Source organism: Mercenaria mercenaria, chromosome 4 (assembly GCF_021730395.1).
Source record: "Mercenaria mercenaria strain notata chromosome 4, MADL_Memer_1, whole genome shotgun sequence".
NCBI classification, from domain to species: Eukaryota; Metazoa; Mollusca; class Bivalvia; order Venerida; family Veneridae; genus Mercenaria; species Mercenaria mercenaria.
The window spans coordinates 21,917,684-22,061,862 of record NC_069364.1 but is presented as its reverse complement, the minus strand read 5'-3'; the positions used below and the strand labels follow the sequence as shown (position 1 = coordinate 22,061,862).

At 33.4% G+C, this 144,179-nt stretch overlaps 2 protein-coding genes across 3 annotated transcripts; one reads left to right on the top strand and one right to left on the bottom strand.

Annotated features, from left to right (window-relative positions):
* The first annotated feature begins 57,675 nt into the window (after positions 1-57,675).
* On the top strand, positions 57,676-59,214 carry LOC128556567 (uncharacterized). The gene is made up of 3 exons (XM_053542077.1): positions 57,676-58,277; positions 58,474-58,572; positions 58,966-59,214. Exons 1-3 carry the CDS (start codon positions 58,173-58,175, stop codon positions 59,212-59,214), a joined length of 453 nt encoding a protein of 150 aa, XP_053398052.1. The 5' UTR covers positions 57,676-58,172.
* A 14,392-nt stretch (positions 59,215-73,606) lies between these two features.
* LOC123551162 (synaptotagmin-6-like) lies at positions 73,607-130,054 on the bottom strand. Of its 2 annotated transcripts, none has more exons than XM_053540691.1 (5): positions 129,652-130,054; positions 79,215-80,068; positions 78,468-78,588; positions 76,932-77,103; positions 73,607-75,959 (listed from the first exon to the last, which is right to left on the bottom strand). In XM_053540691.1, the coding sequence occupies exons 1-5, from the start codon at positions 129,665-129,667 to the stop codon at positions 75,731-75,733; spliced, it is 1,392 nt and encodes a 463-aa protein (XP_053396666.1). In that variant the 5' UTR covers positions 129,668-130,054; the 3' UTR covers positions 73,607-75,730. The 2 variants fall into 2 exon arrangements, with proteins under 2 accessions (XP_053396666.1, XP_045195819.2); XM_045339884.2 differs by lacking the exon at positions 129,652-130,054 and adding an exon at positions 102,283-102,528.
* Between the last annotated feature and the right edge of the window lie 14,125 nt (positions 130,055-144,179).

Sequence of the window (144,179 nt, the reverse complement as noted above, 5' to 3'; positions counted from 1 at the left end):
GATTATAAATCAAAAATTCAGATTATCTTACATTAATTTCTTTTTATTATTCTTTTTCAACAGAACATTTTGTATTTACTATATAATAAACCACTTGTTGGTTTTCATTAGTCGTGTTTTGATACTGTATTTGTTGTCTTACGGTGTCGGTTATTGAAATTTTTAAATTCTTAAGTGAATGGGTTCCTAATTCAGCTCTGAATTTATGAAAATTCCGAAATTTCCAAATGTGCCATTTAGTCTCGAATATAAACGTGTTGATTAAATTAACATTATTTGAAGAAAGTCCAAAAGCAATGTCTTCAAACGAAAAAATATTTTTAATATTCAGTATTTTAAATGGTTCTTCTAATATTGTTTGAATATATTTCCAGATTGGTTTTACTTTTTCGCACTCCCAGAATAAATGTATTAATGTTTCCCTGTGAGATTTACACATGTTACAAATACCGTTTGAGAGACGCATCAAACTTAGTTTGTTTTCTGTGAAAATACAATTATGTAAAAATTTCCATTGGAACTGCTTAGCTTTTTTTTTGGAGTAACAGCGGTACAAATTTGACCAAGTACAATTCCAATTTATCAAAACGCTTGTAGTTTTAAACTTTTCTTCCCATTTTTGTTCTGTATGAAGTTTTTTTGGTTGATTCTGTCGTACAAATAAATGTAAAATGTCGCGTGTTTGCAATTTACTAGGCTGAATTACGTTTCCATTTCGCGTACAGACAGTTAAATTTCTTTGGGACAAAATGATATTTCGGTTATTTTGATCATTAACCTGTATTTGGGAACCTAGCTTTAAGATATTTGTAAATTCTTTTGGTATGCTGGATTTAAGTTTCATCCACTCTGCAATCCAGTTAGTGGACTTCTTTAATTTTCGTAGAAGCTCTCTTTCTGAAATGAAATTTCTATTTGAATAATCCCAGACGTCTTTAATTGTAACAATATTACTTTCCAAAAAGGACTTAAAATACAGCGGCTTACTGCGTGATAAAATTTTATGGTTTCCAAATAATTTACAGTTTAAGAGGTCGTCCGATTTTAAAGGTTCAAAACATTTGAGAAAATCACACCAGTTTTTTATTGCTTGCATGTAAAAAACATGAACCGGGGTTTTCAAAAGTGATTTATCAAAAAATGAGCATGTACATATAAAATATCTTTGGTAATATTCTTTATCTCGTGCAGACAACACAGACTTTCCTATTACATTCCAGTTTTGAACATCTGCATGCAAAATCTTGTATAACATTCTTATATTTAAAGCCATGCTCAGGTCTGATATACTAAAAAGATTGAGACCACCGGAATATTTTTCACGCTTAAGTGTATTTTTTGCAACCAGAGGCTTTTTATTATCCCAAAGAAAATTGAAAATTATTTGCTCTATTTCTTTTGCGTTTCTTTCAGGTATACCGCGTGTTTCTAGTTCGAACATTATAGTTGAAAAAACATAGGTTTTGATGATCAATGATTTTCCGTTAAAAGTGAGATCTCTTGATTTCCAAACTTCTAGACATTTAATTTTATTGATTTTTTTTTTCTCCAGATGTCCTCGTTGTCAATGCCGTAGCCATGATGAATACCAAGCGTTTTAACAAAAGACTTAGTCCAATTTATTTCTTTATAGTTTGGAGTTTTGTCTTTTAAAGACACTGATTCTGGTATGCCTGGTATGTGGCCTATGGAGATGATAACGTCTGCGTATTGGCGATAAGGGCCAATACACAAGCCAGGACCATTGGTAGACTTGCTTCTGTATATCATAATAAGCTACTGTATAGCTACTGTGCAGTAAATATTTGCAGGTGATATTTCTCACCTTTATAGCAAATCAGTTCTCACCTTTATAACGAGTTTAGAAAGCTTGACTGAATAGGGCTAAATAAACAAAGTGATAAGATACAACAGTGTTTTATCATATTTTTAATAAAGTAAGTTTTTTAACAATTACATCTCATTATTGCTGTTTTTTATTATCAAAAATATAAAAAATGCATTCAGGCACATAGATTTTAGAAGTAATAAATTATTGTGTATTTTGAACAATGATATATCTTTATTGCTGGATTTTATTATACATAAAAGAAAGTTAACATTATTTAGACAACACAAGAGGAATTAAGCATTTTTAATATATAACATCCTTCTGTCTATATACCTTCTTTATCTGTTAAAAATGCAACTGAACGCTTCTTTAATTTCTAATAAAATCCAGCAATTATCTTTTTTTTCGTTTTTATTTTGTTACTTTTGATAAAAAGATCATAATCATTGAAGAAACAAACTTGTAATTTCTCTTCTTAAGTTTTGAATAATTATTTTATAGTGAGAAATGCTTTGCTATAAGAGTTATAATTTAACTGGCCAGGACATCACTCAACATGACTGAGCAATCAAAATTAGTATCTTATCAATTAAAATAATTTTGTGTACATGCTGAAAAAAGACTAAAAAAAACAACAGCATTTCAATTAATAAAATGCAAAACACAGGAAATAACCAATTTACCTGTAGGCAATAAAATTTATGATTCCCTGACAATAATTAGGCTACATGTCAAGTCTACAGGGGTTTTATGGACCCTTATCAGCCTGGACCAGACAGGATCTTGTATATTGGGGATTAAAAAGTCTGGTATTTGGGGGGGGGGGGGGGGGGGGGTCACTTATATAGGAGATTTTCTTTGCCTTTAATCTGCCAATAAATAGACCTGTAGTTTTTTCTTTGTTTAATTTTGCCCCAGACGCGCGTTCATATAGTTTAAGAACTTTGAAAATATGGTACAAAGAGTCTTCATTTTTCGCGAACAATTGCGTGTCATCCACAAACTGGTTTATTTTTGCTTCATGGGTGACGTCATCAAGTACCGGAAGTTGGATGCCTGCTATTCGGTTATTATTTCGTATTTTGCAGGCCATAGGTTCTGCTTGTAGGATAATACAAAAAAGGTGCACATGGGCAACCTTGTTTTATTGAGCGCGTGATAGTGAAAAAACTTGACATAAAACCATTACACTGAATACTCACTTTTGAGTTTTCAAGAAGCATGTTGACCCAGTTTCTGTAGTTTTGACCAAATCCGAATTTTTGTAAACATAAATCAATCCATTTCCATTCGCACCGATCAAACGCTTTGACCTGATCGAGAAAAATGATAAGACCGTCTTGATTTTCATTATCACAATAATTAATTAAATCTTGAATATATCTATTTGCCTCGTTAATATTTCTGCCCTCTATATACCCTTTTTGATCAGAATTGATTAAATATGGTAAAACAGGTTTTAAGCGTTCCGAAAGACATTTTGCCACAATTTTATAATCAACATTAAGTAGGGTTATAGGCCTCCAATTTCTCAAATCTTCCCGCTCTCCCTTTTTATACATTAATGATTGTACTCCCTTATATTGGGAGTCGCTTAAAGAGTTGTTTTCTAAAATTTCATCAACAATTTCTTTGAAATCATGCTTTATCAAATACCAAAATTTTTGATACCACTCAGCTGGAAGTCCGTCAATGCCCGGTGATTTCGATTTTTTGAATTTAAACACTGAATTTTCTAATTCTAATAAATTGATTTTTGATTCAAGTGAACGTTTATCGCTTGTCGTCAATTGATTGCTTATGTTGGAGAGTAGAATATTCGCTGATTCATAATCAATATTTTCAGCTTGAAATAATTTTTTGTAAAATTTTGTTTGAATTCTTAAAATGTTTTCTATACCAAATTCAAATTTTCCTGATTCTGATTTTATTTTCGACCAAAGCTTTTGCTTTCCGTTTCTTTTTTCAAGATTAAAAAAGTAAGCAGAGGATGTCTCATTTTCCTCAATAAATTGTGCCTTTGACCTTATTTTTGCAGCGGTTGTTTGATTTTCATAAAATTGTTTTATTTGAGTCTTTAGATTTTCTATTTCGGGATCATTTGTGTCACTATTTTCTTTTCTGCTTAATATAAGCTCTAACCTGTTTTCAAGAGTTGAAATATTTGGTTTATTTCGTTTTTGCTCGGAGCAAAAAGCAATTGTTATTGATTTTATTTTACATTTAGTTAAGTCCCACCATTGTCTTTTCGAATTACATTCTGTCTTGTCTATTTTCCAAACCGCCCAACACTCTTCTACTAGAGAAACATAATTAGGATTATCGAGAATACTGGTATTTAGTTTCCAAATACCCGACCCCCTTTCTACGTCTTCTATGTTTATTTTTAAGGAAATTAGTCGTGATCCGAGAACATGAAATGTGTAATTTTCGTATTTAATATTTCGTTATTGATCGACTTCGAGGTAAGAAAATAATCAATACGCGACTTGCTGTTGTTACGTACGAATGTATAATCTCTCGTTGACGGATAGCGCCTTCGCCATATATCTTCTACATCAAGCGAAGAAATTAAATTTGAGAGATCACGTGACCCACAATCTTCGTGCGCGCGCATCGAGCTGATCTTCCGATCTAAACTTGTATTTAAAGTACAGTTGTAGTCACCAGCAATTATATGTGGCATGTCAAACTGCAATAAATTCTGTTTAACAAAGTTAAAAAATATTTTCCTTTCTTTCATGTCATTTGGGGCGTAAACATTTGATATTCTGTACATTTTTTATGTGTCTAATTCAAGCGTGATTGACATAAATCGACCGTCACTATTATTGTGGGGATTATCTACATTTATAGACAGTTTATCTTTTATTAAAACCGATACCCCCTTTGAATAGTTGTTACCATTATTCCAATATGATTTACCTCCCCACTGACGCGCCCATTGTTTAGCTTCAAATTCATTTCCACAATGTGTTTCTTGTAAAAGAATTATATCATGGTTCTTTTGTTTTAGCCAGTTAAATATTAAGTCCCTTTTCTTTTCATTTCTTAGGCCATTCACATTTATAGAACAGATACTGTAATTCATAGATGTGTATCTTGGTCGTTTTTACCGTATTTTGGTTTTGGACGTGTAGCCGACGGCGGAGTTGAGGAGTCACTTTCCCTTACTCTTTTTTTCATGTGCGGCGTTTGGTCTATTAATTCATCAGACTCCCCCTCAAAGAAAAATGCTTGAAAATTGCAATAAAGCTCATCAGCCCCCTAATCGGACACGTGCACACCGGATGGATCTCGAGCATCGTACAGAGATTTTTTAATGTTTTTGGCCTTCAAAAAATAACTGATCGTTGTCCAAGAAATGACACCCAGGCGTGGAGTTACAGTATTCAAAGACGGCCTTGTTTACAATTTTTGAATCAGAATTCACGGCTTTTGCAAGCATGCTCTTCCCCAGTCTCGGTATGATGCTCGAGAACGCAACTGGAGTGTTTGGCCATTTATTTACAACTTTTTTCAATGCACATTTTGCATGTTCAGTCACAGACTTGACCTTACCACTTTTCATGTCATTTGTACCAAGGTGTATTACCACTGATGCAACTTTTTCATCTTGTTTGAATTTTGTTTTTGCTATTAAAGAATCAACATCGCTTAGTGTTTTTCCTGAAAAAGAAATGTTTTTGATATTGTCATTTTTAACGTGCACTCTTAAAGAATTTGAGTCAACCAGGATTAAATGCACTTTCCGTTTATCGCATATTTCCTGTGTATTGGTTCCCTGTTTTGAAATTTCTGAAGTAGCTGGTGATGCAGACGACGGTGTATCCTCGGCAGGCGCCGAAGTCGGCTGCTGTTGATCAGTTTCGGTTGCCAGTGACATGTTGATTGTATCACATGTGTCAAGATCCTCGATTGGAGCAAAACGGTTTGAAAGTTCATACGACTGGTGTAATAACGATGTGTTTCCATCGTTCTGCGTCGCTGCTTGGCCGTCGAGAATTTCATCCGTGTATTCGCCGTATATATCTGTTGGACAATTAATTTGAAGGTGACCTTCTTTACCGCAGTAGTGACAAACTTTTTCCCGTGGGCAGTCTTTTTTCACGTGCTCACTTGAGTTACAGTTCCAGCATAACTGTTGTTTTGCACGATCGGATCTACTTTCCCGCGAAAATCTTTGATCGGGTTTAACGGGACATTTGAAATATGGATGACCAGTCTGTTCACAGTATCTGCACGGGGTCCTATTGTTGTCTGCGAATATTCTCACTTTAAACTGACCTATATCTTCAGTCAACGGTAATAATGGGGCACAGTTGATAATCTTTAGGTATCGTGTACCATTTTGAACTTGCGTACCCTTGATAAGTCCTCGCACAACGCTACCCATTACTACTTCTCCATATTTAGACAAACAGTTAATTAATAAAGAATCTGACATTTCATATGGTGCATCTTTAATTGTAACATTTGTTATGATTTTGTCTACGTCAGTTATATTCACGAACCGGTTCTGAATTCTTAAATCGTCTACGATGAGCTGGTTTTTTACCTCAGTGTTTACTAGAGTCAATATGCATTCTCTTTCAGTAATTTGAATAGATCTGATATTTGAAAGTTCAGTTTTCTCTTCCAAAGCTGTAAAAACTTCATTATGTGACAGTTTTTTCAAGTATTTAGTCGAAAATTTGACTGACAAGGGCCTCGTCAAGAGGGCCGCCATCTTGGAATATATTATATATGCAGGGCACAATAAGGGATAAAGAAACACTACCCTTGATGTCCAGCAATAATCCAATGTCTATGTATTCCAAAATGTTCAACAAAACATGTAATCCGCAATCACAACTTGAGGAAGACATTGACTGTGGAATTATAGAAAGTAAATAATTAAATCCCAGTCAGAATCAGCCGTGCGACCATTTTCCAAGCGACCTTGACCTCAACCTTCAAGCTTTTGTTTTGAAAATATCCAGCTATCAAACTATCAAACAACTTCAACAAGTAAATTAAAAGATAGGTTGCGACGGTAAGTACTTTCATATACGTTGTTCGTCGGCGTGATAGTGATAAAAATATCAATTAATACCATTTGGAACTTTGAGTTTAATAAACCTGCTTAAGTGATAACAGAGTAAAAAGTGAATAAAACATGTACCTACTTTCACGAATATCTGTTAATATATGTTTTATATATAACTTCAACTGTTCATATTTCCATTGCAGGAATTATTACATGAAGTACAGAAAAGAAATAAGAAAGTATGACAATAACACATACCAGAAATAAAACACAAGTAGCATTGATATTGATCCTTGAAAATTGAATAAACAAACAAAATCACAGAAGCGAAAACTAGAATGGCTGAATAAAACTTTGACAGATAAATGGAATGTGAAATAGCGTTTCACAATTAACTTTCACATTAATGGAAAGTAGTGTCAGCACTTATCATTTATATTTCCCTAGTAGATGAGATTTGGTGAGTTGTGAGGCAGGAGATTGTGATTAACTTTGACAAGAAAATGAATAATGTATAACTGATTTCAAGCCGTGTGAAAACGGGTACCGCTAAAGACGTTAATAACTGAAAAATAACGAAAAGCAACACTTAAACAGTGTCTTATTTCCGTCAGATAACTAAACTATTACTTGTAGATAACAAAAGTTAGGAATGAATATAGATATTAATTTGTAACTAGATTTTTTAACTGGAATATATGGCACGAAACTTGTAAATTTCAGACAACCGTCAATTGTCATTGCCATGTATGTGTATACAGTGTATGTGTAAAGATACGTACGTATATGTTGTTGTTTTTTTCCCTCCTAGTCTGAAAAAGTATAAAAAGTATAAAATTGCAATCATATACAGCAGACCATTGTAATGTTCGATGTCCATTACCCGTTCAACCTCAACAGTATACAAGTAGGACAGAACACATGCATAGAATAGCAATCGACATTTGTCCTAAAAGGTTATCGGCGACCATTCTAGATATGATGACAAGTGTACATGAGGAAAGATCCTCGAAGATTGTGACACATTGAAAGCATTGTCAAAAAATTAACAAGGGCCATGTTAGACATGGCTAATCCCCCCGCCGGGCATATTATAACTAAAGGCTAAAGTTCCTGGCAAGTTAGTGTCTGAAAGTATAAATTTTGGGGAAAGCTTTGAAGAACCGTATAGTTGTGGTCCGCATCAGGGGTTTTGAAGATGTGGAAGAAAGAATAAGTCAGTGGTGAGGTGGTTTACTGCCAAATTTTATTAATTTTCATGAACAGTATAGCTATGATGTTTTTCTATATGGCTACTGTAAAAAGAAGGAATGGAAAGCTAACAGGGAACAAGAGTGCCAGAATGTCACAATATACGCCCGTCACAGCAAATTTCTTTACTCTAGCAGCTGTATTTGCAAACTGAATTTTAATTTTGTGGTTGTTTAGTGATCACTGTAAGTCTTTTGTTTTTCTAAGTCAACAAAAAACTCCTTACCAGGTAGAGATACCTTAAAATACACCTAAAATTGGAAAGTAACATCTATGTTGTACCACAGAAAAGTGGTCTTGTTTTTTCCCTACAGTCAATTATAAAAATGTTACAATATAAGCTATTTATAGTATCAACTAAGGGAAGTTAATCTTAAAAAACAAAAAAACAAAAATTGTTAGTCCACACAAAAATCTTTACCAGGTAGAGATTGGTCAAAATACACCTCAAAATTGGATGTAGCATGCATGTTGTACTACAGAAAAGTGGTCTCGATTTTTCCCTACGACTAGTAATGAAAAAGTTACAATAAAAGCTATTTAAAGTAACAACAAAGGGAAGTAATTCTAAAGAAAGAAACTGCGCATGACACTTCGTCTCATGATGGTGTATAATTGTGCCAAGTTACATCAAAATCCCTCCATGCATGAAGAAGAAATGCTTCGGACAAAGTCATTTTTGTATCTGAACTTTGGCCTCTAAGTGTGACCTTGACCTTAGACCTAGGGACTGGATTTTGCGCATGAGACTTCGTCTCGTGGTGATGAACATTTATGCCAAGTTATATCAAAATCCCTCTATGCATGAAGAAGAAATGCTCCGGACAAGGTTTTCATTCTTGTATCCTTTGACCTCTGTGACCTTGACCTTAGACCTTGGGACCTGGTTCTTGCACATGACACTCCGCCTCGTGATGGTGAACATTTGTGCCAAGACATATCAAAACCCCTCCATGCATTAAGAAGATATGCTCCGGACAATTTTTTTTAAGAAAATATGATAAAGGGAAATAACTCAAAAAATAGGCAAGGTATAGTTATTGTTCTTGCACATTTCACTTCCTCCCAATGTGTTCTATCAGTGTATGAAGTTTGAAGAAAATCCCTCCAGTACTTTTGGAGTTATGCTCCGGACAATTTTTTTTAAGAAAATAAGATAAAGGGGAATAACTCAAAAAATAGGCAAGGTAGAGTTATTGTTTTTGCACGCTGCACTTCCTCCCAATGTGTTCTATCAGTGTATGAAGTTTGAAGAAAATCCCTCCAGTACTTTTGGAGTTATGATCCGGACAAAGATCGTTGCGGACGGACAGACGCACGCACGCACGCACGGACAGAGAGCATTTCTAATATCCCCTTCGCCTTTGGCGGGGGGATAATAATCTAATGTCTTACTGTCTGGATTCTGTTGTTTAGTATAAATCTGTCTAAAGTTATTTACTTTATACTGACATTGATTCTTTGTAAGCAGCAAAACCGAGAAGATAAAAGCATTTCGTACGATATTTCATGGGGAATATTCTCGCTTAAGACTAAAACTTCATCAAGAGAATTTGGTCCGTTTTATTTTTGTTGTTGTTGTTTTTGTTATTACATGGAGTTTTTAATATAAAGGAATTAGAATGAGAAAACGTATTATTTAAATAAAGCCAAAATTCGATTCCTACCGAACATTCGAATTCCAACGATTAAAAACTAAATGAAAGAGGGAAGACGCTTTATATCCATTAATGATTTAGATACTTATAAAACTTTTAAAACTAAAACAAGAAAAATGTCCCCTCCTGCCCCTCAGGGAAATCATCATTTTAAAATTTTAAAACTATGTTTTTGGTTTTAAGAGAAGATTTGAAGCTATAAGAAATTGTTCAGTTCTATCTTTGAATTAATTAATTGCCCTGTGAGTTATATCGACAATATCTTTCAGTTTTGTTGTTTTGTAACATCAAACATCTAATCGGTTTTATGGCCACTTGAAAGCTGTTTTATGGTCATGGAAGACCCAATGTACTCCTCAAAGAATTATTCGCTTGGATAGAACCATCGGCGTAAGACAGTTGGATTTCTACCTCACTTAAAATAATTCTATACCTTAACAGCCTGGTCACCGAGCCGAGGCGGCTTCTTTTCTTTCACAGAAATAAGCTTACTAGTTCATGCTTTTAACATGTAACAATTTGCGGAAACTGAGTGAATTCAACTTCAGCTTGATTTTCAATACCAACACAAACTTGAAACTTTGTTTTTCTAAAAGTGGCAATAGTAGTGGCTCATGGAAGTTTACGAATACTGTTTTCGAGATGTTTCGAAGGAATTTGCACGGGGATTTAGGATATAAAACAGTTTGCATTCTTTAGACTTAGTTGAAGTACGAAAATCTCGATTTTAAACATTTATTGGGTCTTTAAAACACCAGAGGCATAAATATAGAGTATTTACTAGTATATCAAGTACCAGAAACAGTACAGCGCCACATAGTTCCTGCATGGATAATTTAAAGAAACAATATTATTAGAAATTGCACGTATTATAAAAAAATATCATAAATGTGCACTGAACGTTAAACCGAATGTGCACATCATTTAAACATTGGTATAGGTAAACATGATGTTTTTCTGGCACAAAGTAACTATACATAAATTATCTGGATCATTTTCGTAGATAAAAATTCAGAGGATAATATATTTATAAAGACTGAACAGATACGATACAAGAGTTTGGCATATCTTGTATGTCCAATTTACACGCGAAAGTCTTTATTGGCATGACCCCTTCATACATGAAAGGTTTAAGAATTCATGCATGTCTTTGCAAGACGCTGTACTTGTCACGCTACGAAAAGTAATGACGTTAAAACTGCTATTTCCTTTCTGTTACAGCTATGGAATGCTTTCAACAGCTATTGTATGTAATTTATTGTGCTCGGACAGACAGGAAATCTAAATTGTAATTCAATACTTTAAAATTGTCAAAATTCATCCATTTGATCCAGACGTACATTATAGTTTTGATGGAGTTAATTTTTATCGTTTTGCTGAACTACTGCAATAGTTGTCTGTTTGATATACACGAAATGGCGTTGAATTATGGATAGATTTTCGTATCATATTTGTTGACATGTGATCGTACGTTTATAAGAAAATAAGTCAATCACGATATCTTTAACAAACAATTCGCTTGGCTGAAGTCTATGCAAACGTTCAAATACTCATAAGCTTTGCTGAAAAGGAAGTGCAAGGTTCTATTACCTTTGATATACTTCTTTCATCAGTATAACTTAAGTACAAAAATTACTTCTTGTTGCTAATGACGGCAGCGTCGCCGTGGGTGTGTGGTTTCTATTCCTTGCAAACCAACAACACGTATTCTACTACGAAGTAAACAACCGGAGTATAGAAGCTAGTCTTGAATATGCCATGTTAAATCTGTTTGTAGGACAAATATTTAACATATTATGCAAATCTAAAACCAAGAAAACGAAAGTATATTGAGAACAATCGTCCTTATAACAGGAAAAGCCCTAAGTAACTTAGCAACATTACAATGACAAATGTTCGGAAATATAAATGAACGAAAGAATATATTAAACAAAAGCACGCGCAGATAACAGAAATAAAACTTTAAAATTCTGTATAATTAAAATATATGAAAAGAGAAGTAATGAAAACAATGTCAAAAAGGTGATCTGAAAGAAAGAAAATGCTGCATTAAGTCTGAGAACAGTTTTGGAATAGAAAAAAACGCTGGAAGTTTATGTCAAGATGGTCAACAACAAAACCTTCTAGCAAGTAGTGCTAGAATGACTGTTCAAATCAGAAAGTCATAAATGACACGTGAAATAGGTTTTTTCAATTAACATCCAACATAACTGACACACTAATGGAAAGCTCAGTCAGCATATATTATTTATATGTCTCCTGTAGCTGGGGTTTAATGCGTGATTAACGATTTATGGGGAAATATTCAGATTTATATTGGCAAGAAAATAGTTTATATAATAATGCAAAATGAACTTTGATGCCACATAGTAACCCAGAAAGACTATTGTTATAATGTGCAACATTCGTTCGATAAAGTGTTTCTCTATTGATCTGTCCTGTTGAGTTTTGAAAGTACATTGCCGATGTGATCAACTTATGGCTGTCCCATGACTGCAAACAACTAAAAAATTACATATTTTAGAGTAAATGTAGACAATAATTCATAACATGACTTTTACGCAGCATAGTTTGATAAACCGCTTATTCAATTTTGACAGGAGCCTTTTGTTGTAGTTGTGTACTAGTGTGTATAAACTTTGTATCAACATACATACAATCTAATCTAACCAGACCCTGATTGAAATAATAAACGACGAATATGCGTCATTCGTGTACTAACATGTCTTAACAATAGGTTCAAACTAAGCAATTAAAATCGACAATTACACTGATAAATGTATATAGCTAAGGCAGTGGATCAGGCGAGAATGGGGGAAAAACGGTAATCATATTACTGTGAAATCATTTTACTTTGTGGGCATAACATTTCGTGGTTTCGGTTCTGCTGTCGTGAAAATATTAAGATATTGTTCCAGTATTGCTTTTTTGTGATATATATTCAATATTCACTCACACAAGATACATATCATCCGTACTTCTGTTTTTACATTTTCCCAACATCATGATTCGTTTTCATAGATTTAATGGAAATATGAAACACTGCAAACAGAAATACATCAATAATTCAGAAAGAAAACTGTTTTAAACTTGATATTTACTGGTTGTGGCATGTGCAGATCACTCGCTTTTCTCTAGGGAAACTGTTATTGAGTTTAACGTCGCACAGACACAATTATATGTCATGCTTCGATGATGGAGGAAGACCCATCCACGCATTATTTCATCACTGGCGAACTTTGGTAGAACCGCCGACCTTCCGTAAGCCAGCTGGATGGTTTCCTCGCATGGAGAAATCAACACTTTGAGTGAGGCTCGAACCCACATCGTTGAGGGGCTAGTGGTTCCAAGTCTGCGACCTGAACCACTCGGCCATGAAGGCCCCTCATAGGAAATTAAGATTTTTTATTTGCTATATGTTATTGTTATTACTGGGTTTAGCGTCACACCGACACAACTACAGGTCATATAACGACTTTCTAGCTTTAGAAGGTGGAGAAAAATGTGCACCATTGTGTTGTTTCATCACGGGCAGACGACTGGGTAGAACCACCGACCTTTCGTAAGCCAGCTGGATGGCTTCCTCACAGGCGTAAAGATTTCAACGCTTCGACTGAGGCTCGAACTTACATCGGTGAGGGGCAAGTGATTCCAAGTCAGCGACCTTAACTACTCGGCCACGGAGGGGCCTCTGAGGAAATTAAGAGATTTTAAATGTTATATAATTATGTTTTTGTTATTATTGGCTTTAACGTCAGATCAGTGAGGTCATAACTATAGGTAATAACGCGACTTTGCAGCTTTAAATGGTGGAGAAAAACTAAAGGTACCCCCGTGCATTGTTTCATCACGGGCGGACAACTAGGCAGAACCACCGACCTTCCGTAAACCAACTGTATAGCTGCCTCTCTTAGACGTTATAGGATATATTCAAGCGTATTTGAGCAATGGAGATGTATAGACCTGATATATGTGTTTGAGATTTATATTAAGCTCACAATTCTAGCGCGAGATATATTCGAGAGATAATATAGATATGTTAATTCAATTTCTACAACTATCTCCGAGCTGTTATTCTAGTGTATCAAGTCGATTACTCTAGTTGCGAATCTATAAGTACAATTTTAATTTGACTTTAAGCATACAAAATGCATTTTACATATGTATATCATTGTTATTGGGGAAATGAACCTGAGAGGGACATAAACTAATAAACTACTAATACAAAAAAAGGGAGTAATTCTTAACATTTAACAAAGGTTTTATGACCACTGACTAAAGGGTTACTTACAGAAAATAAAACTATACAAGTAAACAAACCAAAATTTAGAACCCATGTTAATACTTTATCAACTATAAGTGAAGTATATATTTACCAGTGTGTACTACCATGCAAAAGAAGAAAGGCTACTGACAGATTTTACTCTTGTCAAGAGTTTTTGACGATGTTTTGTTGTATAAAATCTAGACTGTCAATCTCTTGACGTTATTTTTGCACTCGGTTGGCCAAGTATATGCTGATTAATCAAACCGTTTTTAAAGCCTTCAGATGCCATTTTATTTGGCAAAAAGTGCCCCAAGTAGTTTTCCCGGGCTTAATTTTCACTAAGAACTTTAACCTTTAGCCTGCTGGCGGCAAGTGATTCTGCTTTGCAACCAGTGCAGATCAAGATCAGCCTGCACATCCTTGCAGGATGATCATGGTCTGCACTGTTCACTATTCAGTCAGTAAATTTACAGTAAACACCTCTTCGAATAATAAATGATATAACCCAAATTAAATGATGGACCAGTCAATTTTAGAAATTAGCAGGCTAAGGGTTAATATCAGAAAGAAAGGAATCAGATAAAAAATAATTACCGCTTGTGGTCCCAAGTAACTGATCGGTTGGTAAAGTCGGCGATTATCTTGAATGCGGCCGATTGTCGACCCATCACTACCTGACAGCTTGTAAAAATTTTGAAAAACGTCGCTGAAAATGTTAGTTTTAGATTAAACAGTCTGAAAGTTTAAAAATGTTGACATTGATTAAACATTAGCATATAGTCATTGTTAATATATGCTGACAGATACATAAATTTCAGTTACTATCATCGTGTTCTGCTGCATATCATATTAGCATTGAAGCTGGAATTAGGCGGTGTAGCTCGAAAGCTAAACTGTTTGCCATTGGAACGTTATTACTCCATGAGTCGGACAATTCGGCATTTAAGATTGAATTATTATAGTAGAAATTAAGCATATTGTACCCCAACATTATTTAATGTAAGGTAAACTTTGAGTTTCGTTAAAAACATTCATGAAAAGATGTGATAATACTACAATCTTAAGAATCCCAGCCAAAAGTAAGAGTTTTAGTCTACATACTAAAGTAATGCATCTTATCAGAAAAGTGTTGACATGTAGTCGTCTGATATTGCAGCTGCTTTTCTATTTATGATTGAACAGACAAAGTAATTATGCAAATATATACCTTCTAAAAGTCGTATCTGTATAGGTCATACTCGTATAAGGAGTTTTATGAGCTTTAATCTATGCTAATAGTGGATATCATGGATCTATACGTCTCAGCAGAAATTAAGCAAGATTCCAATTATCAAATATCTTAGAAAATGAGACTAGACAGTACCAGGAGTTGAAATATTTATTGTTATACTGTATTTTGTGTTTATGTATTCGTGAATTAAGTTTCCTTTTTCAGCTAATAGTTAAAAGCACTGACCTCCACATTTTCGCTAAAATGGTCTTTATTTAAAATTGAAGTTTGGTTAAATTATGAATATTAAATTATGAAGTTTGATTTCTAAATTTTTTCAAAAATGGCCAGTAAAGAAGTAACACAAACATGCCCAAGTCTGGAATCGAACACAGCCAAGACAAAAAGACTCCAGCATTCTTAACCAATACACCACGGAGGAATACAAATATACTTTCAAACGGCCGTAGATTTCAAACCTTTATAATCAATGCAGTTTATCTCCGGTACCCCGATAATAACGCTTTTCAATTTTGAATGGTAAATTTCATATGTGTTTCATTACACATAATCTGCCTGTAACTAATTTTCAAAGCCTGCATTAGAAATATAGCTATAAATTTTCTGATATCTTAAAAAGTTCTTTTTAGTTCGTACGCTATGGATGTCAGTGCCTTTAAAATGTTAAAATAGTAATAGTGGAAACTTCACAGGTCGCCTAACACGACAAAAATGAAAATGTTGCACGGTCGATATGACTTAGTCTATTCAGTGACGAAAGAAGAAATGCATACTGCCGTCCCCGCCATCTAGTCCTGTGGGAGTATCAAACGGTTATATGACAGTGAAGGTTTCATTGCTAATAAAAGATTTAAGAATATTGAAGATGTTTAGTTCATTCTAAGCTGAGAAAGATAGACAGAACGTGTGTATGTAAATTTTATAAAAGTCGCTATATCCACTGTTAAGATATAAATGAATCTAATTCATTGTGTGGCCGAGTGGCTAATGCGACTTCAGATCACTTGCCCCTCATCGATGTGGGTCCGAGCGTCACTCTAGGCGTTGAATTCATCACGTGAGGAAGCCATCCAGCTGGCTAATGGAAGATTGCTGGTTCTACTTACTAGGTGTCTGATCGAGATCTGTACTGTTCGCTTTTCAGTCAGTATCTTTTTGGTAAGGACCCCTTTTAACAATTAATAGTACTATCCAAATTGAAAGATGAACAAGTTCCTTACAGAAATTTAGCAGGGTAAGGGTTAAGAGTGTATACCTCTGCAGAAGGATGTTCTCTAAGTCAATATCCAACTACTATTGTTTCACCAAAACTCTGCTATAAACCCGTTTGGTTTTGTTTTCGAAAACTAATCTCTACAAGGAATTTTAACAAAGTTGTTAAAATTACAATTGTGTTAGTCTTTGGTATTCCAAATATGTATATTTATGACGATAAGGTCAATTTCTCTAGGTTTAGATAATTTTATACATTTCATACCAATTAATAAACTGGGCATTTGGCTCATACTAGGATCAGTATAATAATATACGCATGTTAGATTATAAAAATATGAAAGTCATCTGTACGATAACATTAATTTTATTCATGGAAAGTACTTTCTTAAGATCACCTTATCTTTCCCCTAGCTAAAAGACAGGTTACACGTGCACATACTGACAACATAATTTGATATCCCTTTATGGCGTCACTGTGTATGAGAAATTTTTAAATTACAATATCTTTGAAAAATACACACCACAATATCAACGGTAGGAATGAAAAAAACAATCTAACGAAAATGTTTGTGTTTTCCAAAACCTTTTTTACACCATCAGTCCTAGTAGATCTTCATATTCTTTTTTTCTGCTAACTTCTATGCTTTAAAGTTATTTGGAAAGAAAAGTCTGCTTTAGATAGAATAACTTAAAGGCGTACGCTAGAATTCGGGGCGATTTTTTCCCAATAATAGCGTTTCTTTAAACTTTAGATATTGAATAACTCTTTTTCAATACCGGTGACCTATGATTTTTATCGCATATTTTTGTTTCTTAGATGATTATCCTTCAATATCCAAAGTTCGAAGGAATTCTATTATTGGGAAAAATTTCGCCCATCTCATATACAGGGAATTCTAGCGTATGCCTTTAATTTGATATTATATGTGAATTGCTTCCTCTTTACATCTTATGTGATATACAAACAGCTTTGAATCTTTGAATATGCACGTTTTGTGCATTTGAAAACTGCATAACATTTCCTTTGATTTGATTCGCGCTCACATTTTTGTATAAACAGCGTGTTAGATTGTAATTTCTCTTGGGATCTAACAGTGAATAAATTTAATTAGTTCCAGTCTTTCATCTACTAGCTTTATAAAAGCATTATTCTTGCTTTTATCACTCTTTCAGTATCTCTTCAAAGGTGTGGTATTAAAATAGACTACGTCCTCTCGTGAACGATTTCCACGAGACGTAGTATGGCACGCGGATTGCACAATAAATCCAAAAACCTATGTTCTCAGGTGAGAACCTAGGTTCTCACTTCAGATCACAAGTTTTTCAGAGAACCTAGGTTCTCAAAATATTTGTGCAAATGGCAAAAACCTGTGTTTTCAGTCGGAATCATAGGTTTTAATTTCAGCCTCAGATCATAAGTTTTTGATTAACCGACGTTCTGGCGCTGTTGTAATTAAACCGAGCGCTAGGTTTTTATTGGCTGATAGGGCGTGACGCGTTCTCGGCGCCCTGATTTCAATTGGCTAATTTTTATGAGAGACGGAGTTTCGATTACCTGATCAAGTATCGATTTATTGAATGATGGGAGTTATATGATTTGTCTGAAAGTGTGATAAAGACATATCGGTGGCGACGGGGGTGGGGGTGGGGAGAGAGTTTTTGTTGTAAGTTTTATTATTTACAATAAAATGTGGAATTATGCTAAATCAAAGCTGACAATATTTCCGATTGACTGGTATTCTTTTCAGTTTTCTATAATTATCAGTTTTGCAGCTGTAAATCTTCAAACTGACACTGACGTCATTTTTTCAGCAAAGCGCAAAATTGATATGTACCTGACAGTTTTTAAGAAGATTTTTATATACAATGAAAATATCGGCAAAATTCTTTATTTTAAATTTGTTATTAAAATGATCTCTTAATGATATATAATTGTCAAGTTTTTTCGACGTTACATCGGAGCAAACGATTATATGCACGCAATACGCAAACTTCGACTGAGCTTCGCCCAACTTTTGCGTAAAGACGCCATTTTAGAATGTCAGATAGTTTTTTCTAATAAAATTTAACTAGCGTTGCAACTGAATTTCAATCGCTATCGATTTCCGTATCATAAAATGGGGTCGCGTTTTAGATTTCGCTCAATTTCACCGTTGCGCTTCCCTACCACCCAGTTAAGAACAATGTTTCTCTATATTTATTTTCGTAAACAGTCCATAATTTAATTCATATTTGTTTATATGGGATATATTTATATTGACTCCAATAATGATAAACGAAGATATTTATTCATGAAATATTTGAATAGAGTGAATGATTTCGCGCGAATGCTATCTTATAAGACGGACATAGACAAAAACGCAGTCCTTTATTGAAAGGAACGTGTCGGGTACAGTGATTAGCCAAAGTGAAATTCAACACTGGCCTACGCTGACTTTTTTTGGAAGTTACGCTTTAATTCTTAAAATCGGAATATCGTCAGCTTTAATTAGCTAAATATTCATAACGTCCGTTGAAAATCGTTAGTGCGCTAATCCTTAAAATGATGTAATCATTTTTAAGCTTCCGTGTGATATTTTAAAGCACAATATTGGTTTAGTTTAACAAATTTTGTGACAATCCTACACTTCACTTTAAAGACCCATTAAAGTGACCAAGTGCCTCATTTAAACAAAGAGGACCTTATTTTGATACTACAGTCCAAATGTGATGAAAATCCGGCATCAAGCGATTCATGAAGAGAAGTTATTTAAAGATATTTATATTTTAGCTCTTGCTGCCCGTAAAAGGGACCGATGCCACATTTAAATAAAATTAGGAAAGAAATCTTTTTATAATGTTACATGCCAAGTTTGATGAAGATCCATGAAGCGGATCATGAGAAGAAGTCGTTTAAAGCTGTTTCTATGTTAGGTCTAGCAGCCCATAAAAGGGGGCCAAACATTTTAAACGAATTCGGACAAGGGCCAAACTATGACGCTACAGACCGAGACTGATCCATTTAGAGGTTCATAAGAAGATGTCGTTTAATGCTAAGCTCCCTCAGTTGTATAGATATTAGAGAGGACCTGATATTAATGCTACAGATCAAACCTGAAGAAGTTTTTTCTAAATCTATTTCCATCTGTAGCTATAGCGGCCCCGAAAATTGGCCAATCACCCACTTTTGAAACAAGGATCGGAGAGGATCTTATTAAAATGCAACAGACAAAGTTTGATGAAAATTCATCAAGCGGCTCATGAGAAGATGTTTAAGGGTATTTCCATACATTGGGAGAGGACCTTATGCTAATACTAGCGATCAAATCGGAAGAATTCATTTCTATCTTAAGTGCTCGTAGCGGCCCCTAAAAGGTAAAGCGCATCCACCCATTTGAAACAAAAAAAATGGAGAGGGCCTGATGATAATGCTATAGAAAATAAAACTAGATTATCCATCAAGTGGTTCATGAGAAAAGTCGTTTTATCTAGTATTTTGTTCAAAAGATAGGAATTTCCGGCAATGAAAATACCCACTGTATTTCTCAGCCTTGTAAAGACAAATCATGGCTTCTTTGAGCAGTATTGTTGCTAAGATATACAAACGGTACAGCGGTTTGCATATTTGTTAAAGTTCTATTATGAATAAAAAGTACACAAAAACCTAATATTGACCTTTTTGTATTATATAAACTTATCTTCATATTTATCGTTCCGAAAACGATTCAGCACCCTTTTACCCCGGCGTTGTTTTTATGACGTTAACGTCAGAACGCGTTGACTTTCCGGTTACCTTGGACCATAATGATTATGGCGCGTGACTTTTATTGCGTCAACGGCGACCGTAATGATTGTTTTCAATGGCTTTTTTGTTACTTTTGATAGTAAGATGTATAATAATAAGAGAATGTTTACTGGTTGGAGGTGCGTATTGTAATATCTGGCTAAGGGTAACTATTCAGGCTCTGACGAGTTACCGCAAAACAGTTACTCTCGAACCATCCATCCGCACCTTCAACTAGTGACATATTATTTTTCTTGTATACCGAATTCAATTGCTGGAAGAAATAAGATAAAACAAATGTTTTTCTTGAAAGCACTATTTTACTATAGTAGCGTATGTATTTACGCATTTAATCATCATCACGCGATTCATCTTACATTCCTGGGTGAAAGATGGAGTTTTTCAGCACCTGCAAAAACACGGGAAAATCCTGTCTGGCTTTGGTTGTGTCTTCTTGTCGTAATGACACACTCAGTGTCATAACTGCACGAGTTTTAACGACCGTTTTTACGGGTTATTTTGTTCAACAGTTATTTAGGGTAAGGTATTTATGCAAAAATCAAGCCAAAAGCTTTCTACAAAACTGCTGTTCCATAGATTTCTTTAAATAAAATCTTAAATTATCCTATAAATTTATTTGACTGCAAAATGAACGAAAAAATCCGGTATTATCTTAAATTTCCCTCTACCTCACTTTTCACGCGCAGATTTTGTGCACCAAAATTTCACAAACAACTGTTTGTATTTTAGGGGAAAATAAGTTAATCACAAAAAAGTTTTCAACAACATTAATTTCATTCTAGGCGTATTCTAATTTTGTATTGCATGTTACACACACAAAAGCGTAATGAAAAAAAGATACTTCTTATCAAACGTTTAACTGCTCGTTCTCACCTCCATAGAGTTTTGTTTTAAAAGTCTGAAAATGTTCCTTAAATATTTTTGAATAAAATAAAATTCCTTGACTACCGGGTGCTATGAAAATTGGGAAGTTTAAGCACAGTTAAAATGTACGTCTTTTCCCAGTATTTCAACCAAGTTCACAGTGTCTGTTTGTAGGATTTATTTGAAGCATTTATTCAACGGTGTGTTGCGTTATTGCCTATTTCAACTGTTTCGTGAAAAATTAAATACAATTTTTCCCGGAATCCGGAGATGTCAGTTCGAGCCCGACTAGCTACAGCGCTCCATGAAGTGGGAAAGTTGTCAATATCTTGCGGAGAGTACCTTCTGGTTAGAATCTATATAGACAGGTTGTGTAAGCAGACCGCCGTGACATAATTGGAAGGTTGTTGAAATCAGATGCAAAAGCATAATAATTTTCATATCCGCACACTTTTAACGTCTGAAATTCACTTCATGTCGTTTTGACTGTACATATTTCGACCAACGTAAAAGTCAGAATTAGCCGGGAATAATCATTGCTTGGATTGGGGTTTTACATCCGTTTTCGTCAATATCTATTATTTTTATAAGCACTAAATGCTTTTTTTCTACAATAACTCGCAACTGTTCCATTGAAAAAGTATTAGTCACGGATAGAGTGACCATACCGGACACCAAACCTTTGATCCGAACGCTCCAACCAGTGTGCCGTTCGACAGGGTGGGGGGTAATTTTTGACTGGATGAATTAGACAAAATACTATTTTCTACGAGTCAGTTGTTTTTGAAGTTTCAAAACTGGAATTATTTTAAAATCTGAATTGCACATATATGTTAACCATGGTTTAAAATTTTCATTTAAAAAGATAAAAGTTAACATTATGGGAATAACTGTATATGCCGATGTTGAAATAACTTGTAGCCTGACCAAATTGTTTTTTTCCCTGAGTTAAAAAGATATGGTTGTATTAGCTTAATTTGTGTATGAACAAAGAGCAATCAAATATGATTAAAATAAAAAAAATGTTAGCAGTTAATTGTTAAAACGCAAATTCATTGTTATCACTACCCTACCGTTTATTCATATTATTTTTATTATTATTATTATTATTTTTATTAAAGTGTTGTTTTAAAACAGACTCTGGGTGGTCATGTTTCGGGGGACCCGGAATCTAAACTTTTGCGCTAGAGCTATTTGGAATTTGGGAACGGCACCGATCTTTCGTATTTCATACTCCAGTTAATTCATATCACCTGGTTTTGTTTCAAGCTAAACAAACTAAAAATAATATATATACTGATAAAAACGGTAGAAATTTTATCTGAGTGTTAAATATGAATACGGTCAAATGCGGACAAAATCTTAGCCATCTTTTACTAGGCTAAACTTAAACAGATTTTGTTTGGCTTCAAGGTTTGATGGAAAAGAATATATCAGAAAATATGTCTAAAATAGGTAGTAGTTATAGCCACTCCTTTTATGAACTACAAGTTGATGTTTAACTATTTGAATATGAAAAAAAACTCATCGTACCATCGCGTTTTTCCACCATCCGTGCCCATCTGCGTTTTCTACCATCGTCCCTGCCATCGCGGTTAATCATCATCGTAACCATCGCGGTTTCACACAATCGCGGTTTTCACCATCGTGCCATTGCGTTTTTCACCATCGTACCATCGCGTTTTCCACCATCGTGCCAGACCGCGTTATCATCATCGTACCATCGTGTTTCACCATCGTGCCATCGCGTTTCATCAACCATCGTCCATCGCGTTTCTCACCATCCCTTACCATTGCCTTCCGGATAGAAATGCGTAGTCTCGTACAGTTGTATTTTTGTCAACAATAGATGAATGTATCTCAATGTTTTTGTTAGACGTAATTTACCAGTTAGATTCTGCTGTTTTGCAAAATGTTTTACAAAATGTTCAGTGCTCAGTTCATTAAAATGCCACGTCCTTTGTATTTCATGTATGCATGAAAGTAAATAAAAAGCTGGGTGTAATAGTCACATGGTATTATTCAAATTCAGCTTATTCTTGTCAGGATGTAGAAGGTACATAGTGCATAATGCACGATGGTACGATGATGAAACAACGATGGTACGATGGTGAAAACGCGATGGCACGATGATGAAATCGCGATCGTGCGATGGTACGATGGTGAAAATTCGATGGTGCGATGGTGATAACGCGTTGGTACGATGATGAAAACGCGATGACACGATGGTGAAAACGCGATTGTACGATGATGAAAACGCGATATTACATCGACATTTCACAATCGTACCATTGCACGATCGCGATTTCATCATCGTGCCATCGCGTTTTCACCATCGTACCATCGTTGTTTCATCATCGTACCATCGTGCATTTAGTATTAAATAAAATGTCACGATTGTCCAAACGGAACACCGTAGTATTACCATCAGCATTTCAACTTTGGAATGATCTTCCGTTAAATATTCGAGACTCAGAATCACTATGATCTTCTTTTAAAAGTAAACTGAAAGAATTATATCAACCGCCAGTAGTTCCATCTTTTTTTCACTAAAGGCGAAAGATTTTCAGCCGTTCATCATGCCCGTATAAGAAATAACTGCAGTAATCTAAATTCTAATTTGTATAAAAATCTTCTCTTTCCGAGCCCGTCCTGTGAATGTGGTGCTGAGAATGAAAATGCTGAGCATTATTTTTTTTACTTGCAAACGATATACACTTCAGGGGCGAACATTATTCATTAATACTAGAGCCTTCATCCTCTAAGCGCAAAGAAACTTTTATTTGGCATTGGTACTTTAACTGAATCCCAGAATGATATACTGTTCAAAGAAGTACAAACTTATATTAAGGAGAGCAAAAGATTCAAATAACAAAAACGCTAACTCGAGTTAACGAAAACATGTAACTGCTGCAAACTTATTTAGGGAAAACTTGGGGCGATTGTGTCAGTACTAGCGACATTGAAATGAAATAAAATGCCAGATATATACATTTTCCGAATAAGTACAATAATAATATTTTCTGCGTGGAATATTATAGATTTTTTTTTAGATAAACGAGTTAAGTAAGAATTAAAAACTTTTCTTAAATCCACAAGTCCTTTTCTACTGAATCTCTACACACCCATGTCTGAACTTTTTAAGTGTATCTGACGCGTTTCTGATTACGTTGTTTTGTTTTACGTGTATGATGTCAGTACTTTACGGCAGACGATCATTTCACGGAAATTTCATGAACGTCAGACATGTTTTTGTTTTTCATCTGTCTGTTTTATCGTAGATGCATGAAATTTCCCATTACATCTCTACAGCAGAATTTCTTTGTGTTAGGTCATTTCAGTCCCGCAAAAACCGCTAATAGCTTATTTGGATTAACTAAAAGCTATAAAATGAAATAGAGTTTGGTTTCTAGTTTCAGAAGATATATTATATAATACATATATTGTATCATAAATAGCGATAGTGAAACTTCTTTAATAGAAAATAAAGACAAAAATGACTTAGCTCCAACGTCGTGTCTCTTTCTTGGTCGCAACAAAAGCTTTGACGTCAACACACGTTAACGTGACGTCATTCTAGCGTAAGTGTGTGTTTACAGAGACAAGCATATTATTAGAATGTTTTTTATGATACGTTTAAAGGGTGTAAAACGTTTACGTTCTGACACAGAATTAGGTTTTAACAGCGCGAAATTTCCTTGTTATCAAATTTACATCAAAATTCAATAATAGAAATAATTTGGCTGAATGTTTACATCTGCGGACCACTGTATTGCTTATAGCTTGGTATTCTCGACCCAACTTCCCCCACCCCAATCCCAGAAACGAAAATGCAACGGATTTACATCGATTTAACTGCTTAACCTTAATTGGAATCTTCAAATCCGGATTTCCAGTTTCATCCGAAGTTCTTTCATCACTGAAGGAAGAAAATGCTACCAAAATGTCCAGCAAAGCCTTGTAATATGATTTCAGTAAGTGGAATGCAAAATAGTATGAGAACTATTTGAATCTGCCATTATACAACGCGCCATTTTCATATTTAGTGTCTACATATCTTTACTGCAAAGACCAACATATTCAGATGCAGATTTTGTTAATTTGTATAAAACTAAAAGCCCCTCCTCCAACAACTCTGATAATCCATCGATTATAACGATTTTATACAATATTCTTAGGTAACTGTTTTACTGTTGTTTTTACAAACACGAGTTCTTGTACGACATTCTCAAGCTATCAACGAGCTCTATTTCAGTTTACAATACTTAAAAATATAGCTGAAATTAAAAAAAAAGACATTGCAATACACTTAGGCAAAATGTTGCATTTTTATTGAAAGTACTGTTCATTATTTCCGTCATCTTTTAAGCCATAAGTAGTAATTTCATTTTAAAAAATCGTCTCAAAAGGGTAAGTATATAAATGCACCATTATATTGCACTTAATTAATTCCTTTTTCGTCGATTATCACCGAATCATTTCAATGGTATGGTAATGATTGCAGCTGATAGCGATTACTAGTACATGTGGTGATTTACGCAACCTCTTTAAGCAGCTCAATTAGCACATTATGATATATAGATGATTATCAGAAGTTTTGTTACTGTAACAGCAAGGAATCTTGTTTTATATACTTTAATGTGACCACCCATAAAGCAACAATTCTATACAGAATGTCACACAGCCGGTCAGTCGAAGTAAATGCACATTCGAACACAGAAAGAATTCCTTATTACAAATACCCTTTCTGAAAAAAGTGCGCTAAACACATTTAATCGATAAGTACTTTAATCTGAAAAATCTTTTAATAAAATCATATAAGCCAATCGAATTGCAGAAACTGGAAGACCAGTCCTAAAAATCCGAAACCTGAGTTACTAGTATTTGACCGGGAATTTACGCTGGCTTATATACTGTTCCGCATGAATTATTTGAAGATCGGGCCTAACTATAAACGGAGAAATAATGAAATTAAAGAAAGACGATATCAAAATTTGTATCCATGAAAGAGTTTATTACGTTGAAAAGCATTTCAAAGCATTATTAATATTACCTTTATTGTTTCGATTAAACAAAAGATTTGTAACTAATTTAATTCTAAAATTACATGAGATATCCAACGAACAGCTATAATTTCGGGTATTTCTGTGTATGCTTAATTACGTTGCATCAGTGTTTCATCTTAATTATTCATTAGTGTTCATTTTACTTGATGTCTAGGCAGATGTGCAAAATGTCTAAGAGAACTTATTTAAACAGAAACTACAAAAATAAGTAATCATATTTAGGATTTTTTGCAAAGTTTTAAAAATTGAAACTAAAAGAAAACTGCTCTTCTATAAGAATTAAAATAACTAAATGGCTTAATTTTCAACATCGAATTGTTAAGAAAAGGTGTGTATTTTACTTCAAAATGAAATCAACGACTTCATGACAATTTTGAATTAAATTTGAACATGAAAAGGTTCTCCTTAGAGTGAAATTATCATTTGTTTTTTGTTGTATTTTGATTTCTTACATCGCTAAATCTAACTTATATAATATTTTTAAACAGTTGTTTTAATATTACACAAATAACTTTCAAATTCAAAAGAATTCTTGAAATTTACATATTTGAGTTAGGTGTAGCATTTATGGTCATTTTCATTTTTTTCACATAGTTACTAATATAATCCCTTATTCTTTATACGGACGGAAAATAGCTAGATTTAAAACCCATACATGTTTGTACTAAAATTGTCAAACAAATTACTTAAGCTTAACTGGTTAAGTTTATCATTGATACATCTTAATTGCCCAGCAGGTGCCATTTGTATAAATCATCCTAAACAAACATGTAAATTATCTAAGTTTCATTTAATTTTATTTTGATCCAATTGTAATGTGTAGTCAAGTTCAATACTTTATTTTCCTTATTATTTTATTCTGTCCTCCCGGCTTTTATCAGCAAATACTTCTAAAAGTTTGTTTCCTCCAAACTTTAACAACATGTTTCGAACCGAAACCAGAAACTGCTCTGCATGAGACACAGTTATTTTTTAAAAAACATATTCAATCTATATTCTGATAACAGATATTTAATGCTTCGTGCGATTGAAAATGCCGACTGCATTGGAGAGTAATAACAGAATAAACGATTAGCCACTGAAAACCCGTGAGCTGGGAATTTATTATCTAATAAAAACCTAGGATCTCAGGTTGGACTGATTTGCTTTCTGGAAAGAAAAAAACTTGTGTTCTGAAACGAAAACATAAGTTCTCGGCCCAGAACCTACGTTCTCAGAGAAATTGTACATTTTTCAAGTCAGAACCTAGGTTCTCTGAAAAACTTGTGATCTGGAGTGAGAACCTATGTTTTTGGTGAGAACCTAGGTTCTCAGCCGAGAACCTAGGTTCTCACCTGAGAACATAGGTTCTTGGATTTATTGTGCAATCCGCGTGCCATAACGTAGTACCTCCTAACTCCTCGTCGTGTACAACTTTATCAAAAAATAGCCTCAACGCCTAAACCGGTCATCTATTGGTAACACGTTTGCCTGTAAGTCCAGAGATCCGGAGTTTGAGTCTAAGCGCTGAGATGTTGTTAAGTATCTTACCGAACTTGCATTACAGGCTCTTCCTAGGACAGTGCATTACGAATGTAAACAGTCAGGCTTTCTATTCACAAAAAAATAGAAAGCTTAGTCGGATATGCCCGTATATAAACTTTTCTTTTTCTCTGTTTTATTAGCTTTCTAATACTCTGTCCTCTGGTCAGATTGCTCTGTATCTGTACTGGTAAAGGATGATTTTCGCGATTGGAGTTGCTGTGCTACATTGTATAATTATATGCATACATAACGTTTATCATGAAAAGGGTGTTTTATAAACTGTTGATCAGATTTCAAAATGATTTCACAAAAAATGTTCACAAAGTTATCATCCACCAGGATTTTTCATTATTATTTTTATTCATATATAAAAAAAAAACATGAGCGTCAGCGCTGAAAATAATAACATGTCCAAAACACTAGTCTGTTTATAAAATAATTTCAAACAAATGTTCGCTGTTTAACCCTATACTGAAACTGTTAAAAGACATCCTTTCAGAAAACATAATTGCCGAGACGGGTCTAGTTTTCCCTCTTAAAGAGCTATAAAAAATCTTCTCCTCTGAATTTGCAGGCAAGATTTCAAAGTAAGTTGGCAAATATGTTTCTTCTAATACTGTCTGTGTGGCGAAATAGTGTCATTATGGCCCCCTTGTTGCAATAATTTTTCACATAAACGACAAACTAATGGAATGCACAGTCTGTAAAAATTATCTGTCTCCTGCACATAAGATTTAATGCGATGTTTAACGATTTATGGCGGAAAGTTTCAAATTTATACTGACAGTAAAACAAACATATGGTATTTTATGTTCAAATGTTCAAATGATAATAAAATCTTGTATTAGTATTTTTCCAACTATTTTGGGCCATCGTATTTGTACACGAAAGGGATCTAAGCCGTTTGGGAAATATAATCTATTGAAAGTTTAATTTTTTTTGTATTATGAATTTGTTTTAATTTCATTTTAAGAAAAAATGTTGTTTCATACAATTCTATGAAAATACAATAAAATTCACAAAACAGACTCGAATATCCTCTGTGTATTTGGAATCTGCTTATATCTAGCAAATTAAAGTTTAGCTGTTACGTCAATATGAGATAGTAAAATGAAAAATATATACGAATTGTACGTTGATTTGATATTGTCTCCCTAATGAACACAACTTAGAAGGATATGCCATCATTGTAAATTCCTTGCCGTGGACTAATTAGAACAGATATGTGTAGGAAAAGAAAAACAATACTAGCTGCTTTTACAAGGAGACTGAAGCGAGCGCCGTCATTGTTGTTTTTCGATTTGTTAATCAGCAAACAAAGTAAATCTTGACATTTTCTCCTCCTTTGAAAGGTCGTTCCATGTCATGTCAGCGGGTTTATGTCAACAACAACATCTGGAATTATCACTGTACCAGTCAGATCATGGTCAGATTTAAGTGTAGTTTCATTTGCTATATCCAGTTCTCACAATAATTTTACTCAACCAGATGAGGTTTTCTCTGTGTTATATCTACAAACTGTGGAGTCTGGAAAATATTGCCTGTATAAATGCACGTTTAACGGAAAAATATTTAATCAAATTCTTCACTAATTTCATTCGGTGTGTTCCAAATAAATCGTTTCAGTTGCAGAGAAAATGTATCATGTAGAGGAATGAAAAAGCACCAATTTTATCATCTGTGGTTAAAATATCCTCCTACTTACTTTCGATAAAAGCTCTTACTGTAGGTATTAAAGGTATAGACTTTTCCAAGACGATTTCTTTTTGAAGCGTTTCAATTTATTGCGATAAAGAATGAGTGAAAGTCATGTACAAATTCTGACCAAGTGTCTAATGTAAAACTCTTGTTTTATTTCACATAAGCTACTAAGTATGTAACCATAGCCATTTCAGAATTTGTTATATTTTTACACTTAATCTTTTCTGGTTGAATACAACATGCGCCAGCCAGTGTTTTATGCGTTTGAAAATAATGATGCCTTAAAAAAAAAGAATACATTTTTTTAGATATGACAGTCATCAATCTCTCGTGTATTGGTAAGAGAATCGATCTTAAACGTGTCATTGATTTTGTTTAACCGTGACATTGTGCTATTTTAGTGTAGAATGTATTAATACGTGCTGTTGTATTCACAAAATATTCATCACATTGTTTAGTAACAAAATTGATGTTCTTTTTCACATTTACACAACAAATTTAAGACTTATGACCTGTTGCACTCCGATTGACATTATAATCTGACTATAATTCTTAAAATCACAACTGATGAATGTAATCCTGAAGTTATACTGAATAAATACTTGTTTTTCTGTAGTTATTTTGTTAAAGGCGGTAGATTATGGATTGGTGTCGATCTGATACTGATGTTCATGTATGCAAACTCACGATTCTTCACATTTGATCATTGTGATTAATTTAAGGCGATTGCCTATAAGTCATTACACGAAACTATGGCATACTTCTTCTCGTGTTTATTTGCAGATGATGACCAAATACGGTATTGAATTTAGATAGATTTTAAGAACTATTTCATATTATATCAGTTGAATAAAACACCAAAATGTTCCTCAGTGACATAAGGTACAAACTACGGATGTTGTTTTTAGGCACACAGTTCAGTTTGTTCAAATGTATGCGGTTTACGTTGATTTCTTTTAATATTATAGTTGTTCAGAGAAATATAATAAGACTCCATGACTGAAACTAAAATGTTTTCAGGGATATTATCCCGTGCAAATTGCTTTTTTGTGTGGTAAATTAGTCAGTCATTACCGACCGGTTCCTATGGTCACTGGCGTCAATAACGTTACGGAAAACGCTTTACACATATTTATGCAGGATCTCTCCTTTGCTTTTATGTTTCTTTGTACAAAACTTCAGAAAATACGGTGTTCCAAACAAAATATTTAGCCTTTGTCTGCAAGTGCAAACATATATATAATTTAGAGTACCACCTGGGACCTGTTCTTTGTTTTCATGTTTAATGTGGCTTGTATCATACGATCCTGACACATATGAAATGATTTATTTTCAGCAATCTCCGATGTTTGCCGACCTTTATCATAGCAATTGGTGGTCAGACAAAATCCGTAGCGCTTGATTCCTTTCCTTTAGAAATTTTCATTTTGATATTTTTCAGAAATAATATATTTGTGTGTTCCTTCTAAATAAAGCTGTTCACACATTACTGAATTGGTATAAGTGTTCGGATAAACTATTTCGATCTGTGTGTCTGCCTATTTTATGTCCATTCGGTCGCATTCTAATGCTAAAAGTGCTATTTGTGGCCATGTTTGTCCCTGATGCCGACTCAGATTGCTGACAACTACAATAAAACATGCAGTAGCTCACAGCTGACGAGAGGTAAATTGTATAGCCAATAGGTCTTTGCTATTATCTTCCTATTGTATAATACATAAATGGAAAGCAAATTATTATATTATCTCCTGAACTTTCAATTTAATGAGAAATTAATGACTATAATGGGGTTATTTGTTTTATCGGACTTTCAATTAATGTTAATACATTAAGTTCTAATGTACAAAGCCAACAGTTTGAACCAAAGTTTCCACACACAGTTTTGTTTTGTTTGGGTTTATTGTAACACTGACAATTCAATGCCATAGAGAAAGGCCCTCCTCCCGTAATTTCATCATGGACCGGCAGCTGGGTAGAACCACCAACCTTCTGTAATCTCCAGCTGAATGATTTCTTCACATGACTAATTCAATACCCCGATTTGAACTCCAAACCATATCGATGAAGGCAAGTGCAAGTCCGACACCTTAACTACTCGACCACGGAGCCCCCTATCATACACACATAAATCATTCTATTTTTATATTAGAAATAATTGTAAATAATCAAATCTATTAGAACACCATTTGGGAGCAAGCAAGAACTATAATAACAGACATGTTTCAGCCTGTTTAAAAGAAGTAAACAAAAACGCATCAACCCTCACGCCCCAATCATCCCCCTTGCATCGGCTTAAAGGTTTCGTGCGTTTAACAGTCTTATAGACTCGTAGTTTTGGACGTTTGAAAATGAAATTTGTCAGAGACAGCTTTTCAGTATCAAATGAACAGCATGATATTCATGTTTTTTTTTTTTGTTTTTTTTTTTGTTGATTCATTGTTTAAAGTTGTACCAGCCAAAATATACCCAGAAAAGTGTGACGTGTTATAAATATAAAAGATCGCAAGCCGAATGTTTTAAATGAAAATCTATCTGATTCCATTTGAAATTCCCAAACGTTTTGTCACATTTGCATGTGTATTTTACAAAACATATTTTCTCCTTGAATAAATCAATGCCATTTTGAATACGTATAAGTATTTAAATCCATTGTTTATTGAAGCGATTCTAAGATTTCTTTTCACTGTTTATGTTCAAGTTATCTTTTTATGCATAATAAAATCTTTCTCAATCTTGGCATTTAAATTTATTTATGCAAATGATCCTTTTTTAAGTTTTTCTTTCAGCACCGCGTTCATGACTGAGGCGATATAAGATTGATTTAAATCGCTTCCGATTTTGATAATCTGCGCGCATGCCTATCACCAGATTGCTTAAATAGTAAACAGTGGTCAATCTACGTACTTTGTTGGACTGAATAGAACCTCAGATAAATAAGTTCATTGATTACTTTTAAGTTTTACTCAGCAATATTTCCAAAGATAAATAAATGATTCAGCTACAATGTATATTATATTTTCTACTTCTGTTTTAAACTATTCCTCAATTTTCACCGAAACTAGAGGAATTTTGCAGCTATCATTCACATCAATCTTCATTGCTATCCAAAATTCAAATCTCCTTAGGCACTCTGTAATGACTGCGTGAGAATTGTACAGAAATGGTTTAACCCTTACCCTGCTAAATTTCTGTAATAAACTTGTACCAGCCAAAATAAACCTGGTAATATGTGACGTGTAATAAATATAAAAGAACTGAACTTAATTTTAATTTGGATAATACCATATACTGTTAAATGAAGTGCATACCAAAAATATACTGACTAAGTGGCAAACAGTGCAGATCTTGATCAGTCTACACTGCTCGCAAAGGCAGAATCAATTGTGTCCAGCATGAAAAGAATTAATCTGTGACAGTTGGTTAAATATTGATACATTGTATCAATCAAGACCAATCTCTTTACACAGCGATCATTTTAAAGGTTAAAACACACCCTACTGTCATTGCTTTTACGCTTTTATACTATTTATATGCCTCTTGTAGTTGATGCCTAAGAGAAAGAGTCTAAATACATCTTTGATATTAATTAATGAGTTTAAACTGACATAGATTTTTAATCACCATATGAAACGGGAAAACATTATTTAAAAACGTCCGTCAAGTAGTCGATTTGATAGCGGATATATCAACGATATTTCATAAGGGAAAGCAAAAATGGAGAATAAACTTGTCATTGTCAAATAATTAAAACATTACATTTAGAAAAAAATATAGGCTTAAAAACAGTAAGCATGATTATTTCTTGGACTTGTTTATTGGTCAATGATTTTGTGCGTGTTAGCAGCTTCAATAATACAAAATGTGCATGCCTATCAATTACGGACATCACTTTCTGTGTCAGTTATGTGCTACTTACATCAAGTTCAAATATTCAACTTACGATCTATCATATAGAATTTAAGGTCACCCTGATGTCTATGTAATGCAAGTGCAGTCCGGTATTCATTATTGATGTTAATCGATCACAGTATAAAAGTGGGACAGATCATAATATATAGTATAACAATCGAAATTTATCCCTTAGGCTAAAGCTTACTGACATTTGGGGTCTTTAAATGGTAAAAGAGTATTTTATCACACACAGTGATAATCCGAAAGATTCGCAGTATAAAAGTGAGACAGACCATAAAACATGGAATTACAATCGATATTTATCCATTAATGTTACTGATTACCATCGGTGACACTCCTGTGAATAGTAAAAGGTTATTGTATTAAATATTGTGATATTTCTAGTCCGAGGGTTATATAAAAAAATTCGAGGTTTATATAATGTGAAGAGCGTTTTAAACTTATTTGAAACAATAAATTGCAAAACAAGATTAGACGATGATATTTAATCAATAATATAATCTGGAAAGTAGATCCCTCGGAAGCATCGAGAACAATGCAAACAGTGAAAATTGCAGACTCGGTTTGCTTGAGTCTGTTCACGAACAGTAATTGAAAATGCAACACTGCCAACGCACCCTAGCACCAGCTTAATCAGTATTTAATTTTCAAATCTAAACGAGTTGAAATCAATGATCCCGAAGGACAAGAAAATATAATAACACTAAGATGAAGTCGGGGCGACTTTTTACGGCCGTCACACAGCACTTATTATCAGCCCTTTTCTATATCTCAAACATGTGCCCCCAGGTTTCGTCACTTGTAAGTTCTCAGGCACATTTAAAGAGTTGTTTCTTGTGCTCCTCTGTGTGCAAATGAGGTACCCACCAAGCACAAACCTTTGTAAGGTCCAAACACTTTTTGAAAATTATTTGCATACTGCCTCCTGATATGACAGTACAATTGGCTATATCTTTCACCGACAATCGCTCATCCTGTCCGACCACAGCTTTTACAGCAGCGATGTTTGCCTTGGTTACAGAGGTTGTAGGCCTACCGGAAACCATCTTCGACAGATAATTGCCCAGCTTTAAAAGCTATAACCCACCTAACATATGTGCGCATTGAAATTGCCTGAAGTCCATATATACCACACAATTCATCAAATATCTGCTTTGAAAATTTATCAAGCCTATTGCAGCATTTTATTTAGCAACGAATTTCAATCTTTTAGTCCATTTAACAATGATACAAGTAAAATGGTCTGTGTATATGACTGCATTTATTTTAATATAAAATAACTCGGTCATTTGAAAAACAATTTGCACGAAATAAATAGAAATCGTTAGTTATTGGACACACAATTCAAGTGCAATAAAGCGTTTTCGAAAAATACCCGAGATAAAACAACGGAAGCCCATTAGTGACAGAACGTTATGCAGGACCTTCAAATTATTTAGATTACGTAAACTTAGAATACCGGCAGTCGAAAATAGATAACAGTATTTTTCTAAAACAAGTTTCATTACGTAATAAGTATAATTTGAATCAATGAAAGCCTTGTTTATATAGTCTACTCCTTTGAGTGTGGAATCTTTGTTTGCCTGTACAACAAAGTTAATTGGAGTTTTTATTATACCAAAAATATACGTCAGTGCCTACTGTGAATTATTTAGTTTCATTGGCATATAGGTTTATATTTCTTCTATGCGGTCATGAAAATATAAAACAATTTCTGGCTTCTTTGGTGAGAAGTATTCCATATTCATTTAACAGAAACAAATATCGTTTAAATGTTCTGTTATACATTGTTTCAACAAAATCAGTTATGGTTTTTATGGATTTAATGGCAATATGAAACACTGCTAACAAAAAAGCATAAATAATTCAGAAAGGAAGAGAGCTGTTAAACTTGATATTTTACTGTATGTGGCAAGTTAATGAGGTTTTTATATGTTATACGTGATGAGCATTTCTGGTTTTTAGATGAAAATTATGCATCATCATAAATATGACTTTGCGATTAATATTAAGATCACATTTTTACTGCGTTAATTATTTGATAAATATTATCGATTATGTATCCACGGAAAACATTTTGCTGCAAAGAAAACAAAGAAGCATGTTTCTTATTTATTTTGTTGGGTTAAAGTCGCACCGACACAATTATAGGTTATATGGCAACTTTCCAGCTTTGATCGTGCAGGAAGACCCTAGGTGCCCCTCCGTGTATTATTTAATCACGAGCGGGCACCTGGGTAGAACCACCGACCTTCCGTAAGCCAGCTGGATGGTTTCCTCCCATGAAGAATTCAACGTTTGCAAATAGGTTAAGCAGAACGCTTCCGAAAGTCTAGAGTCCTTTCTAATCACGTTTTATTTTGCAAAACGCATGTTTTCATATTCCTGGTGTTTTAAATCATGTCAATAGATCTACAGAATTAAATTTTATCTTTTTATTTTCTCTGCTGTGACAACAAATAAAGGTTAATTTTTGTCATAGAAAAATACTCCATATTTTGTAAGACAGTATCAAGCATTTTCTACAACTGCCTGTAACAACTTCGATTACCCGTTACAGGGGGACTCAAATTACTTTCCCCTCACCGATGTGGGCTGGGGCCTCAATCGGGGCGTTGAACACTTCACATTAGGAAACCCACCCAGCTGGCACACGGAAATTAAAAGGTTCTCCCAGGTGCTCGCTCTTGCTTAATTAATGCACGAAGGAAAACCTGGGATCTTCCTCCACCATCTAAAGCTGAAAAGTTGCCATATGGCCAATAACTGTGTCGATGAGACGTTAAACCCACTCTTACCGGTCCCGTGTCAACCGTTGTTTAACGCAGAACAAACAGAGCTTGACTTTCTTCTTTGTTAAAATGGAAATCAAATCATTTGGTTCAGAAACAGTAAGTTGTACAAATACAGAAACACTGTCTGAGTAACAGCAAAACTATCAATAATATAAATTATATTGTACATGAGAGACTGTACCAGCAAGTGTAGTAATGAACATTCTACCTTTTAGGATTGCGTAAAATGGAGCATAATAGTTAGATGTTATTTCAGTTCATAGGAAACATAAATATTTAGCCTAAAAGTCAAGACCATTTAATATGTTTTACTCAATGAATTATGTCTCTTTCACGTCACCGCCATGTCCTCTTCTTTGGTGTAATATTGTATAAAAGGATAATTAAGTTCATCCAATTATTTAAGGAATCGTTTGCTGGTTGTCATTGATGCATCATATTGCCTTCACAATGTCATAATCAAACAAAAGACCAAAAAGTGTATTTGATTAAAATCATGTCGTTTATCAATTTCAATCATAATTAATTAATCAATTATTTAAAAAGAAATTAATGTATTTATGTTCATAACGGAAAATGTGGCAGCACATTTTGAATAAAGGCATTATGAGCCTTAATTTCTCATACAATTACAATCACAATGGTATAACTCTTTGATTTTTCATGCGCACAGTTATGAAGATATAATCAATATTTGCTTGTTTAAATACTTTTATACAATTCTTACTAATTAATTAACTGGACATTTGTCTAATACTAGGATAAGCGTCATAATAGGCTGATTCTAGATAAAAAATATGGAAGTTTTCTGCACGAAAATTATTTATTTACGAAAATGCTTTCTTGTCAAACTAGCGGAGAAAAATGTCTCGGGAAATGACCAGCCTCACATGTGCACATTGTTGACATAATTAGACTTCATATCTCGACGTCATAGTGTATGAGTAATTTTTAATTTACAATACATTTGAAAATATTGCCATAATTCTACGCCTAAAAGAAATTTGCGAAAGAAAAATGTTGCTTTGTTTGGCACGTTGTTTCCTGTTGCTGCATCTTGCAGCAACTTTCGTACTTGTGTGATATACAGACAGCTTTGAATAAGCACTTCATATGTGTTTGAAAATTGCGTAATATTTTCTTTGATTTGATTCACGCTCAAATTTTGTTTTATCTGCCTGCTTGATTGTACTTTCTCCTGGGATCGGATCTAACACTGAAAACTAATTAGTTCCAGTCTTGTAAAAGCATTATTCTTGGTTTTATCACAATCTCAGTATCGTTTCAAAGGTGGGGTATTTACTAAACTACGTCCTCTCAAACTTTATGATATTCTGTTAATATTTTTTGTAACAGAAAGCTATTTATTTTGTAAAATGTTATAAATCAAGTGAGTTATTTGAAACAAATGTTGTTACACATCTCAAAGTGTCAATTTTTCATATCTCTTGAACACCTATTTTTATTATATCGAGCGTCCATAACACATCTATATCGAACATTAAAAGGGACGAGGAACTTTTTAAAACATCTGTATACAAGAAAAAAGATTTTACTCGATTATGTTATTGATTCTATTTTGTATGACCATTGAACTGATAAACAAAATACACTCTATGGGGATTTACCAATATTCAATATCTATTGCAATTTAGTTTATTTATAATATTGTGTAAACCTCATATTATAAATACCTTTAATAAATGAATTGCGCTAGCATTGAAACTACATTGACCGAAGAATATATTTAATAATAGACGGTTTTTGACATGTAGCTTGTCTGTGCTCTATATATTTTCCGTTGATTTAAAGCAATACTTGGACTTGCTCTGACAGAATGTAAACAAACACAGATAGTAGCACAGGCCAAGCAAGTACTATATTGAAATAGTGTCATGTCAATCCGGAAAAGAATGTAACTTTCAATGATAAACCATTATTACATGTACCCTTAATTCAATTTGATGAATAATTTTAAGAGACATTGCGGAATCTTATGTCTCCTGTGGTTCGTTCTTCTTATTTCTATTTTAGAAAAGCATTCTTTTTCCATATTGAATGAGATTTGATATAATAACGAACGTATGTCAACGGATGATTTGGTATCTGTGTTATTCATGGATTACCTTCGTTTCACGTATGAAATGTAGATGCCTGCCTATACAGGACACATCTTTTACAGTCACTGATTTCGTATACAGTTTTGAAACGTATAGCACTGAGCTACTGTTGTCCGTGCGTTAGTGCAGTACTTCGAACCAGTGATCACGATCCACACCACCATAACAAAAGCCAACGGCTACATTACAAACTTAAATTTTGACCAATCCTGTAAAAAGAGACAAAACACTTACGTTAATTTCTTTGGAACAATCAAATATAGAATTAAAGAATTAATCAGATTGTCACCTTAAAGATGCTTTAATAATTTATGTTTGTCTTTGTTAATGAAAATGATTTGCGATTTGTGGGCATTGTCTTGAAACCCTCAAGCAATTTGTTAGATTCTCTATAGAACTGCTTTAACGCAGAAAGACAATAAGCATAATTGTAATTCGTTCTTACGGTTTGCCTTTATAAGCATTGACACAATACCTTTTAAAAAACTGACGTAAAAAGCATCATGCTATTATGTGTTTGAAAATAAGCCTTCACATAACAATAGAAAATATCATGTGAAATGAGAGTAAATTGTACTTCTACTTACCTTGACTTGAAAATAATTTCAACCCCTTCGACATACCTCTCACATAATTAATGTAAGGGAAGGACAAAAATACCTGGAAAAAAGAAGATCTTTTCGGAATAGAGTAATACTTGTGGTTTACTGAGCTTTAATAGTGATCATCTAATCATTAACTTGCTTTTGATTATATTGGCCAAAGGTCGTTGTCCCTTTCACATAAATGTATGTAGTTGAAATTTTAAAAATCTTCTTGTCAGAAACTGCCGGCGGGATTTTAAAGTAATTGTACACCAGGGGTTCATGGGTGTTCCATTACATAGTTCATCATTCCAACTCGTTATAAACTGGGCTTTCAGGGCTAGATAATTTTTCAAAACAACCTCTCCGCCTAAACCGGTCGTTTCATGGTAACGCGTTTGAATCACTGTCCAAGTGCTGATATGCTGTTAAGTGTTTCCACCAAACTTACAGGTCATTACAGTTCTTCCTAAGAATGATTGCTTAGCATATATCGGTGTTGTACATATCGTGCAGATAAAAAATCAGGCTTTCTGTTCACAAAGAGCTAAACAAAATTAGTCAGATATGCCTGTATCTTAATCGTTCTATTTCTCTGTTCTAGGAGTTTTGTATTGCTCTATCCCCCTCGTCAGATTGCTCTTTATCCCTGGTAGAGGGTGGGTTTTGCGTTGCTGTCCTTTATATATATATATATAGAGAGAGAGAGAGAGAGAGAGAGAGAGAGAGAGAGCGAGAGAGAGAGTAAAGTTCATCATGAAAAGGGTGGATCAGATTTTAGAATAGCTCCATAGAAAGTTTTCATATCATTCTTATTCATGTAAAAAGACATAAGTACCAGAGCTGGTAATAGAAACATCTCCAAAAACCGGTCTGTTTATAAATAATTTCACTTAAATGTTCGCTGTTTAACCTTATACTGAAACTGTTAAAAGACATCCTTTCAAAAAACATAATTGCCAAGATTGGCCTAAGTTTTTTCTTCTCCTCTGAATCTGCAGGCAAGACTTCAAAGTAAGTTGACAAATATGTTTTGTCTATTACTGTGTTTTTGGCGACATAGAATCATTATGTCCCCCTTGTTGCAATACGTTTTCAAATAAATGACAAACTAAAGGAACGCACCGTCTGCAAATATGATTTATCTATCTCCTGTAGTTGAGATCTAATGCGAGGTTTAACGATTTATGGGGGAAAGTTTCAAATTTAAACTGACAGTTAAATGAACATATTAAGATTTTATCAAGAGCATTCCGTTCACTTCGCGTATGAAACAATTTATTGAAACTACTATAAGGATTCAGAAATTACAAAATTTAGTTATAATTAGATCTTGTAGTGAGAAAATGCAAACGATAACAATATTCCCCATTCATAGTACTTACAAAATAAAAAAACTCACTACGCCAGACAAAAATGAATTGTCAGAATTTGCTGTTGATGATATATTTATATTTTAAACCTAGATCTATTTGTTTGTCAATACTGACCCGTTCTGCTTTGAATCTGTAAAACCAACTTTGATTTAAATGTAAATGCATTTTCATACAGATTTTTGCACCATACAGGCTGCGACTTTGGGAAAGAGTAGCACATGGTCCTGAAATATCTTAAAAATGATGTTTGGTGGTTAATGCTGTCAGTAAATGTTAGTTCCTGATAAAAGAAAATTCAGCTGCGCTATGGTACACAAATTAAAAAAAAAAGTGGAAAGCCACAGGTCGCCCTACAGCACGACAGAAACGAAAATGTTGCAGGCTCGGTTTGATCGAGTCTGTTCATGGAGGAAGTTGAAGTGCAAGCTACTGCATACCGTCTACGCCTTCTAACCCCGGATTGAGCAGAACTCAACATTTAAACATGTTCTGAGTACCAGGATGTAATTTAAAGACATCCGCAGATGTATTCGTACTGCGGTGCACATGGAGCCTTCAATGAAGCACAGATCACAATTCCATGAAAAGCCTTATTCCACTGATATCGGCACTCATTCATGACGTTTAACAAAATGCACCGACAGTTATGTAATAAAGCTGTGACGTCACCAATGGGCAGAAACAAATGATATATAATTTAGGTCAATGCATGCATTTCCTTAGGTAATGCGGAAAGCGCAAGGCATGATATATCACGTGTAAAGTTGTAAGGAGTAAAAAAGATGTTTATTTCCGGTATCCTGACCTATCCTAAATTTTTGCCCGACCCTAAATGGTTTTATGGTCTTGGAGAATTTTTTTTAACTGCACTTTTTATGCTTTAAACATGATCTGAGATATTAGAAATCAACTTTCTGCTGCAGCTCTAAAGGCAATACCCTCCTATTTGTATTCATTTTTTGACACAAAAATAATATCCGAATTTCCAAAAGGCCCACTTTATTAAAAAAAATCCCCCGAAACCCTAATTACCGACCTACCTACCCTAACTTTATTGAGCATGTTACCAGAAACAAACAATTGTTTACGTCTTTAAGAATTTGCTTGTTTCTTAGAAAAAAAAATCTCTTTATCATTTAATAATCATTGTTTGACTGTGAAAACCGAAGTACCTTGACTACGTTGATTTTTATAGCTGTTACTAGAGCCTCGGAGGAAGCTACAAAAGCAATGGATTGGGACTAGGCGAGAGTCGTGTCATTGGTTTTTCACAATTATTATTTGGACAGTGGCATTAGTTCTATTTGAAGAAGAAAAAACAGTGAAGAATTTTATTAATCTACCTATCAAATTATATAACTTACCAGTCAATAGTTCGTCTTTTCCCGTGTGTAAATGTCAAAGGAAAAAGGAACTAATAGCTTAAACTCTCTTACATTTTACATAAAAGCTATTAAATTTGTGCTGTTACTGGCACGTGAGGCCGTGACGTCTACGACGTCATTTTAACCTATTTTTTAACAGCGTTCCTACCTTTATTTAGATATCATTTTGCATTATTAAAATATGTAGTATGAAATTGTAATTGTCCAGAATATTGAATAAACTTACACATTTATTTATCATAAGTGCTATCATAAAGTTTCACAATTTTTAATTAAAGCTTTTTTTATCAAAATATTCCGTACCATTGTATGAAAATAAGCACCACAATTATATTAAAAAAAAAACATGAATATCCTTTGTGAATTTGTAGTTTGCATATATCTACCATAATTATAGTTGACACACGATGCATATAGCTGTTACATCAAAATGAGATAGTAAATAAGAAAATACAAGATAATATCACTATAAATTGTATTTTGATTTGATATTGTCTCACTAATGAACACACTTTAGAAATACATGCCATCAATGTAACTTTCTTTCCATAGACAGACAAATTAGATCAGATATCTGTAGAAGAAACTTCAACGCTTGCGACTGGAGCAAGCACTGTCGGATCAGACAAATTACGTCATAATAGTCATAATTTTATGTCACTGCAGCTGCTTTTTTGTTTATCTATGAGCGAACAGTAATTTTTGACATGTTTCTCTCTGAAAGGTCTTGATCCACGTAAGCTGTTTTATGTCGTCCGACAACCCCCAGGCACAGCATCCGGAATTGTCACTGTATCAATTAGATCATGACCAGATAAACCTATTGATGTCATTTATCATTGTGCAACAACCTTTGTGATGACATCCATAAATACTTGCGTTATAGGTCAGCTAACTGGTAACAAAACTGTATACCGTAATTATATTTCCTCTGTTCTAAACTGAAAATAGTTTAAATAGTTGGAACGTTTTCTAACACAACTACTCATAGGTATCAGAACGGATCCAGATGACTTATATATATTATATAGTTATATATATTATGCTAAACATGTGTCATTAAAGTATATGCTGGCACTTTCTCCAAGGAATAAATGATATATGAATTCAGAAACGTAATTAGATATTAACTATACGTTGTCTTGAAAGTCGAAAATTGTATTTGATTTACATCTTTTAGCTTGTTATTATATGCAACTGGTTAAATGTACAATCAATCAAGAAATTGCAAAAGTGCATGTTATAAAAAAACAATGTTTACCTTGAAGATTGTACTGAATGCTTTTAATTTATGATACATATAAAATGGGAAAACAAGGATAATTATACCACAGAAAGTTACGTTCCCCTAGTAACCACTTCAAACCATAACCCAGTATCAGCGTATGTACAAATGAGAACATGGTCAATATATACACAACAGCATACAAAGGCAACCATACAGACAACAAAGACTTTGAGCGGTCTGTGGCAATAAGGAGTTTAAAGCATTCTTAGAATCCTTGAAATAAATTGCAGCAATAAATGTGTGCCTCATGCAATTATTGTTTACCCTAATTCCTTGAATATTTGATTAGGTGTGTTGCGGAAACTATATCAAGGGAAATTATCCTGAAACCACAAATTTTATCGTCTGCATATAATGCTTCCCACCTCTATTTTCTTCATGAAATCTCTTAGGGATAGCATGTATAAAGCGTACAGACATTTCCAGAAGGATTCTCTTCTCTGCTGCAGCGTTTATATTTATTGCGAGAAAGAGTGACTTTTACTGTCTGAATTCAATGTCTAATGTAAAATTTATAAGACTTAGTACATTCTATTGTATTCACTCTGAATACTTTGCATTTTCTGAAAGTTATAGTCTCAATATTGCTGTTAATCTTTCACATCTACGCTGTATTTAGAGGGTAGGTTATGAATTGGTGCCGATGTGATACCGATATTTATACACGCAAACTCACAATTTGATAACATTTGATCAATGAGATTTATCATAGATGATGACAAATAAAACACTACATAAAAACTATGGCATAAATATTCTTATATTCATGAATATTTACAGTTGAAGAATGATTCAAAAACATCAAACAAAATCTATGTGAAATTAAACTTCACCGTTAAAGGTATTTGATGTTGCTTGATTTAAAAAGGGCTTCTTATTATATCACTTGAATGGAACACATAAAACTTTCCTCAGTGACATATTGTATAAACGAAGGAAAATTGCTTAAAGGCATTTAAGTTTGTTTAATAGTATGAAGATTATTAAACTGTGACTTTCTTTTCATATTATAGCTGTTACATTACATAAAACTGTGGCATAAATATTCTTGTGTTTATTTACAGCTGAAGAATGATTAAAAAACATCAAACAAAATCTATGTGAAATTAAACTTCACCATTAAAGGTATTTGATGCTGCTTGATTTTAAAAAGGGCTTCTTATTTTATCAGTTAAATGGAACACATAAAACTTTCCTCAGTGACATATTGTATAAACGAAGGAAAATTGCTTAAAGGCATTTAAATTTGTTTAATAGTATGAAGATTATTTAATTGTGACTTTCTTTTTATATTATAGCTGTTTATACAAATACAATAAACGTCCATAACCGAAACTAAATTGTTTTAAGGGCTACTTTCTCGTACAAATTGCTGGTTTGTGCCATTAATATGTCAGTAAATACTTACCGGTTCCTACGGTCACTGGCGCAAATCATGAAATTTACACATGCTCGTGCGGGATACTTCTTTTGCCTTTACAGAAGATACGGTGTACCAAAGGGAACTGGCTTTTTGGCCTTAATTTTATGTCTATAGGTGCAAACTTATGGATGATATGGCGTACAACCTGGGAGCTGGGACCTGTTTTTGCTACAAAGTGGCATGTTGTTTACAATATGTTCTATATTGTTTTTACATTTTAACCTATACTACGTTTCCTTGTTGGGTCCTGAGGTGTGTCTGAATGATTTATTTCCGGCGATTTCACGACCTTTATCATAGCAATTTGTGGTCAGTTATCTTTAATCGAATTCTTTCATAATTATATATGTTTGTCTTCCTTATAATTAAACCTGTAAATATTCTATTGTATTGGTTGTAGTGTTTTTGTAAGCTTCTACTGTGGTCTGTGTGCCTATCCATCATCCGTCCTTCTTGTGACATGCATGTTTCAAGTGTTAAAAACGTCGGTTTTCGATGTGGGTTCCAGATGCCGGGTCAGATTGCATTCAACAAAAATTAACAACCATAATTAAACAGACACTTACGTGATGTAAGTTGTGTAGAAAATAGCTTTTTTGCTGTTAACTTCCCAAATAAATGACAAATAATTTGAAAGCAAATTATCTACAGTACATGCAATTCAATGCGAAATTAATGAATAATGGGGATCGTTTCTTTTTGCTCACTTTTATCGAAAGTAAGGTTAATACATAATACTATAATATACGAAAAATTTAAATGTACCAGTATCAATTCCCAAACATTTCTTAAAATAAACTACATCATTAAAGGCAATTCAGCATACACAAAAGTAAATATGTTCAGAAATTGAAAGGGCACTTTGATATTAACTTACCAAGTGACTTAAATCCAAATACAGATGACATGGATACACATCGCTTTGAACTGACTAACACCATTCATTGTTTACATTAATCTCTATTCAAAAAAAAAGGACTACGACTTTGTCTATGTCAGTCAAATCGAAATCTGACCTTAATTTACACTGGCGGAATAGCACTTACCACATGTACATTCTTCCTCAACATCATCAAATAGAAGATATTCACGACTTGTTCATGAATATTTTACGAGCGGCGAACATTTCAAAAACTGTCCAATTTTCTGTTTATTATATACAATAATCATTCAAAACGTCGTTCGTTTAAATTATAACGTGCGGCAACAACGTTATAAACAGTACATTCTCCGTACAACCCAAATTTAGTCTTAGTTTAGAAATAAACGGAAAGCATCAGTAAAGATCTTAATAATAAAAGTGTAGTTTCCAATAATTTCGACATATTGTTGTAATTTTATTTTCTGGCGTTTCAACTTTAAGTTTTATCTATCTCTTCATTAATGTCTATTTGCTTTTGCTTTAAATCCCCACTTTTTTTATTCGTTATATACACGAATGATTGGAAATGTGTTGTGTTTAGATTTCGAACTTAGAACATTTTCTTTACAACCGGAATTTAATCTTATTTTAAAAATAAACGGCGATCGTTACTTTTACAGCATCAGGGAAGATATTAGATATAAAAAATCTAGATGTACGACTTGCGTTCACCTAGCAGTTCCAAACGATTTTGACATATTGTCGGGAGTGCTTATTTCCGAAAGTGAAATGTTGTCCCGAGTAATGTCTCTTTGCAGAAGGATGAATGCCATGTAGATACAAATTCTGGTTAGAATTTACCAAATTTTATAATTTGACTTGAAATGGTTTACTTCACTATCCATATACATTTTTTCACTTCAAACGATATCAAAGTCACTGCCTAAGAAGACTAAAACAGTTCAGAAAATTCAGTGAAAATATGTAGCAAACATGTTTGACTGCAGTAAAAATGTAAAATATATGCTTCACTGTAGTCAAAATAGTTAATTATGCATCCCATTTTAACAACATTTCTCTATATTTTATTACAAAGTTTAAAAAAAAGAATATTTAACAACAAAAATTTCAACAAACTTTGTGTATGCTGTAGTACGAAGTAAGACTGAATGCGGACAAAAATGCATACAATGGTTCTGAAAGTAAATTATACCAAACTATACAGCTACATGACACTTTCTGTTAGTGGTAGTATTATTACAGTATTAAAATAGATTTTGAAAGGTTTTTAACTTTCGTTATTTATCTCCGGAACATAGTTCCAGACCTTTATGTTATCTGATGGTGATGGTTTCAAATATAATTCCGGCAATGCCATTATTTAACTAAAAATTAATTTACGTTATCTTTTTTACTACTTTCTTTGGTTTTTACTGAAAACTAAATTAAGAGGTTTTCGTGCAGTTGTATACGAATCACCAGGTCCTTTAAAAACGATACAGGTTAAAAACTGGAAAAAATAATTAACTTGAAATAGGATGTTGTTTGGTAGAATTCTTATCAAATAACAAATTTTCAAATATAAAGTTTAAAAGCAACAGCCCTAAATTCAAATTTTATGGCAAAAGTCAAGCAAAATGTATCCACGAGGGACTAATAGCATCAAGGGAATATTCCGAACATTAAAGCTATTATATAAGAGAAACAGTATTTAATTTTGGCCCTCGGGGATTCAGCAAGTTGCAAAAAAGATTCATTTTTCCTATAGATTTCTGTTCAAGCTAGTAAAAACATGTTTGTGGTTTTAAACATGTCAGTAGGGAATCTTCCCTTTTTATAATTAACAATCACAAGAAAATTAGAATGTTCCTAATAGCCGATTAATTCTGATTAATATCGCAACTATGTCTATTCAACCAAAATTGTCACTGATTTTCAATATCAACACTTATGCTAAAAATCACATTTGACGTTTTGTTTCCCGGCGTTGGAAGCGGCTTTATAAAACTTAATATGTAACAGGACGTAAAATCAACTTTTACTGCATAATTTCAATCATTCGCATTTTTCTGCGATTACTTGTATTGTTTGTTGTTTGCAAATGGGTTTATGGCGTTTGCTGTTAATTAAGTTAAGAACTTGAAAAGTAATGGACATGATTGTTCAGTATTGTCAGATTTATATAATGTTGTGTGAAAATTTGAAATACTAATCAGTTCAGCATTTTTGCCATTTACAAGATAAATGTATATGATAAAGTAAATGTTACACATACTGAATTTGATTACAGTGATTGTTCCATCGGAGGCACATTTCCTTCTAGAACTTCAAAAAGGAGTAAATAAAATGTATTGAGTTAAGAAGTGACTTGTAACTGTACTAAATTTAATACAATTACGCTAGTAAGCAAACAGTTAAATCGAAAGTTTCTACACACATTAAACACCACCTGAGACCAACCAAGAAATATAATAGTAGTTTTGCTTGAGCTTGAGAAATCTTGTCGTAAAACGAATTCTTAAAGACAATATCAAAAACCAATAGCCTTTGATTAAAATTGTATGGCAAAACTCAGACGCAATTCATCCATGAAGGACTAAAAGCATTATGGGAATATTCAGACAATTAAAGAAGATTTTCATAGTCATTCTATAAGAAAACAAGATTTAGTTGTGACCTTGGGTTGCTAAGCTTTTTTGCCTAGAGAAAAGATTTCTGTTAAGATTAGCAAAAATGTGCTTTTGGTTATCTATTCATAAACTGGACATGTTCTAATTTCTGTTCATAAACTTGACATGTCATCTTTTCTATTCATAAACTCAACACGTCGTGTTTTCTATTCATAAACGCGACATGTCGTGTTTTCTATTCATAAACGCGACATATTACGTCATCATTATGTAAAAAAAAGTGGGGGTAAGTGGGGGTGTATCCCCCCCCCCCCCCCCCCCCCCCATCAGTTATCTTGGAAATATCCCGTTAGTAACTTTTGTTGAAAGTGAAATACTTTGAAACTACGTTTGTTCAACCAAATGTGTCATTGATTTTCAATATCTACGCTAATGTGAATTGACGCTTAAATTGTCCTGGCGGTTGAAGCGGCTTGATAAGTTTTATATCTTTTGATCATTCGCGCTTGCTTTTGCAAATAGATTCAAGACGTTTTGCAGTTAATCAGGTTGAGAACTTGAAAAGTATCTGACATGAAATTTTAGTATTGCCAAAATTATGTATTGTTTTGTGACCATTAGAAATACTAACCAGTTTTTTGTTTGTTTGTGTTCGGGTTTAACGTCTTTTTCTGCATTTTTTCAGTTATATAAACGACGGTGTCTTCTTGTAGCAGTGAGCACCATGCCCAACTTTATAGTGATGACTCACTGGAATATCACGCCGTAGACACGTGTCATGATACCCCACCAAGTCACATTATACTGACACCGGGCTGACCAGTCCTAGCACTATCCCATTAATGCTGAGCGCCAAGCAAGGAAGCAGCTAGCACCATTTTTTACGTGTTTGGTATGACGCGGCCGGGGATCGGGGGATCGAACCCACGATCTCCCGCACTCGAAGCGGACGCTCTACAATCAGTCTATTATAATAATTACATATTACCCCCCCCCCCCCCCCCCCCTTCAACAAGATTCTGTCCAGTAAATATATTACACATACTGAATATTGATGACAGTAATTATTTTGTAATTGAGGTACATTTCTATTCAAAATTTTCAAAAAAGAATATAGTAAAACAAAGATTTATTTAGTGAAGTAATGACTTGTAACTGACATTATGTGTTACCGTAACGCTATTGACTCCACAGTTTAAACCAAAGTCGAACTTTCGAGAGGCTAAAACTACATTTGGAAATTTGAAACTAAACTTATTAAACCTTGTTATAGATAAATAGTCAGAGATAGCTTCACGATATCAATTAAACTGTACGATATTTAAATTTAAAAGTTACCTGATTGTTCAGTTCTATAAGCCTAACAACCTGTCTTAAGCAGCCAGCCAAGAGATATGTGAAAAGTGGCTGCTTACACCAAGTGGCTGCATAATGCAGGTAATTTATAGAATGAATGACCATTTTGAGACACTGGCTGTTTAAGACAGGTTGGCTGCTTAATAGGGGTGCCCGCTAAAGCAGGTTTTACTGTATATAAAGTGTAATGAATATATATAGGAACGCAAACCGATTAACATTAATAAGTGTTTCGGGCAACTGTTCTAAACAAAAATCTGTCTAATTATTTTTCCCAAACGTTATTTCATATTTCAACTTAAGTTCATAAATAACTTAAAGTTTTTGGTCAGAAACTTTTCCAAAGATAAATACATAATTCAGATATATCATACTTTCTACTTCTGTTAAAAACCACTTTTACGCATTGTAAAATACAAAAATATTCCCCAATTTTCACCGAAACATCAGGAATTTTGCTGCTATCTGTTCGTATCAATCTTCATTGCTATCCATTATTCGAATCTCTGTAGGCACTTCGTAGTGATAGAAAAAAAGTGCGCGAGAATTTGTAATGAAATTTGCCTATTTGCGCTGTAATATGTGGCAGTGGGTTTAATATTAATATTGAACATGACTATTTTCCCCTTGATACAGCCCAAATTGTTTAAAATGTCCTTTTACCTTGAAAGTTTCAACTTCCGCTGGGGTTTGGTAGTCAAATACAGTCTTGCACGATGACTTTATTTAAACAAGTCAATGTTATAATGTGGAGAACATTTTAAACTAATGGGGAATGAACTTGATATGCCACACAAGATCAGAAGATGGTCATTTCTTTACCTCTGAAAAAAAACGAACGACTAAAAACTTAAATGTTCACGTATTATGTCCTTCGTAGAAAGAATATGTCGGACATTTATTATGAATTTTAAAATTTTCTGAACATTCCTTAAAATCCTGTTTAAACATGCGTCTTCCTAAAAATTATTTTGATTGCACAAACACGACATCATGATGGCACACCTCTTAAAAGGCTGCAATCTTAAACAGATATCATAAGTTTCATCAAATATATGAAATAGTCTGGATCAATGGAAGCTCTCTGTATGTGCGTTCTTGTTTGGAAGGTCGTCTAAGCTATTTTAGTGTGTTACACCATTGGTATTTCTTTTATTCTGCAATCTTTGTTTTTCTGTATTATAAAATAAATAGGAATGTTTTTAATACAAAAAAAAGACGTTTTGTCATGGCTGCTATGAAATCCATAAAATTTCATTGTTTCGTCTATGCGGTCGTGAAAATATAAAAATGGTCTTGCTCTTCGGTCATATGTATTCCATATTAACTAAATAAAAAATCTTCTTTCAGTGATTTTTACTTTGTTTCAACAAAATCGTATATGTTTTAATTTACATGAATAAAAAAAAGATGCAAACAGAAATGTATCAATTATTCAGAAGACAGCTGTTCTAAACTTAATATTTTACTGGTTGTGAAAAGTGCATCATTACTCACATTTATTATGGGAAATTAAGATTTTCTATTATGTACACGATATTCTTAAGCTATATATGAGCATATAAGGTGTGTGGGCAAGAATCGTGTATCTTCATAAATATGAATTTCAGGTTTATTTTAAGCTGACATTTCTGCTGGGATAAATATTCGATGGATGCTATAAATCATGTATCCTTTTAAAACATTTTATTCTTCCATATTTAAGTAAAAATAATATTTCGCAAAATAAAGTATACAAAACGGTTTAGTTAGTCTAAAGAGCGTTTTCAGTGATTTTTTCATATGTATTACTTGGTTATTGTGTCTCCATAAGGATTGAATGCTAAAATCCTGTATCCATGTCTTTCATTCAAGTTGTTCTATACTTATTCATTAACTGGATGTTTTAGTAATAAAAGGAAATCACAATAAAGACAGTACTATCAAATGTAGTAAGAATATATTACTATGTTTGCGTTAAATGGAGCATAAGTTAGATTTTTGTTTTTGTTGAGTTAGACTTCACATCGATATATTTATATTGCAACTTTCTAACTTTTGATAATGGAGAAAGACCCCAAGTGCCCTTCCAGGCATTATTTAATCACAGGCGGGCCCCTGGGCCCCTTGGTAGAACCACCGACATTCCGTAAACTAGGTGGATGGTTTCCTTACTGGACGAATTCTAGGTCCCAAAGCACCGCCATGTGCACTGCTTTTGTGTTAAATTGTATAGAAGGATATTTCAGTTCAGTTAAGTTATTGATTAATTACGAGATTGTTTGCTTGTTCTGGCATTGATGTATCATAATGCCTTAGTAATATCAGAATCAAACAAAAGATCAAAATGTGTGTATTTTATTAAAATAATGTTGTTTATCATTTTCAATCATATTTAATTAAATCATACAAATAAAGGGCCCTGATTACTCGTCTATGTAATAATGATAAAGAAGTTCAAATTCTAGGTATTATTGTCACATTAAATGCCTGTTATGGAAAAAGGATTACCTAAGAGGAATCCTAGGTCTTATCTTAAATAGAAACAGCTTTAATTAAGCACTTCATGTGCGATTGAAACTTGCATAAGCATTTCCTTTGATGTGATATTTTTCTCTAAAAAGCGTTTGATTTTAATCCCTCGTGCGAATTCCGTAATTCCAGTCTTTCATCTAGCAGCTTTATAAAAGCATTATTCCTGCTTTTATGACTTTAAAGGTATTGAATATACTAGACTATGTCCTCTCGTGAGATTTCCGGGAGAAGTGTAACCTTCAACTGTTCATCGTATATATTTTTCTCAAATATAAGGCTCCAAAATTACACTATGATTTTTCTTCAAGACAGTACTTCAAGATCACGTTTAACATTATTACATTAAAGAAAAGCTATAATTTAGTTTGAAATGTTTTAGATGATAAAGGAGACAGTTAGCACAAAGTTAATTACATACAATAAGGTGCACCTTTCGCATATCTATTGCAAATTTACTTTGCTCTATTAACAGTTAATTACACAACTTTATAGAATATTTTAAATCCGATCCCCGGACCTCTGGATTGACATTCAAGCGTGTTACCACTATCTGTGAATAATATCATCTGAAAAATGAGATTGAAATTTGAAATGAAAATTTGCAATTTTCTCCTAAATATGAAATTATTCCCATTGTCTATAAAACTGGAAATGAAAGTAACTTGTTTTTTAATGTTTTGATGACAAACCAACATCATCATCACACGTAGCTCATTTTTATTTTCTGGATACACTTAAATATGTCGAAATAAAGCTGCACCCCCCCCCCCCCCCCCCCCCCCCCCCCCCCCCACCCCCCCCAACACACACACCTGAGCTCAGACAGCGCTGTCGTAGTTTCGTAGTTTGCATTATGGCTGTTCTAGTGTCGGATGGTGTTCTTAAATTCTATATGATTTACATAATTTCTGTTTTTAGGAAAGTATTATCAAAGTAAGAACTAATCATCTGGTCCTCAAATTAGTTGTGTATGAGCTTCTACAGTGAATAGTCCATATATACAAACTATACCAGTATATGTTGTTTGTAATTATTACATATGATATACTGTTAATCATAAAACACTACTAAAACATATTCATGAAAAGGAAATAAATGGGTAAAAATACATATATATTGTAAAAGGCTAACAAGACGAAATACATAAATAAAAATAAGGTAGACTGGCACTTGATCAAGATGGATACATTTGATAACAGAAACAACAGTTATTGTCATTTGAATTGTACATCAAATTTTCATACATTTCCGATATTTATGACATTATGCAGCTGATATCAGCTATTCCTTTGGGTATCAAAGTATTTCAAACTTTTACAATCATTTTCTTTAGCAATGAATAAACAATACCCATTTTGTTGTGTCCACTGATATCTCATTTATATGAATACATATTAAACCTATATATAGATTAACAGTTTTTTTCTTTTGTAAATGTACTCAGTCTGGTGTCCCGGTAAATTATGATTATGTGCTATGTGTGCGTGTGTGTGTGATGTATGTGTGAAGACTTATTACCATGAAAAACGTTCTTTATAAAGCGGATAAATATTAAAATAATTTTGCAGACATATCCTTTAAGTGACCGTCTTCCAAACATGTTCATATTATTCTTATTTATATAATAAGCTGTTAGCGTTAGAGCTAAAAATTGAAAATCTCCAAATGCCATCTCCTAAACCACTGGTCAATTTTTGAAATAATTTGCACACAAATATTACTTGTGTAACTCTATACAAAAATGTACTTCTCAAAAACAAAATCGCATAAGGAGAGGACAACCGTAAGCTGGTATAGACTTCTGTCCAATTCCTTAATTAATGTTTTGTAAATGTTTCATGTATTACTGAAATAAAATCTGTTTAAACTAAAATATGACTGCCGAAGCGGGTCTAGTTATCCCTATAATACTCTATAGAAAACTTCTCCCTTCAGTCTGCAAGCCAGATTTCAAATTAAGTTAGCAGATTTATTTCTTCTAACCCCTATTTGAGCACTGAAGCTCATTATGAAGGCACATGGTCATTATGACCCCCTTGTTGCAATAAATTTTCACATAAACAACACACTAATTGAACGCTGAGATTTTTATGCAACGTTAAGGATTTATGGAGACATTTTCAAATTTATTTTGACAATAAAATGGTATTATAGATAGAGATAGATAGATTTATTTCTGTGTACAGTGTACATATTCATGGCAATATATATAACAGCATACAGATAACAATGAAAAGTATGCCATGTCATTATCCGTAAAGGATGACACAAAAGAAAGATAGAAATCATTTCTTATTTCTATTGTGGTCCTTATAATATATAACGGATTTTATTGTGACATTTTCAAATCTTTTAGCAGTGTATAGTAACATTTTACAGACACTGTGATGAGCTACGGTTAGGATTTAATCAAGAGCAATTCATTCCTTTCTTGTGTGAAATACTTTATTTTTAAACTAATTAGGATAAAATAAATACAAAATTTTGTCATAAATCTTGTACTGAAATAATGCAAACGATAACAAGATTTTATGATTATAATACTAAAAGAGAAACTCTCTTTAAAGTCAAGTTTTGTTCCTTCTCTTGAGAAGGAACACTTATGGTTGACATTTCACACTTGACTGAGCAGTTAATGGACACAACGGTACTGCTAAAGATATCCAATTACCAGTAGGGCGCATATTTGATAATATTTGATAATGTAGGCTAGAGATTAACATAATTAATATGCATGATTTAAAAATAGACTCCCGCCAAATAATCACGTAATGAAATAGTCACTGATCATGTCATGTTTGTTATCTTCAAATATATCTATGCAAGATTTGCAAATGTTTCCATTCATTTGTTTTACTTGTCAAGATCCTTTTCCTACGATTCTTAATTGCTTATGTGTAAAACTTTTGTGTCTTTATATATACGCAGGTGCTTGCGTGTGTTAACCACGTGTCGGGCTATTTCTGCGATTAAACATTTGCAACATGATGTTAAAGTCAGAATTTCTTAAAAGACTGTATATTGCATATGCGCTAGAATGAACTTTCGCTAAGCTAAATCTTGTATGATGAATGATGTATAACTCGTAGCGTAAATATCATTTTCATTTCAGTCAGATATTACAAAAAACCCGACGAAATCAGTAGGTGATTCATAGCAGAAGATGAACTGCAAGCTTCAGAAAATTATTAACCAATCCGTTTGTCTTAAGCTTTTTTGCGTTGAATCTGAAAAACAACTTTAATTCAAATATAAATGCATTCTCAAATTTTGCGCAGAATCCGGGCATGCTCGATTGACCCAACGACGTTTATTCCAGGCTTTCATAAAATAAACTAGCAAATTGGGATAGAAAAGGGAGATCTCTACAAAAAGTTTTTTTTGTATGTGTTAATTGTTGTAATGTTAGTTTCTTACAAAATAAGATTCCGTTGTCCTAGGCATAGACTAGAGTTGCAAGTGCAAATGTTTAAACTATTTCTTTTTTATTTCAAACAAACCGCTCAATGGCAAAACTTATATTTAAATCGAAGTTGCCTCTGTGTTTCCTTTGCTAAAGAAGGCGTAGCGGCCATAAAATATCTCTTAAAACTTGGACTCAGTGTTGATATATATTTTTAGTCCTTGGTGACAATTTAGTCCATTAAACATATCCCCTAATAGAGTTTCTCTTAAGCCAGAACTACAGGACTAGACGTGAGGTTGGTTACACATTTAATTACCTTTCATAAGCATATTTTGATACTAACTTGCTTGATCGCGTCATAGCATTCAAAGCCATGATTCTATACAGATGCATTCAAGAGGGAGATAAATCGATAAAACAACTTGTCATTCCAGAAACATACAAGAAGCAGATTTTGACAGGACTTCATAATGATGTAGGCCACCCTGGGCGTGATAGGATGTATTCATTACTCCGCTACAGGTTCTATTGGCCTTGTATTTCTGCAGATGTAGAGAAGTGGGTTAGTCATTGTGACAGATGTATAAAAAGGAAGTCTTCTGGTAACATAAGGGCCCCATTAGTCAACATAGTCATAACCTACCCTTTGGAACTAGTTACAATGGACTTCTTATCTGTGGAACCATCAAAGGGAGGAATAGAAAATATTTTAGTGGTCACAGACCATTTCACAAAATATTCCCTAGCTATACCCTGCAAGAACCAAATAGCTAAAACCACAGCAGAGGCCCTGTATAACAGTTTCATTGTTCACTATGGTATTCCTACAAGGTTACATGCAGATCAAGGTGCAAACTTTGAATCTGAAACTATTCAGGAACTATGCAAGATCATGGGCATTAAGAAATCAAGAACCACACCATATCATGCAATGGGGAATGGAACATCAGAAAGATACAACAGGACACTTTTAAACATGCTCGGTACATTAGATCCAGAACAAAAGAAAGACTGGAAAAAGTATATTCCATCTCTGGTTTACGCCTACAATTGTACCACTAAAATATCACCTTTTGAACTCATGTTTGGTAGAGAACCAAAACTACCCATTGATTCAGTATTTCAAATAGAAACAGAAACAAACAACAAAACTGCAAAAGAATACCTCAATGATCTAAAAGAAAGACTTAAAGAAACTCAGGATATTGTTAAGAAGGTCTCAGCACAATCAAAGAAGAGACAAAAAGATGTTTATGATAGAAAAGCAATGGCTTCTGGACTAGAAATTGGAGACAGTGTACTTGTTAGAATTCTTGCTTTTGAAGGCAGACATAAAATAGCAGACAAGTTTGAACCAGATGTATATAAAGTAATAGACCAACCAAACAGAAGTATTCCTGTGTATGTCATTAAATCATCGAAAGGTGTAGTCAAGAAACTACACAGAAACCATCTACTTCCTGTTGGAAATGTGTATGACACTTCTACAAAGGAAGAACAGAATTTAGATACAGAGAAAGAAGGACAACACAGTGAATTAAGTCCTCAAGTTAAACCTGTTCCTAGACCAAGACCAATACCAAGGAAAAGAACTTCACTTAATGGGGGAGTTGCAGCATCTTCAAAACCGGCCGGTTTCAGTGAAGAAACGTACAAAAGAGATACAGAAAGAGAAAGGAAAGAATGTGATGTCACAGATTCAGAATCTGACTCAGGAGAGTATGTTTCACACACATACTATAAAGGGGACGCCCTTACACCTAGTCTAGATAGAGATGGAGATAAAGAGATAATTGAGACTGACAAAGAAACTGTACATCTAGAGGAAGGAACAGAAAGAACTGAAGAAACAACTGGTGACACTAATAGTGATGCAGAAGGAGAACACACAGATGAGGACACTTCTGATGATGACACAAATGATACTGAAGCAGCACTACCAACATTTAGAAGGTCAGAAAGACCAAAGAAATTGCCAACATGGATGAAAGATTACCATGTAGGACAACAAACAGTAAAAGGGACAGAGAACAAGGACACCAAACTAACAAATCTGAACAGAATTGTGTCATCAGGTCTACTAGATACCTTAGAACCTGACTTAGTACAGATTATCATACAGGCTTTGTTAAAATGAGTCTTTTTACCATGTTTTAACCACTAGATGCATTGCTATGCCATTGCAATTTCTGTCATTGTTCATGTAAATGTATACTACACCTATGTATGAACTATTTTATGTACTTTGTACTTAGATGAACTTTAAGTGAGCGTGATAACAAAGAACCTACTGAGCTTTATATCGTACAGATCTATAGTAAAGTACCAGTTGATGTAGATAGTAGACATTGTCATACAATGTTTAATTGTAGAAGTACCTGTGGAGGATGAATGGTAGGGAATAATAATGATGTAGCCATTAAACAGTCCTAAGACACTACATTTATATAATACTTGATTTAACATTCTGTCTTCTCTATTAAATTGTGAGACACAATTTAAAAGACAGGGAGGCCATGTATGTACAAATTGATTAGTACATTATAGATAGTTGTATTTAATTTGTAGTACAGGTAACAAGTATAATAGAAAAAACAGCCAAACTTAAATGGTGTAGATTAAACTACTGATGTTACACAGGATAGAATAATGTATATATATTGTACTACAAATATTTGTGTTTTTATCATATCTTGTATAAAGTTGTTACAGTGTAGTGAAGATATAGACTATATCTAAAGATAATATAGACTCTTTAGTCTGGTTTATTTGGAGATTGCTTGTCTACACTGCAAACTTGTATTTTAATAATGTATTTTGTGTTGGAAGCAACGTACCAAGACATTATAATACTATGTCATACAAGAACGGTAACTCAAATAAACTTAAGAGAAAATTTTAAAAGTATAATGAGATTTTTTAGACGTTAAGGTAAAATGACGGGACGTCATTTCACGGACGGGGGAAATATGTAGTAGGGTCATTTATCCCCATTGGATACCTCTATTCCTAATTGTCCCTCATTTTATAGTTCATTGATTTTAGTTCACGAAATCTCGTGTTCAGGGAGATTTCGCGGGACTTTCTGAAAGTTGGTTGAATGGAAAAGGCGTTGGATATCGCTTGGTATCAAATGTACTTTCTTACAAGTTTTACTGTTCACCTCAAGCTCTTTTTAGTCTCTGCAATTGGTCATCTTACAAAGGTAACTGCTGGATTGATTTAAACCCCTTTCATAGAAATATCTTTAGGTTTTGATAGTTTCGGTGCTGCAGAATTTAAGTATTGTATTGTGAATTCGCGATTAAAGATGGCGGTCTCAAATACAACTTTTCATATCTTCTCATGTTTGGAAATATTTAACAAGCATGTTATTATTAACCAGTTGTTCATTTTAACAGCAAGTTCCAGCACAGCACAGTAGAAGTTTGTATGAATGGCAGAGTGATTTGTGGTTTACAGTTCGGAGTACTTTGTGGTTTACAGTTCTTACAGAACTGGTAAGTGTAACTATTTAGTGTTATTCAGTTACCTTTTTGGATATAGTTGCAGCTGTATTTGTTTGTAACATATACCTTTTATACGTAGACATTTTAATATGTTTTATTAGTGAATAAGGAATACTCGGACCACTGTGCTTAACTGTTAATTTAATAATACATAAATACAGCTAGATTTTTATATTGATCCTATAAGCCCAGTAACCGGTTCGAACCAGAATACAGGCCGTACCGCTTTATTATGCAACGAACCATACCGGCTTGAACCGGTGAGCCCGGTTTCTAAGTCTTATGTATATATGTATGTTAAGAGAGACTGAATGCTTTGTGTTTATTAATTAATAATCAGCTCTCTCGCATTATATTATAAGGCTCTTGGTTGTGTATTTTCAGAGCCAGGGTTACGAGGATTATGAGAGCTATGAGGATGATGCTAAAGACAGCTTTGATAATACTATAAGTGATGAATCTAAAATGACAATGATTGTTGTAGAAGTAAATATAGTTATAGAAGTGAATAAATTAAATCCACGTCTGACGTCTCGTTTGTATTTAAATAAAGTAAGGAAAACCAACGAGATTACACTTCTAATCAAGGTACTGTTTATGTATGCTATGTACTTGGATACACCAGTTCTATAAAAAATATATTTTTGATGAATTTGAAAAGTTAAAAAGATCGACAAGGAAAACCCAGGATACAGACCCTTTTGCATTCTCGGATGTAATTCAACTGAGTGGTACTTTAATGAAAAGAAAATTCATTAGGGACTGCAGTCCGCCAAGAAAGCTGAATCTTTTTACCCTATCATATGTTAAAGTTATAAGTAACGATGTAAAAATATCGTATAGAATGCGTTTTTTTTTTTTGTTGTTGTAAATTCATGTAAAACGTTAGTAAGTTTTTTTTCTCATTTCATGGAGATTCAAAACATGTCCGTTTTAAAGTAAATACTATAATTTTTGTTTTACTTCCATTTACTTAATCAAATATCGTAAGCTAAACTTCCTACATAAGTATTCATCTGACTGTAAGATGTAAAATCCATGTGTGGTTGCAACTATTATTTGCGTTGACATTTATGATATACAGTTATAAACTTAAATAGGCCGGTGTCAAAGTTTTTGAGTTTTAAAGTATGAGTATATTTTGTGCTATTCATTTCCATTTAATTTAGTTCACACTGAAAAGGGACAATTTAAGCATAGCTAATATTATATGAATGCTACATTATTACTAAAAAATGGAAAAGTATATATTTCAAATGAAACTGTCCAATTTATTTGAAAATAGCCTCGATAATTAACACTCATCCCGCCTAACTTCCCAACAAAATTAGACATCAGCAACCGTTTTCTTACATTCTGCATCGCCAGAAAAATTTTATCAATCATTATTCAAAACGGAAGATTCATCTAACTACTTTGGCAAATAAGGGCTGTTTAAAGTTAGCTCAAACAAAAGATTGTTATAAAAGCTATTATTTTGGGGGGTTATTCACACGTGACGCCTCGACGCCTGTGATGTCATTTTAATAATGTAATATTGTGTACCGTTCATGTGGTACGTTCACTATTTTTTCGGCAATATAAACCATGATTACATATCAAGTTGTAATTGTCCAGAAAAATTAATATGCAAACATATTAAGATTGTCTTAAATGATATTGTAAAGTTTTACGTTTGTTACCGCTTGCACATGTACATACTCAGATTTTTGGGCATACTCTTCCTTGACCTTAACGCATGTACGCGTACAGTTAAATATTTTGTTGACGAAAAATTGTTGATGCTGATATGGTAACCTTTTCAATAATTTGGAAATTCAAGACTGCGAAATAGTATCTTATGTTCGAAAGAAGTCTTGCTGATGATGTCGCTAACCGTTTGGGAATTTTATTTATAGAAAAGCCAAGTTTTACCATGAATGTGTTGTTTGTTTTTCATCTCATGTAATAAATAAAAATTGTATTTCATACCATTTGATGAAAATTAAAACCAAATTTAAAAAACAAAAATATCTTCTGTGTATCTGGAAGTAATTTAAATGTACCAAACTAATATTTGACAAACAATGATATTACTTAATTATAGTTGTTACGCTGAAATCAGTTAGTTAAATCTAAAAAGTATAAGATTACATCACTATAAGTTGCTTTTCCATTTTATACTGTTTCCGTAATGAACACAATTTAGATTGTAAATTCCTTGCAACAGACAGACTAATTAGATCAGGTATCTGTAGGAAAAGAATTAACACGAAGTCTTACTGCTATTACCAGGAGACTGGAGCGAGCGTCATCTGATCAGACGAATTACTGCATAGTTTTATGTCATTGCAGCTGCTGTATTGTTTGTTTATTGGCAAACAGTACGTTTTGAAATTCTTCTCCCTCTGAAATGTTTTGATCCAGGTCATATAAGCAGATTTATGTCAGCCGACAACCCTCAGGCTCAGCATCTGGAATTGTCACCGTAATAAATCATGGTCAGATTTACCGATTAAAGTCATTTATCATGGTGCAACAACCATCGTGACAATTATTTGATAATACCGGCGTATTAATTGCTTTTTGTCACGTCAATGATCTTGTAACGAAGTTTCGTAATTATTTGTTCTATTTGAAACGGAAAATGAGTTTGTTAGTACGGTTTTAAAAACAAGTACTTCTAGATAACAGAACGGATCTACACACTTTCGTATTGATTCACAACAAGCGACATTAAAATTAATTCTTTAACTTTCTCCAAAGCATAAATAATATATGAATTCAGCGACATAATCAGATATAATATCTAAACGGTGACCAGCCATTTAGTATTTGGAAAGAGAACACTGCTTTTACATATTTGTTATGAAATGTCATTCCTTCAATGTACGATAAATCAAGAAATTGCAAAAGATAAGGTTACTACAATTGATTCTAAACTTGAAAAATCTTCAAATTTTAAATCAATATCTAATTTGCATGTTTTCAATTGTATATGTAAACGGACAAACAAGGATAAATATCTAACAGAAAAAGTCACGTCCCCAGTGTCCCCTTTAAACTGTAACGCTGCATCAACGCACGTACAGATGAGAGTATAGTCAATATATACACAAAAGCGCTCGTACATTGTAAAACATACAGACAACAACGCCTTGGAGCGGTTTGTGGCAACATCATCTCTTTGGGGAGTTTGAACCAATTCATTTTGAACAAATGTTTACATGTTCTCCCTTTGGAACTCGAAAAAAAATGCAGCAATAAATGATTGCCGAACAGTCATTTGATATTTATCGTCTGCAGATAATGCTTTCGGCTTCTTATTTTCGAGATGGCATGTATTTAGCGTTTAGACTTTTTGCACAACGATTTAAATTTATAGCGATGAAGAGTAAATTTTACTGTTTAAATTCTGACGTCAGTGCTTAATGTAAACCTCGTTTTTAATTCTATGTAAACTACTACTGGTAGGTGTACTAAGAAAAGCAATAGATGTAAACCATGGCAACCATGGCAATTTCATAATATTGTTCACAATTTATTTTTACAATTCTCTGAAATAATAATCTGAATAGGGCATTTCTAGAAAAACAGCTCAGTTACTGAAAACAACCGCTAGTTGGTTTTTAATGTCACCAAACCTAAACTGCGTTGAAAATTAATAATGCCTCAAAAATAACTATTGCTTGTATCAATATCTCGTGCATTGAAATCAAAATATTTACGATAATCGGTCTCAAACGTGTCATTATTTCAACAACAACGTCTTGTAACAAGTTGTTATGTAATTCATTTACCTTAGTTTTATTCGGCGTTTAAAAATTCAAAATGTGCTATTTAGTGAAGAACAGCTTATTTAATTTAAAAGAGAGTGAGTATATGTTTTTGTATTGATTATGTTGTGTTCACATTTTCCTGAAAGGTTAAGTTTACATAGTTGCTGTTCTGTTTTACATTACGCCAATTATTTTAGCTTCGCACTCCAACTGACATTATAAGTTGGTATCCTTATCTGTAAAATCGCAATTGATCCATGTAATCCATGCAATCCAGAGTCACACTGAATAAATGTTATTTTTTTCTGGATCTGCTACTGTAGTTTCTAGTTTGATAATGTAAATAAGACAGTAGATCATATATTTGGTGCCTAAGTGGAACCAATATACATGCGCGCAAACTCACGGATCGTTCACGTTGGAACCAATGTAGACCGATGGCGGATAAAACATTACATAAAAATATTACATAAAATATAAAAATTATCTAACGTAGCAGAATCCTTCCTGTGAATGTTTCCAGATGCAGAATGACACTTAAGTCAAATAGAATTGATGTAACATCAGACGTCACAATAAAAGGTGTTTAACGTTGTTAGATTTTAAAAGGGATATTTTAAAGTACTTGAATTTGTTCCAAAGCATGTAGATTATTATATCGTGACTTCTTTACATTATTATTATTATAATTATTATTAATATAAGATAAATATTCTGCATAGTTATGGGACTTTGTTTTTTGTTACTATGCTGTATACATACAGTCTATATACATACAGTCCACATAATTATGCAATCTTGTGTGCGTCAAATTGCAATGTACTGTGTCAGTGCATGTGGGGGGTACATTCATCACCTTCAGTGATAGCTCTAGTTAGATACAGGCCTGTCCGGCTAACTTAGCCTAGCTCTTTACGAATAGACAATCTGGTTCTTTAATGTGCCCAATGTATAGCACCGATACACACAAAGCCGTCTTTCCTGGGAAGAACCAGTACAGGCCTCTTAATTAGGTGGGAGCCACTCAAGAGCATCTCAGAAATTTCCAGTGCCTGGACCAGGATTCGATCCCCGGACCTCTGGATTGACAGTCAAGCGTGTTACCACTAGACCATCGGCCCACCAATTACAGCTGCTCAGACAAATATATTGAGAATTCATGACTGAAAGTAAAATGTTTTTATGTATATTTCACGTGCAAATGGCTTGTTTTAGACTGGCTCCCGTCCCTATGTTTGTTCTTATTTACATATATCAGTTTTCTTCATTAAGAGGGAAGTAACTCCAGAGGGTTGTTTCTACATTGACATTTTTTATTGCCCCTGGCTCCAAACATGGTTCAGCCATCAGATAAAATTGTGCTATTTTAGAGGCTTAAAATTTTCTAACAAAATGTTTCCTGTATTTATATAAAAAATAACCATGCAGCCAGGGAGCCAGGCTAGGCTTGTTTTTGCGATAGATAAGTTGATGAATACCGATCTCTTCCTATAGTCACTGTTGCACATCATGAACATGACATAAGATTGCATACATATCTCTCTGAAGGATCGACCTTTTTGTTTATAGGCGCCAACCAACAGATGATATGGAACACCATCTGAGAGCCTGGGCCTGTTCTTTGCCTTGATATTTAAGTGGCATGGTGTTTGCCATAAATTCTTTATATAGTTTTACATTTAACTGTGGACGACGTTTCCTAGAAGAATCCTAGGGCGTATCAGAACGACTTGTTTTTGGTGATGTTACATGTAGATCGACCTTCATCATAGCAGCTGGAGGTCCAACTAAATCAACAGAGCGCTCTTTTCGGTTAAAATAGAGAATGGTTCATCAAAACCGACAGTACTTAGGGCTTGAATGTGCAAGAGTCCGTTTGAATTTTTCTTTGAATGCCGCTATTTTGATTGAGTAGAAGCATTCATCATACTCACTGTGTTAAAGTTATTTATATCATAAACTGACAACAGATATCAGATTAATCAAAAATAGGACGTTTCCTTTCCATCAGTAATTTTTACTCGGATATTTTTCATTTTGTAAATTATTCATCTTTGCCTTCTTAATTAACCTGTAATCAAAACATTTTTCAGATAAACTGTTTTGGTCTGTTTGTCTGTCCATCCTCCGTATGTCCTGTGAAACGGAAGTGTTAAATGCTTTAACGGTTGGGTGTCGATATGGGTTCCTGATGTCGGCTCAGACAGTATTGAACAGAAATTAACAATCCCAATAAAACAGAAACTTTAGACAGACAAATGGTATATGAAATAGCGTTTTTGCTATTAAGTTCCACAATAAATGACAAATAAATGGAAAGCAAATCATTATATTATCTCTTCTCCTGTACTTACAATCAAATGCAAAATGGATGACTACTGAGGATTATAGATCTCAGATTTATATTGAAAGTAGGGTTAAAATATGATCTTATAATGCACAAATTATCTAAATGAAACAGTCTCATATGCAATATATTTCTTTTCAAAAATAAATTGCATTATTAAGAGGCAATTCAATTGGCATGCTTATAAAAATTTAATAACGGTCAGAAATTGAAAGGGCATTTTGATGTTAAATTACGAGGTGCCTGGAAACATGTGGATACATATCTCTTTTAATTTACTGACAGCATTCATAGTATACTTTAAAAACATCATGGGAAATAATTAAGGACTGCAACTTTGTCTAAATTGTTCAAATCAAAGTCTGACCGTAATTAAAACGGTCAAAATAGCACCTATCATTTTTAAATTCCTTCTCAACTTAAGTAACATTTTAATATTTTCATTTAAGAACCTTTTTTTTCAACACATTTTGTTTATGTAACGATATATTATAAAAAATACATGCCGATGAATAATCAACACAATGACTTTAAAAGCGTATTGTACCGTTCTGCACATTCTGACGGTGACAGTATTATTATATCAAAAAGAGCTGAAAATTAGTTTTAAACAGTTTCTAACGTTTCGTAAATGTCTCCAGAACATAGTTTCAGACCTTTGTATCATTAAATGGTAGTGGCCGACATAAAATTCAAGCAATGTCATAATTAAATCACAACATTTATTTACATTATCTTTTTATTCACCCTTTACCAGAAGAATTATTTTACGAGTGCTACCTTCCTTGACCATTAATCTAACTATCAGGTATCGTTATTACAGTTGTTAGACGATCTCGATATCTTTAAAACTAATAAAGGTCGAGAAACTGAAAAACAAAACATTAACTTGAAATGGGATAGTGTTTAATAGAGTGATTGTTGTGAAACGATTTCTTATATACAATGTTAAAAACCGCAGCTCAAATTCGAATTTTATGACAGAAGTCAGGCAAAATTGATCTATTATGAATGATTGAAAGCAGTATTAGAACATTCAGAAAAATAAAAATTTTCATAGCCGTGATATTACAAAAACAGTAATTTTAATTTTTGCCATTGGGAAAGCAGCAATTTTATTACTAAGCTTAGTTTTGCACAGAGAGAAAATTTCTGTTCTGATTAGCAAAATGTGCTTGTGGCTTCAAGTCATGCCATTAGGGAATCTTTTGTATGAAAAACAATCACATTTTTTACAGTTTTCCTTAGAGCTGAATAGGGCTGATTTATGTTGACATTACCGCAATCTTGAAAAACAATGACCCATTTGTATTTTATAATATAAGTGACACATTTCTGAATTTCGGGTGGTAAATCATAGTTGTCATTGATCTTCAATGTTAACACTAATGTTCAACTAAACGTTTTTGTTTCTCAACTAAACGTTTTTGTTTCCAGGCGGGTGAAGTGGTGTAAGAAGATCTTATTTGTTCCTTTCGAACAAAAAGACAGGATTTATTGTAGATTTTCTATAATGCGCAGCTTTCTGCGTTTAGTTGTATGATGACAGCAATAAGTTTAGAACTAGAAAAGTGTTCGACATAATCATTATTATCTTTACAATATGGTCAGAATAATATATTTGAAATATTATTCAGTCTGGCATTATTGCTTCATTTTTATGAAGCAACTTTTATCCCTCTATTAATACTAGAATTTATTGTCAAGTTAATCTACACGATATAGTAGAGGCTACATAGATTTAATAGAAGTACATTTCCTTTCAACAAAATTTGTAAAAATGATCCTTTAGAAGTATAGAATGCCACCAAGAAATATAATGGGAGACTTGATTTGACTGAGTTTGTTCAAAATAGGTAATGGAAAGTGCAACATTCCTCACGCCTTACAGCAGCGGATTAAGCGGAATTCTTTACAAAGATATTGAATTTACTCCATAATCCGCATAAACCAGAAATTGTAACAACATTGAATTCGAGAAATTCAGAAAAGAAAATGGTGAAACAATGTTATGTTTACAGAAGTATTATTATTATACCAGATTTATACAGTACAATATTAATTTGTAACAATACGTAATCTACTGCCTTTACGCTGCTCAGTAAACATTCTGGACCATACATAATATACAGTAAACGTTCTATATTTATGATAATTGTAAGCGATCAAATAATAGAATGCAATCAAGAAGAATAATAGCAGTCTCGGTTAGGTTGAGCCTGTTCACTAGAGGTAATGAAATATGCAACATCTCTCACGCCGCCTAGCACAAAAGAATTGTTTGAGCCTATTTACAAAAGGTAAATATATGTGGACTACACCTAACGCCCTCAAAAATCCCCATGTAGCACCGGCTGAAGCGGAACACTGATATACATGAACTCCGTGAGTCTTGAGGGATCTCGCAATATAGAAATATTTGGCGACATGTTATTGACTATCAATCGTGAAAGTTTTAGATAAATAAAGCATTAGACAATATCTTACTAAACCACTAAAGATAATTAATATTACCAAATAGTGACAGCCTTTCGGAATCAACTCGACAGATTAATCGTCATACATTTGATTGCCCGATTTGTTAGTTGTATCAGTCAATATAAGATCAGCTAGCTGTAAAGGCTGATACATATAAAAGAATGAAATCAAGAAGTATGTTGGATAATCGTTCTATATTATGTAAATCGCCTCTGAAAATGTTTGTCATGAAAAAGGTGGTATATAAATCTAGTATAATAAAACTGTTCAAAATGAAAATCTGTCTGCTTCTGCTCCCAAAGTTTTATGTCATATATCCATGTATTTTTTTAACACTACAGATTTTCCCATTACGTATTAGCGGCATCTTGCAAACATATTGAATGATTAAAATTGATATTTAGATAAGCGACTATGAGTATCTATGAGCATACCAAACACTTACCCCTTACAATCATGCTGGACAAGATTGATTCTGCCTTTGCGACCAGTGTAGATCATCCGTCGGTATCTCTGTGATAAGCACCCCTTTAGACAGTAAATGGCACTATCCAAATGGAAAGATAGACAAGTTCATTATAGAGATTTAGTAAGGCAGGGTTAAATGCGTATTTTGATACTTTGATAAACTGAATATGAACTCTTATTAATAGGGTTGAACATATTGGTCCATAGATAATATTGAACGTTTTGGTCAGTAATATTTATAACAATAAAGTCATAATTCAATAATATCATACTTTCTACTTTTTATTTAAATAATAAATTAAAAAAAAAACAGTTCTAGGCATGGTAAAATACCAACAAAATTCTTTAATTTTCTTCCCAGGCATCAGCCATCATGAAATTATTTTGCAGTAATCCATTCATATCAATCTTCATTGCTATTCAATATTCAAATCTCCGTGGGCACTGTGTTTTGATAGGAAAGAGAAAATACGTCGCTTAAACTGCGCGAGAATTTGTAATGAAATGGCCAACTTGTGGTTATATCTGTGACAGAGGCTTTAATATTAATTGATCGCGGCCGCGATCATTTTGAATAGGACAAGTATTTGCACGATGGGGAAACTATTTCATGATGGACCTGTCAATTCTTTACTTCTGGGTGAAACAGGTCTCATAAGCGTAAATACGACTAGCTTCTACTGATTATAAAACATACCGTACGATTTGTTGTGAATCAACTGTTGTTGTACTTTTAGTAGTTCAACCGCCACCCTTGTTTAAGAGCAATATTTAAAAAACACGTTTTTTTTTCATCCTCAAGTAATAAGTAAGTAGACTTGCCCAGTTTAATCAATCTAGACGCATAATCTACATAGAGCGCTTATTTCACCCGATTTACATTCGGAACATTTTCACGCGTTTCGGGCTTTATCGCATGTTTAACATGGGATTTTTGAACCGTCCAAAGATGTTGGAAATGTTTGTCTCATTGTTTATTTTTTTTAAATAAAGATTTTACTGCTTTCATTGTCTACCACTTTTTTTCCACCCTTGCCTGAAAAAAACAGTAATGAGTTTGTACACTGTTCAGACAATTGTGCTCTGTTGAAATTTAACCAAACACAAGTTTACCTGCATAAACAGAAAGCATGATATGTTACCATGCGCGGTTCCAGATGGGGGGTGTGGACCGGGGGTCCGGACCCCCTCTGAAAATCTTTAAAAAAGGAAAGAAGAAAAGAAGGAAAGAAAATATTTTTCGAAAAAGGCAACATTACGACTGCATGTAAAGTATATGCGGCTGCTGCTACATACGACCCCGACATAATTCATATTATTTATCTAAAAGAAACTAAGAATTTTACCTTCAAGAAAGCTTGATTTTATCATTTTCGCAAATTTAACAGGTTAGTCCATAAAACTGTCCCAGAATGCAAAATATGAAGTGCCAAATTGTAAAATTTCCAGGGCGGGTGAGGGGTGGGGGCAGGGGATCGGACCCCCTCTGAGAAAATTGGCTGTGTCCGTGCATGGTCACTATACCTGTCCAGTACTGGACATTATGGTAAACGCTTCATTCCTGCACAAATGACAATTTCGCAACTTCTGTCTGGTTTGTACAAATTTCTGGCCGCGATAAACCATTTGACTTGTAGTAATCAATGATTAATTTCCCAGTAAATACATAGGATAATCCAAACGGTTAAAATGGTTATACGTCATATAAAACTGAGAATTTACAAGTTATGCCAGAGTAAGATAGTCTAGCAGTAAGTCATTTTGATGTTATACATCCATGTGTCCACTAAATTGTCGGTGCCAAAAGTGTTACAGTTTGAAATTAGAAAATGTAAATGCATATTGCATATTTTAGTTTGTAAATAATAAGTTTATGTATAAAACACATTCATTTGCAGTCAAATAATTATGTGTTTTCGTTTTCAGCAGTATATGTTTTGATTTTGCTTAAGTTCCATAGACTATTCAATATACTCGAAAATTTCTTTCCAACACGTCACACTTTTACCAAAGCCTACCTACATCTAAGAAACTAGTATTTGACTATCACTGTCTTTCCATTATTTAATAACATTTACAGAATAAAACTTAGAAGAAAACTATGTAATATGCAACTGTACGCTGTCAAATGAATAGTGAAACCGGCCATTGCAATATGAAACCATTCGCTGTAATCCCAGTAAATGCACTATTATTGTTGTTTATAATTTGCGCTTTTTTAAATTAAAATAATATTTTCGTATATTTCCTTATAAATATTTACTTAAGTTTGTCTTTGCAGATTTAATCAATTATCGTATATAATTATATAAGACCGATCGGCATAAAGACTCACTGGAGTGTTATGTACTGTTTTCATTATAAAACAGACAGTCGACACTGTACCTGTCTATATATCCTTTTTACCTGCCTAAATATCCAAACTACCCAACGACAAAGCTAACATGATGCCGACATATTGAAAACTCTAAATTCTAATGCCTGCGTAAACAACTCCTGTATTACGTCCTGTCAATGACTCGAACAGATTCCGATATCAAACTCAAAACATTAACATTATTTAAACATTAATTGATTTTAATAAATATTGTTCTTCTCTCCATTTAAGTACAATACATCAATGTAGTATGCAATATAACTCAGGTTACTTGGGATGTTGTTTAGAAGAATTAAAGTATTTATTCAGCATTTATTGTTTCGCAGCTCTTGATATTATTTTAAGAAAGTCTATAGTTTACTTTCTTCTCGTGCCGCTGATAACAGCGACAATGGTCACGTTCATCATCATCATAGTATGTAGATTTCCAGCTTATGTTCTCCATGAATCATACGAAAAAAGATACTACCATTTACCTATTACTTACCCGATTGCGCGTAATAAAATGTGCGAAATGACTTTACATTGCTCTGCATCACATTAAATCTTTAAACTGAACTTTGTGTTACATAATGACATTGGACTAAATATAAATATTGATTAGAACCATTTTATCTTTATAACATAGGGTAAATAAAAGCCAAATGATATTATAAAGTCCTGTCGCATATTTTAGCCTTTAGTGCTTAAGTGTATGTCATTCTGATATTGTACGTCCATAATGTCAACTTCATGTCAATAAGTATTATAATTATTAACATTTTCTTGATTAATAACTTAACCAACATAAATGAGAAATTCATATAGTATGTAACTAATACATAATGTAAGGTAAACACAGAGTTGGTCAAAATATTTCGTTTTTTTTTAAATCAACAGCAGACTTTATTGCTTTACACAAACATAATATTAACAGACCATTTTATATATTTCGCAATTTTTTACAAGTCTTAGAATACCCAAATGTACTTCCCTGGACTCTAACTGATTACTTTTGAATGTTTTGAGGTAGGGGCCTCAGACTTGGTGAGTAGGTTGGTCTTGACCGGCAGACGGTCCTAACTGATTTTGAGGTCAGTTGATCAAATGTCAAGGTCGCGTTGACATTGAGCTGAAAATCAGTTTTCAATCAATGACTGAAGATTCCTTTAGCCTACATGCGTCAGTTTTCAAAGGTTGATTGTCAGTGATCAGAAGATGAACCCCATTGTTTTGGGGGTCAGTAGTTAAAAGATATAGGTCACACAAAAGTGGAGGTCATTATCATCTTAGAGTGTCTTTAAAACAATATTGTATATCACAATTATATTTATTGGCTGACGCTACTTCACCAAATGCATTCTTTCTACAAATGGTTCAAAAATACGACAAAAATGAAATATAAAGAAAACTTTAGTGTACATAATATACTAGTATTCCAAGTGCTGGTCATGACACTACCGTTATGTCCACCAGTATATATTTTTCCAGCTGACGACAAATATTTAAGTAAGGTTTATTTGTTACACGCGTCAGAGGCTGACCTAATCTCTCATAATTTTCCCAATGACCAGGTTTAGAATAACTATAGAAAGATAACCCATTGCTGACACCGCTTAAATTAGAAAAATCGGGCCATATGTCAATAAAAGAAAAATGTATACAGCTGCATAAGTGGTTTTAATTATTAAATATTATCAAGAGAACAATGCTTTTCTATATCTTATTGCGCGGAGATAGGAATTCAGAACGTGTTCATTTGTCTGATAATTGTCTCTGTCTAGGTCATATACTAAGCCATATGAGCTTTAATGCACGTTCAGTCAGGGAAATATAAGCTAGAGCTGATATTAAGATAGCTTTCATTTTACTGCTGTCGTGGAACGATGCAATATATATGTAACGACAACGATATACATCGCGTAAATGTTTCTTCTAAGACTTTATTTTGATAAGGAAAAAATAGGAGTCATCAAGTAATTTGACCATTTGAAGGATTTACGTTCAAAAAGTAATAATTACTGCACGCATCTTACATAGATGCAGTTCGTTTCGTTTTACCTCATTTACAGCAAGAGGGTCATCTTACAACCGGGGGTGAGTTTTTCAGTATCGGTGAAATCACAGGAACCCCATTCCGACTGTTGAATGCGCAAATTGCAATCAAACTGCAGCTATACTTACCCTGTTTGTCATCGGTCGAAGTCTATCAGCTGTACAAAGATGATACGTGAGGCCTCAGGTAACATGAACGTGCTTTTATCTTCTGATGTTGCATAACATCGGGTAAGATGTTTGAACTGTTGAACAAAATCAACATTGTGTATTGGTTTTAACAATACTCAATATTAAGGTTTAAATCACGTTTAAAAGTATGATCTGAACTCAGATATGGTATGTTATTTATGTAAAACCCAAGCGTCGGAATGGCTAGCATTACAATACATTACCTCGAGACATTTTGAATAACATGGATAATACTACAGATACACTGTCTCCATGTACATTAACTTGGATAGACAAGTTCTCATAGTCAGTTAAGGTAGTTCTGCACGTTTAATAAACCGGAATTGGTGGCGTAACGTCATTTATCCGGAAAAAGTAGAAGAAAGCATGGTTTCGGCGTACGGAAATGAAACTGTTTTATGAATTAATGACACCGTTACTAACTTTCAAAAGTTAAAATATGATATTAAAACATTTAACACGTTAAATAATTCAAAATGATGTCTTAAACTTTGTTTGAATCGTGCGGTTCACTTTAATCATGGTGAAATATCTCAAAAGCAAGCACACGGACCTATCAATTTGACTGTACCGTATTAAAGAACATACGTTTATTTATGACTGCGAGAAGTTTCCTTAAAATCTACACCGTAGAAAAAAATCTGTTCTCGAAAAGGCTATGGAAGTTGTGATTTTCCCATAGAATCCCATTATGAAAAATTGCGTAAGGTCCAAATTTTTCAAATCTGTCTAGCAAACAATCACGCACACGGCCCATTCTTTCTTATTTGCTGAATTTTCTAAATATATTATGAAGTTTTAAAAGATCAGGGTTTTATCAAATTTTACATTTTAGACAAAAATTTGACCCAAACGTACATAACTACCTTAACTGCTGTCATCAAACTGAAGCAATACATGTGCTGCTAAGACATCTGAAAGGTAGATCTAAATATCAAACCTCAATTTTTATGCGATGTTGTCCTGATTTAAATACAACACCCTCTTACCGTAAGCTAAAACAGTGGAATCACAAGGCAGAGTTTGGGTTCAGTGCCTCCTTTTGACCATCCTTTACCAAATTTACACTTTGGGTGATAAGAATTGGCTGGGGATGAACGCTGGTTTTATGTAGATATTTTGTTTAGTGCCTTCTGTGGTTCATCTTTTACCATTGTTCGTAACTGTTGATGGAACAATCATTTTACTCGACAGACAGAAGAAGTAATAATTCTACAGCTCAATGTGCATTCAAAAAATATTAAAAGATAAATTTAAGATAAAGATGAAGTATTGTAGAAATGTATATCATTTATATTTTTATGTAATTTCATACAACATGTTGTAAATCGTTAATTACACAACATTTTCATAAGAACATATAAAAACAAAAAGACATGAAAACATTTTATTTTATGCTAATTTACTAGTTAAAACACTGATAAAAATTTTAATAGGTTAACGATAGGACTTATAAAAATGAAAACAGACTAGAATGTGATCCAGAAAGAGCAAGTTAATTAAAGTAGTACACGTGATGCACAGGAGTATAAAAATATTAATTTGAAATTTTATCAACACTGAAAGACATCAGGAACAGATATATTATGAACAAGACTTCAAATAATGATTTGATTGTCTTCAAAGGGAAATCGGCCGACGTTAGATAAATATATGACAGCTTTTCACTTCAATTCCACTTCAATTTTCATACTGTGACGGGACGCAACGCTTCCCATGCATTGAACTACACAAAAAAATTAAACAAAAATGTACAAACCAAATTCTTTGTGTGTATGTTTTATTCCTTATATTATATGGTTGATCTGCCGCAAGGATAGTGACGCCATGTTCGCGATACTTGAATGCATAGAACTGACTGCACTGGAAGTACTTTCAAACGTCAACAACATTACGTAAGATTCATTTTTCGATAAATATCGTACGTTGTTTCACGTAACAATAGCAGGAAATGTGAAAACAATGCAAAATAAACAGGATATTACTAACAGTAACATAGCTTTGTAGCGAATACGATCTGAAATGCCGAAATGCCATAGAAAACGCGACGATAGCGGAAATGTCCTTGCATTGAATCGACAGTTTATCAACATTAAAAAAATCTAAATATTGCAGTTAAATTATTATTGTCAATTCCTTCGTATAGCGCGTCAAAATACATGTACTTTGAATAAAAAACGTATGACAAGAAAAAGTTTTTGAATCCCACTGATATATTATGTAATATATGAAACACAAAGTCACCATTTTGATGTCCCTGGTATAGGTAATATATCTGATCACTCTGGTATGAGTTTTGTATGAAAAACCACGAAAAGATGTGATCCCTCTGGCATAGGTAATATAAGAGGCACCGTGAAATTTTTGATCACCCTGCGTAATGTAATGTAGGAGACAAAAAGCAAATGTTTTATCACCCTTGGTATAGGAAATATATTGGACAGAAAGAAAACTTTTTGATCCCCCGTGTATCGGTAATGTATGGAACACCAAGAAAACTTTTTAACCCCTCTGGTATAGGTAACATATGAAACGCAAATAAAACGTTTTGAACCTTATGTAAACCACCAATAAAACATTAGTGTGGCTGGCTTCCATTTAGTGAAACAAACACTTATAACTTCATAAAGACTATAGCCGGTTACATGAAGTTGAAATTAAAGACATATTTAATATTTTGCCAGTAGAAAGTTACTGTTTTGTGTTGTTTTTTTTTACAGATTTTGTTTAAAAAATCAAAATAATAAAACTCATAATGGAAATATGGCATTAATTTTGCTAAATCACCGTAGTAAAAACAATACCTAAAGTGTTATTTCTGCGAAGTGCTTCTGTTATACACATCCCATACTAAAAATCTTTATATCCACATTACTAAACAGCAAGGTGTTTTTAAACATATTAAAAGCGGGCAAGTTTTCACTTCACAAATTAAGTAAATCAATAAACTTACAACAGTGAAATCATTAGACAAATATATAGAAAAATATAATGACAAAACTTGATTTATTTATCAAGTAACAACATTTTGTTTAATGATAGAACGGTTCCATCCAGAAAGAAAACATCTTATTTTTCTATGCCACACTACAACACAAGTCACTCTGAATCCCGCAGATGTATTTTAAGTCAGACATGTTCTATATAATCATTGGTTATTGTAACCGATTTTGAAAATTCAAGCAACTTCACCTATAGTGTCTTTTGATCGTTATTATGTAAACTGTATATATCACTTCTTCCTTAACTGTTAAATAGCTGGCATATACGTACATTATAATTAAACTGTCCTAAAACTTTTCTTTCAATAGCGTACGATCGTATTAAAACATCCTTTTAAAGTTTTACCCTGATGTTTCATACACATGGTTTATTACTGTACCTCTATCTAAATGAATATTTCTTCTGCTGTGATGACCGAATAAAATTTAATATGGCAAATGAATGCTGCAGACGAATATTATGTTGACGTAATGGTTTTTGTCTGTATCATATTCATTGTGTATCTTCACTACACGTAGAGTCCACTGTGGTCTGTCTATACCGGAAACACCCTTTACCACCACCACTTTTATAGTCTGAATATTGTACGTGCTCTTGTAATGTATACCATTGAGCTACAGGTTTCCGTGCGTTTTCAAGCATTTCAAACCAGTGATCGCGTCCCACACCGACATAACGAGGACCAACAGCGCAGCATCCCATAACTTCATTTCGGCCAATTCTGTAAAGCAAAACGTCATAGTTTTGTCAACATTTCGATTAATTGCTAACCAAATAAAACGCTTCTGCGTAATCAGACAAAATAAATTTCGTAAATGATACAAAACACTTCAAATTATATTGCAATATCTCAGAACTACCAAATATACAAGCAATCAGGATGTAACCTCAAATGCCATCTGCTAATTTAATTTCTCATTTCTTTAAAATTAATGAATTTTAGATATGTGAGGTTTGTCCTAAAATTCTCCAACAATACTGTTATTTTAGAACACCATCAAAGCCAAATTAAACAGATATTATTGAATAAGTATTTTCGATGTGGAAAAACTGCTTAGCAAATGAAAAGTATATAATAAATCATCGTATGACGTAGTAAGTTACTATTTCATTCGTGCGAGTTGGCTAAAATTACGTTGAAGCAAAGTTCGCGTAGATTTTAAACTTTTCTTGAACTGTTTTAATACCAATTTCAGATAAAATGCTATGAAATCCATCTATTGATAATGTTTCTTAAAAGGAACTTTAATAATGATATCAAGACTAATGCATCAATTCAGGATATTTGCATACTCTACGCAAGCCAGCTAAATGTCATTTAAATATTAACAAAAGCGGTCCATGAAAAAGCTCAAAATAACATATGTTAGAGATCAACAAAATCTGTAAAAAGATCCCTCGGAAGCAAAGAATGCAACCAATAGGAACAATAGCCTCAACACTTGGTTACGGAATATGGTGTTACACAGTAAATATACAACATGCACAGTTTAATTATTAATTATCTCACCTGTTTACAATTTGCTAATTTTACTAATTAAAACTGTAAGAAAATCGTTTGGAAATATAGAACGAAAAGTATATCATATGAAAGCAAATCCTGACTGACTATTGAAAACAAGTTTGGAAAAAAGACAAGATCTAAAACGCAATCAACGTCGATTAAGAGGGCATAAAAATTTCTGACGTTTACCTGTCATAATCAATGATTTTAACGATAAGTTCTACGTCATCTACGTTTTCTTGTGGAACATCAAAAACCATCGCTTCATTGTAGACAGGATTGAGGATGTTCCGCTTCACCGACGTTTTCTTTTTCTTGATTCGTTTGTTTTGACAAACTAGTGTCACCTTCACAAATGGATCTACAGTTAAGGTGAAAGACAAATTGATATCTTTATTGACATATAACATACGTTTTGCATTAAGACCTAAGAATAGAAATGATACTTGATGCACATATTTATTTAAACCTATAAAGATGTTTTAGTCTAAAGTGTCACGGATGGTGTACTTGTTCTGTAACGGATGTCAATATGCAAGCCTGTTTATTTACAGTGTCCATATGTAAGCTAGTTTATTTACAGTGCCAACATTACAAAAGTTGCTTATTGAACACAAGATGAGATATGTTATTGTCAAAAAATGTAAACGGATTGCTTTAAAATGTTATAGATTTGGAAACCTTGATATGATTTAGAATGCTTTCTTTTCTTTGTATGTTCTAAAGTTAATTTCATGATTTTACTTTTTATTGCTTTCCTAACTATAGCTGGTTTTGGTCAAGAAAGATGACTGCGGAAAAAATATTGTATTCCTATATGTGACTGCCTAAATAGTTGAAATGCTTTTTCCTCTGTGTAATCTAAGGCCTTGTATACTGGTTTTGACTTTTACACCCATCGTTCTTTAAATTATTCGGGAAGACTAATTAGCTGTCTACACATTTCCGGATGTTTTCATAATGTTTTAATAAAAATATAAAAGAAGATAAACCACAACAACCGTTGCTTTAGTAATATCACAATCATAAGGTCATAAAATGAATAGATCACAAGCATGTGAACTATAAACTCTGTCAAAGCGTATGCTGTTTTGACCCATTCCACATCAATTAACAACTATTAACAAGAAGCAGCTGTAAGGTAATAGCTGTGAAATATTTACCGATAACCAGATCATACATACCCAGTTCAAGTAAATTATTTTTCTGTGAGAGTTTTCACATGTTTCTCTTCAAATGTGCCAAAATGTGATCGATGAGATAATTTGAGTTTGAGTTATGAGCTTGTCGTGGGAACCATGTTTCTTTACCTATCAAAATACACTAAAAATCTCCCCTATATGGGAGTTTGCTGATCCAATGAAAAAACTACTACGCAATATCTTCATACCGTATTCTATCCGATGTTTTAATTTTTGAATTCCGAGCACGAGCACGATCACACCGGCACAATTTAACAAGTCATTTCGATGTTACTACACACCTTTCTTCACTGCATTTCCTGTTACCAAGATGCCCAATCATTAATATTTTAAAAGATGTTAGATATATCGAATGAGAGACCTGTGAAGTTTCCACTTTTTCTATTTCATAAACATATTTGATACTACAAAAATTCAAGTCTGATAATGAAGTTTGAAGAGTTTGAATGTTTAAATAACAAACGTTTACTTTTTTCATAGGTGTAGCATCATATTTACTAATCCATACAGTAGCCAATAATACCTGATGACCCTGTGATATCCATTGCTTTGAGATTTCTGGCTTTTACAACCGTAAGTGTGAGACGGCCTGCCGTCGGTAAATAACACAATGTTAGCATCAGTTCGCCGAGGTCGAACTTCTCCTGTAAATATACTTACGATTTTAAAACATACACACGATATACGCACACAATTAATGAAAGTATATTTTAACGCATATTTTATGCAGACTACTTTTTATCATAAAACACTTTTTATTCTAACAAATTTCACTCTATACGATAGAATTTCATACAAAAAAAAAATAGTAGAAAATACTAGTATTTAATGTCCGACACAACAACTTCATAACTGCATTACTATTTTGAAGTCCCAAGGTTTCTTTCCAAGATCTTAAACCGTAAACTTTGTAATAAAAATATGTTTTATACATATTTTCTTGTTATAAAACAATGCAACAAATGTCACTCATCTGATTGGAATTTCACTTAACTTGAAATACTTTCTGAATGGTATTTCTCAACACTTTCCAAAAGTTATTCTTTTAGTTTGAAGCATCATAAGATGCGTGACACCGTGTGAAGTAGTTTTCAAATTTGAAACCTCATATCACACATATGCCTCGTCACTGTGAAAGCCAAGCATATCATGAGTTATGAAAATTGTTGTGCAAACGGTTTGCCATTATAAAAACATAACTGATATTATCTCTTTCTAATCTATTAAGCAATATTGATCCTTTTCAGCGAAACAACTACGTAATACCAACCTGATATGACGATAGTATATCTCGAACAAAAAATGTTTCTGTCGTCAGCCGACAACCCTCAGGCACAACATCCGGAACTGTCACTGTACCAATTAGATCATGGCGAGAAAAACGATCAAAGTCATAAATATTAAATTGTAGCACTCTGTCTCCTAGTTCCGCGAACGGCACACTAAATATATACTTCTCGTGAAATTCCGGATTCAAAGTCTTTCTATGAACTTTTGATTGGAATTTTTGCCTACGATCAGGTAGAAGATATGTTTTAACGTAGGGATCTGAAGTTCCGGAGAAATCTTTCGGTGGAAGATTGTCAGCCTGAATTACACCGACATTAAATTGCTCCAGTTCGTAGTCATACTGCAGACTGTAACGTAGCTGGCCGCAAACAGCATGTTCAGATCTAACACTTTCTACTGAAGCTTGTTTATATAGTTCGGGCTTGATAACGCCAAGATTTGGCTGTTCAGTATGTTTTGCACTCTGCACAGAGAACTCAATTTTTGAGAGATCAATTTGATGCGATAGCTGTCGGTGAAATAATTGATGTCTTTGTGACACAGTTGGCATTGTAGACTGACGCAGAGATTTGAAAAACGATTTAGCTTTAGAATATCTAGATGCTGCCGTTTCCTGATCACATTCACTTGCTAATTCCGGGGTACTTTTGCTTATTTTCAGGTTTCTATCAAGTACTGATTCCGGTGAACTGTCATTGTCTTTGAACGTTTTCTTCCAGGTCACTGTGTGTTTCTTCCGCCGGCGACATAACACCCAGGAAACATAGCCGACGACTGCAGTGACTAAAGTGACAGAGATGCACACCGCAATCGTAAGGTACAGGATTGGAATGCCTAAAAAAGAAAATATTATTTATATATTTTGTTTTCGGTATAAAACAAGAAATCAATAGTAGGGTCATAAGACAAGGGAGAGAAAACCAACATTTAAAGTTACACAATACGGCATGGCGGCCTCACACGTGAACTTTCAGTCGCAAACCCTTGCTGTGGAGTTTAAGCGGGTTAAAAGCGTTCAAATCCTTTATTATACTCAAACAAAATGACATTACCTCTTTTAGCAATTTAATTAATGTTTGTAAACTATATATACAACTTCTAGTGTCCGTAATATTTGAAATACTGATTTCTACTTGATGTATAATATTTCTGATACATTCATGATTTCTCCGTACAAAGTAGTATTTGCCTGTCGGAAGTTCATGTTATCATGTTATTATGTATTGACATTATGTTTAATCCCCATATTGTATAATTACTTGGGTGTAATAAAGATTATGTTCTATTCTGTTCTATTCAGAAAACATTTGCCGAACAGTATGCTTACATGGAGATGTAGGAAATGACTTTATATCGTGCATGTAAGTGTATGTTGGTATACATTGTATATAATGATAGATATACATTTTTGCTTTCACTTTGACTATTTTTACCATGCATTGTATTATGAAATGAAAGTATTATAATGTTATTGCTTTTTTGTCTAAATTTTTGTTATTTACATCAAATGCGGAATACTTTTGGCGGTATATTCATGCGATTTAATGTACTCTGACAATATAAGCTTGAAATTCAATACTAATACTTTGTGTCATAACTGATCCATTAAATCCAGAGGCAGAACTTTTTGTTTATTGATTTGCTGAAACGTAGTTCAGCTAGTTGGCTTGTTAATGTGACATTGTGGAAAATATATATGATTTTTGTCTGATGTTGGTGTGACGCTGATTACTCACGGTGTGGTGTATTGAGATATCTTAGAAACTATTCATTGTCAGACACAATGTTTCAATTGTTGTTGCATCAATATTACAAACGAAAAATGATACAAACATTCTAATGTATATAAAAGTTAAAATGAATTCCAAGATTGCTGGCCGATTTTTAATAATATGTCCTTCACCAGTACGATATTTCTCTGAAAAACATCTGCTAACTCTTATGTGGGCGCTTGGTTGTGTCGGTGTACTGCTATGCGCCGGCTCAGATGCATTAACATTTGTTGTTATATTGAAAGAAACGTCCAGAGATTCAAATTTAAATCTTGTAATATCCTTAATATGTCTAAAACACGATAGGTATATGAAAGAATTGCAATTTTACTGCATTTCAAACAGATGTTACTACACAATCTTTAGCGCAGTTGCCGGTCTGTTAATTATTCCACTTTGTTTCGGATGAAAGATTTTGAACAGTTGCGAATGGCATCGGACACATGGTGTCAGCGGAAACAAATAAGAGCAGAAAATGTGTTTTACCTAGTAAATGAAAGTCACATGCACAGAAAACAGAGATTCATAAGACGGAGGGTAATGAAAATACAATATTTTATATGGTTGACACTGTATTTTTATACGCAAGATGTATACATGTGTCAGGAAATCATATTTCGTAATAAAGACGGTGAGAGTCAAACAAAAATTAATAATAACTGTAAACATATTTGATCTAGAAATGATACATTTGTGTGTGATAAATCTAAATATCTCTGATTAAAGGTATTTACACCCAAAATTTTTATTGTTTCTTTTTCTTTTGTACATGATTTCAGCTATAGAAAATAAACGTTCATCTGAAAAAAATATAAAAGTATGCGCAATATTTGTAACATTATAATATGTCCGAGTTATTTTCTCAGAATTAAAAATTAAAAAGAAATAAGTGAATTATGTAAAATTTATTTATTTATTTATTGAATTATCTAGTGATCACCCGTTTATTTTCCATTCCATATAAAAAAGTACATCAATTTGTACAATACAACATGTAAACAAGGCTGCATAGTGAAAAAGTTAAGAGCAGAAATAAAAAAAATTAACAAAGTATTAGTAAAGTGATACAATCTTAATCTTAGCATGTACAGCTTATGGATGTTTTGTTTTTAAGATCTTAATATTTTAAACAAAAGAAAATATACATAGTGAATGAAGTGAATGGAGGTTATATTTAAAAAGTTTCTTAAATCCATTCGCCAACAAACCGACATCTTCTCTCATAGCTCTATATGTTCCCATTTCATGCTATGTGAAGCAAGTTTTCCTTTTAATGTCGCAATGTGTCTTTCTATGTAAAATTTATGTTACAATTTGTATTAAATGTATGTAATATTCTATGTACTGTATTTAATCGATTTGTTACACAATTTTCTTCATTTTTTTTTTGCATCAATTCATGGTTCTCATATCTGAATACAAGTTTCAAACTGTTCATGCACTAATCATGTCGATAACTTAGAAATTGAGATGGCAGCATTCCCTAATGATAGCTGAAACTCAGTATGATAAAACAGATATAGGTAAATCTGAAAATAACTGAGAACATACGAAAATATAGAAAATGTCTTTAAATCGAAAGGCAACCTTTCTATATTTTAGTAACTGCAAATTCATATTCAGCTGCATAAAGTACGAAATTAAAATGTAGAACTGACGCGAGACAAATACGACAGAACATTAAACGACACGATGGCAAAGTTCTATGCACGGGAATCCGTGCTCGCACAATAATCTCCAATACAACGGAAGCGTAAAATGATTGAATAAAACCTCGACAGATAAATGGCATATGAGATAGCATTTTGCAATTAACTTTCGCAATAAATGACAAACAAATGGAAAATGCACTCAGCATGCATGACATATATGTCCTTCGCATGAGACTTTTTACTTTTTAGGAAAGCCATTTTGAGTGAAACTAGCAGTATGATTAACATAATGATGATGATACAGTGAATAAAATGATTTTAAACCGGGAAGTATGCCTCGTTGACCATCTGATAATGGGTACCTCGAGTGAAAAGTCGACTTTCTATATTTTTATGTGAAATGATAGCTTAGCGATCCAGTTTACTATATATGTATATGCTTTCTTTATTTTTCTTATTAAAACGGAAATATTCGACCTTTAAAAATAATCATCTTATAATATCTGAGTCAAAATTGACAATTTCTGTATTGACAGTTTTTAACTGTCAGAGTTTGAGATTTCACCTGACCAGCTTAAGTTTATCAAAAGTCTTAAAAGATATAAATTCATTTTTGTTCTTTGTTGTACAAAATGTATATGCTGATGAATTCTAATAATTCCGTGTCGAATAAAACTAAATATTAATATTATATCAATACATTTGTCTAAATCATATTGATAAATTAAAAGCCACCATGCATATATTTGACATGTAACATGTATTCTTGGTTTTTGTTTGCTTGCTACGTCAAAATGGGAATTGCATGTCCTAGGAAAAATAATGAATTTAGGTAACTGTACAAAAAAGTATGAGTATTACCAGGAGATTAGAGTAAACAAAATATCCCTTGGAAACATGGAATGCAACCAAAAAGAATAACAGCAGACTCGGTTTGGTGGAGTCCGTTTTGAACAATACAAAATTATTTTAGCTAACAGACATAATACGTGTTACTGAATAATGCAGGTTGATATACTTCGGTACAGGAATCATTATCAACAACGACGGAAAATAACCCATCTCATCAGAAAAAAATACTACCGTGGTAGTCTGATATTACAGTAGCTTCTGTTTGGCAATGAGCTAATAAAGTAATTCTACAGTTTTACTACTGAAATCATCTTTATTTGAGCTGTAATACACGGTTCTGCAGGACACTGGGGAAATAAGAATGTAACTAACATTCAGTTTATTATATATTTTACAATTCTTTTGATGTAAAGCATCACTGATCCCAAATGTAGTAATTACATAATGATTTTGGGCGGTGTTCAAGACCGTTCCTTTATTTCTTTGCTTTTCCCTTGTCAAATTGTTTTACATTGTTTTCGTATTTTTGCGTAAAAGACAATGATCATCACTGTCTTAGATTTTTGCGTTTTAGAAGGGGGCTACTATTCGATCTTTGAACTTGTTTTTTATGAGATTCAGCGTGCAAATTTTATTTTAAGACAACATAAAAGTTGCTAATTATTCCAAATTAAGTAATCAAAATCCGACATTTAATAGGATATATAATTAGAAGTTTTATTTTTATGAGTACATAAAGAATAATTAGAAAATATGTACACAAACTGTGTTGGAATTGTTACTGGAAAACTAAATGAGAGTATCATGGGTTACAGAAACTGAAAGCACAAGCAAGATTTCTATTTACGTATACGCTAGCTTGTCATATCGAGTTATACAATACGCCAAATGAGGAAAAATGTTGATCCACAACTATATATTTCTCCAACAGTACATTTGAACTCTGTTACGAAAAATAAAAACTGTCAAAAGCATGTTAGTTACGTTCACGCAGTACAATATAGCATGGAATAATAGTTCAGCGTCATTTATTATTTACTTATTAATTATTTACTTATTAATTATCTTCATATTGATTATTTACTGAACTGTTCACTCGTACTATAGCTGGTATATTATATTGCCTTTGTAATATCCAAATCAATCAAAAGAGCAAAAACGTGGATTGTGTTTTTAAAAACTGTTATTAATTTGCTAAAAAGGCGAGAATTGGTCGTAAGTTTAAACTGCAAAAGGAAATGGCTGATATAAATATACACTGAATTTCGAGAAACGTTTCTACTTACTATTATATTCTGTATCGATAATCAGATTATATACAGTTTCACATAACTTCTTTTCTAGAAAAAAATCTAGAGGAAAGAGACTATGTGCAGAATTTTTAGAATCAAAATATTACACAAACCAGCACAATAATTAAACGTAATTTACAACAGTCTTTTTCTTTGGAAAGTTTCTCATTGCAGAGTTGGTGCAGCCGTTTCTGCGCATGCCCGGAATTATTATCTATTGGAGCGCACGCAAAATTACTCATTTTTTGCATGTCTGCACGCATTTAGTGTATAGTATGCATAATATACTGACTAAAGGTTAGGGTTAGTATCACCATGGTTACACAATATATACATTTAAGATATTTTCGTTCAAATTTAGTTAATCCGGTATATACCGGAGTCTGTAATATATCACAAGCGCACCAACTCTGTATTTAGTCGCAGCCTTTCCTTTGGTTAACATGGTTTTACAAATGACGAAATGTCTGTGTGTTATTTTTAGAATAGTGTTCGCGTAATTACACATGTTGGTAAAAATGTATTGCTTAGTGTAGAAATCTACACATTACACCACACTTCTAACAATGATGTGATATTACTCTCATATCTAAAATCTTACCTATCCTTTGTTACAGATTTTAAGCATTTTAGAATGCAATCTGTAATGAAATTAAAAAAAAAGCAGCAATGCTGAACTAATCTAAGGAACATCTGCAAATCATGGTAAGGGAAGGGCAAGCAATGAGAATTTCAAATAACTTATGTGATAAAAGTTAACCAGATTTGTTCCTGTTTTAATGCTTTCATGCAATAAATAATCCTAAAACTAGGATAGGCATGACAAAACTTCGTATAAAGATGAGGTCTGGTAATTCTACAATGATTAAATTGCAACATTAAATTGACTGAAAGGTGATGTTTTCAACATTCAAATACCTGCCGGTTTCTATATTTTAATGTAATTTGTATGAAAAAAAACTCTAAGGTAACATTTAAGACCTGGTGGGTTTATTAGCATCATAGTATGGTAAATTAGATAACGACGTTTTGATAAGAATTACACAGAAAATAGACGAATAACTATGGAACAACAATTCATTAATTATAGTGTAGTAATCTCGATATCTCGATATATTTCACACTTTCACTTTTCTAATATCGTCGTTGCTGATAATGATTCCTGTACTGAAGCACATCAATCTGCATTAATTATAAATAGATATTATGTTTGTTATTTAAAACAATTTTGTATCGTTTATAAGGGACTATTTAGTGATTCTAATGACCTCTTTTACCTTAGCAATGAACAACTCTATTAACGGTGCGAATTCTAAATTTGTACTGATTCTTCCTACTGTCATACGATTCATGAAATAAGAGTAAAAATCGTAAAAAAAATCCTGATAGAAAGGGAAAAGACTATATAAAGACAGAAGAAAGTGAAAGACATATATTACAACGCAAAAACCATAAAAATACCTATCACTTATAGTAAGTGAGGTAACATATCTTTTATGACCCGCCTTGAAACAACACTGACCGGATATTGGTTACCCCTAGGCAATATTGTAATACACAATAAAAGTCAAGGGGTATTAAGATATTTGTTACAATAAAATCATTTTATGCTTAATGTGATTGTGTGCAATCTTGAGACTAAACAAATAATAGATATCGCAATTCTTTAAAACGAATGATTAAAGAATGTGCCAAAAACACGCATTAATTTAAGAATACAGAACAATATATACAAAGTAGGTTCGGAAAGAAGCAGAATTATCAATTCTTCAAGGCTATCTTTCAAATTAAAGTTTGGCTATATTATGAAGACTAGAAAATGGTTTTTTTTTTTTGTTTCAAAATTATCAAAAAATCCCATATGAAGAAAAAAAGATGACCGCGTCGGAGATCGGACCCGGACCGCCGCGGCAATAAAAAAAAGTCTCCAGATCGATCGGCAAAAAATAATATAGGTATCTGGAAATTAATCATCGCTATATTTTTTAAGAATACTTTGAAACTCAATTACTGACGGACTATATTTTATGGAAACACGTAAGAATCGGTTGCTTTAAGTATTTTTTGCGACGAAAATTAAAAGCATTTTGTATATTAAATGCGAATTGAATACTAAATCCTCCATAGCGTTATTTTAAACGACAGCGGATCTAGGTTTCGGCGTTTCTGAGTTCAACAATTAATTTGTTTTAATTTGTCTAATTACAATCTCAGATTTTTTTTATTTTTATTTTCAATGTGAAGTTGCCTACAATTCATAGGCTTTGCGCTATAACAATTTGTACTGACAAAGTCAGACTAGCAGACGACAATATTTTCCGTAACAGCTTCCGAGTACTTACGGATAACGGCGGAAGAAGCCGGAATTTTTTAAGAAATGTTCACTGTACACAATAAAATGCAAAAAGGACCAAACAAACCATTCTAAAATTTAAAACAAATTACACATAACGAAAATTGAATAATTTTTCTACATTTTTAGGGGTATCGATTTTTTGATTATTTGCGGAAATATCTCATTTTATCTATTATATTTGAAAAAGTCAGTTTTTTTTACCCGTTTCCTACAGAGTCTATATGAACTGAGGTGGGTCTGTTTAAAGTCAAAAAGGACCAACCAAATATTAAAATATTTTTTTTTAAAAAAATATTCATAATATCCGGAATAAACTAAACTTTAATTTGTGGGGTATCGAATTTTTGATTTCCAAATAGAACTTTTTCTATTTAAGTTTAAGTATTTTTTTCCTTCTTTGTTTATATAGGTAAATTTATCGATTTTCCGATAGATCGATGTTATTAAAAGTTGGTAATGGATATAGTTGGGCTATTTTATTTATGAATCAATGAATGAATTGTGCAATACAACTTTCTCTAAAAGAAATGTCTAATCCTTAGAAATGTGCAATACGAAGGCTGAAGGTTGTTTGAACTACATGTATATCTAATAAATATGGGGGATAAGATAAAAATCATTACTGGTTCTGATCTGTGCAAGCTCATGTCATGTAGAGAAAATACACCTTTGAACGTTTTGTTACATAACATTTCCTTAGTTTTATATTCTGGCAGTAAATATAAATGTGAAGCCTTTCCTTTTGATATGACTGAATTCTATCACATGTAAAACAAACAGCACAAAAAATCGTCTTCGCACTGATTAAAGTTTTAGTTACATGTCTATAACTATTCTTGAAGTACTTTATAACATTTATGTACTCTACGTACATGTTCATAAGTAACCAAGAACTTTCTCCCGTTATTGCAGGAGGCAAAATTTTTAAAGAGATTTTGGCTGCTTTTACACGAGCCTTCTCTTCATGGGTCTGCTCAAATGATGTAAAATCTTTCATCCGTAATCATGATAATACCCTTACTTTTAAAATGCAACAAAGAATAAATTGAACGCCTGTTAGTGAACTACTCATAACATGTGCTATGTCACAAATGGTATGCCTCGTAACGCCTTGCGTCGTTTTGTATCATACCGTTCATCCTTCTTGGCATTACCGATTTATGATGTCAAACACTTTTTCGTCTACACTGTCATCTTTTTCAACTGTTTTCATTCGACACTGTTAAGCTCCCGCAAATAAACAATAAAGAATGTTTTGCAGACAAACCTAAAGATGACGATCTGTTTTATAGGACCGTTTTTCCATTGCATTCCGAACTCATTTACCAACCATTTTTACACAACGACTGGATTTTAATCAAATATTATTGAAATACAACAATCTAGTTTGTAGCTATTGAATAGAAATATACAAGTTTATGAACGGAAAGTCCTTAGATCAAATGATGTGAAATCCTTCTTCCGTAATCTCCTCACTTTCAAAATTCAACAAAGAATAAACTTGACGCCTGATAATGAACTATTCATAACACGTGCTATGTCACAAATGGTATATCTCGTATCACCCTGAGTCTTTTTGTATCATGCCGTTCATATTTCTTTTCATAACTGATTTATGACGTCAAGACTAGTATTTCTTCAACACCCTCATCTAATTTCAACTGTTTTCATTCGATACAGTTAAGTTCCCGCAAACAATCACGCAAAACTTCACAATAAAGTATGTTTTGCAGACAAACCTAAAGATGACGATCTGTTTTATAGGACCGATTTTCCATTGCATTCCGAACTCATTTAGCAACCTTTTTCACACAACGACTGGATTTTAATCAAATATTATTGAAATACAACAATCTAGTCTGTAGCTATTGAATAGAAATATACAAGTTTATGAACGGAAAGTCCTCGAGAAATGTGCAAATCACCATTATATGATTATATTTCGATCAGCTCATTTTATTGATAGTTGTCTCAAACATGTAAAATGCGAATTCTCGCAAACCTATCCAGTATTCACCATACTTCTACAATGCTAATTTATGACAACATTACCGGAAAATTGCAATATAATTGCCGCGTAACTTACCTACCAAAGTTTTAATTGATAAACTAAATCACTTGTTCTCGTTGTCTTACAATAAACGACTTCTTTTTGCATCCAGCATGACGCATGACGCAATAGATTCTAATAATACCAACCGCTGGCCTACTGCAAAACTCCCACAGCAGATGATCATCTTTCACATTACTGAATGTCTCTAAAACTTTTATATGGAATTATACAGAGATATGTGCTAACTGACATTTATGATAACAGTATTTTCTCTGTTAGAGTATAGATTATACCGCCAGCGAAACAGAATCAGATAGATATTCAATTAAAACAGTTGTTGTCTCAAATTTTCGTGAATTATTAATGGAAAGCAGTTTTCGTTTTCTCTATTTTCAGTATTACAGTAAAATACGTTAACGCTAGTTCATATAACAGTTACTCCCGACACACAAAAAATATAAATATGAAAGGTAATTGTAGGGTAAACTATCGGCAAAAAGATGAATGTTTTACCTTAATGACAGATATATGAGCATTTCAAAACTGGAATTTATTTGTAAAAATGTCATAAAACTGAACAGATAGTTTTATAATCCCGTTTGCCATTTTCGAATGGGCTTCCCAATTATGAACAGTCCATTACCACCGATAATTATTTCAATCTAACTGATTTAACTAATTTATTCTGCTTTCACTTATATTACAGCAACTTCAATGTTGTTTTTTTTTCAGTTCTGACCTTCAGGCATCTAGTTGCTTATTCTTAAAACGATGTTTATGCATTTTCATGGATATTTGTTTTTAAAAACCGGTATGGATGAATATGTTAAGCACATTCGTAGTTTGATATATATTAACGTGACTGTGTTTGTGTACTGAGTGACGTCACGAAGATGTGTAAGATATAAGATATTTTTATGAGGTACAGCTGCATAAAAATAAAGAATAAGAGAAACGATATTAATTTTATTATTTTCTGTAATCAATTAGACTAAAAACAATTTGTGTACTGCACATTTGCTCCACGCTTTTTCGGTCACAACGTAAATTGCCAGTCAGATACTGCCAATGATAAGCGATGTACCGTAAATATCAAACATAAATGATTTTAAAGAAAATATTATCAGCAGGACGTATATATTTATTCAATAATATTATATACCCTTCTCAAATGTGTTCATTTGACTGGTCGAAAGGGGTGCACGTGCAGGTCCTCAAAAAGCGATATTGACCCGCAAAAGTAATAATGACTCTTCTGACATCACTTTTTCATATATGTATGAAATATAGGTCAGTCAAATGAGTGCATTTGAGAAAGGCACATAATATTATTGAATAAACATATACGTCTTGCTGATAATATTCTCTTTAAAATCATTTATGTTTGATATTATAGACTTACGTTGAGGTCAATATGTGTTTTTACGCACCTGTAAAACACAAATTGACCTGAACATAAGTCAATAACTGTATAAAACATGGCTTTATAGCATTGTCCTATGCAATATGCCAACATCCGTTCGGCAAAAAAAAAGAACCTAATTGACAAGCCGTTTGGATCGGAGGAGATATACATTGAAAATAATACATGCTTTTTTCTTTTTCTTTTTTTTTTCTTTTTTTTTTCAGTACAAAAATTTCAACAAAAAATAAAGAATATTCTCCCTAGGCTTTGGAAGTTTAGCTAAAAAATTTTAATATTTTTGTTATCTAAAGCTGACATGATGTGAAGTTAAAGACAGGCCGTGATATCTCAAATAACACAAATTGTTAAGCAAATACGAGCAATCACGAAGTGAGACTTTTATATCGTTTGACATTTAAATAACAAAATTAGTCCCGCAAGTTCTTGGAATCGTGTTTTCATATCATTCGATCAATGATATCTAAGGGGCTTGAAATTAAAGTTTCATGTTTACATATTGGAATAACTGGTCCATGATTAAGCAATTGTCATTTAAATAAACCTAATTTACCTAACCCGCTCTACGTAGAAGATATTTTGTTGGCAACTGAAAAACTGCCATGAAACTGCCTTTTCAAAGGCTACAAAGAACATTTCCCTGATATTCCTTTGATGTCGATAGTTTTTATTCAGTTACAATATAGTAGAAAAATATCACCAAACACGAAAGACTATTACAATTGTAATATACCGACGTTTCGCCGAAAGGCTTCATCAGGGTAATACATAAATAGCGGAACTGACGTAACGTCAGCGTGAAAAATAGCGCCAACGCGCTAAACAACGTTACATACATATGCGATAAAATGCATTTAACAAAATACAGCAAAGATATATTTGGAATATCAGGCTATCTGATCAGTAAGATATGAAATTTCTATAATATATATATAAAAATATCATGTATTAAATTCCAAGCTTTTACGTTAAACATAATTAAAGAGGTCAGCATTTGAATTATTTTACGCTATTTGTACGTCAAGTACGTTTTCAAAGAGATTATTTTTACTTAACAGATTGTAAAAAGGAGACATAAAAAAAGTTCACGTGCAACAACAATCTTATTATACAGACCTCAGCTTGCTCCTAATGTCGATAAAACGTTTTGAACGTTCATTAAGTACGATCTGAATGAAACAAGTTTCTCTACAGTTATCTAGGTTTCTCTATAACATTTGGACCTTTTAGCCTAATTTTGTTTGACTATTCGTTCATTTCCATTTAAATACAAGTCTTAGCAAACAAATGTTCACGTCTTGTGGATGTCCCGATTCTATACAAAACCAAGTACACGTCTGGTGGATGTCCCGGTTCTATACAACACTAATATATGAAGTAGAATTGAAATACGGAAATCCTTCCGTTCCTTAGACCCTTTATATGTGTATGACGGTATATATTGGTGAGAATTTTGCAATATACGACACAATCAAAACTCTCAAAAGTGTCTGAGATATCTAATGATTCTCTGATTTCACTAATACCTTTCACAGTTAGCGAAGAAATTAATACAGTCCAACCATTGACTGAAGAAACACCTGAAAACATCTATTTAATGATGCCAATAAAAACAGAAAAGGTCGATGACAAGCTGCAAACAATGACTCTAACAAGTATATTAAGAATCTAAAATATTTTTTGAGTATATTTACTGTTCCACGTTTTACTCAGTCAAATAAACATCTTAAATGTCCAAAATATACCTTTATTCGAAAAAATAAAACGGTAAATGAATTTTAATTGTAAGCACTATCAACTTTTTTTTTCGATTTACAGATTTACTAGTACCCTACACAGTGAAAACAGGAAGCAAAAAAGTTCAATAATTAATGAGCAATTCAGAATTTTCTGGATTAATATTTAATTCACAAATTTGATTCTCCCGTACAATCACATGGGAAAATTCTTCGTTTCTAAATGTCAAGCAGTAATATTATGATTTTCTGTCTGAAGTATACTCAGATAATTAAGGGCACGTACAGAGAAAACTATAATCAAACAGCTCCATTAGACCAACACTGAGTATAAAGATATACTTCTTGAATTCCTATCTGACGTCCAAAGTCTGTGTTAAATTGTGGGGTAGTTCAGTATGTTGGTGATTACGAATAATGACAAATATCAAGTAGGTTTGGTAACGTTCTAAGAGCTCAGCCTTCCTCAAACGAAACTATACAACAGTATTATTAAAGTAAAACTCAGCGTAACAAGAACAAACCAAACATGTAAAGACATATAGTTAAAGCTAAAGGCTTTATGTTCCGTTAATGTATTACTTAAACTGTATTTGTTTAGGGAATTTCCAACCAAAACGTCATTCAAAATTACTGTTATCATACTTGTATATTATGATCTGTTATATTCACTAGAAGCTTAAGATAATCGAAAACTGCTAAATATGTATATAAGTTCAAATTACAGGAAAAGATCTGAATCTATCTGCGAGCTTAACATAGTAACGTAGAGAGAAAGTCTTAAGGCAGAGTAACGTACACTTGTAACGTAAATGTTATATATATTAACAATTGACACGCATTTGAAAGCCGAATATGATGCCACATCTTTTATTTGGAGAAACCTGTTATCTTTATTTATACCATATTCTTAATATATGCAGACAGAAACAGTTTCCCTTATTCTTAATATATGCAGACAGAAACAGTTTCCTTTAATTCGATATTGATCATTATAGAAATACAGATTATACCCCAACAACACCTAGCCGGTTTCATTACTTATGTGTCAGTCACACTACACCGTATAGCGTAAACGGACGCCAAACGAGTAGAAAAATTGCGACAGAGAGTTATCCGGTGACGAAATGCATCCCCAGCTGCTGCTCGGTGCTTTCGCGATCTGTGTATGGGGCGCATAAAACGCACGATGACCACAAGATTAACGCACATATACAGGACGAACAACGTTCAACTAACGGATATCACCGTACTAGCAACGGATTTGTACCGCGTAAAACGTAAGCGCAACGCATGAAAAACTGACAAAACGTTCTTGTCAGTTATCGTCCGTTGAACATACGTTACATCCGTTGCATGTCCAGTAGTAGTCCGGCCGTGAATCAGGACCATCAGACAAGAACGGAGGCGAACCGGACAAGAACTAATGCGAACTAAACAAATACAGGATAGGGAACGCACGAGTAACAAACAAAACGCAAATCAGGGTATTGCTACCGTACAAATAACGGACAACTTTGTCCGGTAGTGTACGTTCCAAATTTTGAACATGCTCAAAACCTTCCACCGGATGGAACGAACATCGCCGTAAAAAGAGCGCAGACGCCGCATGAGAAACGGAAAAGAAACGCATGCGAACGGACACAAACGGACTGAATATTTTGTTATACGTCGGATGTCCGTTTACGCTATACGGTGTAGTGTGACTGAAATTTAAACTTCTCATGCTGGAAACGATTGATTCTGCCTTTGCGGACAGTGTAGATCATGATCAGCATGCACATCCGTGCAGTCTGATCATGATCTGCACTGTTCGCTATTCAGTCAGTATCCTTTTGGTAAGCTCCCCTTTTAACAACCACCACGCAAGACTATTGTCAAACAATCATCCCTGCCTCCAAACAAATCACGTGACGATGGTGCAACCATGTGATCCTAAAATGGCAACGCCGAGAAATTTAATGGTTACAAAGTTTAATTTGCGCAACTATTGCATCTTATAATGAACTGGTTTATTCTTATAAAATATATTTTACCTTTACCCTGCTTAATTTTCTAAAATGGACTGGTTTATCATTTAATTTGGGCAGTACAACTAATTATTCAAAGGGGTATTCACTTAAAATTTACTGACTGAATAGCGAACAGTGACGACCATGATCAGTCTGTTCATATGTGCAGGCTGATCTTGGTCTGCACTGGCCACAAACACAGAATTACTTCTTACATGTTTCAAATGTATGACATATGATTATGTCTCTGGCGGTCAAGTTCAATGGTATGGTCATGTCGTTTGATCCTTCTTCTTTATCATAATACTCCGTTTAGATCTTTGTGAAATAACGATTCCATGAAGTCAGTTGAATTCTGTACACAATGTAACTGTCGTAGACAACGGTTATGTCATTTTATTGTTTTTTCTTTTTGTCGGCTTTTAATATTATGCAAACTTCGATATTTACACGGGTATAAAAATAGCATATCGAATCTTCCCTTTATTACATGTATATAGTTCCACGTGAGATTTGTATCAAGAAATCGCATTTACATCCATCCGCAAATAATGTATCGCTGAATGGTCGCTGTATGTTATTGCTTTTATTGGCATAATAAAACATAAATGAATATTTTATGAGAGGAGAAGTGTATATCATCGTTTTCTCCAATAGTCTTTAGAACCCTGTCAAGGCGTAATAAACAAGCGTTTTGTACGTTAGCGTGTAACGGCCTACTTTAAGGTGGGTCGATACCTTATTCGTCAAATATGGCATTCCCTCCGATTTTGATGAAACTTGGTCCAACTGTAGCACTATGGTTCTAAAATATTTTTCCGTCGTCTTGGCAACAATGCTTTATCAGTGATGACGTCAAGAACGTCACAACGAAGGGCGCCAAAATGTCGAAATACTGCCGTTTTGAGTCCTCTAAAATGCCTAATTATGATTTCAAATCAGCGAAACTGTACATTTTGAAACTTTATTTAATTTATATTAGGACTAGCGTGTTTGTAAGTGGTATCGCACCATATTACAACGGACATTTATCATTTGATAAAGCAAACCATGTTCCGTCTGATATAAAATTTTGACTAAAAATCGGCAAATATACGCGAAAATGACATCTTTAAAAATCTACAGGCCCATTAAAAGTCTGAATTTCGGCACAAGTGATCAATTTGCAAATGAAATGTCAAATAAAAAAGGGAACTTGACGTTTTCAGTTTTTCACAATATTGTGTTGAAGACAAACTGTCCTTCCGATTTTTGGACGTACAACTCAACGTTTCGACGTTAGATGCCAAGTACGTAAAGCGTGCCATAGCAATTTGATATCTATACACGTGTTTGTTCTTCGTTCTACAAGGAGACCACATAATAAGCAAATATAACTAAGGGTAAATTAATTGTAAACTTTGATATCGTATCGTGCGTAGTTGATAAAAAAAGTATGTGAATGTTTTAAGGACAGTTCCAGAATTAATTGTATGGGAGGGTCGAAAGGCAATTTTGGAAAGAAAAAGAAGAAAAGAAAACACCACCCCTACTTTTTTTATTTTCCTCCAACACCACTTCCCATGATTTTTGATTTTCCTCCACCCACACTACCTATAATTATGAATTGTCTACTAACTCCCATCCACCTACAATTACTAAATGTACAAAAATCGAAACATGGAGAGAGTCTGTGGAATTTACCGTTTTCCCTTTCTACATCTAAAAAACGTCTAAGAGTCACCAAACTGCTTCATTCCGCTTTGAAAATTTGCCGTTAGAATGGAAAAATGTCTAAACCCCACCCATCTGATTTATTATAAGCTCACCTGTAAAACATGTTCGTTTACAGCTTCCAACCCAGCACTTCAAGAAATGAGTCACCAGAACAAGTGAAACAATCGTCATTACATACCTGTTGGTGTTTAAACGTTAACATCCTTTCTTATTTTTGAAACCACGAATATAATATTAAATACTCGAATAAAAAAAATCATATTAAGAGCCTGTGACGGTCGAACAGACACGATATAAATTCAAGCTCTTAAGAATGCATTTTTATTTGGTTGTAGAGCATTTTGTTAACAATAACATAAAAGCTTCAACACAATGTTGACGCAGAAATATAACAGTAAAACGTAATTTTCTATAACACGGCCTGTAAACACTGGCTCGTCCTCTTTGAGGAGATGAGTTGAAAAAAGAGCCAATGATACTTCCGAGGAGGAGCTAATGACCGGAACTTTATGCAGAATGTAAACAAAGAAGAAGGGTGAGTTGATTGTTTCCTTTCTCAGATAAATGTAAGGCCCTATTTTAAAAAATAGCCAATGTAGTTCCACTCAGAAATGATTATACTTTTTATATATGCAGGCCATTTTACAAGGTAAATGCATTCCTTGACGTGAGAACTTTTGAAAGTTGGAAAATACAGTAAGTCCAAACCAAAATGGACATTTTCCCATATATTTCACCCTAATTTACACAAATTTAAGATTTTATAGTCCCTGTATCAACCTTGCTGAAAAGCATATCTTACTACTGCATGACTTACGTGGTTTACTAGCGTGTTTATCCCGTACACGTGCATTAATCACCATGTGGAGGAGCCAACGCCGCAGAGGAGGCGCTAAGAACCGGAGTGGGAGCCAAAGCACTTTGAAATTTAGTTTTTCTTTTAATGTGTCATCAATTCTCACATACCAGATCTTTATCATGATTTCCTTGGATTGTGACAAACATCTGATGGATGATGTTTTAACAACATCCTATTCATTTCCTTAGAATGTATTACGAGATATTTGCACTTCTCTTTTCTTTTGCACTTTTCTAATGATGGGCTATCATGGCGTTATAAGTTGTATAATTATGATATTTTCTGTGAAAGGGACATTTCCTAATGCACAACGGTTTTCATGTCCAACGCATTTTGGATTTTTTAATAGTTAGTGTTAACTTTGTGGTAGTCTTGAAATGCAATTGCAATATGTGCTTCACTAGGTACTTACAAATGCTAAATAAATATAATTGTTTACTTGTAAATTGCTTAATTCGATTACATATACGTATATGAAAATGCTAACACTCAAAATACCTCTCCCAGATGTTCTAACGATAACAAAGAAACTGAAAACGTTATATATTTATTCCCCTGTCGAACCGCATGTATCATATAGCTTTTGTCTTATCCTTGTCCGTTTGTCAGTCGTCGTTCTGCAGTCAAAGTCATATTAATTAGTTATTATTTAGTACTGGGAGGGTGCCATCTGTTGAGGCAATATTTGATGTCAGATTTGTTTTTAATTAATGCTACGTAGTAAGAATGGGTATTGACCGTTACTGAGCTTACAGTTACAGAATTATAAATACAGTTTTCTAATTTTACTTTAATAACGTTTGTAAGGAAACATGTATGTTGATACTTAATTTCCAGCTAGCGCGATTCACTGATTTGCCGATCCTATTCTGCGGAATATCGAAAAAAAATCATTTCTTATATTTACATTATATAGTATCGCTGCCTTTCTCGATTTTATTTATGCTTTCAAATAACTCTTTAAAAAATTGTTTCTAAATGAATTAGAAAAGACATAAATATATTGAAAAGATAAAAAAAAAAACAATTGAGCAAAAATATCGAGGGAGTTTTATAAATAAAGTGTACAGTCTAACATGACCAGCAATGCTTAAATCGTCAAAACGATATTGTGTTCACGTCGCAGTCGGAGTCGGCGTCGCCGTTGGAAATTGTTTTTTTATAAAGTCAAATATCTCTGTATCTATCAAAGCTATTGACTTCAAACTTAAAACAGTTATTTACTATCAAAGTCTACACCAGGAGAAACAATCTCTATAACTCTGATTGAATTTTGACAGAGTTATGCCCCTTTTTAACTTAGAGTTTTAAGTTTTATAAAGTTTTACTGGCAAAGCTCTAATTCAGAGTCAAGTACTGAGAAAAGTCGAGTGGGTTGTCTTATGGACAGCTCTTGTTATTTTAGGTAGATTATGTGCATTTGGGTAGTATAATACAATTTCAAGCATCAAATAATAAACATTAAAACGGAATAGATATTACATTGCGAGAACGAAAACGCTTTTTACGAGTGTTCATCACCTAGGAAATGAACTGGTCAGTGGCTCCGACTCTGGACTTTTGCGCCTCCTCCAAGGCTTTGGCTCCTCCTCTTAGCCAAAATTGAGCATAGAGGGGTAAAACCAGCCGTTAAAACACATAAATAATACAGATTTAACATACCATTATGGGAAAAATTGGTACAATGTATATTTACTCTTATATGTGTAAATTGGGACGAAATATATGGGTAAATCTCCACTTTTGGTTCGAACTTGCCCCATTTTCCAACTTTCAAAAGTTCTCACGTCAAGGAATGCATTTACCTTGCAAAATGGCCTGCATATATAAAAAGTATAATCATTTCTGAGTGGAACTACATTGGCTATTTTTTGAAATAGGGCCTTACATTTATCTGAGAAAGGAAACAATCTACTCACCCTTCTTCTTTGTTTACATTCTGCATAAAGTTCCGGTCATTAGCGCCTCCTCGGAAGTATCATTGGCTCTTTTTTCAACTCATCTCCTTAAAGAGGACGAGCCAGTGTTTACAGGCCGTGTATAAGCATTCGGTCATTACCGAAGGAACATCATGGAAGGCACATGCTGTTTTCCCGCCAAAATACAAAGAAGAAACGTCTGCTTCCCTATCTGTCAAGAAGACCCGATATTTAAGCATATTCAAGCCGAATTTCAATTACGTTTCCAGCTTGACGTTTACATCTTCCGAACAGTGTACGAAAATGTATATAGTGATCTAGCACAGTTTCTATTGAAATATGGTACATGTATCGGAAGAATCATATTGTGTAAACATACATGTATCATGCCTTCATGCCCTGACGCCGACAAGACTTGTGATTTATTTGAACAGTCATGATTTATGAAAATTCAGTCATCCGTTTTTCAAATAAGGCCTAAAAAATAAAATTCTTTGTTTCCGGTAACATGCTCAAAAAAATTAGGGTAGGTAGGTCGGAAATTTTTTTTTTTTTTTTTTTGGAATTTTTTTTATTAAGGGAGACTTTTCGGAAATTATTTTTTTGTCAAAAAAATGATTACAAATAAGGGGGTTATGCCTTTAGAGCATCCGTAAGTTGATTTCTAACATCACTGGCCATGTTTAAAGCATAAAAAGTGCAGATTTGCATCTTTTTGTTAAAAAGTTGAAAAAAATATTCTCCAAGGCCATAAAAACATTTAGGGTCGGGCCAAAAATTTAGGGTAGGTCGGGATACCGGAAACAAACAATTTTTTTTTACGCCTAATAGAGTCAGTGGCGCAGTGGTTAGCAGGTTGGACTACAACGCCAGCGGTCCGGGTTCGATTCCCGGTCGCGGCTGATATCCCGACTAGTGTTCAGTGCAGGGTGATATGCTTAAATTGGTACTGTTTCCAGCAGTATCGGCCTAGACTGGATGCCGGGGAGGTAAATATGACACCTGCCGTGGGCTCGGCTGGAAATAAATTGTTCCATCCATTCCAGGTGGGGACTTTCGTCGACTACCCACGTTAAACAAGAAACTTTAATTTTAACTTTTTTTAATGATTTCACGCAGTACATGTTTTAGTAATCTTCTTTTAAAGGCATTGACCTCTAGATCCTACGACAACAAAAAAGAAATAACATAGATATCAAAAATTATTGCTATAATTCTTAAGGTTTTAAAACTACTCTCTTGATTTTGTAGTTTAAGACAGATTAGAAACAAAAAATCGTGTTCTAATGGTCAAAACTTGACTGACTTCAAGCGAAAAGCTGGAGACCAGTGCCTTTAAATGGCTAAACGTGAAAGTATCTTGTGATTTTTGTCTACATACTGTTTAACCTATAATGGAAATAATGTAAGACTGGTTATATTTAGGAAAAGGTGTTAAATATATCGCATGTCACATTTTTGTTTTACTTCAGCGTAATGTAGGTTTTTAAAAAAATTCTTTTTACGATGCTGGCTTTGTCATTAATACTTCTAACTGCAAAAATGCACATATTTATGATAGGTCTGTCTATTATTTACATTAATATGGGGGGGGGGCAAAATATGACTGGAAACTAACAGAAGATAAGTTCATATTGCAAATCAGATAAGCATGCAGGTATTTTAAAGAAACCGATGTTCGCGATTTTTTACAGTTTAACTTTGCAGTGATGCATCAGCGATTTAACTGAAAAATGTAGTTCAAATACATGTTAAGCCACGTACTAGAAGAGAAAACATTTGCTTAACTCTGTAGTAAATATAATTGTATGCAACATTAGTGACTTTACATAATTGTAAACGAGAATGACTGCTGGGAATATTATACTGTTGGTTTTCTTAGAGATTTACACATTTTGTTGTGGAAAAAAAGGTTTCCGAATCGGCTAGTGCTTCACAAATATATCAAAATACCTGAGGCAGATATGTCCTTAATATCGATGATGACGATATAACAATTCCGTCGGCATTGGATAATGAAATCGGTAGCATTGATTTATCAACATATGATTTTGTGTGGAATTGCACGATGAATCTGTACGCCTGTTTTAAGTAGTCGTGCGGCATGTAAAAATTCGACTAATATTAGGGAAAAGTGATTTACATGCAAGAAAAAAAAAATACTCAATTTACGCATGTTTTCGTTTCGGCCTGCTTCGATGTCATTTAGCTACATTCTATTTCTTTTTCCCCGGTTCAGTTTTTGGTGCGTATGCGAAACAGCCATTACTAAGATACTCATACGCGCAACGTGCCAGACAGAATACACGTGCGAATGAAGGGCGGGATTAAGAACACTGACTGCAAATTCAGCGGGAACGAGACAAAAAAAACGAAATACTAAATGAACATAAATAAAAGGAAAGATCATATTTCTTAGATCGGTGATGTCAAAATTAGGTTCCGCGTATCGCGGTCGGTTAAGTAGCGACTTGTAGTTAAAAAGGAAGGAAAATGTTCTTGCGTGAAACCCAGATAGCTGGTAGTGCGTCAATGATGCATAATAATTTCCCTAAGTTGTTGGCTCATGAAAACAGTTGAAATGGACCTAAGATATATTGCAAATGTCCAAAGCACAACGATGCAAACAATAAGCAACGTCGATAAAACGTTGCGTTTTACGTCCAAAAGTCCAAAAATCGGAAGGACAGTTTGTCTTCAACACAACACAATATTGTGAAAAACTGAAAACGTAAAGTTCCCTTTTTTATTTGACATTTCATTTGCAAATTGATCACTTGTGCTGAAAATCAGACTTTTAATGGGCCTGTAGATTTTTAAATATGTCATTTTTGCGTACATTTGCCGATTTTTTGTCAAAATTTTATATCAGAAGGAAATGGGCTGCTCAATAAAATTATAAATGTCCGTTGTAATGTGGTGCGATACCACTTAAAAACACACTAGTCCATATGTGAATTAGATAAAGTATCATATTGTGAAGTTTCGCTTATTTTAAATCTTAATTAGATATTTTAGAAGACCTATTACGGCGGATTTTGGGCATTTATGCGCCCTACGCTGCGACGTTCTTGACGTCATCACTGATTATTTATTGTTGCCAAGACGACTGAAAAACAAAAAAGGAACCATAGCGCTATAGTTGGACCAAATTTCATCAAAATCGGAAGGAATGTCATATTTGATGAATAAGGTATCGACCCACCGATTAGTTATCGTTTTCCGGGTTTATGCACTTGTATAATGTATATGTGTATAGATAATGTAATTTCTAAACACTTGTTTAAAAAAAGGGTAATATGTACTTAAGTAAAAATAAAAACCCTAAGATAATGAATTAACAAAAAAGTGTAATAATGTGCATTCAAAAGCTGTTATAAGGAATATATTAAATAAACGTATGTACCTCGATATAATTGCATGTCGTCTCCTCGGTATTTAGTACATTGGTGTAAAATTCTGAATGGTTAAAATTCAAGTAGTTTTTAACGAGGTCGTCTCAATTTGCAAATAATCCACTGCTTGCGGTTTTGACAATCCATGCAATGGACGCTCTTATAATAATATCCGCAATACTATTTGCTAAATAACAACACTTAAATATTGTTTCCATAACTCTATCCTGGAACAATAAAACCTGTGAAGTACGATAACATAGACCGATGAGGCTTTTATTCTGGTGAAATGTCAGCACCCTGAATAACAATTGCCATGAACAGAGCAATCGATCGAACGCGACTTCTGCTGTAACCTAGTTGCAGACGACAAACTTACTGTCATATAGTTTCCAATTCATGTAATGTTGTGACTGTTATAACATCAGGTAAGTTCGAAGAAGGGTTAAAAGCATGCACAATCGTAGAATTGTTAATTTAAAATATTAATGATTATTGAATCGACGCCTAATTGTCTCATGGAACCTAGCATAGTAAGTAAACATAGCGGGCAAAGATTACTGATTAATAAAGAAAGACTGCATTATAATCGTTTGTTTATTTTAAACAGCATTTGCTTTGATGTATTGTCAACATTTGAGGGCCATAAAATATAGAAAATGTATTAATGATAAAATGTCATCAGAATTATAACTTTTAGAATATCAAATTATCAAAATCAAACATATAGCATTATTGTTGAAATCATATACAGAGAAACAGGTAAAACATATTATTTGAAATTAGCTTTAACCAAATTGATTCAGTGCATTAAAATAATTAGTATTCATGCACAAAATAGAAAACTATAAATACATAAAATGATCAAATATAGCATAAACAATTCCGTGCCGGAAGCATCTGTAATATAAAGTACAACACAGAAGAGGAATCTGCCTCCGTTAACAAAATGTCTCTCCTTACCGTTTTATATGAAAGTTATTAGCGCATGTACAGATGACGGAACAAGGAAGTGTTCAATAGACTAATAGCAGTAGACAGATATCAATAAAAGAGCTTTTATGTTGGATGACAACGCTTGACCACTACGAATGAATAAGATGTTAATTGCCATATTCATAACCACTGAATACGCCGATTGTATACGTCCACTCAATAATGTTAGCACCAACGTGAATGGTATTTAATCACCAACATAATATTCATAGATATTTAATACAAAACAATATTATATCTTTGCCAAATATTTCTCTACAAATTAGCTTTAATGTGTGCTTTTTATATCTTGAGCTATAAAGGCTTTTAAATGTTTAATGCTATTTTGACAACACAAAAATTAAAGAGTACGTTTCCTGAACCACAGAGCACAGCAAACAGCAATTAGCCAGTCAGAAATAAAAGTTGTAGTAGAAAGATATAGCAGACACATGGGTATTTAACTACATGAAACATACAAAAATTGGAATGGGGTAAATAAACTTCCATTTACAAAACAACGACGATCGAATAGTGTTAATAAATCATAATTATTTCATATGTTGCTGTGTGCATATTTTTTTCTCAGAGAAACACCTGTTACCATTAATATTGACGATACACATTTCAATATCTTGGGTTGAATTCCAATGTTAGACCATACAATTATGTATGATATAAACTATGCGGTATACCTTTTGGCGATCGTAGCAGACTGTCGGGTATAATTCTAGATTTCGTTATGTCTCCATACATAGTAAACAGTAGTGCGTAAAGGCTAAAAGGTTACTTCGAGGACAAGCGATTTACTGAACACAACATAAATGTTGTCACGCAATAGAAGTCTCTAGTGCTATTGAAATACATTAACTGCTAAAATTGATAACACAATTATATCTATCTTATATTTACTGGTGTTCAAATTTTTTACCAGTCAGTACGATTTTTTTCTTTTTCAACAATGTTTCAGTCATATAACGACGGTGTCTACTTGTAGCAGTGAGCACAATGACCAATCTCACTAGAATATCACGTTGCATCATACCCTACCCATTCGCATTAAACTGACACCAGACTGACCAATCCTAGCACTGTCCTCTTAATGCTGAGCACCAAACGAGGAAGCCACTAGTACCATTATGACGCGGCAAGGTGTTGAACTTACGAACTATCTCATTCTATCACTAGCCTACCGATGCGGTTTTCTTTAGCTCACACAATAAGCTGAAACATAAGCTGTGATTACAGAATTAAAATTCCCCGTGAAAATGTCCACTTTATTCCAATTGATTGCTATACCAGGGTACAAAATAGTTTTTCAAAACGTCTAATTGTGGAAATTTAGGGGTTTGTGTTTTCAACAGGGTGATACGTCATAACGTGATAACATTTTTAGCGTTTTACATAAACGCAGAAATTGATTTGCTTCTAGTTTACAAAACAACTTCCTAAGTACAAACAATGTATCTGTTGAAATGAATAACAAACAAACGGAATACCCCCACTATATAAAATGTTTCAAAATATCTAAGTATGGAAATTCCTATGCTGTCATTTAACAGTTTATTTAATAGGAAGTTTCCACATCAACCTTAAACAGTCAATAACGATAGAAACAAAATTCTTCGAATCTTTTATTAGGGCACGTTATTCATTTTCAATGAAAATTTCTTCATTATGATTATTATAAAATTTCTTCTCTGAATTTAACAAACTTAACAAATAAATTTCCAGTTAAATTACTATTCAATATAGTTTGCACTATTCAATGTAGTTAGTATTACTCGACCCGATTCAGCAATCATATAAGAAATAAATACTAATTTCACTGATTCAAAACTGCCATCTGTTTTTATTCAGGTCACATTGACTATTGTACGGCCCTTTCACGCATTAATTTAGCACTCAAATCAGGGAATTCAGAGAAAATGTTAATAATAAAATAAATTAAATATAGAAATTCATTGATTTTCAACCAAGTGTGGTCTATATCTTTCTGAACGCAAACAAAATCAAGCTTTGATTTTTTAACATTCAAAATGTGTTACTGACACCAATAAAAGCTAGACTGTTCTACGTGATATTTAACTGTAAATGTAGCTCTATGAAACATTTCAGCGAACTTAATATTTTTAAAGAGGATTTACTATTTAAAGTTACGTATCTAAAAATAAACTATTTTAGTGAATGAAGCGCATCAGATATCTTAATCTATATTCTCTGGTTAATGTACTGCTTTCCACTAAGATGCAGATTACAGAATAAATAGAACAGTTGCTTATATTGCCTGCAAATGTCTCGGAAGGATGAATAACAAAGTAGTAAGTAGTTTTTTTAGAAAGCTTTTATCAACAACATGAAGGAGATTTGTTTGATAAAAAATCTGAGCTAGACAATTGAGCTGTACAAATTTTCTGATACTTGGACTCAATCTTATATTTTCTGCTTCGTCCATTTAATGTTTACTGATAACAGAGTTCCGCTTAAGCCGGTATTAGTGAACATGGGGAGTGTTGCACATTTCATTACTTCTCATAAAAAGACATGCAAACCGAGCCTGCTATTATTTTTGCTCTGTTTTCGTTCTATACTTCAAAGGGGTTTTCTTAATAGATTTTACTGTTTAGTTATATTTCTTACACCTGCAAGTTTATTTTGCAGCCGTGGTCTACCTGGTTCAATTTGTATTTTTTTCATTGTTTGTAAATCATTTGAATGTGTGTTGTTATTGATGAAAGAGGCCTCTCCGATAAACTCTAGATATGATTCAGGGTGAAATGGTATTTTGCCAATTACGTTTTTTCACTGGAGATACAGTATATGGTAACAACAATTGGATAAAGCATTAATTGTCATGAATAAAAATGTATATATATATATTTGGAAGACTTGAATATTTGTCTTTCAGAATGGTGGTCATTTATCAAGGCATGAAACATGGGTCTATAATGGGGCAAAAATAATTAAAGTATTTGTTTTTTATTATGTATGTCTAGTTTTAGCAGTATTTTTTTGTGTGCATAAAATGTCCGAACATACTAGTATGGTTAGTAAAAGTAAAAAGGAGCTTAGTGTCTCTTTTATCTATTTTGAATCTCTTAATTTTTTGTGGCAACAAGTTTAAATTATTTCATGCTAGAATAGCTCGAATATTATTATATGGATCTGCAATATGGGGTTTAGACTGTTTGTTTGTATTAAAATGAAAAGGAAAGAAAATGTATATTTGTAAATGGGTTATATCAGTTCTCATTAGATGTCGCAATGTAGCTGCCGTTGGTGATTGTGAAAATACTCTATGCAGATTATAATATCGAACCGTTGTATTAAGAACTGGTGTAGAATAATAAATATGGCAGATTATAGATATGTTTATCAGGATGTTTATATATTATGGTAGTATTTTATATGGTAGCGACAGTAAGAGTAAGTGTATAAAGAAATGGATCTGGATACGTTAAGGAAAATCAGAATTGCCAGAATCCTTAATTATGTTTATGCCAGTGCATGTAGAGATTGAAATATCAATATTTACATGAATGTTCAGACGACTGTGATAAAAATGCTTAGCTGATATCTTGTAGGTATTAAAACAAACATTTTATATATTCAAGTTAACTTCAAGTTCATATATTATATATCAAAAATATAGATGTGCTTTTAGTGCTCTAAGAATATCTTCACACCCATTAATGGTTGAAAATGGCAGGAATGTTGTTAAAATAGAGACAGGTTGTCTTTATATTGATTTGTTCTTTGTGCAATACACTTAGAGAAAAGTACATACCTAATAATTCTGTTAACATCAAAATGTTAATCAATTCAATATATTGTTGTTAAAACAGTAAATGTTGCTATTATTTACAATGCACTAAAGTTACGTTTGTCACCGAATTATACAATTTAAATTGGGTGTTATTTTATGTTTTACATATTTCATGACAATTACAATAATACTTTATGTTAGGTTTGATAAATACAGCATCATTAACGTTACAGCCAAGATACTGGTATTGCCTTGACTCGGCAGGTATTAGGGCAAAACATATTATTTCCATATTTCGTTTCGCAAGATACATGGACAGGCAGGTATTTTCAAAATTGAAATTAAATTCAAATTTATTCCATTCAACACAAACGCTTTCTACTAATATGAATGATGGTGCTAGAAGTCTAATAAAATAAATGATTTTGACTACGGTAACCTAAAATTGGAAACATCTTCAAGGTCAATGTTATTTGCCGCAATCTCTACCGATACTGCTTCACTAAATATATTGTATGGCACGTGCATTTATAATATCAATACTATTTGAAACAAGCACTGTAAATCAATTACTCCCATTGTGTATTAAAGATAATTAAAGTTTTTTAACTGCACAATGCATGAAAATTTAATGTGAAAAATCGATCGTACCATTATCTGTTACAGAACAAAAGTTAAAACAGTTTAAACCGAATGATGTTTATAGAAAAATATTTTTGCTAATAAACACAACATTTGTTCCAGAGTATATTGACAGCAGGGCATGTGAAATGCGAGTTTTATAAACAAATATATTGCCATAACACACTCTTTTACGGTTTATCAAAGAACTCAAATTCATCAGGTTGTTCTGTTTAGGTCTAAGTGCTTATTCAATTTGAACAAATTTTAGTTCAGAAAATGTACTTAAAGTCTAGAGATGGTACCTAAAAAAAATCAAATTCATTTTTACAGATTTTGTTTAGAGTGAAATGATAGCTAAGTGCGCCAATTTATTAAAGATATTTATGTTTTTCTCCTTTCCATGGAAAAAAAGAAACATATTTGATATTTTAAAAAATAACCTTTTCAAAATATCTGACTCTTGTATTGACAGTTTTTCGATGATTTTGGGATTTCTCAAATTATAGTCTATATCAAAAGTCTCCACAGCACGATAAATTCAACAGAGTATAGTGTAAGTTTAGTCTGAAAGAGCCTATACTTTCTTTTGTCTTTTAGTAAATTTAAAATCCAAGAACTGCAAAGAGTCTAAAAGTCATGAAAAAATTCTAAGCGAAAAAAGGACATGCTTTTATTATAAGCTTACCAAAACCAAAAATTGACCTGAAAGAAGTTATTAAAGATTTTGTAATGTAAACGAACCCAATGCATTCAATTCATGGTGATAATTGTTGATATAACCGTAAATATTTAGAGAACCCCAATAAAAATAATTCAAGTTGTGTAATATATCTGAAGTAACCCGCATACCTTGTTTACAACAATAAATAAAAACCCTTATAATTTATTTAAGGCAGTGGACCTGTGACGAACATCGTCAAATAACGTAATATCTACATTACGCTTTTTCAGCATTTTTCGTTTTTCTTGGAAAGAAATGCTCGTGTTCAGCTATAGTTCCATCAAGGGAATGTTGAATTGCTTAAAATACATAATAACAATGAAATTGTCATTACCTTTCCACTACCTTAAAATGTTGTAATAAATTTGATGACAATTGCATTTTGTGTTTGAAGCAAAATACTACTGAACAGCCGGAGAAATGCTTCAAAATGAGTAACACTTTCAAAATAATTGGTTGAAATGATAAATATAACAACAGTCTACCTACGCTGTTATACATACGTAATACCAATTTAACTTTTTTTTGTAATTTCTTATAGTTCGATATATACAATTTACATTTAAATATATTAAATATTGTGTAAACCAAAGTATCATCATTGAGAAAAAATAACTTTGGCTAAAACAAAAATTAAATAACGTTTCTTAATGTTGTGAAATTTCTTTAAAGGCATTTATGCATTATTTTACTTTATTTTGATGCACTACCAAACTTTCTAGTAGGGACTCAGCACAACATACAAAATAATGGTCAGTGTAAGCCATAAGAAAAGTGTGCATTTTGTATATCGAATACAAACAGATTAAAACAAATTAATATAGGTCATATTTTGTCTGCCTCATCGATTGGTGGGCAAAGGAACTATTTGATTTTTCTTTAACTTTTGACCACTGTTTTATGTCTGGCTTCAGCTTATTGGTCAGTTCAGAGATGTTCCCCCAGAGCTTCTCGGGTATGTACCATCACTTTAAAGTCTACGCTGTAAAAGACGAATTCAGTTTCATGCAGCAAGAGAAACGTACATTTCAAATACTGCATTCCTGCGTTTATTATTATAAGACATTTTCCGGATTTTTAAATAGTTGCTTGAATGTTTCAGACTAAACAAATGTACATACATGCAAAGTATGACTAAAGCAGTAAACGAATTATTTGATAGTTTGTATATAGCAATTTTCCATGTAAGGGTTTACGTAAAACCTCATTTACGTCCATAAATTATGTATTCTTTTATGATCGGCAGCTCATTTCATTGCTTAAGTATCAAAACAGAAGCAGGAACTATTCAATGAATTATTCATTTCATAACAACAATAAAGGTTATATCCGTTCTTTTCAATCAATTTTCTGCGGAACGCTGTCAAATGGCAAACAAGCAAGACACTTGTGTATACGTATAAAAACCTATTACCTAACAAATGACTGACACAGAATGAGTGTAGGACAATGCCTGATTAAAGGACAGTGTAATTCTAGAAACGGCCCCGTTTCCTTTAATGAAATATATTTGTTTATAATCAGCCTGTGTATTAGTACATTATGCAATCTAGACAAAACATAAGTAAGCGTGCTAGGAACCTGTTTTCTACATTCAGCAGAATCCTTAATATTTGTTATGTTCTAGCAAGTCAGTCAGCATTAATGCCAAATGCATGACTACTAGAGAAATACAACTAAATTTAACGTTATTTTCTTATGGTGGTACTCAGTAGTGTATTTAAAAACCAGCTCGGGTGATTAATGTCCGTTAACAGGAAATACATGTTGACCTTTCAAACACAAGCAACAGATTGACGTTCCTGTTTCGTTTTATCAATTGCACCGTAACATTATGCATTTTTGTAAACAAGTTGTATTGTATCCAAAAAAAAATAAATAAAAAAAATAGCGAACGATATACTGTAAGGAACAAAGAGGAATTATGTATGAATTTGATTTTCATTGATTTTAAACAAACAAAAAAAGATAAAAAAATGTACGAATCTTCTACATAATTGTAATTCTTACGCGTTTATACTACAGGAGAGTTATCTTACATCCGAGGTGTAAGACGAGGTTCTCAAGCAAAAGTTAAAATACTGATATGCAAGAATAAAATCAACTATGAATACAAAGTGCTTATAGAACTATTTTTCTGCGTTTCTGTACATGTAGTTCAGCTGTGATTTCACGCAGTACATGTTTTAGTAATCTTCTTTCAAAGGCATTGACCTCTAGATCCTACGACAACAAAAATTGTTCCAGGATAGAGTTATGGAAACAATATTTAAGTGTTGTTATTTAGCAAATAGTATTGCGGATATTATTATAAGAGCGTCCATTGCATGGATTGTCAAAACTGCAAGCAGTGGATTATTTGCAAATTGAGACGACCTCGTCAAAAACTACTTGAATTTAAACCATTCAGAATTTTACACCAATGTACTAAATACCGAGGAGACGACATGCAATTATATCGAGGTACATACGTTTATTTAATATATTCCTTAGAACAGTTTTTGAATGCACATTATTACACTTTTTTGTTAATTCATTATCTTAGGGTTTTATTTTTACTTAAGTACATATTACCCTTTTATTAAACAAGTGTTTAGAAATTACATTATCTATACACATATACATTATACAAGTGCATAAACCCGGAAAACGATAACTAATCGGTGGGTCGATACCTTATTCATCAAATATGACATTCCTTCCGATTTTGATGAAACTTGGTCCAACTATAGCGCTATGGTTCCTTTTTTGTTTTTCAGTCGTCTTGGCAACAATAAATAATCAGTGATGACGTCACGAACGTCGCAACGTAGGGCGCATAAATGCCCAAAATCCGCCGTAATAGGTCTTCTAAAATATCTAATTAAGATTTAAAATAAGCGAAACTTCACAATATGATACTTTATCTAATTCACATATGGACTAGTGTGTTTTTAAGTGGTATCGCACCACATTACAACGGACATTTATAATTTTATTGAGCAACCCATTTCCTTCTGATTTAAAATTTTGAAAAAAAATCGGCAAATATTCGCAAAAATGACATCTTTAAAAATCTACAGGCCCATTAAAAGTCTGATTTTCAGCACAAGTGAACAATTTGCAAATGAAATGTCAAATAAAAAAGGGAACTTTACGTTTTCAGTTTTTCACAATATTGTGTTGAAGACAAACTGTCCTTCCGATTTTTGGACTTTTGGACGTAAAACGCAACGTTTTATCGACGTTGCTTATTGTTTGCATCGTTGTGCTTTGGACATTTGCATTATATCTTAGGTCCATTTCAACTGTATTCATGAGCCAACAACTTAGGGAAATTATTATGCATCATTGACGCACTACCAGCTATCTGGGTTTCACGCAAGAACATTTTCCTTCCTTTTTAACTACAAGTCGCTACTTAACCGACCGCGATACACGGAACCTAATTTTGACATCACCGATCTAAGAAATATGATCTTTCCTTTTATTTATGTTCATTTAATATTTCTTTTTTTTTGTCTCGTTCCCGCTGAATTTGCAGTCAGTGTTCTTAATCCCGCCCTTCATTCGCACGTGTATTCTGTCTGGCACGTTGCGCGTATGAGTATCTTAGTAATGGCCGTTTCGCATACGCACCAAAAACTGAACCGGGGAAAAAGAAATAGAATATAGCTAAATGACATCGAAGCAGGCCGAAACGAAAACATGCGTAAATTGAGTATTTTTTTTTTCTTGCATGTAAATCACTTTTCCCTAATATTAGTCGAATTTTTACATGCCGCACGACTACTTAAAACAGGCGTACAGAATTATCGTGCAATTCCACACAAAATCATATGTTGATAAATCAATGCTACCGATTTCATTATCCAATGTCGACGGAATTGTTATATCGTCATCATCGATATTAAGGACATATCTGCCTCAGGTATTTTGATATATTTGTGAAGCACTAGCCGATTCGGAAACCTTTTTTTCCACAACAAAATGTATAAATCTCTAAGAAAACCAACAGTATAATATTCCCAGCAGTCATTCTCGTTTACAATTATGTGAAGTCACTAATGTTGCATACAATTATATTTACTACAGAGTTAAGCAAATGTTTTCTCTTCTAATACGTGGCTTAACATGTATTTGAACTACATTTTTCAGTTAAATCGCTTATGCATCACTGCAAAGTTAAACTGTAAAAAATCGCGAACATCGGTTTCTTTAAAATACCTGCATGCTTATCTGATTTGCAATATGAACTTATCTTCTGTTAGTTTCCAGTCATATTTTACCCCCAGACTAATGTAAATAATAGACAGACCTATCATAAATAAGTGCATTTTTGCAGTTAGAAGTATTAATGACAAAGCCAGCATCGTAAAAAGAATTTTTTTAAAAATCTACATTACGCTGAAGTAAAACAAAAATGTGACATGCGAAATATTTCACACCTTTTCCAAAATATAACCAGTCTTACATTTTTTCCATTATAGGTTAAACAGTATGGAGACAAAAATCACAAGATACTTTCACGTTTAGCCATTTAAAAACACTGGTCTCCAGCTTTTCGCTTGAAGTCAGTCAAGTTTTGACCATTAGAACACGATTTTTTGTTTCTAATCTGTCTTAAACTACAAAATCAAGAGAGTAGTTTTAAAACCTTAAGAATTATAGAAATAATTTTTGATATCTATGTTATTTCTTGTTTGTTGTCGTAAGATAATGAATTAACAAAAAAGTGTAATAATGTGCATTCAAAAACTGTTCTAAGGAATATATTAAATAAACGTATGTACCTCGATATAATTGCATGTCGTCTCCTCGGTATTTAGTACATTGGTGTAAAATTCTGAATGGTTTAAATTCAAGTCGTTTTTGACGAGGTCGTCTCAATTTGCAAATAATCCACTGCTTGCAGTTTTGACAATCCATGCAATGGACGCTCTTATAATAATATCCGCAATACTATTTGCTAAATAACAACACTTAAATATTGTTTCCATAACTCTATCCTGGAACAATTTTTGTTGTCATAGGATCTAGAGGTCAATTATCCTAAAATCAACTATGAATACACAGTGCTTATAGCAATATCTATAATATCGTGATCAATTCTTGTTGTTACGGTTCATCCTGCAACAATAAAGCTTTGATGTACGATAGTTTAGAATGATAAAGATTTTACTGTCACAATGGTGAAAAGTCAACACCCTAGACAGTCATAAAAATGAATACAGCAATCGATTGAACTCGTTTTCTGCTATTGCCTTTTTGCAGACGACAAACTAGGACACATACTGGCATTTTAAAATTAGATTTCTATATAGGTACGCCAATACATAGCCGTAGTAAATTCCAATAAATAATAATATATGTATATATGTAAGGAAAATTCCGGTCATTACTATTAAAAAAGATAAAAGGTAAGGATAGCACAGAGTACCCCAAACACAGCCGTAGACCCATGCATCGCAAAATAGGAATAATATTGTAGACGGGTAGCTTCAAAAATTAAACAAGTACATTTTAATTATATGCAAAATACAGAAAAAAGGGGGCGGGAAGGGGTAAGGGGTAGATTAAAGGAACGGATGTTGGGAGAAAGTGGATCAAGGATTAATATTCAAGAGGTAAAGTCACACTCCTTAAACGCAGTAAACCTTCGGAAAAATTGCAATATTGTGAATGTTGTCATAACGTGTTTACGTCGTAAATAATCAAAAATGAGTTAAAAAGTAGGAAATATAGCTCATTTACGAAGTCAATACCTCCTCACACATAGCATCTCACTCGAGCACTTGACTTATTATCAGTAGCTGGGACTTCTTTCGTCAGTACATTGTGTACCAGTCTTTCGATCATACAAAAATGCTTCAGTAGAGCGCATTTGGAATTGTTTTGTTTTTCAATTCATATTCAAAATCTGCTTCATAATCAAATACTCCTCTTTGTTAAGTTTTGAATCATTGTACTTTTGAAAACATACTTCAATCAATCACCGGGGCAGGCAAAATCGCGTTTAAAATTTGGCACTTTATTGCAACGATTTTAAAAATAATTGAGCCGCGCCATGGGAAAATCAACATAGTGGGTTTGCGACCAGCATGGATCCAGACCAGCCTGCGCATCCGCGCAGTCTTGTCAGGATCAATGCTGTTCGCTAACAGTTTTTCTAATTCCAATATGCTTTAAAAGCGAACAGCATGGATCCTGACCAGACTGCGCGGATGCGCAGGCTGGTCTGGATCCATGCTGGTCGCAAACCCGCTATGTTGGTTTTCTCATGGCACGGCTCAATTAAGTTTAAGGTAACAATAGAAGAAACAATATAAGTCCAGAACCTATCAGAAATATACTTATCCCTTCTACCATACACATGCAAAACTTTTCTTATGTCAGGCCTTTACAATAATTATTCCTAGAACAACATTCTGCAAATTATTGTTTGTTTTCTTTCAGACACTGTATTATAATCCTGTACTAGATTTGACATTATATGAAATGTATTTGTTCAAGTAATATGCCAACAATAAAACCTATTTGTTCAGGCTAAGTGACATTCTTCATGTGTTGATAGATTTATTGGAATGGGTTGTTTAAAAATACATATGTTGTTCAAAAATATTTCCAGTATTGACCTATTATGTGTATTTTTTTTTCAAACATAATTGTATTTTTGGAAGCGTCTTTGCTTATATGCGCCGGTCCAGCGAGATTGGCAAGGCGGCAATTAGGATAAACATTTGAAATTATGTGACTAAACTTCGTTTAGTCTTAAACAAGCGAGATTTTTTTCTTGCTGCTCACGTGATCGGTATATCCCGGTTTAGGTGAAACGAATTGGCCCCTTGCCTTCCCCCGTTTCTGTATTCATACACTATTTCTACAAAATTGTAGAATTGAAATTGTAGGGGTCTGAAGTTTCTTTCGTGCATTCTTTTGTAAAGTACATACACAGTGCAATATGATTAATTATTAAGATATTTATTACGCCATAGTTTTATAATAATTAGCTGAATTTCTATGGATTGTTATTTTTAAGCCATGATTCAGATTAATTAATTATTCAGAAAATTGATAAGCATTGTCATTGATGTATGATATTGTCAGTTGTACAAACATTATCAAATACAGTTGGGAAATATGTTTCAAATGAAATACTGTTTTAAGTGTGTTACTCATAAAATCCCTCCTATTGTCTTCAATTGAGAAAGCAATATAAAGCCACCCGCTGAGAGGAATCCTGCTTCAGCTCAAACCTAGAGTAACTTAAACACTAACGTGACTAGATGTTATTCATATAACTATTAGAAATCAACATTTCCAAGGCGATAAAAGCATGTAATAATTAACTGTCAAGTAATTATTTTAACATATACACATAACTCAAAGTTTACTCTCTTGTCATATTTGTGCACTTAATTTATGATAACTTAGTTTGGCAGGATTTCATTCCTGATGTGCTCTGTAACAACTTTATATAAATCATTGAAACTTCACACATATCTTTTTACTCATTAAAAAACTAATTTAGATAATTCAGGAATGCTTCACTGACAATCATGACCCTTTCATCAAGAATACTTTGTTTAAGTTTTCTGTGCAACTTCGTATCAATCTGTATCAATATTAAAACTTCGCTCGCAAGGTTGCCGCCCTACCAGATTTTTTTTATAATTACATTTGATGACTCTTGGTTGAATATATTGCATAGTATAAGCATTTCATGACTTTTGAAATTCGTTTACGCTTTAATAATAATCATAACATAAGGCTTCCTGACATCAAATAATAACAAAGTAAGCTAATGTTATGCAAATGATGTTTCATTTTACTTATAAAATGTGGTTCAACTGACTATCAAGCTGTTTCTCTGTTGCAACTATATTTATATGTCATTAAACTTCTTACAATTCTTCCTTCTTTCGGTTGAATTATTTAAGAAAGTTATGGCTCTTATTGCGACATAGAAAATTTAGTTTTTCATGCAATCACAGTTTCAACAGACTCAATCATGAATTATGAAAACGAGTCTTCTATCATTTTGTTTGGTTGTATTCTATGCTTCCACATGATCGTCATACATATTTGAGCCGCGCCATGGGAAAACCAACATAGTGACTTTGCGACCAGCATGGATCCAGACCAGCCTGCTCATCCGTGCAGTCTGGTCAGGATCCATGCTGTTCGCTAACAGTTTCTCTAGTTCCAATAGGCTTTGAAAGCGAACAGCATGGATCCTGACCAGACTGCGCGGATGCGCAGGCTGGTCTGGATCCATGCTGGTCGCAAAGCCACTATGTTGGTTTTCTCATGGCGCGGCTCATTTTATTAACTATCACAACAGCAATCTTTAAGTGCCGTGTAGCGACTGTATAAAGTCTCCCCGTATTTGGATTTAGTGTTGTTATACTTTCCGATCCTTTGGGATTATCACTGTAAAAAAGTTCCGTTTAAGCCAGTGCTAAGGGGTGTGAGAGGTGTTGCACATTCCAGTACCTTTCATCAACAGACTCAATCAAACCCAGTCTGCTGTTATTTTGATTAGTTGCATTCTGTGCTTCCAAAGGATCTTCATACAGATTTATTATATATCATATTTCATTGAACCTACTCACAATGCTTCCTACGCATCAAAACTATTTATATATTCAAATTAAATAATTGTTTAATTTAATGTAATTGCTGTATCCCGACTTAAATTGTTGAAATCACTTAGCCAATCAAATCAATTTCCTTAATGAGCTTTGCCATATGTCTTGTCTTAATTTGTAAAGCTCATTTGTTAAGTATATTGATCCAGTGAAACTTTAGACCGAGTCGAACGCACCTTCAAGTTTTGCTTACAAAGGTTACTGTCCCCGTATTTTCAACTTCGTTTCACACTTTTTATTTGTAATGAATGTTGTCTTGTAATCCCTCTTTATAGTAGTTTTATTATAAGACTAATTTTATGAGTGTTTCAACAAATGATGTTGATTTGTTTATATTCTCTCTGATCTGTTTACTTCTAATACAGCGTCGGTTTATTGTCGGCTTGGGTTGATGTGCGGCCCTGCGTTTGCGTGTCATGTTAGTTAATCCACAATACCATTCCGGATTTTCCATGCGTTCACGTATTCACCGTTTGCGATTTCGGCATTTCGGAAAAAGAAAATATTTGAGCCGCGCAATGTGAAAACCAACATAGTGTCTTTGCGACCAGCATGGATGCGCAGTCTGGTCAGGATCCATGCTGTTCGCTTTCAAAGCTTATTGCAATAGAGAGAACGAACAGCATGGATCCTGACCAGACTGCGCGGATGCGCAGGCTGGTCTGGATCCATGCTGGTCGCAAAGCCACTATGTTGGTTTTCTTATGGCGCGACTTATTTTTCATAACAACTAGAGAACGCTGGAATCGCATACGAAGAATACACACTCGCATGATTATATCACAATGGCTTCCAATTCCGCAAATATGTGCATTTGTATAAAACACATGAAATATAATATTTTCATTAAATATATTGAACAATAACAACCCTAGCATATTATTACCTTTAACTTCTTATTTATTCATTTAGATTTTTAGTATCCGCTGCTATTTTATGCAAGCCGTTAGCAGAACTTATCACATTAGAACAGTAAAAAGTCAAGAGTATGATGTTAACGGATATATTAATGAGTTTTATGACTCGACGGAAATGTAAAAACTTTTGACGAAAACAAACGTGTAATCCCCCTTTTAGAGCAGAGATTCCACAAACCTACAGTAATATGAAGAAAGAAGTTTTCGAGGCTTATTTAATAAAATACTGACACTAAAACAGATGTTTTGACTCTCTGATCCAGTAATAAAGCTTTCACACCGTTACGAAATCAAAACTTTATTTCAGTATCGCCGTGATTTTGGATTTTTACTAACACTATGGATACAATTAGGGGTCGTGTTGATATCAAAGATATGCAGAGTCTTATTTACAAATTTCACTGTTAGCATTAAATACATTGCCATTTCTAAACACAAATAAGATAATTAAATTATGTAAAGTTTTCCTTACAGCATAAATCATTAAGTGCTAAGCTAGTGTTTAATACAAAAAAAATGTAAATAAAATAATAAATTGTAATAATTCATGGTAATTTTTAACACGGTTCTGTAATGATATAATCAAACTTGTATACTGTAACTAATGCATACGCTACGTCGCATGAAATTTTGAAGGAGGCTCACACACTCGCAACCAAAACGCTTTCGCCCTGCCATAAAGTACATCGACTACCTTTCTTTATATTTCTTATCAATTTAAAAGTTAAACCCTGAAAGGGCAAGGGATGCCTCGCAATAAGATGATTTAATATGACAGCCATTTCAAAACGCTGAAAATAATTGTCAGATTCGACCACTACTTAAAACGATATTGCAGAACATTTGAAATTGAAAAGAATGACTGCTCATAGAAGCAGCATCTTAGTGTGTTTATGACATCAGCAGCTGTAAGGAATTATAATTCAATTAGATGTCTAGAAATACAATAAATTTACTATTATATCTTATGTTACCACGGAAACAAAATGGTTGTCATTTAAATGAAATATTGAAATGTTCATTACAGTGTCATTTTAGGGCAAAATATCATTTTAGGTCAATAAGTAAAATGTCTTCACTTCTCGAAATGATGTAAGAAATTTAAATTGACAGAATTAACATTAGAAAGCCACCGCCTTTCGTTTTAAATTTAATATTCTGATAATTTCGAAAACTAGTATTTTTATACACAAACTCAAAATGCCTAGCATATTACATACAAATTTAAAATGCTGGCAAAATTGTTTTAAATCTGTCTTCGCAGACACCTTAGTACTGAAGTAGACATATCAACTATAATAATAAGTAGGTACCAACTGGCAACATGTCGACGATGCTTTCTGATCCCTAACTGTGACCTTGACATTTGAGATAGGAACCTGGGGTTCATGCCATTAATAAACATGACTCCTCAATGTATGTCAAAGTAATGGGCCGGACGAGATCTGACATGATCTTTGCCCTCCAACTGTGACCTTGACCTTTGAGATAGGAACAAGATTGTTCCATGCATGTCAGTTATGGTCCGGACAAACAAACCCGGACGGACGCACGGAGGGACGAACGCACGCACGTTTATACACCGAACAGCCATTTGGACAACTATGTATTCGCTTGATTAAAAGGCGCGAACTTGAAAGCCATATATACAATACACTAGTTTTTAACCTTAAGAATGCTGCCAATTTTCCCTATAAAACTTATTCAAAAGAACATCTATTACTATTGCCTTCTGCTACTAAATTACTTTTGTTTACCCTCTTAAAATCAGTTCAAATTTATTCTGATAGAGAATTTAAAAATTATCAGATAATTAGAATTAAATCAATTACATGCCCTTTATTATTGAAAGATCACGCAACAAATTAATTTGATTTCTGATTTTGATTATTGCTGCATGCACCTTAATTTACACTACGGAACTGTATTTCAAACGGATAGCAATGTACTTTTGCTCTGGTAGTCACATTTGATATTCTCGATAAAATTAAGCTCCAGACCATGTAGGAGCTTACGAATGTACCCATAAAATATGTATCACTTTCTTATCAAAGGCTCATCTCATGGCTTTGTTGCGTAATAGAAACATAAAAGATTCAGTTCATATGAGAAATAAAGATCATATCCGCCTTTTAAATCTACTGTCTGTGGAATGCTGTCACGCGGCAAACATGTAGGGTGTTTGTGTTCAGCAAGTTATCAAAGTATATAATTTACGAACTAATTGACAGCCATATTTGGATGTAATGATACTGCAAGTGTAAGAAAACGCATTGCTTGTTTCACCTGCCCCATTAAAAGTAGAAGTCACTTGTGGTTTTGTGCATTATAAGTTATAGGCAGAATAACAATCAAACTATAAATGTACATGTATAAGCAGTACGCGCGGATTCTGCAGTCTGTAGTATCTGTTATATTTGACATCACGTGCTGGTAAAACATTAACACACACAATATGACTTATGAGAAAGAAAACTAAATATATCGACGGCGATGATTCTTTACTGGCCAATATCTAACCCTGATGCTAATATCGTTCTATATCGTTCTAATATTTAGTATACATATATATATTAAGCAAAACCAGACTGTCATTTTTGTCATGAACTGAAAACGTCTGTTTTGCAGTAAATCGATGTAGAATTTTAATGAAGGCACTCATGGACTTGTAAGAATTCATCATGTGCTTCTTGGAACGTAGCTACTCCTATTAGCTATTTGTCCTTGCCCTTAGAACTTATCAGCTGCATTGGAATTTGTCAATACTCTGACAATTTTAGTAAGAATTTACAACAACATGTTAGCAAGACGTTTGGACAACTTGAAGGCTAAGAACGATGATGAAGGCAACTTATAAAAGAAAAGTTATATGACAAACTTATACGGATTCTGCTGATGTGTTAAACATTTTTATTGTCAGACAGTGGTTTAAAATCGAACTGTACTGCTCAAATCCTTTTAAAAATATGTTGTTGATTTGTCTGTCTAAATGCACAGAAACGCTAAAAGCATTTACCAGAAGGTAAAGTTAGCGAATATATCTCAGTTAAGGTTTTATATGGAAAGAATGAAAACAAACGTCTCTGAAGTAGACATATATTGATTATGGGTGGACGGATAGCTCAGTGGTTTGCACACTGGCCTTCCAATCCTGAGGTCGGGGGTTCGATCCCTGGCAGCTACTCGGGAATTTTCAGAAACGCTTTTCAGTGTTTCCCACCCAACTAGAGGTGTACTGGTCAGGAACCCAGGCAATCCTTGCGTGTATCAGTGCTATACACTGGGCATGTTAAAGAACCAGGCTGTCTATTCGCAACGAGCTAGGCTAAGTTAGCCGGACAAGCCTGTATCTGATTTCTGATCTTTCTGTCGTGGTAGCTTTGTCTGGTCAGATCGCTCTGTGTCTGTACTAGTAGAGGATGAATTATGCGCCCTGTGTGGCTGCATTTTAACTATGTAAAGCGCCTTTGAACGTGAAATTGATCATGAAAAGGGCGCTATATAAATCTGGTATAATAATAATAATAATAACGAAAGTAACAATGATTAGGTCGCCTAAAGCTATTCTGAATTATATGCTCTTTATTACGAATAAAAAACATATCACAAATTGATTTGACTTTTAAAATTGGATTTAAGGAACTGTACTTCCATGGGATTGCAAATTGCAGAAATCATTTTACCCTTGTTTCTATCTGAACAATTCAAAATCATGAAATATTTTTTCTAGATTCGATTATAATTACAATTAAATGCTATTAATGTTAACTTAGAAACTGGTCGACATATCAGAAAGTCATAATCTGCTTTCTGAATGTAGCTGTTGCCACCGGACTCTTTGTGCTCGTTTTTATACACATCTAAATTAAACCACTCTCATTCAGTCCTCATTTGATATTGATTTACCTAAAGGGCACCGTAAGAACGTGTTTAAAACTGGTAGCACGGGAACCTCTTCGTTAATGCTCATTTTACATCCTGTTTGAACACCCCCAATAGGTGTGCAACAGACTCTTATATTGAACTACATTTTGCGTAATGTTCATCAACTATGCCGTAGCAAAAGGCATTACTTCGTTCAGTTCTTCCGCTAAAAATGGTTGCAGACGACTTCTTTTTTATTTCGATAATTGTTCCTTGAAACTCTGATTCATAATTATGCAGTCTGACCGAGTCTCTGACTAAGCACATGACATACCTTTGGTGTCATCTATATCATTATCGCGAGTACTTCTTGATATTAGTAATTGTGTTTTCTGCTCTCCAATATCTGTGATAATAAATGTATGCAGATTACAGAATAAAAGCGTCACTTGGATACAAAATCATTTGACTGACAATCATAGTCTCGTGGGGAATGCATTGCAAAGCTGAACAAGTGGACATTTTGTTTCTGAGAAACGTTATATCAGAAAACAAAAAAGCCGGTTTCATACGTAAATAAAATATAATTTAAACAACTGTTGCATCTTTGGTTATATTTATCTATTTTGTTTCGTGCAAGTTGTAGCTCGACTGGCACACGTTCAATTCATTACCTCAAGCCGGAACTCTCTCCAGTGTTCCGATACTGATTATTTTGCATCACATGTCTTAAAACCGTTAATCTCACAATCACTATCAATCAATAACTCCCGCTGTATATCAAAACTTTCTAAATCATTCTAAATAGAGCAGTGCGTGCTCATTTAATATGACAATCGATCGCACCTTTCTCTGTGACAAAAGCTAAAATATCATTGTAAAATGTATTTAAATCAAATGAGGCTTATGTTCCTGCATTTTTTCCTTTTCCGATAAACCTACATCTATTAAAACCACGTCTTAATGTGAAAGCAGACTGCACCTTTATCCGTGACAAAAACTAATTAAAAATATCTTCGTAAAATATATTCAAAGCAAATGTGGCTGATGCACCTTAATTTTCCTTTTAACGATAAGGCTACATTAAAATCAACTTTACGGCACTTTTCCTACAAGTATGCAAACATGTCATCGGAAGTGCGATTTTCCCATAAAAACCCATTGTGAAAATTGACCGGAAGACCAATATTCCGGTTACACAAAATCAAGCAAACAACCGTATTTTTACTTGTTGAATTTAATATAATGAAACTCTTTACTGTTGTAGAATATATTTGTTCAAACGTGCGGAACTATCATAAGTAATGTTAAATATTTTATAATGTTTCAGTGTGTATAAATGTACACACTTCAATATCATGCCAATATCTGGTAGTAAATGTCACATTTGATATTCTCGATATAACAAAGTTCCAGATACATGTAGGAACTTACGAATGTACCCATAAAATATGTATCACTTTATGATCAAACGCTCATTTCATTGCTTTGTTGCGTAATAGAAGCATAAAATATTCCCTTCATATGAGAAATATCCGTTCTTTTCAATCTAATGTCTGTGGAATGCTGTCACGTGGCAAACTTGTAGAGTGTTTGTGCTAAGCAAGTATCAAAATGTGTTATTTACAAATTTTTGGATATAATGATACTGTAAGTCTAAGAAAACGGCCCTGCTTATTTTACCTGCCGCATTAAAAGTAGAAGCCACTTGTGTAGCTTGTGTATTAGTGCGTTATAAATTAATGGCAGAATAACAATCAAACTACATGTATAAGCAGTATATTCTGCAGTATCTGTAATAATTGATATCACCTGCCGGTAAAGCATTTACGCAAGCAATATGACTTACTAGAAAGAAAACTAAATATGAGCCACGCCATGAGAAAACCAACACAGTGGCTTTGCGACCAGCATGGATCCAGACCAGCCTGCGCATCCGCGCAGTCTGGTCAGGATCCATGCTGTTCGCTTTCAAAATCTATTGCAATTAGAGAAACTGTTAGCGAACAACATGGATACTGGTCTGGATCCATGCTGGTCGCAAAGCCACTGTATTGGTTTTCTCATGGCGCTGCTCATATATCGGCGGCGATGATTCTTTACTAGCCAATATCTAACCCTGACGCTAATATTTGTCAACTGCAAAGATTCCTTTGCCATTTAGATTATACAAAATGATCATAAGAATATATCCAAAACTAAATCGCCACAAACCATAATATTCAAGATATAACTTTTTTGCTGTCAAACACATAGATAATGAAAAGCTACTTTTATTTAGAAATAATAATTGCATGGTTGTTTCCAGTTGTAAAGGTTTGCAATCTATATCTTTGATGTTAAATTAAACGTTCTTATTCATTTCATGAAGCTGTCAACCTCCCAGTATCCACAGTCTGCAGCTATGAAATATTGCATATTGAAAACGAAACTATGATAGCAATAGGTATTTATTTTATAACATCATTCCGTTATTGTTGATAATCCTGCGATAATGAAGTAGTGATGTGCAATAGTAACATGTAATGAGGCCTTTTCTCTTGTGAAATGTCAGTGTCCGGGATAAACATCGAATCGATCGAAGACGACAAACTTACTGTCATATAGACTTGTGAACTTTTCTCAAATAAACGTACCTTTGTCACTGTTTATTGCATTTGGGCTGTTCTAGATAATCATGCAGACAGGAGTAGGATTAAAAGCAATGCAACCGTGCAAATCGTTTCCGTAAAAGGTATCCGTTTGAATTCTAGAAAATGTGACAAAAGCTTAATGGATATTGAACCTGTGTCTTATTGCTTTCTCGAACGGAGATTTCTAAAGCTAAACAAGCAACACCTGAAACTATGTATACATTATAGTTAAGACGATAAATTTTAAAAAGTAAGAATGGACACATTGCGCACAGTAAACACAGCCGGTGCCAGACATTGCCATGCTGACCTTCCAAAAATATAAAGAAATATCCGCCATTAGCAAAACGTCGTCAACATTATTGATTTTAGTGAATAATGGTTTACAAACGATGAAAACTGAGGACAGTTTCAAAAGTGCTAATGATGTTTTTATTTAAGCCTACTATATTACATCGACTGAGTTATACCTTTTCACTTTGCCTGATGGCCGAGCGGTTGATTTCCAGGAAGCGTTTGCGCCTTATTATGGATTTTGGAACCCAAGATCTAATTTCTAATTCAAAGGTATTCGAATGCCCGACCTTCGGAGCAGGAGACCGACGATTCATCCCTGCATTCCTAAGCCCTTCTTACATCTGTGCTTAAGTTATCAAAATTACCTACTGCAAAGGGGAATGACATCAAATTAATTGGTTGTGCAAAATTTCCTAAACTACCAGACACAACATTGTCATCATATGACAGTTTTTTCGTAAGATCAAAAGTGTGATAAAACTTCACTCTAGGAAAATACAAACTACCTAAGTGTTATGCATTGTTATAATTTTTTTATTGAATATTCAATAAAGTTCAAATAAGAGTTTGAAATATCGTGAGATCATCTTTAATGTTCTACATATAAGTAACTCTCATTAAGCCTAAGCATTGCAATCCTGTTGACATTAAATAAAATGTACTTGTTTATGTTCTTCATAACTTCTTATCGTTACGGACCAACCATGGTATCTTTTCGTTCAAAGCTTCTTGTCCTGCTAGAAAAACGAGGTTCACAAAATATTCCAACAACGCTTCTCCAACGTCCATCATGCACGCATTCAATAGCAACTGCGCAGTATCCGGAGTTTGTTGTTCACTGCTTCGATCTTTATCAGGCATTCTCGGCTATTGCGTATGAACAAAGTCCGCGTAAATTAGATTTCTTTTCAAGAGATAGAATGATTTTAAAATGGAAGTTATCTAATTGAGACAGACACTTGAAGCTTGCATTCATTTCTCTTACAACAAAGAGAATATAGCTTAGTATTTTTATTGAAAAGCGTTTACCAATTGAAAAAAACGCCAGATTACTAGAATTAAGCAGTTATAGATGTAGCTGCCCGTCTTTTTGTACATGACCTTATAATACAAATTTTCATATATTTCTCTAACAGTCTAACCACAATCTGTCTTTATTCAGGTGATATGCGCCGATATATGAGCCCTATCTCTGGCTAGTGAATTCCCCCTGAATTCTAGCGCTATAAGTTAATGTGTTTCGATATACTGTGAAATCATTTAAATTCGCTGGCATGAAATTTCGCGTAAACGTGAAGGACTGTTTCGCGCGGGCTTTTATTCGCGCATTTCAAATTTAGAAAGGAAACAAAATAATTAAAAAATAATAATAGTGCGGTCTTAAATTCGCGCATCGGTCCTAGCGCGAAATACGCGAAAATTCGTCCTACGCGAATAAAAATGATTTCACAGTATGAGCGCTTAACACAATAAATCTTAGCTTGTAACACATTAACTTTTAGCACCAGAATTAAGAGGAGTTAACAAAGGAAGTTATTATTTAATTCGCTGGTGTGTAACGAAAATGTCAGAGATAGACACGAGTCAGTGAGATGTCATATAAGAGTCGTTTTTATACCGATTAAGCAAAGTAGTGTACAGATTTTACGTTGAATGTTGAACAGAACTCTTAAAATAAAAACACAAAAATAAATGTAAACGTTCCTTGTTTCTCGATTAAGTTCCACAATGCATTCCTTATTCACAAAATGCAATATGAGCCGTGCCATGAGAAAACCAACATAGTGGCTTTGCGACCAGCATGGATCCAGACCAGCCTGCGCATCCGCGCAGTCTGGTCAGGATCCATGCTGTTCGCTAACAGTTTCTCCAATTCCAATAGGCTTTAAAAGCGAACAGCATGGATCCTGACCAGACTGCGCGGATGCGCAGGCTGGTCTGGATCCATGCTGGTCGCAAACCCACTATGTTGGTTTTCTCATGGCACGGCTCACTATGTTTTCAAGCACTTGCATGTTCTTCTCTTGAGTTTCACAATGCATTTTATGGCCTAAAAGTGTTTCGAAACAAAAATGGTCTAGTTTATAGTATGATTTATTTGTTTTCTAGAAAAGAAATCTGCACGCTGTTCGATCATACGTTTATTAACTCAGTTGGGTAAATAACGTCCAGTATAGTCGTATTTTTATTAATCCTATCACCCACAAAATTAAATAATATTGCTAGCTGACATACAAAGAGCACAGAATATACATATTTATTATTGGCACCGTCAGCTCCTTCTTCCTTACTCAAATCCATCAAAGGTATGTAGTAAAAGTGTTCGTCCTCCCAACTTTTGAAAAAAAAATACACATATAACATACAGCATTAATAACTTTAATAAAATTGTGTTCAAAACTAGCTTTAGGACTGATACACTGTTTTATAAACTATGATTCAGATTATGCTTTTCTGCCATTAGTGTATTGTTTCGGTATTAGCATTATCAATTACGGCTGGGAAAACGGCATATGAATTCATGGATTTCAACATAATATGAATAGATATTTTACTTGATTAATTGGGATTTATTTTCGTGGGTTGGTGCAACCGCGAGGTCCACAACAATACGTCCCCTACGAAAAAATAATGATTTCGTAGCAATTATAACTTTGTCATAAATGCACGAATGTGTTACGTCGATGATTAAAATGTTTATTCAAAAATAGAAAGGTGGTTGAGTTAGTCTTTTTTTTTTTGCATTTGGTCATCTTATTCATGCACAACAGCCTTCGTGATAATTAATTCACAATAACAGCTTTAGACACGAAATGTATTGCTGAGGAGAGGAACACGTTCTCTAATTGTAATATTTATTTTATTATGTATCTATCGTATCAGGTGAAAATGATTAAGGTGTTATATTGCCATATTTTTCATCTTTCTCTCTCTCTCTCACACACACTACCAAGAAATCATTCCTGCTGTATATATGAGCCGCGCCATGCGAAAACCAACATAGTGGGTATGCGACCAGCAAGGATCCAGACCAGCCTGCGCATCCGCGCAGTCTGGTCAGGATCCATGCTGTTCGCTAACAGTTTCTCCAATTCCAATAGGCTTTAAAAGCGAACAGCATGGAGCCTGACCAGACTGCGCGGATGCGCAGGCTGGTCTGGATCCATGCTGGTCGCAAACCCACTATGTTGGTTTTCTCATGGCGCGGCTCATATATAGTTTAAAAGCATTTCAAACAAACAAATGCACAAACATTTGATATGAAAATTGATTGCACTCCTCTCTTTGTACTTGAAATAAAAAAAAAATCAAATAGATTTATCTCTTTGGCGGTAAATTTGTTTGTTTGTTTTTCTGAAATGAAAGTCATAACGATATTTAAAAGAGAAACATTCAGGGTTTTTACGGCGGATAATCACCTCTTCACAACAAAGGTTGTTGCCTTTTCTGAATATCATCTCCGCTTACAAAACAGCAAGGTTTTCAAACAAAGTTATTCTTCGATTTTACTCCTCATTTGAGAATTCTACATTTCCCCTTAACTGTGTTAAATTTTACTACTTTTGAATGTGTACGTTTTATTAAATCTACGAAACAGACGAAGATTCTTTATACAACCATCGTTCACTGACATATAATTTAAAGCATTTGTTGCGAACTTTGTTTTAAATTGAACGTTATACGAAGTGTCCAACTTTCCCCTTACATGGCACACATGCGTTCATGTCAATATCAAGACATGGATAAACAATTTGTCCGCACGGTAAAATATATTTGATCTGACTAGCAACAAGAAGTCATTTATGTCCATAAATTATGTATCACCGTATCGTCGCTCGTTCATATTATTGCCTTTATACAGCATAATATAAACATAAAATATTCATTTTATGATTAATTTCGTTATTTTCAATCAATGAAGCGCTGTCAAGTAATAATAAGCAAGTATTTTGTGCATACGTATAAAAGATATTTCGACGGTCCAATTTACCAAACACAAATTACTTGTGGTGATATTGTCTTCCAAATCCGAGGACACAAACCCAAGAGGAAAATCCTCATTCCATTCAACGAACGCAGTCGCTAATACAGAATAAAATTTGGAAAGTTGATCCCTCAGAAGCATCGAGAACAAGGCAAACAGTGAAAATTGCAGACTCGGTTTGATCAAGTTTGGTAATGAGCAGTAATGGAAAATGCAACACTGCCCACGTCCCCTAGCACCGGCTTAACAGTATTCAAGAAAATATAACAACACTGAAATGAAGTCGGGGCGACTTTTACGGCCGCCACAAAGCTCTTAACAACCGCTGTTGTAAAGTAAATAAGTAATAAATAATAATCAAGTAGATCCCTTGGAAGCGCCGAAAACAAGGCAAACATAATACTCTCTTTGTCTGTCCAACAGGTGTAACTAGAGCAAGGAACATCCAATGACAGTCGCAAGAAACCTAATAACTCGCTTTATATCAAAATGACCATTGAAGCTTCAGAAATTAGTGCCCTTTAAATTTGAATTAATTATTGGATATATTCCGGTTGGGTAAGATTATATTTACCTCTAAACATTGCCTATAAAAGAACTCATAATTCAAAACAATTCGCCGATACTTATTCTGCATTCACACGAGAAAAAGAAATTTAGGAGAAAGACTAGACTTTAGATGCTGGTCTTATATTCAATATATTCTGCTTGAATATCAATTGTACGTGTTAAGTATGAGATGTTTGTCACCACATCCTATATTAGAAAGCTTTGGTTATGCTAAATTGAATGTTGTAGGGTGTCAAATTATTCAGCTAATGTATAAATATTAATATTACATATTAACATATAAGGAAAAATGCATTAAGTAAGAATGCTACAATGATGAATCAATGACATGCAAATGTTTTTTTTAATAATGCGTATTCAGAAGCTAATTAATAAATATCACAAATATATATATGTACCTCCATACGCTCGCATGACTCCTTCCCGTTGTAAAATTTGGTCAAAATACCTTTAATTGTAAATTGTTTATCGTATAAATTATAATGAATCAATCACATTGTGATAAGTTTTTTGCCGAATAATCCAAAGTTTTCAATTTATTTATTCCAAGGAATGAGCGTTTATATTGAATATCCACAATAAAGACGAAAATCTTTAAAGCAATATTTTTAACAACACAGCGTTATTGTTCTATAATTCCATCTTTCAACAATAAATAGCTGCGATGTACTACACTACAACCCAATGATGCTTTTTACCGTAGTGTTACTGTGGTGAAATGTCAGCACCCTGGATAATCGTTGAAATGAACACAACAATCGATCGAACGAGCAAGCGTACTGTCATAGAGCTCTGTGGGAATTTTCTGGATACACCGCAACCTCGTCACTGTCACAGCATCAGGTTTGTTCCAGATATGCAGTAAGATAGATAAGTACCCAGCACGTGCGGTTCAGGCAGTTATTACGAGTATGTTCTCTAGTTTTAGTTCCAGTAAGTGCAATGAAATATCAATGATTCTTGCATCAAGGTTTAGTTTTATGTCTAGATACCTAACAAATATATAAATATTGCACACCATATCTATGTTATTCACCATTCGATATATTTACTTACGCAAAATTGGAGGTTGCTTCATTGTTTTGAATAATATGTCATGTACTTCTCCGGCTACATATGCCTACCTTTTTTGTTGAAGAGTAGTTTCACTGAATTGCAAATTGTGCGTGAAAGTCAGCTGCCACTCGGAACCTTTTAAATTAGTTGAAACTATATAGAAATCAAACCTGGACTGTTAATGTGATTACATTATACATTGTAGTATGCATTCAGTTAATGCATAAGCATTCAGTTAATGCATAAACTGTTTGGTAGACCTCAACTTTGTTATTCTTCCTTCGACATTACCAACAAAAAAAAAAACAACAAAAAACATTCTTTATTTCTTATGTTTCTATGTATTGCTTCCATATCCTGAATAATGTACTATAATATTATATCAGTTTTCCATTGACCAGTAATGGAAAATCATTTATTCATACGAGCTATTTTTTATGATACAAGATAACTTATTTTGTTATTCTAGAATACAAAATGGTAGTCATAACAGGTTTGCGCGTCTTTATGCTGCAGAAATAATGCATTTGCCAGATTAATTGTCACATAACACATGCAAATGTGATTTGCAATGGCACGAAGTGCGAGAACTGACATGCACTGTGACAGATTTTTTTCTTGCAGATGCATTTTAAATATGTTTTGCATACTGCATAATAGAAGTAACGCAAAGTTTTCAATCATTTTGTTTTGAGCAAAGCTTACTGTTTTATTTGAATAAAAGGAAGCTGCATAGAGCTATGTAATGCAATGCTGTACATGTTAATATAATTTTATCTTTGGAAAACATAAATATACAAAATATTTGTTCAACCGTAATATACTATACACTTATTGAATAGCTTTCTGATCAATAGCCAAAAGTATCCCCCGAGGTCCGAAGGATGGCTTGCCATTCGGTATTTTTCAATAAATGTTTTGTTACATGATAGAAGAATTATCATTCAAAGTTTATTTTCAATTTTTTGACTGACATATTAGCCCAGAAAACATGTGATGAATACAGACCGTTCATATAAAATTAACTGTAGACTAGTGATTCATGTAAGGAGGCATGTTTTACGAAAGGTTACACCAAAATGTTGCACCAAAAGATTATCAAAACCTTTTACGAAAGGTAACACCAAAAGATTACCGAAACCTTTCACGAAAGGTTACACCAAAAGATTACCGAAACCTTTCACGAAAGGTAACACCAAACGATTATCGAGATTGTTATGCTTGTGATCCGTTTTCAATATAAATATAATCAATTTATCATTTGTTTGCATGCTGTGGTATAAGTGGCATTGGAAAATAGGCACAACCAGTAACTGGTTTTTACGTCGATTGAGAAATTAATTAGCATTGTTAATAACTGACCTGGCCATCGACTCAACTGACAGTGCTGCTCCTAAATAATTAGATCAAGAACACAGTGAATCAATGGATTCCTTTTTGCCAAGATGGACTTTGGACAGTGCTGCTTCTATATAATTAGATCAAGAACACAATGAATGGATTCTTTTTTGCCAAGATGCAAGAATACTTTTACATAATTATATGCGACACGTTAGATTCGTTTTTACTTTGAACTTCAACAGGCTTTTAAATCACAAATTTCCTGATTCTACATGTTGCTCAATAGGCCGATTATAATACTAGAAATAATGTCAGAACCATAAAATAATTCCAACATAAAGTTTTATTGATGATTTATAAGCTTAAGCTACTTATACAATACAGAAGAAAGTCCTCAAAAGAAATCCAAGTCAAACACTGGAAATTAGGTGATATTTAAGGACAGCTTCCTATAGATTTCGTATTGCAAATTCATCTAAATAAAAATCAATTAAACGACATATTAGCATCATTTCTTTATTCATATGCATACATTACATACTAAAACTGTTCAAGAAGCATTCAAATAATTGCCGTAACGATTTATGAATTTCGAGCAATTATTGATGATATCAAGTACTCTACCCATCTGCTGTGACATTGTAAAACATTTTTATTTAACGAATACCCTATGATTGTTTTTTTTTTTTTTTTGTTTCTAACTTTCATGTTCATATGTTTTGTGTTCAACCCATGTTAACTCCAATGCGAACGAGTTTGTTCTAAACATATGTAGTAAAAATTAAAAGATCTGAATTTTATAGCCTGTGTTCTGAATTTTGACATCCCAACTCTTTTTGACAAAGATGATAAAATATTAAACGTAGGCTATCAAAAACTAGCTAGAAATCTCCAAAGAAATTGCTTTTTTATAATCAAAGCAAACATTTATGCTAAAGTAAAGCAGTAGTATAACAATACAGGATATGGTCCACATTAACGGCCATAATACACAGTAGACACTTCAGACTTTCAAATGCAATAACTTTTTTTCTATGTTTCATGTCCTTACATATTACTTATTCAACACCAAAATGTTTATGCTGGAATTAGTTCAACCCCAAAAGTGTACACTGTACAAAATGTTAGCTTCTGCCTGACTGTCATTTTGTCTGTTAAACTCTTCAGAAAATTGAAAGACCGAGAACATGCATCACGTGTACATTCCTCAAATTAATTTTTACGACATAACTCTAGTGGTAAAATAAGTACACGCTTAGTTTGAACAAGTATTATTCTTATAAACGTAAAGTTTTACAGTATCAAGCATTCGATTTGGCTTATCAGTGAGGTTGGCATGGCCCAAACGCACTTTTACAAGGTTACCGACCGGTTAAAGGGGGTTGCTCAATATTTGAATTTGTTTTTATCCGAATCGTTTTACATATAAAATATATATTCTTCTGTGTGCTGATGGTATTTGTTTCCTAATTTCTATTTTAAACGTCGAACTTTTTGGCCATCCCTTTTTTCGACGAATGCCGTACTAAGAACCAATTCGGGACCTGAACCGACCCATGCCACGTGACTTTAGTTTGCAAATCAGACCACTTGATAATGCATTATATATAATTTATCAAAATGAAAGATTTATGCAATACTCCGCGTGATTGAAAGAGAGTGTCTATTTTTTTCACTCTGCTGATTGTGCTACGCTGAGTGAAATGTCAGACAAAGCTTTTATCCTTAATGACGCTGTTTAAAGCTACTTTTCGCTCAATTTGGTTAGCAAGAATATTGATATATCAAAAAATAGTAAAAAGTAAGTTTAATAAATATAACAAAAACCTGTTTAAATACCAATATATCAATCGGTCTGCGTAAAAACTATATGCAAAATAGATAATAGAATAACAGTGAGATAAGATAAAGTAATGATAAGAAAACCTCATAAACTTCTTGTCTTACTACAATTCGCCGACCATCTTTTTAAAAGATATTTCTTTTTCTTATCCCCCTTTCCCTCTCCCTACCTATAACTCCGTTCCAACTTTAAATACATTTCACTTAATCGAAATATACTTGTTGATAGATGTTTGATGCAAACGTCTTTCCACCACAGTTTCTAATTATGATGTACCTGCTTAGCCATTTATGGCTACGTCTGTGTTTGCTTTGCTCAGTGCTTTTAGAGAGTCTTTATAATATATTTTAGTATTAGAATTACATAGCATATGCGTTTGTTTAGAGTATGAGCACTTCTAAAAATATACATTTTGTTAACTGATGTGCAATTATGCTCTAACAAAAAAATAAATACTTGACCAAAAAGGGTTTTGACATACATGTACAACTAGACAACTAGGTATGTCTGTCTGAAAAAAAGGCAAATGTTTAATATCATATTTTCTTTTACATGGTAGATATTGCCAGTTGGAGTTGATATCCTTATCATTGATTCAGAAGTGCTATTATGGCCGAGCAATAAACATGTATTTTTGTAATTATATACATGACATAATTACTGAGAATAATATCAGACATAATTTCGAAATAATTAATTTCATGTTTAATTTGGCGGTCCTATTCTGTCGTTCATTTCGCATGAACACCGAAAAATATAGTTTCATTTCTTATATTGACATTATATTTCCGTTCCATTTGTAAATAAGATAATATTGTAAATTGCACATAAATTACATCAGCTTCCCGGCCATGCTGTGCACCAGACGGAACAACTGCGACGTCATCTAAGGAATGTTCTCTCTGACTATACGCGGACGTCGTCAAAATAGCGACCGGTTATCACTAAGCAGCGATTACGTAACTTTCGCGCCTTTCCTTTTGCTGTTCATACGAAATGAACTTCATAGTTTTCAAAAAGAATAGGGCGAATGTAAATATTTTGACATGATGATAGATTTTTTCAGGAATTGTAAATGTGGCCAGTTCGATGAAAACATTCAAATAAACAAAATATTTTTGTTGTAGGTTGGATTGTGTTTACAAAAGCAAGGAAGCAGGTTTTGAATAATTATTGCTTTTTATCGTTTGCGAGCCCAAAACTGATTGTTCCCTGTTAGTGTAGCGCGCGCACACGCACACACACACACACACACACACACACGCACACACACACAGATGGAGAGAGAGAGAGAGAGTTAACCTCAATACATATTTACGTTTTTCTTTGCTACTCTGAAAAATAGTGTACATTGAAAGCAACGAGAGACCTCATTTTAACAACTTCAAGGTAATATATATCTCTATATTTCATAATATATATGCAGATATAAAGACTTACTAAGCGTGCACGACCATGCACGTAAGAAACAAGCTAAGTCCATCTTCAAACGCCCGGCATCATTCATCTATAAAATTAAACAATCATAAATTAAATACGTTTAATATTCTTTACAAGCTTCACGTAAACACAAACGTAAGCGGTCTGACCAATTTTGTCATATTAAAAGTTCCAGTTCTGTTTTACATTAAAATGAAAACTGTGGTTAAAATTTCTGTTTGAAATCATTCAATACATAAATCCGCTTACGAGAAAGTATATATTTTTTTTGTTACACCGTTACTAATAAACTTTGATAATGTGGCAGTTGAGTCCAATAAGTCCAGGGGTGTTCAAAGATAATCTGTCAGATCTATTGTAAAGCAGTTACTGGATTTACCTGTATTGGAAAATAAACAGTGTCGATTGTATTGAGGTCAACTGCCACATTATCAAAGTTTATTAGTACATTTGCTGGTCATGTTGTGAATTACCAGCTTTTGATAGCGGAGGAAGAGCCAAGGCGAGCGGGCACCTGGTAGAACCTCTGACCTTCCATAAGCCAACTGGGTGGACTCTCAACGCTCCGATCGAGGTGCTATAGCCAGTCTATAATGATGCGGCATAAACAGCCATATTGAGAACATGTACGTCGCAATTGAGATGAAATCTGACAAATTGTATTAGGAAAAACATAAAATATATCTTATCACTTATACTTTAGACAAATGGGAAATCAATCAGCTCTGATCATATTACTTTCACATTAGGTTGCCAGGGATATTAATCAGCGTTGTCAGCAATATTCGCCAATATTTTAGCAAAGACGGGAATGTAAGTTCGCGTTTAGTTGAACATATATTTTTAGGAGTAAGGCAAACACTTGAATTAAATGAGTAGTGTGTTTTTCTATGCGTTGTTGGCGCAGGTAGGATTCCTTGCATCGGTTGAAATATCTGTAGTTACGTCTGAAAACATCGACATTGCTTCTTTGTATACTATACATGCATGCTTGTTTTTTCGCATGAAAACAAAACAAACCTACGATTCCATAGTTTACTCCCCGTTTTACTGTACTCTTTAAATGTAGCGTTCTGAACGAACGTTTTCTAATGAAACGTTTAAACGCCTATTCTTCCCATCTATTATAGTGTGTCTTACCCAGTTTTGTATTGTGCATACATTTAAAATGTACTATTGCAACTCCTGCTATATTTATTTTCCGTTACAGTTTCTTTTACTTCGGCATCTTAGCCTGTTTTGTTCCCCTGAATAATAAGTTGGAGAATTTCATTTTTACTTTTCAAAATACCTTTGTTATACTCTATAGTATTAAAATAATATACTTGAAGCATTTATTTCTGTTTTGAAAGACTAACTAATGAAAACCTCATAGATCAAACACAACATGTTCTATAATGTATTGAAAACTAAGAAAAAACATTTTATGACTCCGAAATGATACACAAATTTGTTGTGCATTTGTTTTTTGATAATTGTTTATTACATTATAACTAAAAAGTGTCACGGCTTTATCCCATTTGACTATATTCAGAAACGTACATAAACAGCAAAAACTGACAGATCACTCTAAAATACATTTTTCCTAACTAGAAAAGTTTAATTTGATTATAGAAATTGTTGTGGTTGAATTAAGACTGCTGTAATAGCGTGCGCCTGTCGCTTCTTATTGTCATGTTCCACTTATATAATTAACTCTTAGGGAAATAGAAATCAGTCTTTAAAAAACTTCCTATCTGTTTTTCTGATAAAACTTTGCATTTTCATTAGAAATTCTAAATATAATTAAGAACAGGGATAACATTGATTGCACGAAATGCAAAAAAATGAAAAATGTGAAACTAAGTTATATTCACAGGGACGAAGAATTCCATTTATGTTATGAAAAAAATACTTATAGGAACCTTAAAGTATATACATATAAATATTACTGGAAAACCCTTAATGTACGATATTGCACAGAAAACCATCAAATAGATATTTTATGAAATCATGCAAACATTTTTGTGCATTTACAACGAGATAAAACTGGGAATAAACGAAGTATTTAAATATACAACTTGCTATGTTTATAATAAACAAGACTGTTTCTATCGCATTTTTTATGAAATATGTTCAAATATTACGTTAATGATTATGATGTCCATACCACTAACTAACTAACATATGGATAGTCGTGCATTAAGCAGCTATTGAACTTTCGTACATATATTACGAAACTAGCATGAATCTCACTAAACAAGTGCGAGTAATTACAAATGAATTGCGAAATATTGCCATGGATTTCTACAGATTACATTTAAACATGTCAAATACAGTGAACGAGATATGACTAGGGGTCAGACAGGGTCATTCAAGAACTAAATGTCTTAGAATTAAGGAGGGAAATGTAAAATAGACAAAATGGATACACAATTTTAGTTTGCTTTATATAGACGTGTATTTATGGCAAACGGAGAATAAGATGACGAAAACCAATCCATAACACTTGGGAATTCAAAAGGAAGTATTGTCTTTATTAAAAATGACAATACCGGCTTAGAGTCAAGACAGTGGAAATAGTTTGGCTTGGATCACCAGTGTAACAAAAAAAGCAATATGTCCTTCAATCGTTACTTTAATTTATTCTAATTCACAGCGTCTTCAAAGGACATTCATATATCTTTATGGGACTTTAGCATGCAAATAGAAATCAGTCTTTAAAAATCCTTGTTATATATTTTTGTAAAAAAAAAACATCTTTATTAGAAATTCTAAATATAAGTAAGAACAGTGATAACATTTATAGCACGAATTGCAGAAAAAGAAAAAATGTATAATTAGGTAAAGAGTGTTATACACGCGGACGAATTCCATTTCTGTCTTAATACACAAGTGTAGTACATGTACTTGTGACTTATAATAACCTCAAAATATATACATATACATATAACTGGAAACCCGTAATGTACTACATTTCACTGAAAACCATCAAATAGACAGTTCATGACTCTGAATTGATGCACACATTTTTGTACATTTACAAAGAAATAAATTCAGACTGAAATGAAAACTTGCTATGTTTATAGTAAACAAGATTGTACAATTTCTATCGCATTTTTTATGTTATCTATTCAAATATTTCGTTAATGATTATGATATTCATACCACTAACTAACAAACGGATAGTCCTGCATTTAGCAGCTACTGAACTTAAGAATATGTGTTATGAAACTAGCGAGAATCTTTTTAAACAAGTGCGAGTAATTACGAAAGAACTGTGAAAAGTTTCAATGGGTTTCTACAGATTACATTTCATGATGTCAAATACAGTAAACGAGATTTGACTAGAGTCATACAGGGTCATTCAAGACATTAATATCATATCAGCAAAGAAATGTTAAACAGGCAAAATGGATACAAAATATAATTTTTCTTTATATAGAAGTAAGTTTATGGCGAACTGAGAATTAGCTGGCGAAAACGAATCCATAACACTTGAGAGGTCAAAATAAAGTATTGTCTTTATCAAAAACGACACATTCCGGAGACAGTGGAAATAGCTTGGCATTGAAGAACAGTGTACTAACAAAAAAGCAATATCCTATCAACCATAACTTTAATTTATTGTGACGCCCAGCGTCTTCAAAAGACAAACATATTTCATTATACTCGTTTGGTATTAAATTTTTCAAAGAAACAAATATCACATATTTACTGTGTCTTCTTCAAAATACTCTGACCGAATCTGAAACACGAGTAATGAGCTCTTTATTTTATATTATATTATTCTATTGTAAATAAAAGTATTAACTGTATGAAGTCATGCAATATCGTTCGACACAAGTTGACTTTAAATGGTGTTTATTGTCGCATCTGCATCATTTTCTTGCCCATTACTTGTTGCTCGTTCCTGTAGTTGGATATGAAAAGGTCAAGAACAAAATATGTAATGTAAATCTGTTCTGCTTAGATGACATTAAAAGATAGGAATAAACTGCTTCTTGTCATGCAATGAATTAAGAGGATTCGTAGTTTCTTTCACTTTATCATTCTGCTTTCAGTTTGTATCAAAGTGGGATTAATGTTGTTGCCTGGTTGATGGCTACTGATATACGTTTTATAATGACAACTGGTCGATAGTGTCACAATGAAAAAAGTTATTAAATCACCTATCTATTTCTGATTGTTTTATTGTTATCTTCAGAACAGACCCTTGGAATCATTTTTGATATTCACATGATGTTACCTATAAAGCAAGCATAAGAAATACTGAGCGTCAGTTAAATTTCTTAAAATGAAATCGAAATGGTAAGGCGAAATGAACTCTGTAGTCACCAGATATTGTCATTTCGTGTCGGTGAAATAAACACTAATATTTACAATCATTGTATATCTTGTATGGAAAGGACCTGGTTTTTACGTCAATTGAGAAATTAATTAGCATAGTTATTAACTGACCTGGACATCGACTCAACGGACTTTGGCCAGTATTGCTTTTAGCTGATTAAATCAAGAACAGAAAAAAAATTCTTTTTGCTAAGATGGAAGAATACTGTTACCTATATGCGACACGTTCACTAGGTTGAAGAGATTCTGGCTGGGATTTCTTCTGAGAATTTACTATTTTACTTTACTGTCATTTAAATCACATTTTCCTGATTCTTAATGTTGCCCAATAGCCCGATTATATCACTAGAAATAATGTTAAAACCAACATAAAGTTTTATTGATGATTTATAATCTTTAGTTACTTACACAATAAAGGGAAGAACCTCAGAAGAAATCCCAGCAAAACTCATATTTTGTGATATCGAAGCACAGCTATAGTATAGACTTTCATTTTAAAAATCTTAAATAAAATCAATCAAGCGACATTTTAGTATCATTTCTTTATTCACATCCATACATGACATACTGATTTAAAAGCAGTTCAAGGAGTATTTTATAAATAAATGCGACAACGGTTTATGAATTCCGGGCAAATATTGATGTTATCAAGTACCCCAAGGCAAAACAGAGAACTTTTACCGCATGTAACTCAATATTTTTTAAGATGTCTAACTCTACCCCGTCTGTTTCAGAGGTAAATTCACTTTGAAGAGCAAGAAATCGCTTATCAATAGAATTGTTTCCACCTTTTTACAATTAGTCAATAACAAGTATTGAAAGAAGTAAAAAGTTACTAGAAAAAAAGAAAAATAAGGGGAAAAAAATCTGGTCCCAGTGGGGCTTGAACCTACGCCCCCATGAAAATTGCAGTCAAAGTAGGTTTGTGGTAGGAATTGAATACTCTTCAAAAAGGAGGTACTCTGTTATGGGCCTAATACCTTAAGCATTTGATTTATCTTTGGCTGTGCTGTGAGGTTGGCATGACCTAAACGGACTTTAACAAGGTTACTGATCGGTCCAAGCGGGTGGTAACTTTTTGTTCGTTTCGTTTTACATGTAAGATATATTGTTCTGTATGTTGAAGGTACTACAGTAACTTTCTTTCATTTTGCCTTTTTAAGCCATTATATTTTAGTATTTAAATTAACTAACATAGCATGTTTTGCTTCAGAGAATGAGCACTTTTTGAAAAACAATACATTTTGTTAATTGATGCCCAATTATGCTCTAACAAACACTACTTACGCCTCTCGAAAAAAGACAAGTGTTTAATATCATATTTTCCTTTACGTGGTAGATATTGCCAGGTAGAGCTGATATCCTTCTCATTGATTCAGGAGTGATATTATAGTTGAATAATTATTATGCATTTTGGTAATTATATATATTACAGAATTACTGAGAATTATACTGGAAATAATTTCGAAATAAAACGGTGCAAACATTTGCAATGCATTTCGTCTGGTTGCATTTCCCACACATCTGTACATATAATGAGATATGATTACGGTCAGACATTGCCGTTGTATATCTTGGCTGCATGATAGTTTTTCTAGGAACTGTAAATGTGGCCAATCCGAAGAAAACCTTCAAATAAACAAAATATGTTTGTTGTATGTTGGAATGTGTTTACACAAGCAAGGAAGCAGGTGTCAAATAGTAATTGTTTTTTATCGATTGGGAGCCAAACACTGACTGTTTCCTGTGAGTGTTAAGAATTACAATGAGCTTTTTCTGACACAGTTTTTATACAAATAATGAAAAATCAACAAGGCAAATATCCAGGACGGAAAGCCAAGTTCAAGGAAGACCGTCTGTTCTAATCGTAACTCACATTGGATTAAAACCAACGAGGCCTCATTTTTACAAAGTTATAATATATATCCTTATATTATATAATATAAAAGTAAATATAACATTCTCAGCATGCAAGATTATGTACATAAACAATCAAACTATTTAATTCTATGTACACTCGGAAATCTCCACACGCCCGGCAACATTTATCAATGAAATTAAATAATTAGAATTAAATACATTAAACATTCGTTACAGGTTTCATGCAAACGTGAACATAGAATGTCTGGCTAATTTTGTCATATAAAAATAATATCTTATAATGTTCTACTTTCTTTTTAAATTATTATGAAAACTGTGGTCAAAGATTCCTGGTTGAAAATGATTCAATATATCCATCCGCATTCCTTTTTGTATGTGTATGTGTGTGGGGGGAGGCGGGAGAAGGGGGAGGGTAACGTCCAACGACACATTTGCAGGTCATGTTGTGATTTGCCAGCTTTTGATGGTGGAAGAAGAACACATGCTCTCCTTCGTGCATTATTTCCCCATTAGCGGGCACTTGGGTAGAACCACCGACCTTTCTCCAGTTGGATGGCATCCTCACACGAGGATTGTACGTGTGAATTGAAATGAAATCGGGAAAATTGTATTAGAAAAAAACATAAGATATCACATATCACTAATACTATAGACAAATGGCAAATCATTAGCTGTGATGACATTATCTCCACATTAGGAGCTTTAAGTCCGTGTTTGCAGCAATAAACGCATTTTGATAAGCATACCTTTTTTATGAGTAAGGGAATCGCATGAATTCAGTAAGTGGTGTGTTATTTGTAGGTACTTGTCGGTGCAGGTAGGATATCCTAACATCGATATGCTTATGTTGCATACACGGATGCTTTTTTCGCATGAATATTTTATTCAGTTAAGAAAACCTGAAGCGTTACCCCACATTTTACTTCCCGCTGTTCTATTTTTCCTATATTTTACCGTGCGCCTTGTATACTCATTTAATGCATGAATGGTAACATTTAAATAGTGACTATTTTATTTATCCTAATACGGATGACCACAAATATTCGCTCTTCACAACCTCATTTATCTAATTTTATGCATAATTCTGCCTCCATGCTATGACGTTTTTCGATGTCAACACACTTGATTCTCCACTTGACGCAAGTATACACACAATTTAAGTCTTATGTATATGGATGTGCTTTTTTTAGTTGTGAATTGTAACCATCGATTGATACGATTTGATACACGGCTTTTCTGTCGTCATCTCCATTACCACGGAAGATTCGTTGTGCATTTAAGCTTCGTTTTTATCTAAGCTATGGCTGCCTTTTGACTTGCATTGTCTAATGATTACTTTGGCATCTTAGTCTGTTTTGTTCCCCTGCATGATAAATTGGAGATTTTTATTTTTTGCTTCTCAGTCTATAATGTATTTCAAACTGACGAATAAACATTTTATCACCCGAAATCGATAGATAAATTTGTTATGCATTTGTTTGTTTATTTTGTTTGTTTGTTTTGGGTTTAACACCGTTTTTCAACAGTATTTCAGTCATGTTACGGCGGGCAGTTAACCTAACCAGTGTTCCTGGATTCTGTACCAGTATAAACAAGTTCTCCGCAAGTAACTGCCAACTTCCCCACATGAATCAGAGGTAGGGGACTAATGATTTCAGACACAATGTCGTTTATCAAATAGTCACGGAGAACATGCGCCCCGCCCGAGGATCGAACTCGCGACCCCGCGATTCGTAGACCAACGCTCATACCTACTGAGCTAAGCGGGCGGGCTTTGTTTGTTTTTAATCCATTATAGCATTATAATTGTAAAAAAAGTAACGGCCTTATCGCATTTGACTAGATTCTGAATATGAACTGAAATATCACTCCTCAATACCTTTTTATAATTAGAATATAAGAGCTATAATTGTGGTTACATTAACACTGCTGCAAAAGCGTGCGCCTGTCGCTTCTTATTGTCGTGTCCCACTAATATAATTAACACTAGGGATTTTTGCATGCAAACAGTCTTCACAAAACCTTCTTTTATGTTTTTTTTCTTCAAACAGTTTTTTATAAATTCTAAATATAATGAAGTAAAGATCAGGAATAACAAGGATTGCACGAAAGGTAGAAAATTAAAAATGTGTAACTTGGTTACGCATGTGTAATACTATGTGTTATACATGCGCACGAATTTAATTTCTGTTTTTAAAGAATGACTAAACAAGAACCTAAATGTATATATATTACTGGAAAAGCATAACACTGTACTATATTCAATGAAAACAATCAATCAGATAGTTTATGACTTTAAGTTGATGCACACATTTGTTGTGCATTTACAAAGAAATAAAACTGAATAGAAATATACAACTTGCTATGTTTATAGTAAGCAAGACTGAACAATTTCTATCACAGTTCTTTTTTTTATGTTATCCATTCCAATATTACGTTAATGGTTATGATATTCATACCAATAACTAACATGGCTCGTCGTGCATTAAGCAGTATTGAACTTTCGTATGTAGATTACGAAACTAGCGAAACATTTCCACGGGTTTCTATATATTACATTTAAACTTGTCAAATACAGTAAACGAAATATGACTAGGGTCAGACAGGGCCATTCAAGAACTAAATGCCATACTAGAATTTATCAGAAAAATGTAAAGTATTGTAAAATGGATACAAAATATTATTTAGCTTTATATAGACGTGAATGTATGGCAAACGGAGGATTAGATGACCAAGTAAAACAAATTCATAACACTTGGGAGTTCCAAATGAAGTATTGTCTTTACTAGAAATGACAATGACTGCTCTGATGGAGTCAAGGCAGTGGAAATAGTCTGGCACTGAAGAACGGTGTAATAAAAAAGCAATGTGCTATCGATCGTAATTTTGATTTATTGTGATCCACATCGTCTTTAAAAGTCGTACATATTTTTATACTCATTTGATATTTTCAAAATGGAATAATACTACCTTTATTTTTACTTTGTCTTCTTCAACATATTGCTATTCGATTCTGTAACAAGAGTACTGTACTCT

Excerpts from the sequence above, each read along its gene's own strand:
- LOC123551162 (XM_053540691.1), bottom strand. Across the intron at positions 78,589-79,214 it reads ATATACTATCGTCATATCAG|GAGAAGTTCGACCTCGGCGA; the intron begins GTTGGTATTACG and ends GTATATTTACAG. Across the intron at positions 75,960-76,931 it reads AAAATCATTGATTATGACAG|AATTGGCCGAAATGAAGTTA; the intron begins GTAAACGTCAGA and ends TTTGCTTTACAG.
- LOC128556567 (XM_053542077.1), top strand. The coding sequence starts at position 58,173 with ATGGAAAAGGCGTTGGATATCGCTTGGTATCAAATGTACTTTCTTACA. Across the intron at positions 58,278-58,473 it reads CAATTGGTCATCTTACAAAG|CAAGTTCCAGCACAGCACAG; the intron begins GTAACTGCTGGA and ends TCATTTTAACAG. Across the intron at positions 58,573-58,965 it reads TTACAGTTCTTACAGAACTG|AGCCAGGGTTACGAGGATTA; the intron begins GTAAGTGTAACT and ends GTGTATTTTCAG.